Genomic DNA, 114,621 nt, shown 5'->3' with positions numbered 1-114,621 from the left:
GGGTGGGGGGGGGGGGGGGTGGGGGGGGGGGGGGGTGGGGGGGGGGGGGGGTGGGGGGGGGGGGGGGTGGGGGGGGGGGGGGGTGGGGGGGGGGGGGGGTGGGGGGGGGGGGGGGTGGGGGGGGGGGGGGGTGGGGGGGGGGGGGGGTGGGGGGGGGGGGGGGTGGGGGGGGGGGGGGGTGGGGGGGGGGGGGGGTGGGGGGGGGGGGGGGTGGGGGGGGGGGGGGGTGGGGGGGGGGGGGGGTGGGGGGGGGGGGGGGTGGGGGGGGGGGGGGGTGGGGGGGGGGGGGGGTGGGGGGGGGGGGGGGTGGGGGGGGGGGGGGGTGGGGGGGGGGGGGGGTGGGGGGGGGGGGGGGTGGGGGGGGGGGGGGGTGGGGGGGGGGGGGGGTGGGGGGGGGGGGGGGTGGGGGGGGGGGGGGGTGGGGGGGGGGGGGGGTGGGGGGGGGGGGGGGTGGGGGGGGGGGGGGGTGGGGGGGGGGGGGGGTGGGGGGGGGGGGGGGTGGGGGGGGGGGGGGGTGGGGGGGGGGGGGGGTGGGGGGGGGGGGGGGTGGGGGGGGGGGGGGGTGGGGGGGGGGGGGGGTGGGGGGGGGGGGGGGTGGGGGGGGGGGGGGGTGGGGGGGGGGGGGGGTGGGGGGGGGGGGGGGTGGGGGGGGGGGGGGGTGGGGGGGGGGGGGGGTGGGGGGGGGGGGGGGTGGGGGGGGGGGGGGGTGGGGGGGGGGGGGGGTGGGGGGGGGGGGGGGTGGGGGGGGGGGGGGGTGGGGGGGGGGGGGGGTGGGGGGGGGGGGGGGTGGGGGGGGGGGGGGGTGGGGGGGGGGGGGGGTGGGGGGGGGGGGGGGTGGGGGGGGGGGGGGGTGGGGGGGGGGGGGGGTGGGGGGGGGGGGGGGTGGGGGGGGGGGGGGGTGGGGGGGGGGGGGGGTGGGGGGGGGGGGGGGTGGGGGGGGGGGGGGGTGGGGGGGGGGGGGGGTGGGGGGGGGGGGGGGTGGGGGGGGGGGGGGGTGGGGGGGGGGGGGGGTGGGGGGGGGGGGGGGTGGGGGGGGGGGGGGGTGGGGGGGGGGGGGGGTGGGGGGGGGGGGGGGTGGGGGGGGGGGGGGGTGGGGGGGGGGGGGGGTGGGGGGGGGGGGGGGTGGGGGGGGGGGGGGGTGGGGGGGGGGGGGGGTGGGGGGGGGGGGGGGTGGGGGGGGGGGGGGGTGGGGGGGGGGGGGGGTGGGGGGGGGGGGGGGTGGGGGGGGGGGGGGGTGGGGGGGGGGGGGGGTGGGGGGGGGGGGGGGTGGGGGGGGGGGGGGGTGGGGGGGGGGGGGGGTGGGGGGGGGGGGGGGTGGGGGGGGGGGGGGGTGGGGGGGGGGGGGGGTGGGGGGGGGGGGGGGTGGGGGGGGGGGGGGGTGGGGGGGGGGGGGGGTGGGGGGGGGGGGGGGTGGGGGGGGGGGGGGGTGGGGGGGGGGGGGGGTGGGGGGGGGGGGGGGTGGGGGGGGGGGGGGGTGGGGGGGGGGGGGGGTGGGGGGGGGGGGGGGTGGGGGGGGGGGGGGGTGGGGGGGGGGGGGGGTGGGGGGGGGGGGGGGTGGGGGGGGGGGGGGGTGGGGGGGGGGGGGGGTGGGGGGGGGGGGGGGTGGGGGGGGGGGGGGGTGGGGGGGGGGGGGGGTGGGGGGGGGGGGGGGTGGGGGGGGGGGGGGGTGGGGGGGGGGGGGGGTGGGGGGGGGGGGGGGTGGGGGGGGGGGGGGGTGGGGGGGGGGGGGGGTGGGGGGGGGGGGGGGTGGGGGGGGGGGGGGGTGGGGGGGGGGGGGGGTGGGGGGGGGGGGGGGTGGGGGGGGGGGGGGGTGGGGGGGGGGGGGGGTGGGGGGGGGGGGGGGTGGGGGGGGGGGGGGGTGGGGGGGGGGGGGGGTGGGGGGGGGGGGGGGTGGGGGGGGGGGGGGGTGGGGGGGGGGGGGGGTGGGGGGGGGGGGGGGTGGGGGGGGGGGGGGGTGGGGGGGGGGGGGGGTGGGGGGGGGGGGGGGTGGGGGGGGGGGGGGGTGGGGGGGGGGGGGGGTGGGGGGGGGGGGGGGTGGGGGGGGGGGGGGGTGGGGGGGGGGGGGGGTGGGGGGGGGGGGGGGTGGGGGGGGGGGGGGGTGGGGGGGGGGGGGGGTGGGGGGGGGGGGGGGTGGGGGGGGGGGGGGGTGGGGGGGGGGGGGGGTGGGGGGGGGGGGGGGTGGGGGGGGGGGGGGGTGGGGGGGGGGGGGGGTGGGGGGGGGGGGGGGTGGGGGGGGGGGGGGGTGGGGGGGGGGGGGGGTGGGGGGGGGGGGGGGTGGGGGGGGGGGGGGGTGGGGGGGGGGGGGGGTGGGGGGGGGGGGGGGTGGGGGGGGGGGGGGGTGGGGGGGGGGGGGGGTGGGGGGGGGGGGGGGTGGGGGGGGGGGGGGGTGGGGGGGGGGGGGGGTGGGGGGGGGGGGGGGTGGGGGGGGGGGGGGGTGGGGGGGGGGGGGGGTGGGGGGGGGGGGGGGTGGGGGGGGGGGGGGGTGGGGGGGGGGGGGGGTGGGGGGGGGGGGGGGTGGGGGGGGGGGGGGGTGGGGGGGGGGGGGGGTGGGGGGGGGGGGGGGTGGGGGGGGGGGGGGGTGGGGGGGGGGGGGGGTGGGGGGGGGGGGGGGTGGGGGGGGGGGGGGGTGGGGGGGGGGGGGGGTGGGGGGGGGGGGGGGTGGGGGGGGGGGGGGGTGGGGGGGGGGGGGGGTGGGGGGGGGGGGGGGTGGGGGGGGGGGGGGGTGGGGGGGGGGGGGGGTGGGGGGGGGGGGGGGTGGGGGGGGGGGGGGGTGGGGGGGGGGGGGGGTGGGGGGGGGGGGGGGTGGGGGGGGGGGGGGGTGGGGGGGGGGGGGGGTGGGGGGGGGGGGGGGTGGGGGGGGGGGGGGGTGGGGGGGGGGGGGGGTGGGGGGGGGGGGGGGTGGGGGGGGGGGGGGGTGGGGGGGGGGGGGGGTGGGGGGGGGGGGGGGTGGGGGGGGGGGGGGGTGGGGGGGGGGGGGGGTGGGGGGGGGGGGGGGTGGGGGGGGGGGGGGGTGGGGGGGGGGGGGGGTGGGGGGGGGGGGGGGTGGGGGGGGGGGGGGGTGGGGGGGGGGGGGGGTGGGGGGGGGGGGGGGTGGGGGGGGGGGGGGGTGGGGGGGGGGGGGGGTGGGGGGGGGGGGGGGTGGGGGGGGGGGGGGGTGGGGGGGGGGGGGGGTGGGGGGGGGGGGGGGTGGGGGGGGGGGGGGGTGGGGGGGGGGGGGGGTGGGGGGGGGGGGGGGTGGGGGGGGGGGGGGGTGGGGGGGGGGGGGGGTGGGGGGGGGGGGGGGTGGGGGGGGGGGGGGGTGGGGGGGGGGGGGGGTGGGGGGGGGGGGGGGTGGGGGGGGGGGGGGGTGGGGGGGGGGGGGGGTGGGGGGGGGGGGGGGTGGGGGGGGGGGGGGGTGGGGGGGGGGGGGGGTGGGGGGGGGGGGGGGTGGGGGGGGGGGGGGGTGGGGGGGGGGGGGGGTGGGGGGGGGGGGGGGTGGGGGGGGGGGGGGGTGGGGGGGGGGGGGGGTGGGGGGGGGGGGGGGTGGGGGGGGGGGGGGGTGGGGGGGGGGGGGGGTGGGGGGGGGGGGGGGTGGGGGGGGGGGGGGGTGGGGGGGGGGGGGGGTGGGGGGGGGGGGGGGTGGGGGGGGGGGGGGGTGGGGGGGGGGGGGGGTGGGGGGGGGGGGGGGTGGGGGGGGGGGGGGGTGGGGGGGGGGGGGGGTGGGGGGGGGGGGGGGTGGGGGGGGGGGGGGGTGGGGGGGGGGGGGGGTGGGGGGGGGGGGGGGTGGGGGGGGGGGGGGGTGGGGGGGGGGGGGGGTGGGGGGGGGGGGGGGTGGGGGGGGGGGGGGGTGGGGGGGGGGGGGGGTGGGGGGGGGGGGGGGTGGGGGGGGGGGGGGGTGGGGGGGGGGGGGGGTGGGGGGGGGGGGGGGTGGGGGGGGGGGGGGGTGGGGGGGGGGGGGGGTGGGGGGGGGGGGGGGTGGGGGGGGGGGGGGGTGGGGGGGGGGGGGGGTGGGGGGGGGGGGGGGTGGGGGGGGGGGGGGGTGGGGGGGGGGGGGGGTGGGGGGGGGGGGGGGTGGGGGGGGGGGGGGGTGGGGGGGGGGGGGGGTGGGGGGGGGGGGGGGTGGGGGGGGGGGGGGGTGGGGGGGGGGGGGGGTGGGGGGGGGGGGGGGTGGGGGGGGGGGGGGGTGGGGGGGGGGGGGGGTGGGGGGGGGGGGGGGTGGGGGGGGGGGGGGGTGGGGGGGGGGGGGGGTGGGGGGGGGGGGGGGTGGGGGGGGGGGGGGGTGGGGGGGGGGGGGGGTGGGGGGGGGGGGGGGTGGGGGGGGGGGGGGGTGGGGGGGGGGGGGGGTGGGGGGGGGGGGGGGTGGGGGGGGGGGGGGGTGGGGGGGGGGGGGGGTGGGGGGGGGGGGGGGTGGGGGGGGGGGGGGGTGGGGGGGGGGGGGGGTGGGGGGGGGGGGGGGTGGGGGGGGGGGGGGGTGGGGGGGGGGGGGGGTGGGGGGGGGGGGGGGTGGGGGGGGGGGGGGGTGGGGGGGGGGGGGGGTGGGGGGGGGGGGGGGTGGGGGGGGGGGGGGGTGGGGGGGGGGGGGGGTGGGGGGGGGGGGGGGTGGGGGGGGGGGGGGGTGGGGGGGGGGGGGGGTGGGGGGGGGGGGGGGTGGGGGGGGGGGGGGGTGGGGGGGGGGGGGGGTGGGGGGGGGGGGGGGTGGGGGGGGGGGGGGGTGGGGGGGGGGGGGGGTGGGGGGGGGGGGGGGTGGGGGGGGGGGGGGGTGGGGGGGGGGGGGGGTGGGGGGGGGGGGGGGTGGGGGGGGGGGGGGGTGGGGGGGGGGGGGGGTGGGGGGGGGGGGGGGTGGGGGGGGGGGGGGGTGGGGGGGGGGGGGGGTGGGGGGGGGGGGGGGTGGGGGGGGGGGGGGGTGGGGGGGGGGGGGGGTGGGGGGGGGGGGGGGTGGGGGGGGGGGGGGGTGGGGGGGGGGGGGGGTGGGGGGGGGGGGGGGTGGGGGGGGGGGGGGGTGGGGGGGGGGGGGGGTGGGGGGGGGGGGGGGTGGGGGGGGGGGGGGGTGGGGGGGGGGGGGGGTGGGGGGGGGGGGGGGTGGGGGGGGGGGGGGGTGGGGGGGGGGGGGGGTGGGGGGGGGGGGGGGTGGGGGGGGGGGGGGGTGGGGGGGGGGGGGGGTGGGGGGGGGGGGGGGTGGGGGGGGGGGGGGGTGGGGGGGGGGGGGGGTGGGGGGGGGGGGGGGTGGGGGGGGGGGGGGGTGGGGGGGGGGGGGGGTGGGGGGGGGGGGGGGTGGGGGGGGGGGGGGGTGGGGGGGGGGGGGGGTGGGGGGGGGGGGGGGTGGGGGGGGGGGGGGGTGGGGGGGGGGGGGGGTGGGGGGGGGGGGGGGTGGGGGGGGGGGGGGGTGGGGGGGGGGGGGGGTGGGGGGGGGGGGGGGTGGGGGGGGGGGGGGGTGGGGGGGGGGGGGGGTGGGGGGGGGGGGGGGTGGGGGGGGGGGGGGGTGGGGGGGGGGGGGGGTGGGGGGGGGGGGGGGTGGGGGGGGGGGGGGGTGGGGGGGGGGGGGGGTGGGGGGGGGGGGGGGTGGGGGGGGGGGGGGGTGGGGGGGGGGGGGGGTGGGGGGGGGGGGGGGTGGGGGGGGGGGGGGGTGGGGGGGGGGGGGGGTGGGGGGGGGGGGGGGTGGGGGGGGGGGGGGGTGGGGGGGGGGGGGGGTGGGGGGGGGGGGGGGTGGGGGGGGGGGGGGGTGGGGGGGGGGGGGGGTGGGGGGGGGGGGGGGTGGGGGGGGGGGGGGGTGGGGGGGGGGGGGGGTGGGGGGGGGGGGGGGTGGGGGGGGGGGGGGGTGGGGGGGGGGGGGGGTGGGGGGGGGGGGGGGTGGGGGGGGGGGGGGGTGGGGGGGGGGGGGGGTGGGGGGGGGGGGGGGTGGGGGGGGGGGGGGGTGGGGGGGGGGGGGGGTGGGGGGGGGGGGGGGTGGGGGGGGGGGGGGGTGGGGGGGGGGGGGGGTGGGGGGGGGGGGGGGTGGGGGGGGGGGGGGGTGGGGGGGGGGGGGGGTGGGGGGGGGGGGGGGTGGGGGGGGGGGGGGGTGGGGGGGGGGGGGGGTGGGGGGGGGGGGGGGTGGGGGGGGGGGGGGGTGGGGGGGGGGGGGGGTGGGGGGGGGGGGGGGTGGGGGGGGGGGGGGGTGGGGGGGGGGGGGGGTGGGGGGGGGGGGGGGTGGGGGGGGGGGGGGGTGGGGGGGGGGGGGGGTGGGGGGGGGGGGGGGTGGGGGGGGGGGGGGGTGGGGGGGGGGGGGGGTGGGGGGGGGGGGGGGTGGGGGGGGGGGGGGGTGGGGGGGGGGGGGGGTGGGGGGGGGGGGGGGTGGGGGGGGGGGGGGGTGGGGGGGGGGGGGGGTGGGGGGGGGGGGGGGTGGGGGGGGGGGGGGGTGGGGGGGGGGGGGGGTGGGGGGGGGGGGGGGTGGGGGGGGGGGGGGGTGGGGGGGGGGGGGGGTGGGGGGGGGGGGGGGTGGGGGGGGGGGGGGGTGGGGGGGGGGGGGGGTGGGGGGGGGGGGGGGTGGGGGGGGGGGGGGGTGGGGGGGGGGGGGGGTGGGGGGGGGGGGGGGTGGGGGGGGGGGGGGGTGGGGGGGGGGGGGGGTGGGGGGGGGGGGGGGTGGGGGGGGGGGGGGGTGGGGGGGGGGGGGGGTGGGGGGGGGGGGGGGTGGGGGGGGGGGGGGGTGGGGGGGGGGGGGGGTGGGGGGGGGGGGGGGTGGGGGGGGGGGGGGGTGGGGGGGGGGGGGGGTGGGGGGGGGGGGGGGTGGGGGGGGGGGGGGGTGGGGGGGGGGGGGGGTGGGGGGGGGGGGGGGTGGGGGGGGGGGGGGGTGGGGGGGGGGGGGGGTGGGGGGGGGGGGGGGTGGGGGGGGGGGGGGGTGGGGGGGGGGGGGGGTGGGGGGGGGGGGGGGTGGGGGGGGGGGGGGGTGGGGGGGGGGGGGGGTGGGGGGGGGGGGGGGTGGGGGGGGGGGGGGGTGGGGGGGGGGGGGGGTGGGGGGGGGGGGGGGTGGGGGGGGGGGGGGGTGGGGGGGGGGGGGGGTGGGGGGGGGGGGGGGTGGGGGGGGGGGGGGGTGGGGGGGGGGGGGGGTGGGGGGGGGGGGGGGTGGGGGGGGGGGGGGGTGGGGGGGGGGGGGGGTGGGGGGGGGGGGGGGTGGGGGGGGGGGGGGGTGGGGGGGGGGGGGGGTGGGGGGGGGGGGGGGTGGGGGGGGGGGGGGGTGGGGGGGGGGGGGGGTGGGGGGGGGGGGGGGTGGGGGGGGGGGGGGGTGGGGGGGGGGGGGGGTGGGGGGGGGGGGGGGTGGGGGGGGGGGGGGGTGGGGGGGGGGGGGGGTGGGGGGGGGGGGGGGTGGGGGGGGGGGGGGGTGGGGGGGGGGGGGGGTGGGGGGGGGGGGGGGTGGGGGGGGGGGGGGGTGGGGGGGGGGGGGGGTGGGGGGGGGGGGGGGTGGGGGGGGGGGGGGGTGGGGGGGGGGGGGGGTGGGGGGGGGGGGGGGTGGGGGGGGGGGGGGGTGGGGGGGGGGGGGGGTGGGGGGGGGGGGGGGTGGGGGGGGGGGGGGGTGGGGGGGGGGGGGGGTGGGGGGGGGGGGGGGTGGGGGGGGGGGGGGGTGGGGGGGGGGGGGGGTGGGGGGGGGGGGGGGTGGGGGGGGGGGGGGGTGGGGGGGGGGGGGGGTGGGGGGGGGGGGGGGTGGGGGGGGGGGGGGGTGGGGGGGGGGGGGGGTGGGGGGGGGGGGGGGTGGGGGGGGGGGGGGGTGGGGGGGGGGGGGGGTGGGGGGGGGGGGGGGTGGGGGGGGGGGGGGGTGGGGGGGGGGGGGGGTGGGGGGGGGGGGGGGTGGGGGGGGGGGGGGGTGGGGGGGGGGGGGGGTGGGGGGGGGGGGGGGTGGGGGGGGGGGGGGGTGGGGGGGGGGGGGGGTGGGGGGGGGGGGGGGTGGGGGGGGGGGGGGGTGGGGGGGGGGGGGGGTGGGGGGGGGGGGGGGTGGGGGGGGGGGGGGGTGGGGGGGGGGGGGGGTGGGGGGGGGGGGGGGTGGGGGGGGGGGGGGGTGGGGGGGGGGGGGGGTGGGGGGGGGGGGGGGTGGGGGGGGGGGGGGGTGGGGGGGGGGGGGGGTGGGGGGGGGGGGGGGTGGGGGGGGGGGGGGGTGGGGGGGGGGGGGGGTGGGGGGGGGGGGGGGTGGGGGGGGGGGGGGGTGGGGGGGGGGGGGGGTGGGGGGGGGGGGGGGTGGGGGGGGGGGGGGGTGGGGGGGGGGGGGGGTGGGGGGGGGGGGGGGTGGGGGGGGGGGGGGGTGGGGGGGGGGGGGGGTGGGGGGGGGGGGGGGTGGGGGGGGGGGGGGGTGGGGGGGGGGGGGGGTGGGGGGGGGGGGGGGTGGGGGGGGGGGGGGGTGGGGGGGGGGGGGGGTGGGGGGGGGGGGGGGTGGGGGGGGGGGGGGGTGGGGGGGGGGGGGGGTGGGGGGGGGGGGGGGTGGGGGGGGGGGGGGGTGGGGGGGGGGGGGGGTGGGGGGGGGGGGGGGTGGGGGGGGGGGGGGGTGGGGGGGGGGGGGGGTGGGGGGGGGGGGGGGTGGGGGGGGGGGGGGGTGGGGGGGGGGGGGGGTGGGGGGGGGGGGGGGTGGGGGGGGGGGGGGGTGGGGGGGGGGGGGGGTGGGGGGGGGGGGGGGTGGGGGGGGGGGGGGGTGGGGGGGGGGGGGGGTGGGGGGGGGGGGGGGTGGGGGGGGGGGGGGGTGGGGGGGGGGGGGGGTGGGGGGGGGGGGGGGTGGGGGGGGGGGGGGGTGGGGGGGGGGGGGGGTGGGGGGGGGGGGGGGTGGGGGGGGGGGGGGGTGGGGGGGGGGGGGGGTGGGGGGGGGGGGGGGTGGGGGGGGGGGGGGGTGGGGGGGGGGGGGGGTGGGGGGGGGGGGGGGTGGGGGGGGGGGGGGGTGGGGGGGGGGGGGGGTGGGGGGGGGGGGGGGTGGGGGGGGGGGGGGGTGGGGGGGGGGGGGGGTGGGGGGGGGGGGGGGTGGGGGGGGGGGGGGGTGGGGGGGGGGGGGGGTGGGGGGGGGGGGGGGTGGGGGGGGGGGGGGGTGGGGGGGGGGGGGGGTGGGGGGGGGGGGGGGTGGGGGGGGGGGGGGGTGGGGGGGGGGGGGGGTGGGGGGGGGGGGGGGTGGGGGGGGGGGGGGGTGGGGGGGGGGGGGGGTGGGGGGGGGGGGGGGTGGGGGGGGGGGGGGGTGGGGGGGGGGGGGGGTGGGGGGGGGGGGGGGTGGGGGGGGGGGGGGGTGGGGGGGGGGGGGGGTGGGGGGGGGGGGGGGTGGGGGGGGGGGGGGGTGGGGGGGGGGGGGGGTGGGGGGGGGGGGGGGTGGGGGGGGGGGGGGGTGGGGGGGGGGGGGGGTGGGGGGGGGGGGGGGTGGGGGGGGGGGGGGGTGGGGGGGGGGGGGGGTGGGGGGGGGGGGGGGTGGGGGGGGGGGGGGGTGGGGGGGGGGGGGGGTGGGGGGGGGGGGGGGTGGGGGGGGGGGGGGGTGGGGGGGGGGGGGGGTGGGGGGGGGGGGGGGTGGGGGGGGGGGGGGGTGGGGGGGGGGGGGGGTGGGGGGGGGGGGGGGTGGGGGGGGGGGGGGGTGGGGGGGGGGGGGGGTGGGGGGGGGGGGGGGTGGGGGGGGGGGGGGGTGGGGGGGGGGGGGGGTGGGGGGGGGGGGGGGTGGGGGGGGGGGGGGGTGGGGGGGGGGGGGGGTGGGGGGGGGGGGGGGTGGGGGGGGGGGGGGGTGGGGGGGGGGGGGGGTGGGGGGGGGGGGGGGTGGGGGGGGGGGGGGGTGGGGGGGGGGGGGGGTGGGGGGGGGGGGGGGTGGGGGGGGGGGGGGGTGGGGGGGGGGGGGGGTGGGGGGGGGGGGGGGTGGGGGGGGGGGGGGGTGGGGGGGGGGGGGGGTGGGGGGGGGGGGGGGTGGGGGGGGGGGGGGGTGGGGGGGGGGGGGGGTGGGGGGGGGGGGGGGTGGGGGGGGGGGGGGGTGGGGGGGGGGGGGGGTGGGGGGGGGGGGGGGTGGGGGGGGGGGGGGGTGGGGGGGGGGGGGGGTGGGGGGGGGGGGGGGTGGGGGGGGGGGGGGGTGGGGGGGGGGGGGGGTGGGGGGGGGGGGGGGTGGGGGGGGGGGGGGGTGGGGGGGGGGGGGGGTGGGGGGGGGGGGGGGTGGGGGGGGGGGGGGGTGGGGGGGGGGGGGGGTGGGGGGGGGGGGGGGTGGGGGGGGGGGGGGGTGGGGGGGGGGGGGGGTGGGGGGGGGGGGGGGTGGGGGGGGGGGGGGGTGGGGGGGGGGGGGGGTGGGGGGGGGGGGGGGTGGGGGGGGGGGGGGGTGGGGGGGGGGGGGGGTGGGGGGGGGGGGGGGTGGGGGGGGGGGGGGGTGGGGGGGGGGGGGGGTGGGGGGGGGGGGGGGTGGGGGGGGGGGGGGGTGGGGGGGGGGGGGGGTGGGGGGGGGGGGGGGTGGGGGGGGGGGGGGGTGGGGGGGGGGGGGGGTGGGGGGGGGGGGGGGTGGGGGGGGGGGGGGGTGGGGGGGGGGGGGGGTGGGGGGGGGGGGGGGTGGGGGGGGGGGGGGGTGGGGGGGGGGGGGGGTGGGGGGGGGGGGGGGTGGGGGGGGGGGGGGGTGGGGGGGGGGGGGGGTGGGGGGGGGGGGGGGTGGGGGGGGGGGGGGGTGGGGGGGGGGGGGGGTGGGGGGGGGGGGGGGTGGGGGGGGGGGGGGGTGGGGGGGGGGGGGGGTGGGGGGGGGGGGGGGTGGGGGGGGGGGGGGGTGGGGGGGGGGGGGGGTGGGGGGGGGGGGGGGTGGGGGGGGGGGGGGGTGGGGGGGGGGGGGGGTGGGGGGGGGGGGGGGTGGGGGGGGGGGGGGGTGGGGGGGGGGGGGGGTGGGGGGGGGGGGGGGTGGGGGGGGGGGGGGGTGGGGGGGGGGGGGGGTGGGGGGGGGGGGGGGTGGGGGGGGGGGGGGGTGGGGGGGGGGGGGGGTGGGGGGGGGGGGGGGTGGGGGGGGGGGGGGGTGGGGGGGGGGGGGGGTGGGGGGGGGGGGGGGTGGGGGGGGGGGGGGGTGGGGGGGGGGGGGGGTGGGGGGGGGGGGGGGTGGGGGGGGGGGGGGGTGGGGGGGGGGGGGGGTGGGGGGGGGGGGGGGTGGGGGGGGGGGGGGGTGGGGGGGGGGGGGGGTGGGGGGGGGGGGGGGTGGGGGGGGGGGGGGGTGGGGGGGGGGGGGGGTGGGGGGGGGGGGGGGTGGGGGGGGGGGGGGGTGGGGGGGGGGGGGGGTGGGGGGGGGGGGGGGTGGGGGGGGGGGGGGGTGGGGGGGGGGGGGGGTGGGGGGGGGGGGGGGTGGGGGGGGGGGGGGGTGGGGGGGGGGGGGGGTGGGGGGGGGGGGGGGTGGGGGGGGGGGGGGGTGGGGGGGGGGGGGGGTGGGGGGGGGGGGGGGTGGGGGGGGGGGGGGGTGGGGGGGGGGGGGGGTGGGGGGGGGGGGGGGTGGGGGGGGGGGGGGGTGGGGGGGGGGGGGGGTGGGGGGGGGGGGGGGTGGGGGGGGGGGGGGGTGGGGGGGGGGGGGGGTGGGGGGGGGGGGGGGTGGGGGGGGGGGGGGGTGGGGGGGGGGGGGGGTGGGGGGGGGGGGGGGTGGGGGGGGGGGGGGGTGGGGGGGGGGGGGGGTGGGGGGGGGGGGGGGTGGGGGGGGGGGGGGGTGGGGGGGGGGGGGGGTGGGGGGGGGGGGGGGTGGGGGGGGGGGGGGGTGGGGGGGGGGGGGGGTGGGGGGGGGGGGGGGTGGGGGGGGGGGGGGGTGGGGGGGGGGGGGGGTGGGGGGGGGGGGGGGTGGGGGGGGGGGGGGGTGGGGGGGGGGGGGGGTGGGGGGGGGGGGGGGTGGGGGGGGGGGGGGGTGGGGGGGGGGGGGGGTGGGGGGGGGGGGGGGTGGGGGGGGGGGGGGGTGGGGGGGGGGGGGGGTGGGGGGGGGGGGGGGTGGGGGGGGGGGGGGGTGGGGGGGGGGGGGGGTGGGGGGGGGGGGGGGTGGGGGGGGGGGGGGGTGGGGGGGGGGGGGGGTGGGGGGGGGGGGGGGTGGGGGGGGGGGGGGGTGGGGGGGGGGGGGGGTGGGGGGGGGGGGGGGTGGGGGGGGGGGGGGGTGGGGGGGGGGGGGGGTGGGGGGGGGGGGGGGTGGGGGGGGGGGGGGGTGGGGGGGGGGGGGGGTGGGGGGGGGGGGGGGTGGGGGGGGGGGGGGGTGGGGGGGGGGGGGGGTGGGGGGGGGGGGGGGTGGGGGGGGGGGGGGGTGGGGGGGGGGGGGGGTGGGGGGGGGGGGGGGTGGGGGGGGGGGGGGGTGGGGGGGGGGGGGGGTGGGGGGGGGGGGGGGTGGGGGGGGGGGGGGGTGGGGGGGGGGGGGGGTGGGGGGGGGGGGGGGTGGGGGGGGGGGGGGGTGGGGGGGGGGGGGGGTGGGGGGGGGGGGGGGTGGGGGGGGGGGGGGGTGGGGGGGGGGGGGGGTGGGGGGGGGGGGGGGTGGGGGGGGGGGGGGGTGGGGGGGGGGGGGGGTGGGGGGGGGGGGGGGTGGGGGGGGGGGGGGGTGGGGGGGGGGGGGGGTGGGGGGGGGGGGGGGTGGGGGGGGGGGGGGGTGGGGGGGGGGGGGGGTGGGGGGGGGGGGGGGTGGGGGGGGGGGGGGGTGGGGGGGGGGGGGGGTGGGGGGGGGGGGGGGTGGGGGGGGGGGGGGGTGGGGGGGGGGGGGGGTGGGGGGGGGGGGGGGTGGGGGGGGGGGGGGGTGGGGGGGGGGGGGGGTGGGGGGGGGGGGGGGTGGGGGGGGGGGGGGGTGGGGGGGGGGGGGGGTGGGGGGGGGGGGGGGTGGGGGGGGGGGGGGGTGGGGGGGGGGGGGGGTGGGGGGGGGGGGGGGTGGGGGGGGGGGGGGGTGGGGGGGGGGGGGGGTGGGGGGGGGGGGGGGTGGGGGGGGGGGGGGGTGGGGGGGGGGGGGGGTGGGGGGGGGGGGGGGTGGGGGGGGGGGGGGGTGGGGGGGGGGGGGGGTGGGGGGGGGGGGGGGTGGGGGGGGGGGGGGGTGGGGGGGGGGGGGGGTGGGGGGGGGGGGGGGTGGGGGGGGGGGGGGGTGGGGGGGGGGGGGGGTGGGGGGGGGGGGGGGTGGGGGGGGGGGGGGGTGGGGGGGGGGGGGGGTGGGGGGGGGGGGGGGTGGGGGGGGGGGGGGGTGGGGGGGGGGGGGGGTGGGGGGGGGGGGGGGTGGGGGGGGGGGGGGGTGGGGGGGGGGGGGGGTGGGGGGGGGGGGGGGTGGGGGGGGGGGGGGGTGGGGGGGGGGGGGGGTGGGGGGGGGGGGGGGTGGGGGGGGGGGGGGGTGGGGGGGGGGGGGGGTGGGGGGGGGGGGGGGTGGGGGGGGGGGGGGGTGGGGGGGGGGGGGGGTGGGGGGGGGGGGGGGTGGGGGGGGGGGGGGGTGGGGGGGGGGGGGGGTGGGGGGGGGGGGGGGTGGGGGGGGGGGGGGGTGGGGGGGGGGGGGGGTGGGGGGGGGGGGGGGTGGGGGGGGGGGGGGGTGGGGGGGGGGGGGGGTGGGGGGGGGGGGGGGTGGGGGGGGGGGGGGGTGGGGGGGGGGGGGGGTGGGGGGGGGGGGGGGTGGGGGGGGGGGGGGGTGGGGGGGGGGGGGGGTGGGGGGGGGGGGGGGTGGGGGGGGGGGGGGGTGGGGGGGGGGGGGGGTGGGGGGGGGGGGGGGTGGGGGGGGGGGGGGGTGGGGGGGGGGGGGGGTGGGGGGGGGGGGGGGTGGGGGGGGGGGGGGGTGGGGGGGGGGGGGGGTGGGGGGGGGGGGGGGTGGGGGGGGGGGGGGGTGGGGGGGGGGGGGGGTGGGGGGGGGGGGGGGTGGGGGGGGGGGGGGGTGGGGGGGGGGGGGGGTGGGGGGGGGGGGGGGTGGGGGGGGGGGGGGGTGGGGGGGGGGGGGGGTGGGGGGGGGGGGGGGTGGGGGGGGGGGGGGGTGGGGGGGGGGGGGGGTGGGGGGGGGGGGGGGTGGGGGGGGGGGGGGGTGGGGGGGGGGGGGGGTGGGGGGGGGGGGGGGTGGGGGGGGGGGGGGGTGGGGGGGGGGGGGGGTGGGGGGGGGGGGGGGTGGGGGGGGGGGGGGGTGGGGGGGGGGGGGGGTGGGGGGGGGGGGGGGTGGGGGGGGGGGGGGGTGGGGGGGGGGGGGGGTGGGGGGGGGGGGGGGTGGGGGGGGGGGGGGGTGGGGGGGGGGGGGGGTGGGGGGGGGGGGGGGTGGGGGGGGGGGGGGGTGGGGGGGGGGGGGGGTGGGGGGGGGGGGGGGTGGGGGGGGGGGGGGGTGGGGGGGGGGGGGGGTGGGGGGGGGGGGGGGTGGGGGGGGGGGGGGGTGGGGGGGGGGGGGGGTGGGGGGGGGGGGGGGTGGGGGGGGGGGGGGGTGGGGGGGGGGGGGGGTGGGGGGGGGGGGGGGTGGGGGGGGGGGGGGGTGGGGGGGGGGGGGGGTGGGGGGGGGGGGGGGTGGGGGGGGGGGGGGGTGGGGGGGGGGGGGGGTGGGGGGGGGGGGGGGTGGGGGGGGGGGGGGGTGGGGGGGGGGGGGGGTGGGGGGGGGGGGGGGTGGGGGGGGGGGGGGGTGGGGGGGGGGGGGGGTGGGGGGGGGGGGGGGTGGGGGGGGGGGGGGGTGGGGGGGGGGGGGGGTGGGGGGGGGGGGGGGTGGGGGGGGGGGGGGGTGGGGGGGGGGGGGGGTGGGGGGGGGGGGGGGTGGGGGGGGGGGGGGGTGGGGGGGGGGGGGGGTGGGGGGGGGGGGGGGTGGGGGGGGGGGGGGGTGGGGGGGGGGGGGGGTGGGGGGGGGGGGGGGTGGGGGGGGGGGGGGGTGGGGGGGGGGGGGGGTGGGGGGGGGGGGGGGTGGGGGGGGGGGGGGGTGGGGGGGGGGGGGGGTGGGGGGGGGGGGGGGTGGGGGGGGGGGGGGGTGGGGGGGGGGGGGGGTGGGGGGGGGGGGGGGTGGGGGGGGGGGGGGGTGGGGGGGGGGGGGGGTGGGGGGGGGGGGGGGTGGGGGGGGGGGGGGGTGGGGGGGGGGGGGGGTGGGGGGGGGGGGGGGTGGGGGGGGGGGGGGGTGGGGGGGGGGGGGGGTGGGGGGGGGGGGGGGTGGGGGGGGGGGGGGGTGGGGGGGGGGGGGGGTGGGGGGGGGGGGGGGTGGGGGGGGGGGGGGGTGGGGGGGGGGGGGGGTGGGGGGGGGGGGGGGTGGGGGGGGGGGGGGGTGGGGGGGGGGGGGGGTGGGGGGGGGGGGGGGTGGGGGGGGGGGGGGGTGGGGGGGGGGGGGGGTGGGGGGGGGGGGGGGTGGGGGGGGGGGGGGGTGGGGGGGGGGGGGGGTGGGGGGGGGGGGGGGTGGGGGGGGGGGGGGGTGGGGGGGGGGGGGGGTGGGGGGGGGGGGGGGTGGGGGGGGGGGGGGGTGGGGGGGGGGGGGGGTGGGGGGGGGGGGGGGTGGGGGGGGGGGGGGGTGGGGGGGGGGGGGGGTGGGGGGGGGGGGGGGTGGGGGGGGGGGGGGGTGGGGGGGGGGGGGGGTGGGGGGGGGGGGGGGTGGGGGGGGGGGGGGGTGGGGGGGGGGGGGGGTGGGGGGGGGGGGGGGTGGGGGGGGGGGGGGGTGGGGGGGGGGGGGGGTGGGGGGGGGGGGGGGTGGGGGGGGGGGGGGGTGGGGGGGGGGGGGGGTGGGGGGGGGGGGGGGTGGGGGGGGGGGGGGGTGGGGGGGGGGGGGGGTGGGGGGGGGGGGGGGTGGGGGGGGGGGGGGGTGGGGGGGGGGGGGGGTGGGGGGGGGGGGGGGTGGGGGGGGGGGGGGGTGGGGGGGGGGGGGGGTGGGGGGGGGGGGGGGTGGGGGGGGGGGGGGGTGGGGGGGGGGGGGGGTGGGGGGGGGGGGGGGTGGGGGGGGGGGGGGGTGGGGGGGGGGGGGGGTGGGGGGGGGGGGGGGTGGGGGGGGGGGGGGGTGGGGGGGGGGGGGGGTGGGGGGGGGGGGGGGTGGGGGGGGGGGGGGGTGGGGGGGGGGGGGGGTGGGGGGGGGGGGGGGTGGGGGGGGGGGGGGGTGGGGGGGGGGGGGGGTGGGGGGGGGGGGGGGTGGGGGGGGGGGGGGGTGGGGGGGGGGGGGGGTGGGGGGGGGGGGGGGTGGGGGGGGGGGGGGGTGGGGGGGGGGGGGGGTGGGGGGGGGGGGGGGTGGGGGGGGGGGGGGGTGGGGGGGGGGGGGGGTGGGGGGGGGGGGGGGTGGGGGGGGGGGGGGGTGGGGGGGGGGGGGGGTGGGGGGGGGGGGGGGTGGGGGGGGGGGGGGGTGGGGGGGGGGGGGGGTGGGGGGGGGGGGGGGTGGGGGGGGGGGGGGGTGGGGGGGGGGGGGGGTGGGGGGGGGGGGGGGTGGGGGGGGGGGGGGGTGGGGGGGGGGGGGGGTGGGGGGGGGGGGGGGTGGGGGGGGGGGGGGGTGGGGGGGGGGGGGGGTGGGGGGGGGGGGGGGTGGGGGGGGGGGGGGGTGGGGGGGGGGGGGGGTGGGGGGGGGGGGGGGTGGGGGGGGGGGGGGGTGGGGGGGGGGGGGGGTGGGGGGGGGGGGGGGTGGGGGGGGGGGGGGGTGGGGGGGGGGGGGGGTGGGGGGGGGGGGGGGTGGGGGGGGGGGGGGGTGGGGGGGGGGGGGGGTGGGGGGGGGGGGGGGTGGGGGGGGGGGGGGGTGGGGGGGGGGGGGGGTGGGGGGGGGGGGGGGTGGGGGGGGGGGGGGGTGGGGGGGGGGGGGGGTGGGGGGGGGGGGGGGTGGGGGGGGGGGGGGGTGGGGGGGGGGGGGGGTGGGGGGGGGGGGGGGTGGGGGGGGGGGGGGGTGGGGGGGGGGGGGGGTGGGGGGGGGGGGGGGTGGGGGGGGGGGGGGGTGGGGGGGGGGGGGGGTGGGGGGGGGGGGGGGTGGGGGGGGGGGGGGGTGGGGGGGGGGGGGGGTGGGGGGGGGGGGGGGTGGGGGGGGGGGGGGGTGGGGGGGGGGGGGGGTGGGGGGGGGGGGGGGTGGGGGGGGGGGGGGGTGGGGGGGGGGGGGGGTGGGGGGGGGGGGGGGTGGGGGGGGGGGGGGGTGGGGGGGGGGGGGGGTGGGGGGGGGGGGGGGTGGGGGGGGGGGGGGGTGGGGGGGGGGGGGGGTGGGGGGGGGGGGGGGTGGGGGGGGGGGGGGGTGGGGGGGGGGGGGGGTGGGGGGGGGGGGGGGTGGGGGGGGGGGGGGGTGGGGGGGGGGGGGGGTGGGGGGGGGGGGGGGTGGGGGGGGGGGGGGGTGGGGGGGGGGGGGGGTGGGGGGGGGGGGGGGTGGGGGGGGGGGGGGGTGGGGGGGGGGGGGGGTGGGGGGGGGGGGGGGTGGGGGGGGGGGGGGGTGGGGGGGGGGGGGGGTGGGGGGGGGGGGGGGTGGGGGGGGGGGGGGGTGGGGGGGGGGGGGGGTGGGGGGGGGGGGGGGTGGGGGGGGGGGGGGGTGGGGGGGGGGGGGGGTGGGGGGGGGGGGGGGTGGGGGGGGGGGGGGGTGGGGGGGGGGGGGGGTGGGGGGGGGGGGGGGTGGGGGGGGGGGGGGGTGGGGGGGGGGGGGGGTGGGGGGGGGGGGGGGTGGGGGGGGGGGGGGGTGGGGGGGGGGGGGGGTGGGGGGGGGGGGGGGTGGGGGGGGGGGGGGGTGGGGGGGGGGGGGGGTGGGGGGGGGGGGGGGTGGGGGGGGGGGGGGGTGGGGGGGGGGGGGGGTGGGGGGGGGGGGGGGTGGGGGGGGGGGGGGGTGGGGGGGGGGGGGGGTGGGGGGGGGGGGGGGTGGGGGGGGGGGGGGGTGGGGGGGGGGGGGGGTGGGGGGGGGGGGGGGTGGGGGGGGGGGGGGGTGGGGGGGGGGGGGGGTGGGGGGGGGGGGGGGTGGGGGGGGGGGGGGGTGGGGGGGGGGGGGGGTGGGGGGGGGGGGGGGTGGGGGGGGGGGGGGGTGGGGGGGGGGGGGGGTGGGGGGGGGGGGGGGTGGGGGGGGGGGGGGGTGGGGGGGGGGGGGGGTGGGGGGGGGGGGGGGTGGGGGGGGGGGGGGGTGGGGGGGGGGGGGGGGGGGGGGGGGGGGGGGCGGGGGGGGGGGGGGTTTGGGAGGGGGGGGGGGTGGGGGGGGGGGGGGGATGCTGGCAGGGGATGATGGGAACTGTAGTCCGTAACATCTGGAGGGCCGCGAGTTTGACACCTATGCTCTAAGCCAATAAGACATTGAGTAGTCAATCAGCGGCCTTGCTGAGCAAAAAGCCTAGCTGGTCCCACCTACTTAAAATAAACATTAGATGGGCACCAGGATATATGTCTGCAGGTACCACCTGGCAGACCCCCCTCATATTAGCATCCGAGAGACCTGGGTTCCAAACCCCGCTCTGCCATAGGTAGCCCTGGGCCTGTGGCCGACTCTTCGCCACACCTCCCTCGCAGGGTTGTTGTGAGGATAAAATGGGAGCGAGGAGAATGACACAAGCCACTTTGACTCCCCACTGGGGAGAAAGATAGGTTACAAATGAAGTAAATAAGTAAGGATCCGGCCCAGAGGTTGAATCGCAGGCACTTAGGAAGTTGTCTCCGGCACGCTTAATGGGAGCCTAATAATGCCCCCAGGAACTGAACACACCAGTTTGGCACTCCTCGGAGACGAGCTGAGTCACACGAGAATTCGGAATTCGAAAGGAGAGAGAGCAGCCCAGGAAGAAGTGGGTGTGAGGAGTTTCTGGACTATCTGGCAGGAGCAGAGAAGATTGGGGTTGTGCCTACTACGACATGGCAGCCCTTCCTCCGTGCTTTGAGGAAGACACGTGAACACACGAAGCTGCCTTCTGCTGAATCAGAGCATGGGTCCCTCAAAGTCAGTATTGTCTGCTCAGGCTGGCAGCTGCTCCCCAGGGCCTTGGCTTTCACCCCACCTGTTGCCTGGTCCTTTTTGAGGGGAGGTGCGGAGGACTGAACCTGGGGCCTTCAGCAGGTTAAGCAGACACACCACGGCTGAGCTGCAGCCCCTCCCCAAAGACTAGCAGCAGTGGGAGCAGCAGTGGCGTAGGAGGTTAAGAGCTCGTGTATCTAATCTGGAGGAACCGGGTTTGATTCCCAGCTCTGCCGCCTGAGCTGTGGAGGCTAATCTGGAGAATTCAGATTAGCCTGGGCACTCCCACACACGCCAGCTGGGTGACCTTGGGCTAGTCACAGCTTCTCGGAGCTCTCTCAGCCCCACCTACCTCACAGGGTGTTTGTTGTGAGGGGGGAAGGGCAAGGAGATTGTCAGCCCCTGCAGGAGAGAAAGGGGGGATATAAATCCAACCTCCTCCTCCTCCTCCTCCTCCTCCTCTTCTACAACAGGGGTGTCCAACTCTGGCCCTCCAGATGTTCATGGGCCCTCCAGATGTTCAGCCCCTCTAGGGGCTGATGGGAATTGTAGACCATGAAAAGCTGGAGGACCAGAGTTGGACATACCTGGACTAAAACTAAAGAATAAACGTTCCAACTGCTTGATCCTACATCATAGCCGTGAATAATATTCTAGTTGATATGTAACGACAGGACGTGTTGGAGGACCCTGATGCATAACATCATCATGAGTTTAAAGCGACTTGTCGGCACTTAGCACACAGACACGTTTACATTGTCCTAAGAACATAAGAACATAAGAACATAAGAACATAAGAACAAGCCAGCTGGATCAGACCAAAGTCCATCTAGTCCAGCTCTCTGCTGCTCGCAGTGGCCCACCAGGTGCCTTTGGGAACTCACATGTAGGGAACTCACATGTAGGAGCTCACATGTAGGAGCTCACATGTAGGCCCACCAGGTGCCTTTGGGAGCTCACATGCCTTGTCCTGTACCTGATTCCTCAAAGAATGTCAAATGCGTGAGCTTAGGAAATTTCTGGAGGCTTGGGGGAGAAGCCATAGAGTTCACCCTTCAAAACAGCCATTTTCCTCCAGGAATTTTTCTTTGTTGGCTGGATTTGTTGTAACTGTAGATCTTGAGGCCCTATCTGGAGGTCGCGGTGTCACCTGATTAAAGAAATGTTTGCTGATTAACCATGAATCTTTGATTGATTAAATGCATTAAGTGGTTGTGCATTAATCTGCATGGGGACAAACATACTTCTTCGGGGGGAAAGTATAATTTTATTCCAGAAGGTGCCCCAACAGGTCATAGCTTTCCCATGAAGGAAAGAAGGAAGAATGCCTCTTCTAAGGAAGAATCTTCCATTTGCAGTTTTTGGGAGTTAGTTACCATATTCAAATTATTTTCAAGCGGCTTCCTAATTAATCAAGAACACATTTCCAACAACTGGGATTTAAATTGATTAACCAATTAACAAAACTTGGCATTCCCATAAGACACAAATGAAGCGTTACCAATACAGCCTCCCATCAAGGAAGACAGCACCAGGTGAACTACGGCCTTCCCTGTTGTCTGGATACACCAAATTGGTTCCCCCTCCTCTTTAGCGCAGAAGTAGAAAAGGGTTGGGGAGGGAAATCCATTTAATACATAAATCACAAACACACGCAAGAAAGTGAGTAGTATTTCGTGCCTTTCTCCAGCTGTTGGAGAGATCCTTCCGCAGATCTCTGAAAAGCTGGACCAAGGAGGTTAAGAGCTCGTGTATCTAATCTGGAGGAACCGGGTTTGATTCCCAGCTCTGCCGCCTGAGCTGTGGAGGCTTCTCTGGGGAATTCAGATTAGCCTGTGCACTCCCACACACGCCAGCTGGGTGACCTTGGGCTAGTCACAGTTCTTCTGAGCTCTCTCAGCCCCACCCACCTCACAGGGTGTTGTTGTGAGGGGGGAAGGGCAAGGAGATTGTCAGCCCCTTTGAGTCTCCTGCAGGAGAGAAAGGGGGGATATAAATCCAAACTCCTCCTCCTCCTCCTTCTCCTCTTCTTCTTCCTCTTCCTCTTCCTCTTCTTCTTCTTCTTTTTCTTAATTGGTAAAACTATTTTTGCAAAGATCTGGCGGTGTGACCCTTGGGACACAGGAGAGAAAGGGGGGATATAAATCCAAACTCCTCCTCCTCCTCCTCCTCCTTCTCCTCTTCTTCTTCCTCTTCCTCTTCTTCTTCTTCTTTTTCTTAATTGGTAAAACTATTTTTGCAAAGATCTGGCGGTGTGACCCTTGGGGTGCAGGAGAGAAAGGGGGGATATAAATCCAAACTCCTCCTCCTCCTCCTCCTCTTCTTCCTCTTCCTCTTCTTCTTTTTCTTCTTTTTCTTAATTGGTAAAACTATTTTTGCAAAGATCTGGCGGTGTGACCCTTGAGACACAGGAGAGAAAGGGGGGATATAAATCCAAACTCCTCCTCCTCCTCCTCCTCCTTCTCCTCTTCTTCTTCCTCTTCCTCTTCTTCTTCTTCTTTTTCTTAATTGGTAAAACTATTTTTGCAAAGATCTGGCGGTGTGACCCTTGTGGTGCAGGAGAGAAAGGGGGGATATAAATCCAAACTTTCTTCTTCTTCTTCTTCTTCTTCATTGGTAAAACTATTTTTGCAAAGATCTGGCGGTGTGACCCTTGGGGTGCAGGAGGAGAAGTCTGTATGGCTTGGAGGAGAGGTCAGGTTTCGGCTGGGTCTAGCTTGCCCCTGGAAATATTTAAAACGCACATGCGCCGCCTGTAGGGTCAGCCTCTGTTCCCGGGCCCTGGATTTCCCTTTGTGACAAGACTGGGGGATGGAGGGTAGCTTTTACGAAAGCGAGACAAAAAGAACAGTCGGGGGTCTCTGCGCTGTTCCCTCTTTCTAGACTGCGCCAAGGTCCTTAACGAGACAGTGGGATTCATTAGCTGCTGTTCATACAGATGAGCTTTAGCAAGAATTTCTCTTTTTACCGTCGAAGGCTTTCAGGGTCGGAATCGCTGGAGCCATGTAGCCCCGGAAACTCCACAACAGTCCAATTTCTCTTTTCTCTCTCTCTCTTACCTGAGCAGCTGACTCATTTTGTGGCTACCTCCTCTTTATGTCCCAAAACAGAACCTTCGTTTTCTCTTCCATCTTGCTGCGCTTTTTCTGTGCCCACATCACACACATACTGGGGGTTCTGCTCATTAGAATTGAACAGGATTTTTTTGGGGGGGAGGAAGGATTTCCCCTTGTATTGAACCTTTCCTCTACTAGCATTAGAGAATCTTCCTTCTGCAGGCCATCTCAGGCTTGACTCCGGGGGGGGGGGGGCAGTTTCCAGGTGTGCCCTCCCAGATTTGCAACTGATTTCCAAATGGCAGAAGTCAGTTCCTTTGGCGAAACTAGCAGCAGTGGAGAAGAGATTCTACAGCATTGTACTGCGCTGAGGTTCCTCCCATCAAACTCTGCCCTCCCCTGGCCCCACCCCCCAAACATCTCTAGGAATTTGCAGCTGGCAGCCCAGTTGCCTTCCTCCAAAATCTGGCTGGCTTCGGGTGAGTATAAAGGAGGAGGAGGAAGAGTTTGGATTTATACCCTGCTTTGCTCAACCGCAAGGAGTCTCAAAGCGGCTTACAAATTACTTCTTCTTCCCACAGCAGACACCTTGTGAGGTAGGTGGGACTGAGAGAGCTAGAAGAGAATTGTGACTAGCCCCAGGTCACCCAGCAGGCTTCATTTGGAGGAGTGGGGAATCGAACCCGATTCCGCAGATTAGAGTCCACTGCTCTTAACCACTATACTACGCTGGATCTACTGCTGGTTTATGGACTCCCTAATCTCCAGGAGTTCCCCAACCTATATCTGACAGCCCTACCCCCTATCCACTCTGGTGGCTGGGGAGGGGGACCTGGTGCCCCTATCCAGACCAGCCTGATCTCATCAGATCCTGGAAGTGAAGTAGGGTCGGCCCTTGCTAGTATTTGGACAGGAGACCACCAAGGATGTCCAGGAGCAGCAGTGGCATAGGAGGTTAAGAGCTCGTGTATCTAATCTGGAGGAACCTGGTTTGATTCCCAGCTCTGCCACCTGAGCTGTGGAGGCTTATCTGGGGAATTCAGATTCGCCTGGGCACTCCCACACACGCCAGCTGGGTGACCTTGGGCTAGTCACAGCTTTTCTGAGCTCTCTCAGCCCCACCTACTTCACAGGGTGTTTGTTGTGAGGGGGAAGGGCAAGGAGGTTGTAAGCTCCTTTGAGTCTCCTGCAGGAGAGAAAGGGGGGGATAGAAATCCAAACTCTTCTTCTTCTTATGCATATGCAACTTAGTGGTTCCCAGTACACCAGTACCTGTATCTTTAAATAAATTTACGAAAGTGGGAGCATGAATTATTCCACTTTAATCACTCAAAATTGCCCAAACATGGGCTCACAAAACATCATGAGAAAACAATTAGTTAGTCTCAATATTGGGCTCACAATAAAGAATCATGCCAAATGGATAAACATAACGTGGGCATATATATGGGCTATCATTCACCAGTAATGGAATGATTTTGTGAACAACTTCAACTGGCCCGCACCTGTAAAGACATTACCACCGAACAAAAATACAAGCCGAAGGTCGCCCAGCTGGCATGTGTGGGAGTGTACAGGCTAATCTGAATCCCCCAGATAAGCCTCCACAGCTCAGGCGGCAGAGCTGGGAATCAAACCCGGTTCCTCCAGATTAGATACACGAGCTCTTAACCTCCTACGACACTGCATGTATATATATTTGACTGTCAGCAAACCGAGTCCATCGAACATATTCTGTTGCACTGCATTAATCATATCAAGCAGAGAAGATTATTCATCAAGTGCCACGTAAATAGATGTTGGCCTGTCTGATCCAGAAGAAGATTCGGCTGCTTTTAAATGACTGCAATGCTAGACGAACTGAAGACGTGGCAAAATTTTTAGTATCTATTTCATCAAGTATATGTAAACCAAATGACTGATTTCAACACCTTTGATCTTTTTCGCTTTTTTTAACCTACGACATTAAAGGTTATAAATAATAAATATGCTATATGTATAAAATAATGACCAAAGCAGCACATGCAACAATAGCTTTAGGCTGGAAAGAAAAAACGGACAATCCAGAAATGGTTGGAATATATCTGGGAACAAGTGACACTGGACATTTTCGAAATAATAACAAAAAATAAACTGTGGCAAGGTAAACAGGGCGAAATTTTGAAGATATGGACAATATATGCGGACTGGATGAAAGAAGCTGGAGTCAATGAGGAGATATGGGAGAAGAGATTACAAAGAATGAACTTACTGCTGTTTGTTTGATAAAACTATGAAGAAAATACAGGGGGGAGGGGGAAAAGGGGAAAATGTATTGTTTGAAAACGAATGAAGAAGTGTATTGATATAAAATGGAATATTCAAATGATGCAATAAAAAATTATTATAAATAAATAATAAATATTTGACTGTCCTACCCGGAGGCCAGCACCCCTACGTAGAACACACAAGTCATTTTGGTCCCCTGAAACTAGGCTGTTTGCAACTCTGATCACAAGGTGTGACATGCATGTGTTGACATATAATGGTCCAAACTCAGGGGGTTAATTTGCAGAACAGAACAATTAAAGCCACGGCTGGGATGGAATTTCAGGCTGTGAATGATGCCCCCGGAGCTCATTCAAAGTGAATCAGCTTCGGATTGGGGAATAGCAGTTGTAGCAGCAATTTATGCTCGAAAAATGCAAACAACATATAGACTCACACATGTTTGTGTGTACACACTTGACAGACTCGTTTCTAAGTGCCGGTAACCACTGCGAGCCGTCTGTTAGGTGAGTAAAACAAAAAAACCCAGTAAATAAAAACTTGGCCAGGTCACTTTATAGCTACATGTTCTGTACATGACTACTACTTTGAAAGAAACACTGGGGAAGGCAGGTGTCTTGTTTTCCCAGAATGCAATGTTTTAAGGTTAGTCAAGGTCGCACACCTGTTTCACCTGTACAAAGAAACCTCTTTCAGCCTATGGTGGATTGAAATGGAAAACGCTTGTGTCTTTCTCACGCCGGCATCTGTTTTCTGCTTTTCGACAGATACTTTTTTGAGGATTTGCCACTGCTGTACACTTTCAAAAAAGGGCTCATTAATTTTGTGATTCCAGTAATGTATTTCTGCCCTAAAGCATTTTTCTGGTCATGTGGAATGCCATGTTCCCTGACTGTAAAGCAGAGAGACTGAAAGTCAACCCCACCCCCCACCCCCCCAAAAACATGGATTGTCTATAGTTCCTACAATCCACAAAGGAAACGTCGGGCTCTGAGAATATAGAACCTACTCTGTTTCTCCGAAAATAAGACATCCCCTGAGAATAAGACGTAGTAGAGGTTTTGCTGAAGTGCTAAATATAAAACATCCCCCGAAAGTAAGACGTGGCGAAGTTTTTGTTTGGAAGCATGCCCGTCGAACAGAACACCAGAGCATGCAGCTGTGGAGCGGAAAAATAAGACATCCCCTGAAAATAAGACATGGCGCATCTTTGGGAGCAAAAATTAATATAAGACACTGTCTGATTTTCGGAGAAACACAGTAGATCTCTGTGGACATAGACCCAATTTAAATGCATTGCTGATGGGCGAGAAGAATTTATCTGTATAGCATTGCACACAACCAGAGGTTCTTTCAACTCTGCCCCACGCGTACTAACACTGCACATGCAGCTAGGGTCGCCAGCTCTGGGATGGGAAATTCTTGGAGATTTGGAGGGGGCGCCCGGGGAGGGGCGTGTTTGGGAAGAGGAGGGACCTTAGTGGAATGTAATGCCATAGATTCCACCCTCCAGAACTGCCATTTTGTCCCGGGAAATTGATCCCTGTCGTCAGGAGATCAGCTGTAATTTCAGGACATCCCCAGGCCTCACCTGGAGGCAACCCTCCTGGGCAGAGGTGGGATCCAGCAGGTTCTCACAGGCTCCCGAGAGCAGGTTACTAATTGTTTGTGTGTGCCGAGAGGGGGTTACTAATTGGTGATTTTGCCACGTGATTTTTGCCTTAGTTACACCCCTGCTCTCAGCAGTAGCGCGCAGAACTTGAAGCAGTCTAGCAGGAGGTGCACCAGCGTGCGTGGCAGCCTGCGCCTGCGTGTATTCGTTTCCCGCCCAAGGACCGGTGCAGTGGCTGCGTCCTTGCCACAGCCCTGCCCAGGAATGCCCTGCCCCTGGAATGCCCGGCTCTGCCCCCGTTGTGCCCCGCCCAGCCCCATTGGCGCTACGCCACAGTTTGAATCCCACCACCATGGGAACCTGTTACTAAAATTTTTGGATCCCACCACTGCTCCTGGGTCTGTAAACATTTGTCCATAATATGGAACATGTGTTTACGGAGAAAGTTTTCCCCTCTCAGTTGACATTAAAACTAAAATTCACCTTATGAAACTGTTAGAGACAGAGTAGAATTTGGCCAGACCTTCTTAGGATGACAGGGTTGCCAACTCTGAGTTGGGAAATTCCTGGAGACTTGGGGGTGGTGCCTGGGATTTGGGAAGCCGGGGGGTGGGGGGAGACCTCCTCAGGAGACCACAGCATAATGCCATAGAGTCCACCCTCTAAGGCAGCCATTTTCTCCAGAGCAAATGATCTCTGTAGTCTGGAGATGTTGTACTTTAAGGAGATGTACTTTGAGGAGATGTTGTACTTTAAGGAGATGTTCAGGCCCACCCTGGGGGTTGGCCACTCAGTAAGCCCATCCTGGGGGTTGGCCACAGGACGCACACAATCAATGTTGCCCAGATTATTTTCTTGCTCTACTGTGTCACATTTAAATCGTACTTGCCTGGAGTTGCAACACAAAAGGCAACAGAGGTAGAGTTGCCAGATACAGGTTGGGACATTCCTGGAAAAGTTGGGGGAGGGGAGGAGCCTGGGAAAGACGGAGTTTGGGGAGAGGAGGGACCTTGGCAAGGTGCAATGCTACAGACTCCTCCTTCCAAAAGAGCCATTTTTCTCTAGGGAAACTGATCTCCACAGGTGGGATATCGGTTGTAATTCCTGGAGGTCTCAAGGCCCCACCTGGAGATTAGATCTCAGATGTTGCGATGTGTGAACTGGAGCCTGTCATTCCTCCCTTGCCTGTTCAGCAGAGCACTCCTTTCTATGAAATAAGGCACCAACTGACCTGAAGGATGCACCAGGCAAGCTGAGATGCTGTTCTTCAGCTCCGCACAGGCCCGGTCCGGTCCTGATGCATTAAGAAGTCTTTGTCAGCTCCTGATTTCTTAAACTCCTCCAAGAAGTTCAGAGCAGTATCCTTTGTTCTCTCTTCCACCTACTATAGGCTTACAACAACCCTATCAGTGATGATGATGAAGAAGAGGAGGAGGAGGAGTAGTTTGGATTTATATCCCACCTTTCTCTCCTGTAAGGAGACTCAAGGTGGCTTACAAGCTCCTTTCCCTTCCTCTCCCCTCAACTGACATCGTGCGAGGTAGGTGGGGCTGAGAGAGTTCGGAGAGAACTGTGACTAGCCCTAGGTCAGTGATGGAGAACCTTTTCGAGACTGAGTGCCCAAATTGCAACCCAAAAGCCACTTATTTATCACAAAGTGCCAACACGGTAATTTAACCTGAATACGGAGGTTTTAGTTTAGAAAAAACGGTTGGCTCCGAGGCTGTCAATGTGCCGCCAATGGGCTACACCAGCAATGGCGAGCCTTTTCGAGACCGAGTGCCCAAACTGCCACCCAAAACCCACTTATTTATCGCAAAGCGCCAACCTGGTAATTTAACCCGGATACTGAGGTTTTCGTTTAGAAAAAACGGTTGGCTCTGAGGTGTGCGTGACTCGGGAGTAAGCTTGGTGGTAGTTGGTGGCTTTGCTTTGAAGCAACCATGCAACTCTTCCAACGGGTGAATCACGACCCTAGGAGGGTTTACTCAGAAGCAAGCCCCATTGCCAGCAACCGAGCTTACTCCCAGGTAAGGGATTGCACTTTAGTTCTTCGCATGAAAATCAGTGGGGTTTAACAGCGCTTAACAGGGTTACCTACACTGTTTCCCCAAAACTAGGTCTTAGGTTTAATGCTAATAATCGAGCCCAGCCTAGATGGGGGGGGGGGCTCTGTTTGCACGTGCCCACAGAGAGGGCTCTGAGTGCCACCTCTGGCACCCGTGCCATAGGTTTGCCACCACTGCCCTAGGTCATCCAGCAGGAATGTAGGAGTGCGGGAACACATCTGGTTCACCAGATCAGCCTCTGCCACTCAGGCGCAGGAGTGGGGAATCAAAACCAGTTCTCCAGATTAGAATCCTCCTGCTCTTAGCCACTACACCACGCTGGCTCTCCAGTGTCTGGAGACAGAGTCAGTAACTGGAACGGCCCCAAGGAACCCCATGCGTTTCACATTGGGTTGCCAGCTCCAGGTTGGGAAATACCTGAAGATTTGGCGAGAGCAAGGTTTGGGGAAGGGATGGACGGACACCAGCGGGGGACAATGCTGCAGAATCCACCCTCTGAAGATATCGTTTATGTCCGGGATAACTGATCTTGGTCACCTGGCGTCTGGAGATCCACTGTAATAGTAGGACGTCTCCAGGTGCCGCCTTCTGGCTTTATGACTGAGTCTGAACTAGGTTTGCTGATTCTGGGTTGGGGGATTCCTGGAGATGTAGGGTGGAGCCAAAGGAGGGCAGGGACCTCAGTGGGGCCCAAGGCCATGGCGGCCACCCTCCAAAGCAGCCCTTTGCTCCAGGGGAACTGTGTAGTCTGAAGACCAGTTATCACTCCAACTCTCCAGGCCACACCTGGAGGCTGGCAACCCTATTCTGGCCCTAGATCAGTGGTGGCGAACCTATGGCACGGGTGCCAGAGGTGGCACTCAGAGCCCTCTCTGTGGGCACGAGCAAACAGTCGCCCCCACCCACCCCACATCTAGGCTGGCCTGGGCTGCTGGGCTCGATCATTAGCATTAAAGTTTTGGGGAAGCAGTGTAGGTAACCCTGTTAAGAGCTGTTAAACCCCACTGATTTTCATGCGAAGAACTAAAGCGCAATCCTTTACCTGGGAGGAAGTTCGGTTGCTGGCAATGGGGCTTGCTTTTGAGTAAACCCTCCTAGGGTCGCGATTTACCTGTTGGAAGATTGCACAGTTGCTTCAAAGCAAAGCCACCGACTACCACCAAGCTTACTCCTGAGTAACGCACACCTTGGAGCCTGCCATTTTTTTCTAAACTAAAGCCTCAGTATTCTGGTTAAATGGCCGTGTTGGCACTTGGCGATAAATAAGTGGGTTTTGGGTTGCAATTTGGGCACCTGGTCTCGAAAAGGTTCGCCATCACTGCCCTAGATTCTAACTTAGCCACTCTAACTGCTGAATCAGTGGGCTGTCATTTAGGAAAAGGCTTACATTTCATCACACTCCAGCAGTGAGGTGTAAGTTTTACTGGATACAGGCATAGTTAGAGGTAGGTGTGGGGGTGAGTGACAGTGGAGCAAGATAGCCAGTGCCAGGTTGGAAAACTCCTGGGGATTTGGGGGTGGGAAGTAGGGATGCCAACGCTCAGCTGCGGACAGAGAATCTCCTGAGATTACAATTGATCTCTTGACTACAGAAGTCAGTTCCCCTGGAGGAAACGCAGCAATGGAGGCCCGACTCTGGGGTGGCCAACCTATGGTGCTCCAGATGTTCATGGACTACAATTCCCATCCGCCCCTGCCAGCATGGCCATTTGACCATGCTGGCAGGGGCTGATGGGAATTGTAGTCCACGCACATCTGGAGCACCACAGGTTGGCCACCCCTGCTCTACAGCAATATAGAAGAAGAAGAAGAAGAAAGAGTTTGGATTTATATCCCCCCTTTCTCTCCTGTAGGAGACTCAAAGGGGCTGACAATCTCCTTGCTCTTCCCCCCTCACAACAAACACCCTGTGAGGTGGGTGGAACTGAGAGAGCTCCGAAAAGCTGTGACTAGCCCAAGGTCACCCAGCTGGTGTGTGTGGGAGTGCACAGGCTAATCTGAATTCCCCAGATAAGCCTCCACAACTCAAGCGGCAGAGCTGGGAATCAAACCCGGTTCCTCCAGATCAGAATGCACCTGCTCTTAGCCACTGCTCTTAGCCACTACGCCACTGCTGCTCCCTTGCTGAAGTCCTGCTCTGCCCCAGGCTCTGCTCCCAAATCTCCAGGAATGTATCTATCAAGAGTTGGCAACCCTATTTGGATTATTAAAACATAATTGACCTGAATGACCTAGATTGACTACAACTAGAAGGCTTTAACTTTGAGAAAGGCTGGCATGATAGACTATGGCCAACTGAGGGAAAAAAGGATAAAGTTTTTAACGATCATTTCATAAGGAGCAGCTTAATAAAAATCTGGGACAAATACAAACATTTAATATAGAGAGATCAGTCTGTCGGATCTCCAGGATGGAGTCTTTAAAGATAATTGACACAAATAAAGGGAAAAACTGACCAACTTACAAAGATACCTTAATACAAATGCATGACAGAATAATCTTAAAGGAACAGTAAGAGATTAAATTTGAAGAAAAAGTATGCCATTGGTATACCTATCTCCAATTCCAATACTGTATACAAGATGAAAAAAACGGGTTTCTCTTGCTCATTTTAGAAACAGAAGATGAACTAGTAAAATCGAGTATGATAGCATGGAGCCAAAATTTTACAAAAAGTGATAACAATAGATGATTGGGAGATAATTTGGAAACATGCTTATACCAATATAAAATGTGACAAAATTTGGGAAAACATAAATAAATTGGTACATAGATGGTACGTAACTCCACAGAAATTATCAAAAATGAATAAGAACTACTCACCTTCATGCTGGAAATGCGGCAAAGAAATAGGATCCTTTTTTTCACACTTGGTGGTCCTGTGAAAAAATTAAAAGATTCTGGTTCAGAATAAATGAACAGCCCCAGATAATTTTAAAAAGAAAATTTGAAATGTCACCAGAATTTTACTTATTAGGTCTACATAAAGATAGATGCTTTGGAATCCATACGACATTACTAACTTATCTAACTGCAGCTGCTCGAATATAATTAGCAAAGTTATGGAAAACAGCTAAAATCCCCTCCCTGTATGACTGGTATGTAAGAATATGGACCTATATGTACTTAGATCATGTAGTAACACTTTCTCTCAATCAGACAAACCACAGATCAGAGAAGAAGCATGGATTCCCCTTAAAGACTTATTTTGGACTAAATTTGATATTGACATTGATTGATTCCATCTACTTACTAACTATCATTAATTGATTAGTACAATTAATTATTCTCTCTTTCCCTTCCCCCCTCTTTTTTCTCTAATTTCTAAGGAGGTTAAAAGTGTACAGAGGAAAGAATTATTTTTTATTTTATTTAACTTTATTATATTGTAAAAGCAATTTATTGTTAACGAACTAATATTCCATTTAATTTGAAGGATGGTGAAGACACCAAATGTTGAAGATTTATATAACTGACAGGCTCATTAAGAGACACAATTTGTACTATTTACTTGGTATATTAGCAAACGAAGTTATTGTTATGATTTCTTTCTAAGTTTTTGAAATAAAAAAAAATGAGCTGGCAACCTTAGGTGGCCAGATCCCCCTGGCCACCAACTGGGCACAGGGGAGTTATGTTACCCGTTCCAGGTTAGAAAAATCCTAGGCTGATTCCGCATGGGACAAAAACAGCGGTGTGAAAACAGTGTGAAAACAGTATAAACCCTTTTACACCGTTTTACACCATTTTTACACCATTTTTACACCATTTTCACACTGCTGTTTTTGGCCCATGCAGAATCAGCCCTAGAGATTTAGGTTTGGAAAGTCCTGGAGATTTATGGGGAAACAGGAACCCCAAAAGGGTCCAACACCATAGAATCAACCCTCCAAAGCATTCATTTTCTCCAGCGCAACTGATCTCTATAGTCTAGAGATCCCCAGGCTGGCATCCCTACAACCTTAGGATGGAGCCTAGGGAGGACAGTATTTGGGGCAGAGAAGGAGCTCAGGAGCGAATAATGCCATAAAGCCAACCCTCCAAAGCAGCCATTTTCTCCAGGAAAACTGTTCTCTGCAGTCCGGAAGCCAGGTGTCATTTCAAGTCTCACCTGGAGGCTGGCAACCCTAACTTTATCCCATCAATTCGCACTCAAGCTTTGCAATCGAGCCAGAACCAAGAAGTAGCACAACAGGACGTCCCTGCCCCGCTTGCTTCACACAGGAGAAGGCTTCAGGATAATTACAAGCCTCAGTAGGATTGGGTGTTGCCCGTAGCGGTCATGACGGGGCCAGGCTTCTAGGTCAAGGAAAGAGGCAGAGTACTGATGCGCAAGTTCTCCTTGGCCTGCAACAACAGGGTTTTTAATGCAGCTCTCATCCCAGTAAGGTTATGGATGCGGCCCGAGTTCGAATTTCCGCACAAGATGACCTTCAGCAGACAGGGATTATCATCTCTCAGTAGGTTTGACATGTCCTCCCTGGCCACCAACAAGGGATGAGGGGTAGGATTGTCAGGTCCAATTTGGGGAACTCCTGGAGATTTGGTGATGGAACCTGTGGAGGGCAGGGACCTCAGTGGGGTATAATGATATACACTCCCTCCATCAAAGCCCTCGTTTTCTCCACATAAATTGATCTCTGTCGTCTGGAGATGAGGTGCAATTCCAGGACATCCCTAAACCTCACCTGGGTCCAGGTATCCCTATCTCTCCGCATGGCCTACCACAGATGGTTGTTGTGAGGATAAAGTAGGGAGAGGAATATGGATGATGATGGTAGGGTTACAAACCTCCGGGTGGTAACTGGAGATCGGCTCGAGTCACAAGTGATCTCCAAGCGACAGAGGACAGTTCCCTTACAGAAAATGGCCGCTTTGAAGGGTGGGCTCCTTTGCACCCAAGTGAAACCTCTCCTTTCCCCAAGCCTCACCCTCAGGCTTCATCCCCCCCACAAACACACCATATCTCCAGTAATGTGTAAAATAATATAATACTTAACATTTATTTATACTTAACATTATTGAGAGCAGCAGTGGCGTAGGAGGTTAAGAGCGTGTGTATCGAATCTGGAGGAACTGGGTTTGATTCCCAGCTCTGCCGCCTGAGCTATGGAGGCTTATCTGGGGAATTCAGATTAGCCTGGGCACTCCCACACACGCCAGCTGGGTGACCTTGGGCTAGTCACAGCTTCTCGGAGCTCTCTCAGCCCCACCTACCTCACAGGGTGTTTGTTGTGAGGGGGGAAGGGCAAGGAGATTGTCAGCCCCTTTGAGTCTCCTGCAGGAGAGAAAGGGGGGATATAAATCCAAACTACTCCTCCTCCTCCTCCTCCTCTTCTTCTTCTTCTTCTTCTTCTTCTTCTTCCTTCTTCTTCTTCTTCTTCTTCTTCTTCTTCTTCTTCTTCTTCTTCTTCTTCTTCTTCTTCTTCTTCTTCTTCTTCTTCATTTTAAAAGCCTTTGGTGCTGCCTTTCCACCCAGTCAGAGATCTCAAGGCGGCAAACGTGAAAATGGTTAAAAATATAGTTAAAATTACAAAATGCAATTTAACAAAGACTTCTGCACAAAGCTTTCAAGCATTGTGCACCCTAATGACTCTTTTAAGGCTTAGCTTTCTGAGATTCAGTGGACCAGTGATTTTCTCAGGGGTGAGAGAGCAGGTGGCCACAGCAAGCACAGGGACCCCCAAGTGGTCATTTTTGTTGGGTTCCCGTGAATTTGCAATAGCATTTTCTATTTGCTAAAGAGAGGGTGAACCCAGGGCCAATACGCTTATTAAAATGAGAGGTTTTGGGGGAGGGACAGCCAACCTCTGCCCCCCCTCCCCCCCGCGTTCACACTCTGCTCTCTCTTGTTAGCTCCCTTGTGATACTAATACTTGCTCTTGAATAAGAAATAAGGCTATAAGGCTCATTCCGCACGTGCAGAATAATACACTTTCAAACTGCTTTCAGTGCTCTTTGAAGCTGTGCGGAATGGCAAAATCCACTTGCAAACAGTTGTGAAAGTGGTTTGAAAACGCATTATTTTGCGTGTGAGGAAGGGAAAGTTTCCAAATAAACTGATATCCTAAAATGGAGTTGCGGGTGGGGAGGGGAGGTTGTCTGGCTCCCCAGTATTGAAGCAATAGTGCCTCTGTGCCTCTGTATTTGTTTACTTTGACACTTATACTCTGATTTTGTCCCCAGTGGCGACCCCAAGAGTGCCGCAACCACATTCTCCCGTCCTCCATTTTATCTGCACAACGACCCTGCGAGGTAGCTTAAGCTGAGAGACAGCGACTGGTTTAAGGTCACCCAGTGGCAGAACGTGGGTTCAAACTCAAGCTTCCCAAACCCAACACTCTAACCAAACCAGCCATGCTCAGTGTTCAAGGTAGGAAAGACATGAGTTAAAATCAACTACTGTGCTACTTCCCCCCCTTTTTTCCCTTTTCCTCTTCTTTTCTTTTACACTTGTAAGCCTGACCTGAAAGTCTAGCTTAGCCTTTCCTCAAACTTATGAGGAAGTGAGAGGACCTCTGCCCATGCTCAGATGCCCTCTTGTATTACTTCTTTTTTTCCTCCTTGTCCTCTTCTTTTTCTTATAAACACACTTATGCTTTCCTCGACCTGAAAATTTTAAGCTTAGCTTTTCCTCAGACATACGCTTTAGGAAGTGAGAGGACCTCTGCCCATTCTCAGATGCCCTCTCTGGCCATTACTTTCTTTTTTTTCCTTGTTCCTCTTCTTTTCATTAGTAAACACTTGTAAGCCTGCTGGACCTGAAAGTCTAGCTTGGCTTTTCCTCAGACTATGCAGTAGCGAGAGGACCTCTGCCCATGCTCAGATGCCCTCTTGTATTACTTCCCCTCAGATGCCCTCTTGTATTACTTTTTTCCTTGTCCTCTTCTTTTCTTATAAACACTTGTAAGCCTGACCTGAAAGTCTAGCTTAGCTTTCCTCGAGTATCATACGAGGAAGTATAGAGGACCTCTGCCCATGCTCAGATGCCCTCTTGTATTACTTTTTTCCTTGTCCTCTTCTTTTCTTATAAACACTTGTAAGCCTGACCTGAAAGTCTAGCTTAGCTTTTCCTCAGACATACGAGGAAGTGAGAGGACCTCTGCCCATGCTCAGATGCCCTCTTGTATTACTTTTTTTCCTTTTCCTCTTCTTTCCTTATAAACACTTGTAAGCCTGACCTGAAAGTCTAGCTTAGCCTTTCCTCAGACATACGAGGAAGTGAGAGGACCTCTGCCCATGATCAGATGCCCTCTTGTATTACTTTTTTCCTTTTCCTCTTCTTTTCTTATAAACACTTGTAAGCCTGACCTGAAAGTCTAGCTTAGCCTTTCCTCAGTCATACGAGGAAGTGAGAGGACCTCTGCCCATGCTCAGATGCCCTCTTGTATTACTTTTTTTCCTTTTCCTCTTCTTTCCTTATAAACACTTGTAAGCCTGACCTGAAAGTCTAGCTTAGCCTTTCCTCAGACATACGAGGAAGTGAGAGGATCTCTGCCCATGCTCAGATGCCCTCTTGTATTACTTCCCCCTCTCTCAGGACTGATTATATGCATTTACAAACTGCTTAAATTTAAACATCGTGTCCTCCTTAGGAAAAACGTGGTGGTGGTGGTGGTGGTGGGGGGGGGCTATAGAGGCCTACACGCACCTTCCCCCCACCCCCAGCCCCCCATTTTCGACTTCGCCTCAGAGGAACAGAACTACAACTCCCGGCGTGCCGCGCGCGGCGAGAGCGGGAGGCGGGCCCGGAGCCGTGACGCGCGCGGCGTCATCAGGGCCTCGCTCCAATGAGGCGAGGGCTGAGCGGTGACATCACTGTGGCTGACGTCAGGGGTCCAGAGGAGAAGCTTCGGAGGCAGCGAGCGGAGCCGGAGCGGCAATTGGGGCGCGGGCGGGCGCAGGAAGCGGAGCGGGGCCTGGAGCCTGAGGAGGGCGAAGCGGCGGCGGCGGCTGCAGCGAGAGGAGCGCGGGGAGGGGGCCAGGAAGAGCCGGCTCGTGAAGGGAGGGGCCGCGGCCGCGAGGGGGAGGCCTCCGCGCAGGCGCAGAGCGGGGCTCGGACCCCCTTCCACCCCCCCCTCCCCCAGCGCAGAGGGGTCCTGACAGGACAAGGGAGGCAGCTCGAGACTCCGCCCGGGAGGGGCCGCCGGCCGGGGGGGCACCATGTCCTCCCCCAGCCCGGGCAAGAGGCGGATGGACACCGACGTGGTCAAGCTGTATCCTTACCTGGAGTGGGGGTGGGGTGGGATTTTTTTTTGGGGGGGGGGCTTTAGACAGAGAAAGAAACCTTCCTCTTCCCCCCCTCCCCACTGGAATTCATATATGTGTGTGTTGGGGGGGGGGTCACAGCTGGACAGGTACCCCCCCTTACTATATTGAGAGGTGCAGCTTGTGATGGAATGAAGACTTGTTTGGGGGGGGGGTCCATAGAAAGGGGAAAAAATCTCCCCCCCCCCGTGGAATTGGGGTAAACAGGACTTCAGGAGGAGTGTTTACTCCCCCCCCCAACCCCAAGTGATATGGGAATAAGTAGAAATTTCCTTGGATTATTAGGGAAACACTATTTTAATAATTAATCCTTGGATCATTTGGGGAAATGCTGTTTTAATAATAGTATTCTCTTCCCCCCCCCCCCTTCCAGCTGCAGGTGAAAGAAAGACATAAACTGGCTGGGGGTGAGAAAAGAAGGACCCCCCATATAATGGGGGGGGGGTTTCAGAAGAGAAGGTCTCCCCCTCAATATGTTAAAAACAAAAAGATTTATGCCCCCCCTCATAATAATTAAAAGGCTTAGAAAGGGCAGGGGAGAAAGAGAGAGAGAGATGACCCCCAATGATAATCTGGCTGGGAGGGAAGTCCCACTCTTGAAGAATAGAAACCCACCCAGTTAATGAAGGGGGAATTAATTCCCCCCCCCCCAGTTGAAGTGGAGTGAAAACATCCCTCCAGCCCCAGGTGAAGGAAAACAATCAGGCTGTTAAGAAATATGGGGAGGGGGGGATGAAGTCCTGATATATGCGTGCCAAAGGAGACCCACATTTGGACAAAGCAACCCCCCCCTGCCAAATACACACATAGCAAGCCACTGAATAAAAGGGTCTTATTTTCAGGCCTACAAGGTAGGAGCGACCAACAACCCCCCCCCCCTCCAAATCAGGAGATAAAACCTCTTTTCCAACAGGGATTAGGGTTAGAGCTTTTGGGGAACTTCCCCTTCCCAGCCAGGTAGCTTGTTTTCTTTGGGGAGTGGGGGGGTGGACCTCGGGCTTTGTGTCGACATCATAAAGATCAGCTTTCCCCTCCCCAGTCTCCCCCCCACCCTATTATTTTTCTCCCCAGCACCTCAATCCTTTAAAAAAAATATTGTGGTGAGACCCCATTGAAAGGAACAGCTAAGTTGTAGCAGATAATGGGGCCCCACCTATACAGCCACCTTTCCTGGACAACAGCTGCCTTCCCATGTCGGTTTCTCCCCCCCCCCCACAAAGGAAATGATGGAGGGGGGTTATAATTCTGCCTGCCCGTTCCCAGAGCCATAATCTCTTGGGGTGTTCGGCCCCCCTGTTGCTTCCTATAAACAGAGGAATCCCATCAGGATTTTTCTTAGGCTAAGGAAAAATTGGGGGGGGGGGGGGCTTTGCTTTTGCCTGCCTCCTTTATGATCCAACCCCCCCCCCCTTTTCAGGTATTGTGGCAGTCTTTGCATAATAATCCCCCCTGTCAATCATGTTATCTCTCTCTCCTCCCCCCCCCCTTTTTGCACAGGAATGAACATTGTGGGGTGGAGAGCAATAGGACAGACTTAGGGGGTGGGGGGGTTGTTGACAGTTACAGTCTTGTGATCAGCTTCTGATGGTGTGCTACTATTGACTCAGTTTTCGGTCTAGTCTGCTATTTGGGATTATTCTGGGACTAGCCTTTGTGGGAGGGGGGGAATTCACCGAGGAGGGGGTACCTAGAAAACAATGCCAACACAGTGGGGAAGTATTGGGAGGAAATGATTGAAAACAGCGCAAATCCTTCACCCCTTTTTCTCCTCTCTCCCCTTTTCTTGTTGCTGGTTTTGTTTATGTAACACTTCAGTCCTCTGTAGATTCTTTTTTTTTTTAATATCCCTTCACGGAGAACCTATTTTTGTTTTTCTGTGTGTGGTTTGCTCCGGCCCTTTAACAGGATCGTATCTTTTGTTTGTGTGAATACGTGTAAATATATACGGAGGGTGGCTTGCCTCTGAATTATTGCAGCGAATTTGCTGGTAGAATTGTTTTATTAATAGTTCTGTTTATCGGGTAGGGGGAGCGCTGGCGTTGGTGTAGGCCACAGGAATCCATCCAGAGATGTTTATTGGCTGTGCTAACCTCCCCCAGGAGAATTTAATCGAGACGGAATTAAATATGTAGTGGTGGGGGGAGAAGGTTACAAATAGCGTTTAGTTTCCAGCGATAAACAAACTTGTTTAGATTAGACCTGCCGGCGGAATTAGGACAAGGCCCCGGTGAGCTACCGACCCCCTGACAACTGTGTGTATATTTTAAAAAACCCAAAAAAGGGTGTTTAATAATCTATCCGCCGGTCGTCTCCCCAAACATTAGGAAGTGGTTTGTGATTTCCCTGGAATCAGAGCTATTTTTATCCCTTGCCTGAGTCTCCCGTCCGTGTCCTGCTCCCTTGAATGCAAAACTTCATTTAGTAGTTAATTTTCTCTCTCTTGGCTCGAGAGAGGGTTAGGGCTCCAGCTGTTCAGCTCGAGCGGGAGGGACCCCTCCCAAGATTCTCATTATGTATAAATTTTAAAAAGGCTGCTGGATTATGGAAAGATGAGGCCCACTGTGACCTAACCTATCCTTTCCTCCCTTCGCCCTCCCCCACTTTGTGCTCACTTGGTAGCTGGCACACTGAAAGACCGTGGCATTTTAGGAGACAAAGAGCAGGGTTGTGTCTGTGTGTTTTGAAACGACTTTGGTTGGGCTCGGTGGTGGTTGCTGTTTAATTTGACGGTGGAGAGCAAATATGTTGTCCAGGGCCTTCCTCCCCCGGCTCTGGTTAGCTGCTGATCCTTCCCCTTCTAATCTTGACAAAAGAAACCCTCCCGCTCCTCCTCTTCTTAATGCCCTCTAACCTGAGTTCTTATTATAATTCTGGGCATTTTGAGTGAGGGAGACCTGTCTGTCTGGGGGTGCATAATGCCACGACCATATAGGCCGGCCTTTCTTTTTGTCTGTGGCCTGCTCAGGGGACGTAGGCCTCCACGGTGGCCGCAGGACCTCCTTCTCTCTGGGTCTGCTTAAGATTCCCTTTTGACTTCAGTGGGGCTTTCGTTTCCTCCGTTTCCAGGTTGAGAGCAGCCCGGATCAGCAGGAGCAACCACTTTTGAGGGTGGTTAAACGGCAGAGCCGGTCCCTTTCCTGTGCTTTTTGGAGCGTGGCCTCTCCTCTCCTTCCCTTTCGAACGGCTTCTGCTCTGTAATTGTGATTTATAGCCTGCGAGCCTGTCCCTACCTAACTTTGTGATGTGGGAAAGGGAGGGGGGTGGCGGCCCCGCACAGGGCGCCGGGTCGTGGTGCTGCCTTCTCACTGCTCTGACAGGTTTGGTGGGGAGGTGGTTGTTGCTCTTCCCCTCCCCTCCCCCCTCCCTTTCCTATTTTTAATCTCTCGGCATGTCTGTCTATGCCTTATGTACACACATCCAAGGGCCGAGGGAGAGGCTGGTTGCCGATCCTCTTGTGTTACATGAGCGAGCCGTTCACGTGTTTGGCGTTCAAAAGAAGAAAACCTCGTCTTTGTTAGTGGCGCGGTGGCGATCTGAAACTCTGAGTCACTCGGCTCCTTTTTCGGACGCTTCTCTAAACATTGAGCAAACCTTCGAAAGAACCTTAGGAGCTGAGCTCAGAGCATTTTTGTCTCGTCCTCGCTGGAAAATCGCAGTCCCAACCGCATTGATTCCCCACTGGTGCTTGTAGGCCTCTTGCCTGTAGAGTTTCCAACCAAGTTTCCTTTAAAAAAAAAAAAACAGCTCTGCACCTTTTGCAACCTAACCGTGTGTGCTCTGGCACCAATTATTTGGAAACTTAAAAGTTCCAAGTCTTCCCCCCAGCCTCCCTCCCTCCCTTCAGAGGTTTTGGAGAAATGGGATCAGGTCATGGAGTAGGAGGGATTCCCCCCCCCCTTAGCACAGCATTCCCTTCGTGCTCCGGAAGGACCCAGGGACAGCTTGTTTTGGAAAAGCCTTTGCAGGGGAAAGGCCTCCGGGCTGCACCTCCGTGTCAGCTGATTGGCTGTTCTGTTACTACCCGGAAACCGAGGCCGGGGCGGAGCAGCCCAAACAGCTGATGGAGTGTGTGACAAGCGTGTGTTTATATACATGGGACAGGGGGTGGGGGTGGGGGAGGCCCGCCTGGCAGGACTAGGAGAGTCCGGCCTGGACAGTCGGTGCAGGGTCAAGGGTTTGCTCGGCTGGGAAAGAAGGGGAAAGGTCCCGCCGGAATGTTGTTGATTCTCTGAGTTGGTGAGAAGCATTTCACCAGCCCATTGAGCACAGAGGAGGTTGATTTCCCCCCCCCCCCCAAGTTGACAATAGTTTGGCATGGAAACTTTTAGTCGTAAGTTTGGGTTGAAACGGATGTAATTTGAGAGGGACTTTAGCCTGCAGGAATTGTTGACTGTGCCCGTCTGAACAGCGCTGGTTATAGAAAGTGTCACAGGGTTTTCAAGGCAAGAGAGGAGCGGCGGTGGTTTTGCCATTGCCTGCCTCTGCGTAGCAAACCTGGACTTCCTTGGTGGTCTCCCATCCAAGCACTGACTAGAGCCAACCCTGCGTATCTTCCAAGATCTGATGAACTCAGGGTAGCCATCCAAATCTGCAGAGGCACTTGTCCGGGGCCCTCCAGCACTAGTAAGATCACAAGGAGACTCCTTCTTGACTGTCCCATTGACCAAAGAAGTTCATCTGATAGGTGTAAAAAAGCAGTGGCGTAGGAAGTTAAGAGCTCGTGTATCTAATCTGGAGGAACCGGGTTTGATTCCCAGCTCTGCCGCCTGAGCTGTGGAGGCTTCTCTGGGGAATTCAGATTAGCCTGTGCTCTCCCACACAGGCCAGCTGGGTGACCTTGGGCTAGTCACAGCTTCTCGGAGCTCTCTCAGCCCCACCTACCTCACAGGGTGGGTGTTGTGAGGAGGGAAGGGCAAGGAGATTGTCAGCCCTTTTGAGTCTCCTACAGGTAGGAGAGAAAGGGGGGGGTATAAATCCAAACTCTTCTTCTTCTTCAGTGGAAACCCCAGGATTATGGGTCACCTCTCCAGGGAGACGCACTGTGTCCCCTCACGGCCTTTAGGAGACAGCTGCAGTCAATTTTCTTCGTGAAGACATTTGGTTAGTTCACTTCTGCCTACTGGCAGTTAAAAAAAAGATTTTAACTAGTAGTTTTTTAATGCATTTTATTGTTCTTTGTTGCTTACGTTGTAAGCCACCTTGAGTTCTTGCAAAGTGGAAAGGTAGCTGATACATGTTTTAAATCAATAAATCTCATCCACTACCTTGTGTTGTAGTCTTGAGTAAGTCAAATATCTCAGCCTTCCCTCTCCCTCCCCCCGCATAAATGATTAGTTGGTTAGTCCTCTGTTTAAAATATACCTTTTTACTAAGACTTGTCTGGTGCGACGTGCGACTGTAGGTGGTCAATCCGGCCCCTGCCGTACTTCGTAGATTCTCCGCTGTGGTTTCTGTGACCCCACGCTGCACAGTTGGTATTGTGACCAAAGCAAAATGTCTGGAGGAGCCTTACAAAGTGGGTAAAGAGTGGTGTGTCCAGAGGTGGGATCCAGCAGGTTCTCACCAGTTCCCGAGAGTGGGTTACTAATTATTTGTGTGTGCTGAGAGGGGGTTACTAATCAGGTCTGCTTTTCCGTTAGAAATCCCATTAGGTCCAAAAATCATAAAGTCCTGTTGTTTCCTATGTGGCTGGTTAGTGAAGGTAGAAAACGGGATAATTCTCCCTGTTGGGCTGTTTTAAAAACATGTTTTAGAAATATGGTAAAGTTCCTTGTTTAAGGAAAGTATCCTTCTTTTGATTTCTAGAAACAAAATTAAGTATTAAGTATTTGACAGGCAGTCAATTAGAGGAGAAATCGTTGTTTCTGTTGGCAGTAGACGATAGGACTTGCTATAGTGAGTTTAAATGATGGACAGAAAGATACCAGCTGGAAATTAGGAACTTTTTTACTTACAGTAAGTTGTTTACAGTAACAGAGAAATTATTAATGCCCCGCCCCCGGAATGCCCGGCCACGCCCCCGTCATGCCCCGCCCAGCCCCATTGGCGCTACGCCACTGTTTGAATCCCACCACCATGGGACCCCGTTACTAAAATTTTTGGATCCCACCACTGGGTGTGACCCCCTCCGCCCTGCAGTTGCGTGTGGTTGGATAGGCCTGGGGAAGGAAGCTGTATTCCGTTCTCCCTTCTGCCACAGATTTACTGGATAGCTTTGGGCAAGGCCTGACTTCTTAGCTATTTAGTTATCAGTTTAAACTTTCCTTCAACTACCTTTTGGAACTCAAGGAGGCTTAGGTAAAAAGGTAAAAGGTAACCAGTTCCCTGTGCAAGCGCCAGGTCATTACTGACCCATGGGGTGACGTCACATCATGATGTTTGCTAGGCAGACTGGGTTTATGGGCTAGTTTGCCATTGCCTTCCCCAGCCATCTACACTTTTACCCCCAGCAAGCTAAGCACTCCTGACCTCAGAAGGATGGAAGGCTGAGTCAGCCTTGAACCGGCTGCCTGAAAACCGACTTCTGTTGGGATTGAACTCAGGTCGGGAGCAGAGCTTGGACTGTGGTACAGCAGCTTACCACGCAGCGCCACAGGGCTCCCCAGAAGTCTTACAAGGTAAATACAACAATGATAAAAACACACTCAAGACCATCAAAACTATGCTTTTTGTATTTTAACTTGGGGATAATAGTAATAATAACCTGTAACATTTATTATTGCATTTTTAGAATATAGCCCAAATGGAAGCTGCGGTAGTGCAGCGTATGACTGTGTGGACCAGTCCTGTCAGCGTTTATTTTGAAGCCAAGTCAAGTGCAGCGGGATCTGCTTCCCAGAGAGTAGGCATAAGATTGCAAGCTTTAGAACAGAGGGCTTTCTTGGTTTGGGGCAGTGGTGGCAAACCTATGGCACGGGTGCCAGAGGTGGCACTCAGAGATCTCTCTATGGGCACGGGCAAACAGAGTGCACCCCCCCCCCCCCAGATCTAGGCTGGCCTGGGCTGCTGGGCTCTATTATTAGCATTAAACCTAAGACCTAGTTTTGGGAAAGCAGTGAAGGTAACCCAGTTAAGCGCTGTTCAACCCCACTGATTTTCATACGAAGAACTAAAGCGCGATTCTTTACCTGGGAGTAAGCTTGGTTGCTGGCAATGGGGCTTGCTTCTGAGTAAACCCTCCTAGGGTTGCGATTCACCCATTCGAAGAGTTGCATGGTTGCTTCAAAGCAAAGCCACTGACTACCACCAAGCTTACTCCTGAGTAACGCATGCCTCAGAGCCAACCGTTTTTTCTAAACTAAAACCTCAGTATTCAGGGTAAATTGCCGTGTTGGCACTTTGCAATAAATAAGTGAGTTTTGGGTTGCAATTTGGGCACTCGATCTCGAAAAGGTTCGCCATCACTGGTTTGGGGTATAACACTTGTGGCCTAGTTCTCCCTGTGGTGACCAGCTTTACAGCATGGTTCAGACGCAGCAGCAAACTGTGGCTTGGAGAAATCTTGAGGTAACTTTGGGCTTGCTTGAATCCTTCACCCTTGCCTTACTGACCCCCACCCCCACCCCCGGTAAATTCATTAATTCAGCTTTGCTTGTTTTGGATGCAGCCTCAAAACTATCTTTTATGCTTGCCCTTCAGCATAAACTCTTAGCACATCTTTTAATGCCATATCTGAATTTGGCCTGTACCACAGGTTGAGGCTCATACCGTGATTCCCCGAAAATAAGACAGTGTCTTATATTAATTTTTGCTCCCAAAGATGCAATATGTCTTATTTTCAGGGGATGTCTTATTTTTCTGGGTTCTGTTCGTCGGGCATGCTTCCAAACAAAAACTTTGCTACGTCTTACTTTTGGGGGATGCCTTAAATTTAGTACTTCAGCAAAACCTCTACTACGTCTTATTCTCAGGGGATGTCTTATTTTCGGGGAAACAGGGTAGGATTGAATACAGGGACCTTCATACAGCCCCCCCCCCCCCATTTCATGGAAAGCTCGCTTCTCAGGCACAAGGATAGCATCCCAGCTTTCTTCCTGACTTAGTAGTTTTCTATGTGCGGGACGTGGGGGAGGGGGGATGTTTTGTTGAGTGCTGTCAAGTCGCTTCCGATGTACAGCGACCCTGTGAATCAATGACCTCCAAAATAGCATATGGTTGACTGACCTGCTCAGGTGTTGCATACTGAGTGCTGCGGCCTCCTTGATCGAACCAATCCATCTCAGCGTAGTGTAGTGGTTAAGAGCAGGTGGATTCTAATCTGGAGAACCAGGTTTGATTCCCACTCCTCCACATGAGTGGCAGAGGTTTATCTGGTAAACCAGACGTGTTTCCGCACTCCTACGTTCCTGCTGGGTGACCTTGGGCTAGTGGTCACCGTTCCCTCCGAACTCTCTCAGCCCCACCTGCGTCACAAGGTGTCTGTTGAGGGGAGAGGAAGGGAAAGGAGTTTGCAAGCCACCTTGAGTCTCCTTACAGGAGAGAAAAGTGGGATATAAATCTAAACTCTTCTTCATGTTGGACCTTTCTCTTTTCCTGCTGCTTTCAACTTTCCCTTGCAATATTGTATTTTCATATGAAGGAATGCTTCTTGTTGTTTTGAGGGTAAAGTGGACGAGAGGAGAATAACGTAAGCTGCTTTGGGTTCTCATCGGGGAAGTAGGTGGGCTATAAATAAATAAAAATAAAATTCTAAAATACCGTATAGAAATTACACCACATCTGAGTAGCCCCAGCTGTTTAATGCCTACACAACGAGCCCTGTTCTCAACTTCGAATAGTTATTCACAGAGCTCCTAGCAATGCCTTGGTCAGGAACATTCTCCACCGTGCGAGAAAAGTAATCTAAAACCCTTCTCCGAAAACTTTTGACTTCAGAGGCGCATTGCTTAGGTTTAGCGGCATTTCTACGCCGAAGTGTTGTAGTGAACTAACGAGCCAGAGGAAGGGAAAGTTTTAACCGACAGTAAAATTTACATTGGTTGCTATAGGGTAGTCACTTCTGGAAGCTCACCAGATTGAAATGCTGAGTCAGAAACCTGGTGGAACCCTCCTGGTCTGTATGTTTAGTCTTGCTTTGCGATCACATGCAGAGCTGGGGCACAACTCGTCTCTCTTCCTGAAACATCCTCTGTTTGGTCATAGCGGAAATGTTTAGAATTAATGTTTTCTCCCTTCACTAGGGGGTAGGGCAGGGGTCTGCAACCCGCAGCTCTCCAGATGTTCATGGACTACAATTCCCATCAGCCATGGTGGCAGGGGCTGATGGGAGTTGTAGTCCATGAACATCTGGAGAGCCGCAGGTTGCAGACCCCTAGGGTGGGGTTTGCAGGTGAGTGGTGGAGCATCTGCTTCGCATGCACGAGGTCCCCGGATCCATTCCCGTCTTCTCCAGTTGAAGAGCCCAGGCAGGAGGTGATGGGAAAGATATCTGGTTTAGACCCTGGAGAGCGGCTGCCAGCCTGAGTAGGCAATTCTGACTTTGGGGGACCAAGAATCTGATTCAGTGTAAGGCAGCTAAACGTGTTGATATCATCCGTTGTAATAACACAAGGTGGCTTCTCTTAATTTTCAGTTTATGTGACTCATACTTTGCACTTCAATCTATATTTTTTATTTTTCCAAAAGAAAATCCATGACTATCCTTTGCAGCACAAAAATGTAAAATGCCTGTTAATTAATAATTAACTAAAGTCACTTCAAATGCCAAAAACTATGTACCTCACTCTTGAGTTTTTGTTTTTTTTATAGAATGAGAGCGGGGATGTATCTCGTCAAGCTACTAGCCCAACTAAAACAGTTTTTTAAATTGATTGTATGATTGATTAAGATGCAGAAACGCTGCCAGGCCCAAGTGAGGGGCGCAGTATTTTTTAATTTAAATAATTTCTCTCACTCAGAGGCAGAGAAATCCCGCATCACTTGGCAAAACCTTTGTTGTCTTGAGTGGCGAGAACTGTCGGTTTACACCGGGACCGTGAGCCCCGAAAGCATTTCACAGAGGGGCTGCTGTGATTAAAAAGTCATATTTTTAATCTGCAATTAAAGAGTTTCCTCGGCATACTGATTAATTGCTTATGTGGAGTCAGCTGTGCATCAGCAAACGTATAACCGGCACTCACCTTGTTGACTTCTGAAATAAACTTTCACAGTTGTGTGCAGTTCCCTGCCCAGATGGAAGGGCTCTTGGCTTTAATTTAGAATTCACCATCTCGTTCCTTGCTTTTGTCAGTTTGATTGCGTACCCCATTAAAGCAACGTCTCGCAACGCAGACTTGAAGAGTGCTGCATCCACTTATAATATTATTAAAATGGTTATTCGGGGCTGGAGCGGCCGAACATGAATTGGCTTAGCTTTTCTTTCTGGGCCTGGCTTTGTAAAAAATGCTGGATTATATGTGTCTATGGTAGATTCCGCACTTGCGTTATCGACCTAAGTTCGAGCTGCGTTCGACCTAAGTGCTCCGCACAACCACTGGGATCGACGTGGTTTTGTACCAGCTTTGCCCCGTGTAACGGTCAAATTTCCAACTCCAGTTGGGAATGACTACTTTTTCAGGGAACCACGCTCGAACTCAGCTCGATTCCAGTAAAGTGCGGAATCTCTGGTGCCAGGAGTCCCCCATTCAGCCAATCACAGCTGAGTGTTTCAGGCATGTGTACAGCTGGCCAATCAAAAAACGCTTTCTTCGTCCCTCCATTCCTGTGGCAGTTTTTTTTAATAACGTGTGTGGGGATAGACGGAAAATGGTCGTAGAACAGTAGCCAATCGGAACGGAGCGGCGAAGAGGCACAGGATGATTCCGCCCTCCAAGCTGGGATCAAGCTGGTTGCAGTGGGGAACAACAATGGCTTCAACCTAGGTTAGTACCCTTCTCAGGGAACTGGGTCGAACCTATTTTACTCGTGTGCGGAATCGCCCTATATGTTGTAGATTCAGTTTAGTTACCTACATTTGATGAATAAATTTGTGGAATAAATATAGTAGAGCCCAAAGCTGAAATTGAACTGGTGCAGCTAATTAATCTGATTTCCAAATAAATAAATGAAACCCATTCGCGAAATATCAGGACTGGTGACTTGGGTTCTCATGGAGGCAGGTGCACGACCAGCTTGGTTAATTGATTTTATCAGCAAAAAACAAGTCATGGTCAGTGTCAAAATGATGCGGATGTTGGCAACCTAAAATTGCCTTTTATGAAAACAGTTTCAGAGGCTAGCTGTGTTGATCCGGAATAGAACTTCTGAAGTCAGCAGAGCCTCCGAGACCAGCGAGATTTTTAGGGTATGAGCTTTCGAGAGTAAAATCTCCCTAAGAGAAAGTTAAGGGGTGACGTGATAGCCCTGTTTAGAGATTTGAAGGGATGTCATGTTGGTGAGGGAGCAACCTTGTTTTCTGCAGCTCCAGAGACTAGGACCAGGAGTGATGGGTTCAAGGTGAAGGAGAAGAGATTCCACCTAAATATCAGGAAGAACTTTCTGTCAGTCAGGGCTGTTTGACAGTGGAATTCACTGCCTCGGGATGTGGTGGAGTCTCCTCTTTGGAGGTTTTTAGAGAGGCTGGATGGCCATCTGTGAGGATTGCTTTGATTGTGTGTTCCCACATTGCAGGGGGTTGGACTGGATGGCCCTTGGGGTCTCTTCCAACTCTAGGATTCTGTGATTCATTAGATGCCTCCATTTTGCTCTTTTTTTTTTATTTATTTATTTATTTATTTATTTATTTATTTATTTATTTATAGGTTTTTTATACCGCCCTACCCCCGATGGGCTCTGGGCGGTGAACAACAGTGAAAGCTGATACCTTCTAAATCTTGAAAGCTGATACCTTCTAAATCAGTGGTGGCGAACCTTTGGCACTCCAGATGTTGTAGACTACAATTCCCATCAGCCCCTGCCAGCATGGCCATGCTGGCAGGGGCTGATGGGAATTGTAGTCCATAACATCTGGAGTGCCAAAGGTTCGCCACCACGGCTCTAAATCTTGTTGGCCTGCAAGGTTCTACTGGACAAGTTTTCTCTATTTCAGTGCATTGAATGCAAGATGGATGATGTGATATTTTCAGTTGTTGGTTATGTTTCCTTGACAACCCAGACCACTGATTCATCCCATTCAGTCTTGGGTCTGCTGGTTGTGGTCTCTTGATATTTAGGGAAGTTGACATACAGGATGTGATGGCAACATCCGTCTGCTGTCATCTGGTTGGCAGGAAGGTACGTGATGCCAGGAAGTGGAAGTTCTTCTGTCTGTCAAGACTTGTTGCACCAGCAGATCTGTTCTTCGTGTTTCCTTCCCCTGTATGTTTCAGAGCCCCTTAGCTCTGGAACATCAAGATGGTATGTTCTCTCGAGAACCAGCCTGGTGTAGCGGTTAAGAGCAGGTGGATTCTAATCTGGAGAACCGGGTTTAATTCCCCATTCCTCCACATGAGTGGCGGACTCTAATTGGGAGAACCCAGGTTTGATTCTCCACTCCTCCACATGAAGCCTGCTGGGTGACCTTGGGCCAGTCACAGTTCTCTCTGAACACACTCAGCCCCACCGGCCTCACAAGGTGTCTGTTGTGGGGAGAGGAAGGGAAAGGAGTTTGTAAGCTGCCTTGAGTCTCTTTACAGGAGAGAAAGGCCGATTATAAATCCAAGCTCTTCTTCTTCTGCTGATCTTTTCCCTTGGAGCAGCAGTGGCGTAGGAGGTTAAGAGCTCATGTATCTAATCTGGAGGAACCGGGTTTGATTCCCAGCTCTGCCGCCTGAGCTGTGGAGGCTTATCTGGGGAATTCAGATTAGGCCTGGCACTCCTAACACACGCCAGCTGGGTGGACTTGGGCTAGTCACTGAAGCTTCTCGGGCTCTCCCAGTTCTCCCACCCACACCTCACAGGGTGTTTGTTGTGAGGGGGGGAAGGGCAGATTGTAAGCCCTTTGAGTCTCCTGCAGGAGAGAAAGGGGGGTATAAATCCAAACTCTTTTCGTCTTCTTGTGGGCAAGATGTGGCCTGACACAACATGATTGGGGAGCTTGAATATCTGCCAGATCCCCCTGCTGTTCATTTAGGAGCCAGGGCTTAGAGCAACAGACTAGGACCCTGGGCAACATGGGTTTGAATTCCTACTTCTAAAGTGGTATCTTGCTGGGCAAACTTGGGCCCATCACAAGTTCTCTTGAGGTAACACAGCCAGGCCTATTTTAAGGGTGGTAGATGTGAGAAAATGGAGGGGTTGGGAAACGATGTGTAAAGCTGCTCTTGAGTTCCAGCTAGGAAGAAAAGCCAGCTAGAAATGCATCCTCTTTCTCCCCTCCTTTGCAGGCAGGTCGACTTTTGGAAAGGTTTCCTTGAACGTCAAAACATCTGGTATAATCTGCTTCTGGAAACTCTTTGTGCTAACTGATGTGATTTCCTGTGGCAGGTAGTGCCAAAGGTTGAGCAGACGTTGCATGATTTAGGGTCAGTGTTTCCCAAAGAGGATTCAGTCCTTACCACCTTCTCGAGAAGGCAGCAACAGCACCAAGGCAGTGAGCAAAGAGAACTGGGCAGCTGAAGGCCGAGAATCTTGTTTTGAATGGGCAGGATGGACGGTAGAGGTCCTGAGTTTGTGTTCTTGGCTTCCGTTGACAGCGGCGCGATTGAGAAGAGCTCCATAGTATGTCCCGGTATTCCCCATACACAGATCTTGGAAGCGTTTCACACAAGACCAAAAAAAAAACCGAATTAAATGGCTCCGAAGTTGGAGTCAACTGTACTTTAAAAGGCAGTAATGGTTGAAAGTTAAACCCCACGGATTGTTCCTTTCTGTGGGTTTTTTAAAAGTGCTTTTTTAACAAAAACTTGTGACACGGAGGGTGTTGGTGTGAGTTCCCGCTCACCCTGTCGTCCCGCTTTTAACATTCACACCAATTATGGCTTTGTATTGTCGAAGGCTTTCACGGCCGGAATCACTGGGGCACTGTGTGATTTCTGGGCTGTATGGCCGTGTTCTAGCTTGGCATTCTCTCCTGACGTTTCGCCTTCATCTGTGGCTGGAATCTTCAGAGGATCTGATGTCTGAAGATGCCAGCCACAGATGCAGGCGAAACGTCAGGAGAGAATGCTGCTAGAACACGGCCATACAGCCCGGAAACCACACAGCACCCCACTATGGCTTTTCTTTAGTTAGCGAAGACAAATGTCACCGCCTTCACCCTTAGCAAGCCCGTAAAGCACCCTGGAAGGCAGCCACCGCGGGTTGCCGCCTTGTAAATCAGAGGAGATTTGAGGTGGTGGGAGACCTCGAGAATTACCGTTTCTTAAGAACACGCCGCCTTGTGTGTGTGCAAAAAGAAAGATTGGCCCTGCAATAATTTTCTCTTATAGTTCCAGAGTTGTTTAGGGTGAGCGATCCCAAATTTCTTGGAGGGGTTTCTCTCCCTCTTCCTGGGCTCTTTGGTTTGCATTTCCTTGTCCTGTGAAACTTTAGAGGTATCTTTCTGTAATACCCAAGGACTGCTCTGGAAAGTACACAGGCTTCTGTTATTGCTAACGTAGCTGCATCCACAGCAAGGGAAATGGCGGGGGGGCTGTGTGTGTGTGTGGAGGGGGGGAGAAGAAGGCATAGTCGAGCTCGCTAAAAAAAGAGCCTTTTGAAAGGCCTATTCATGAAAGCAAAGCACTGGAGGTTTTCTCTGCTCCTGCCCTGTTGCTATTATGGCGGCTTTTCCCATCGCTTGCATAATGACACTGGAGCGGTTCGGCAAAAACTCCCTCGCAGCAGTCTGTGGATATGTCAGATTGCTTTGCCAATCCCAGCGCTGATACCAATTAATAAATTAGGGACTCCGCTCGACAGTCACAGCATGTGACCTTAGGTCAACAATATGGTGAAGTCTGAGCCACTAGAGGCCGGGCAAAATAGTCCTGCGGGGCGTGGTGGGGTGGGAATAAGATTCCCACCATTGTGGGTGCCCGTGTTAAGATTGGGGGGGCTGCATCTGCCAAGCCTGGTGAGCAGAACCATTGTTCCTGCCGGTAGTAATTGGGGGCCTCAAGTTGATCATTAATCTGAAAACCCCATTGTAGGCAGAACTGGCTCCTTTCCAAGTGCTTTCTTGGCCATGGCTATGAGTTAATTAGCGGGAGCGGACTGCAGGCAGGATCTGGCCCCTACCAAACCTTAATGCGGCGGGAAGAAAACGTCCCTTTTGGGAGCACGCGAAGCTTTCGAGTTACGGAGGCCTCTCTTTGTTCGTTAGGCGGAAGGGAGAAATGACCACTTGTGGAGAAACGCAGGTGACATGCTTGTGAGAATGATAAAGCTGCCCGTTGGAGCAGTCTTTGTTCTGTCCCCTTCTTTGGTATTGGTAAGGACAGTATTTTTTTAATCTGGTTTGTTGTGTATTGCAGAACTCCCTGACAGATCATTCCCGCAGCAGTGGGAGCTGGTCCGTTGGAATGGAGGCCTATTGTGTTCCTCAAGTAACATCCTGAGAGAGTGTGTGTGTGGGTATGGTAGATTCTTGGCACACATTGAGTCTCCCTGGCTCCAGTTGCTTTGAAAATGAAGACGAGGAGGAGGAGGATTTATATCCCCCCCTTTCTCTCCTGTAAGGAGACGCCATAGCCAGCCCCAAACTGTGGAACAGCCTCCCCATGGAAATTAGCTAGGCACCAACACTTTATGGGTTTTGGCTTCTGGCTATTGACCCATGTTTTTTGGTCTTTATTTTTGGTGCCCCCTCTGGAAGCTGCCAGTCTGGGGCGTGTGTGAAGAAAGCGTATATATTCCTTTAGTTTTATGTGTGTGTGGGGGTGTGTGTGTGTGTGTATTACTATGGTTTTATGATTGTTTTATATGTTGATGTTTTTACTGGGGCTTTTACATTGCAAGCCATTGTATTGCAAGCCATCACGAGACCTCCATATCGGGCAGGGTATAAAGACCAAAAATAAATAAATAAATCTCAAAGGAGTTCAGCGAACAAATGTGTTCTCAACAAGACCACAAGGAGGGGCCCTCCTGAGTGGCCCCTCCAATCAAAGAAACTCACACAAGAGAAGGCCTTTTCAGTGCCAGCCCCGAGGTTTCGGAACAGCCTTTCCAAGGTGGCATGCCTGGCTCCCTCACTTCTGCTGTTCAGGGGGCAGGCGAAGATCGTTTTATTTAAGAACATAAGAACACGCCAGCTGGATCAGACCAGAGTCCATCTAGTCCAGCATTCTGCTACTCGCAGTGGCCCACCAGGTGCCTTAGGGAGCTCAACTTAGGATTGCATTTTGACATTTAGTTTTTTAAAAATTGGCAGCCCTAATTGGATATTTCTAAATTGCGGTCTTCAGGTGTTTTTTTTTGTAATAGTTGTTTCATTTATGTCGTAAGCCGCCTTGATTTCTGCCAGATAGAAAGGCGGCTAATAAAAGAATTTCAAGTAAATAGATAAATCAACAACGTTCAGTCCTGTCAGATGGGCAAAGGGTTAAAAAAGACAGCTAGCAAGTGCAGCTCTGTGTTCACGGACAATGTAGTTTTGTAATGATCTTGAGGCAACTCTGTCACTTATCTGGAGGGACGGGATGTTCTCTCTCCTTGCCCTGTTTGGGAGAAGAAGGACAAACGACTCTCCCATAATGGTGCAGAGTCCGAATGCTGAACCTAGAACTCTCACTGGAAAATGCAAGTTGCAGCGACCTTCTCTTCCAGTTTTGCTCTGAAATTGATACTCTGCATTGAGGGCGGAAACACGTTGCTGGGGTAAGAATTTGGGTCACGAATGTCCCAACCAGTCTTGAGCCCTGACACAGAGAGGTCTCCCCTTTTATTTCTTTAGAAGCCGTGGCGTAGGAGGTGAAGAGCTCGCGTATCTAATCTGGAGGAACCGGGTTTGATTCCCCGCTCTGCCGCCTGAGCTGTGGAGGCTTATCTGGGGAATTCAGATGAGCCTGGGCACTCCCACACATGCCAGCTGGGTGACCTTGGGCTAGTCACAGCTTCTCAGAGCTCTCTCAGCCCCACCTACCTCACAGGGTGTTTGTTGTGAGGGGGGGAAGGGCAAGGAGATTGTCAGCCCCTTTGAGTCTCCTTACAGGAGGGAGAGGGGGATATAAATCCAAACTCCTCCTCCTCCTCTTCTCCTTCTCCTTCTCCTTCTCCTCCTCCTCCTCCTCCTCTCCTCCTCCTCCTCCTCCTTCTTCTTTTTCTATCTAGTGCATTCAGATCAGCCTGTGTCCAGTTTATGATTTCAGCAGTGCACCTAATGACAGGTATGGCCCAGGGGTTGATACCCTTGATGGCATTCCTTCCATCATTGGCGTAGGAGGTTAAGAGCTCTTAACACAGGGTGTTTGTTGTGAGGGGGGAAGGGCAAGTAGATTGTAAGCCCCTTTGAGTCTCCTGCAGGAGAGAAAGGGGGGATATAAATCCAAACTCCTCCTCCTCCTCCTCCTCCTCCTCTTCTTCTTCTTCTTCCTCTTCTTCTTCTTCTTCTTCTTCTTCTCTTCTTCTTCTTCTTCTTCTTCTTCTTCTTCTTCTTCTTCTTCTTCTTCTTCTTCTTCTTCTTCTTCTTCTTCTTCTTCTTCTTCTTCTTCTTCTTCTTCTTCTTCTTCTTCTTCCTCTTCTTCAATGCCACAGTCCATCTTATGGGAAGTTGTGGAGATGGCCAAACCTCTGTCTCAGCCATTCCTCTCCCATACATAGAATTTTTTTAATCCTTGGTTTAGGATCTTATGTGCTGGGTTAGTCTTCCACCAGTGGTTCATCTTCCAGCCAAGAAATAACTGCCTTCTATTCTGTTCATTCTGAGCCTCTTCGGAATAGAGTGGGTAATTATTAAAGACATACAGGTGAAGAAGGAAATAGAAAGGACCTCAAGGGTCATACAGTCCAACCAGCTAACAGTAGCATGGTCCAATCTGCATTTTACTAGCTTACTTGCAAGAATGTCATGGGGCACCTTATCAAGGGATTTACTAAAATCTAGGTAAACTACATCAACAGCGTTTCCTTTGTCCACCAATGGTGGAGCATCTGTAGTGTGGTAGAGGAAGGAATTGGGACTCCCCAGTTTTAACCTCTGCCATAGTAAGCTCACGTAGTGGCATTAGGCAAGCAAGCCGTGCCTCTTTGCCACATCTGCAGCATCGCTAGAAAACTGACCAACCTGCTTGTAAGGATGATGCAATACAGGTGAAGTCCTTTGAATGCTCAAAACTGATAGAGAAACGCATGCTTGTAGTGGTTCCTAGATAACCCCCTTGCTTTTAAACGTTCTGCTTGAAATCTGTTCAGGAACCCTTCCAAGTCTTATCTGCTCTTCAGAATTGTAAGGGTTTTAGGTGACTCATTGTCACAATTTTTCCCTCTGAACATATCCTGGGCATTGTTGTTTAGAACATAAGAACATAAGAACATAAGAACTAGCCTGCTGGATCAGACCAGAGTCCATCTAGTCCAGCATTCTGCTACTCGCAGTGGCCCACCAGGTGCCTTTGGGAGCTCACATGCAGGATGTGAAAGCAATGGCCTTCTGCTGCTGCTGCTCCTGAGCACCTGGTCTGCTAAGGCATTAGCAATCTGAGATCAAGGAGGATCAAGATTGGTAGCCATAGTAAGAAGCTGGGAATTGTTTGGAAGTCCCCAGTGGCTGGCTCCTCCCTCACAGCCGTGTGGTTCCTTGGGAAGAAGGGAGTGACTGTTAAATCCATTTTAAGCCCTGTGGTCTAGCTGCGTCTCCAGAGATCACTTGCTTTGTCTCCTAGCAGCTGCTGCCGGTACCCTTTAAAACGGTCACACACATTCCATGATCCATGGGTGTAACCCTGCCGCAGCAGAAGTGGTGTTTTTGCAGGAATTTGGAAACGGACTCTTTGCAGACTTTTTTCTGTCCGAGGGCTTCTGTAAGAACATAAGAAAGAGCCTGCTGGATCAGACCAGCATCCACCTCGTCCAGCACTCTGCTACTTGCAGTGGCCCACCAGGTGCCTTTGGGAGCTCACATGCAGGAGGTGAAAGCAATGGCCTTAAGAACATAAAAAAGAGCCTGCTGGATCAGACCAGCGCCCACCTCGTCCAGCACTCTGCTACTCGCAGTGGCCCACCAGGTGCCTTTGGGAGCTCACGTGCAGGAGGTGAAAGCAATGGCCTTCTTTGAAAGACTGCTTTTCCTCCGTGCAAAGTTACTTCCACTTTTCCCCCCAGCAGTAACTTCCTAGCCACATGTTCACAGTAGCAGACCCTCCTCTGAACCTTTCCCAGGGCAAATCTTGAACCCTGGTGCCCAGAACAGACTCCATTGCCCAAGTTGTGGAATGGAGATTGTGATTCCCTTTCCTCCTTTAAATAAATAAATAAATAAAACAAATCAGCTATCTTTTTGGCTGCTTGGGCATGGGACAGCTCTGGGATCATTATGTGCTTTCTCTTGCAGGGCTGTCTGTAATGCAGTGGTGGCGAACCTATGGCACGGGTGCCAGAGGTGGGACTCAGAGCCCTCTCTGTGGGCACGTGCAAACAGAGTCCCGTCCCCCCCCCCCCCCCGCCACACACATCTAGGCTGGCCTGAGCTACTGGGCTCGATTATTAGCATTAAACTAAAGACCTAGTTTGGGGGAAGCAGTGTTGGTAACCCTGTTAAGCGCTGTTAAGCCCCACTGATTTTCATGCGAAGAACTAAAGCACAATCCTTTACCTGGGAGTAAGCTTGTTCGCTGGCAATGGGGCTTGCTTTTGCCATAGGCAAAGAAGGTGTTGAGTAGTTCTGCCTTTTCTCTGTCCCCTGTTAGAATTTCACCATCTTCTCCATGCAATGACTCTGTCATATCCTTTTTCTTCCTTTTGCGACAGACATAACCAAAAAAAGCCCTTTTTATTGGTGGTTGTGGGTTTTCTGGGCTGTGTGGCCGTGGTCTGGTAGATCTTGTTCCTAACATTTCTCCTGCATCTGTGGCTGGCATCTTCAGAGGTGTATCACAGAGTGAAGTCTGTTACACACTACGTCCAGTGACAGACTTCCCTCTGTGATACACCTCTGAAGAAGCCAGCCACAGATGCAGTTGAAATGTTATGCTCTAGGAAGGCATCATCCAACTCTTCAGTCTGGCTTGGGTGTGTGTGTGTACCTCCACAATGAGATCACTGTTGTTTTCTCCCTCTAAATTTTTACCCAGATGCTCTCAACCTGGTTCCCAGGATTTAAGTCATGGACCTTCTCACAGGTGTAATCATCCCTGACATATAGTGCTACTCATCTGCCTTTCCTAGTTGATTTATTTGTCTGGAATAGGTTGTACCTCTCAATTGTTACATTCCAGTCATGAGATTCATCCCACCAGGTTTCAGTGATGCCTATTATATCACATCCTGTTTATGACCCATGCTTTGTGCATTAGTGTGGAGACATCTAAGGCTTTGGTTTGTGCCCTGTGGGTGCTTATTTAAAGTTTTATCCCCCTCACTGCTGGGTTTTTGAACTATTCGCTCAGTTCTCTATAACCTTCAGTCTGTTCTCTCTCATACTAGCATCAGGTGGACTCTAATTTGGAGAACTGGTTTGATTCCCCACTCCTGTACATGAGCAGCAGACTATAATCTGGTGAACTGAATTTGTTTCCCCACTCCTAGACATGAAGCCTGCTGGGTGACCTTGGGTCAGCCACACCACGAAAGGGATTTGGGCGTCTTAGTTGATAGTTCCATGGGAATGTCAACTCAATGCATGGCAGCTGTGAAAAAGGCAAACTCTATGCTGGGGATCATTAGGAAAGGAATTGATCATAAAACTGCAAAGATTGTCATGTCCTTATATAAAGCTGTGGTGCGACTGCACTTGGAGTACCGTGTTCAGTTCTGGTCGCCACATCTCCAAAAGGATATCGAAGAGATAGAAAAAGTGCAGAGAAGGGCAACGAGGATGATTGAAGGATTAGAGCTCCTTCCCTATGAGGAGAGGCTGCAGCGTTTGGGACTCTTTAGTTCGGAGAGGAGACGTCTGAGGGGGGATATGAATGAAGTCTATAAAATTAGGCATGGGGTAGAAAATGTTGACAGAGAGACATTTTTCTCTCTTTCTCACAATACTAGAACCAGGGGGCATTCATTGAAAATGCTGGGGGGAAGAATTAGGACTAATAAAAGGAAACACTTCTTCACGCAACGTGTGATTGGTGTTTGGAATATGCTGCCACAGGAGGTGGTGATGGCCACCCACCTGGATAGCTTTAAAAGGGGCTTGGACAGATTTATGGAGGAGAAGTCAATCTGTGGCTACCAATCTTGATCCTCCTTGATCTGAGATTGCAAATGCCTTAGCAGACCAGGTGCGCAGCAGCAGCAGAAGGCCATTGCTTTCACCTCCTGCACGTGAGCTCCCAAAGGCACCTGGTGGGCCACTGCGAGTAGCAGAGTGCTGGACTAGATGGACTCTGGTCTGATCCAGCAGGCTAGTTCTTATGTTCTCTCTGAACTCTCTCAGCCCCACCGAGGTCACCAGGTGCCTGTTGTGAGGAGAGGAAGGGAAATAAATTTGTAAGCCGCCTCGAGACTCCTCACAGGAGAGAAAGGCGGGGTATAAATCCAAACTGTCCTCCATACGTGAGACCCAGATGATGGTTCAGAGCGCCCTTCTGACCTTGTCTCTTCCGATCTCCAGCCAGCCGATATCAAGACAAGCATCTGCTTAGGAGCCCCAGGTACTTGGCTCAGAGCAAAGCTCCTGGCTGAAGGCCAGGATAAAAATTGCAACAAATAATTAAAGTCGGCTGGCAGAGGGCTTGTGTACCTGTGAGGGATTACCATGTCCTGCCGGAGCTGATTGTCTCCAGGATATGTTCCTGGTGCTCCTGTCTTCCAGTTACGTGATTGCTGCGAGACGGTCTTGAAGCTCTGGAGCAACACTGCTTAATATTCATGAAGCATCATCCTCTGCTGTCCTTACAGCGTGCCTGCAAGACGGGCCGGCTTCTCCTTCACTTCATCTCAGGGGTCCCCAGCACGGCACCCACCAAGTGTTTTTAGAAAGTGGGCGACGCCAGGCGAAGCATTTTGAGTATTTGTTATTCACGGTATAATGCAGACAGTGGCTGTATGTAAAGTGCTTTGCTTGTGCAAATAGCAGAGTGACATTTTGAAAACACAGTGGGACTCGCATTTTACTAAACACGGCTGGGCTGCACAGCCGGAATTCTTAATGCCCTTAACTGGAACTTCTGTTGAAGTCCTCAGCATATTTTTATAATTCCGGTGGGAGTAAATAATCACTGCATCAAATCCTTTTCAAGAACCAGCCATGTTCCTTTCAAAATCTGACCAGCTTCTCTCACTTAACTGTACGCAACACAAGGAGATCTTACCTTGTCACAGGTAATAGCGCAGGTTTAAAATGGCTGGGCTCTTGCGAGAAGGGCTTGTGTAAAGGGCTATCTAAGAGAAGAAGCATTTTCCCCCTCTTATCCTTTTGCAAAAGTGTGTTAGTGTCGGGGTGATTGTATCTAGGTGATTGGGATGCATTCCTAACTCAGTGTAGTTGCTTCAAGGTATATGTTCCCTTTCCCAGTTGGGACATTCCTTCCTTGATTTTTACTTTATGGCTTCGCACACTGAGCAGATAACTAGACTTTCCCGTGACACTTTGGTCTCGTGAGAACTGGGATTGTTTCTGTTATCTTGTGGGAGCAGGATGCCAGGTGGCTCTCTATCATTATCTATTGCTGACCTTGGGGTGCCTCAGCTCCAAACTAACTGTTTTTTGCATTTCTTGGGAAAAGAGGAGGGGGGGAGGACTAACATCGGGATAAAGGGGGTAGCAAAAGCCAAGTTTGCCAGAACTGGTTTTGTCCAGCTGGCTGCTTTGATTGCTATCAATAAACACTGCTGATCAAGAACACAAAATCTGTTTATTGCTTCAAGGTTTGAGACCTAACAGTTAGATGTGTGTAAAATTAAGATAGACGCTGCCAGATAAGAACATCTAGTCGCCACATCTCAAAAAGGATATCGAAGAGATAGAAAAAGTGCAGAGAAGGGCAACGAGGATGATTGAAGGATTGGAGCTCCTTCCTTATGAGGAGAGGCTGCAGCGTTTGGGGCTCTTTAGTTTGGAGAGGAGACGTCTGAGGGGGGATATGATTGAAGTCGATAAAATTATGCCTGGGGTAGAAAATGTTGACAGAGAGACATTTTTCTCTCTTTCTCACAATACTAGAACCAGGGGGCATTCATTGAAAATGCTGGGGGGGAAGAATTAGGACTAATCAAAGGAAACACTTCTTCACGCAGCGTGTGATTGGTGTTTGGAATATACGGTGGTGATGGCCACTCACCTGGATAGCTTTAAAAAGGGCTTGGACAGATTGATGGAGGAGAAATCGATCTATGGCTACCAATCTTGATCCTCCTTGATCTGAGGTTGCAAATGCCTTAGCAGACCAGGTGCTCAGGAGCAGCAGCAGCAGCAGAAGGCCCTTGCTTTCACCTCCTGCAGGTGAGCTCCCAAAGGCACCTGGTGGGCCACTGCGAGTAGCAGAGAGCTGGACTAGACGGACTCTGGTCTGATCCAGCAGGCTAGTTCTTATGTTCTTATGTGTGTAAAATTAAGATAGACACTGCCAGATAAGGCTTTCTTGGCTAGTTCAACATGTCTACCTATCTTGTGTGCATGCAAGAAAATATTTTTAAACAATACATTCATTTCAGTAGGTGTTCTGTACAGCAGAGCTTCCGCCTGAAACGTTGGAGAAATGCTATTACGGTCCGCATTGTTCAAGGCTGGTGAGTTAAGTGAGCAGTGTCATTACAGTGCTAGTCCAGTTGTATGAAACCACACTTCCTGGCATTTTTGTGGTAGGCCCGACCTCCAGTGGTTGCTGTTGTGCCTACCACCCTTAGTCAGAATCCCAGAAGTGCCCGCGGGCTGAAAAACGTCGGGCACCCATCCCTCAGAAACTGATTTTCTGCACCTTACAGATGCCAGGTTGATGTTTTATGACTTTGAAGTTCCTAATTGGGGCGGACTCCAAACTCTTGAAACTCTTCCCTGATATCTCCTTTGCCTTGTCTATGTCCACTGTTATCTGTCCAGATTCTTACAGCTAAGATTTTGTCTGCCGGCCTCCCTCATATTGGAAGGCCTGGATTTTCCTGCTGCAACTCAAACCTGGCATCGCTAAAGGGGGCTCGCTTTTAAATCAGTGCCGGGGTGAGCAGGAACGAGCTGCGGGTTGGCAGGAAGCACAGTTGGGCTGACCTTTCTGGAAATCTTCAAACCTGGCCGTGCCGAAGATTACACCTGCCAGGTATTGATTACATGAAGCCGGGAGGATTACTCGAGGCCTCACAGTGTCTTGGCAGCCTCCGAGCTGAGCTAATGATCTGTCCAGATCAGTGGCTCTAGGAATAGGCATCTCCGGGTTTGCTTCTATATTTGCTTGGAAGGTTATATAGGGTGTGTGTGTTACAGTGCAGTGTGTCCTGTGCAGCTGGTGGCATCTCTTGTAGATTAGGAAGCCAGAAGAATCAAGCACCGGAGCAGGCCGAGCGAGCAAGGGCAGCGTGGTTGGCTGTTTGCACAAGAACAGCTCTGGCTCAGTCTGCTGCAGAATCCGCTCAGTGGTCCTTGGCAAGCCGACAGTATGGAACTTGTGCTGGCCACTCTTACAGGGTTGTAGCTGTTGCTGACTTGCAGTCAAAGCATTTCACGTAAGGGGCCGGCCCGGCGCTGCATGTTGGCAGAGCTGATCTGGAGGTTCTCTTGTGAAAAGAGAGGTGTCTGCACTGTTGGGTGCGCGCAGTGGATGATGATGATGATGATGATGATAATAATAATAATAATAATAATAATAATAATAATAATAATAATAATAATAATAATAATACCCAGAGGCCTAGGAAGCCGATACATTACAACTTCCTAGGCCTCTGGGTGAGGCTCGAATTGTAATGAAGGCCAACAACCAGCTAAAGATCTGGCAGCTGTGAAATCAATAATAATAATAATAATAATAATAATAATAATAATAATAATAATAATAATAATAATAATACCCAGAGGCCTAGGAAGCCGATACATTACAACTTCCTAGGCCTCTGGGTGAGGCTCGAATTGTAATGAAGGCCAACAACCAGCTAAAGATCTAGCAGCTGTGAAATCCATAATAATAATAACAATAATAATAATACGTTTGGATTTATATCCCCCCCTTTCTCTCCCACAAGGAGACTCAAAAGGACTTACAATCCCCTTTCCCTTCCCCCCCCAACAACAAACACCCTGTGAGGTGAGTGGGGCTGAGAGAGCTCTGAAGAACTGTGACTAGCCTAAGGTCACCCAGCTAATCTGGTTCCCCAGATAAGCCTCCACAGCTCAAGTGGCAGAGCGGGGAATCCAACCCAGTTCTCCAGATTAGAGTTCACCTGCTACACCACGCTTGCTCACTCTCTTTCAGCCTCTTGCTCCATCTGAACCAGATCTTGGCCCTGCAATATTTACTCAGCAGGTGCTTCCTGTCTCTTGTACAAAGTAACAGGCGGGGACGAGTGTTCTAAGTTTGCCAAACTACTGCATGGCTAATGATGTTGCTCAGTCTGCATCGGCAGACAACTCCCCAATCTTTTGGATCGCGCAGCTGCTGGTCCTCTTGTTTGGTCTGAGTCACCGACGCTCCCGCGTCTCCCTCTGTTTTCGTGACCTCTCGACAACAGCTCTTGCAAGAAGGGGAGGAAGGAAAAGAAGGTGGTGGCTGAGGTGGAGACATTCCCTGCGACCTTGGAAGTTTAGAAACAGTTCTCCTTAGGAAGCTGGGTGCTCGTGCGTGTCTCATGTTTTGCCAACTTCCTGCCTCTCTGGGATAATTCTGTGTGCTTGGCGGGGGTGGGGGGGTGTCCCATACTCAGGCTGCCAAAAAACTTTTCGTGCTCTCCCCGAAGGTCTTGATTCAGGTTTAGATGTTCCTGTGCCTTTTCTCGGTTTGGGACTTGTTTACGAAACTGAGATTACACCGGCTTTAATTCACTGGAGTTGCTGCTGTTTACATGACCAAGAGGTTATTCAGGGCCACTTCATTTAATCAACACCTGTCCATAAGGTTCCTTCCACCATCACCACCCCCCCTCCCCCCCTTGCAATTAGCAGAGACGGTGCAGCAATGTTTGGCTTCGTACCTGTCGCTGGCAAAGTTCAACCCTTGTGCCTCTTTTCTTGCCAGCCCTGCCAGGTTTCGGATATTTTATGTCTTCTGGCTTTCACCCTCCCTCGCATGGTGCAGGACCCTGGCGAGGTCAGGTGCCAGTTGTCAAGTCAGCCCTCCAGTTGCCGAATCTTGATTTTCAAGTTGTGGTATTTCGTGACTTCCTCATGTTATTTTTCATTGATCCTACCGTCTTCAGGTATTGCTAGGTCGATGAGAATCACTTTCTTGATCACTGTGATGTCCAGTGTTATACACCAACACTTTGTCCTTTTAGATTCGAAAGTCCCACAAGATTCTTGACCTTCTCATTTTCTGTGACTTTCTCTGGACAATCCCCCAGTTTTTAGCAGTCCCGATGTTGTAATCCCTGCATAAATTCTAGTGGATCATCTTGGCCACTGAGTTGTGCCTCTGTTTGTCCTCAGCCTGGGCGATCTGTTTGCAGCAGCTGAGTACGTGATCTACAGTTTCGTTGGCTTCCTTGCACAATCTGCCCTTTGCATCATCTGAGGATTTTTCGATTCTGGCCTTGATTGTATTTAAGAACATAAGAACATAAGAACAAGCCTGCTGGATCAGACCAGAGTCCATCTAGTCCAGCTCTCTGCTACTCGCAGTGGCCCACCAGGTGCCTTTGGGAGCTCACGTGCAGGATGTGAAAGCAATGGCCTTCTGCGGCTGTTGCTCCTGAGCACCTGGACTGTTAAGGCATTTGCAATCTCAGATCAAAGAGGATCAAGATTGGGAGCCATAAATCGACTTCTCCTCCATCAATCTGTCCAAACCCCTTTTAAAGCTATCCAGGTTAGTGGCCATCACCACCTCCTGTGGCAGCATATTCCAAACACCAATTACACGTTGCGTGAAGAAGTGTTTCCTTTTATTAGTCCTAATTCTTCCCCCTAGCATTTTCAATGGATGCCCCCTGGTTCTAGTTCTATTTGTCCTAATGGCCTGCTCTTGAGCGGCTAAAATCAATTATTTAGTTTCCTTTTTCAAAGTTCCAGTTATTAACCACATTAGCCTTTTTGTTGTTCACCTTGTCCTTGATCTTCTCCAGAAACTGGCCATGTAACGCTTTGTTGTGCCAGCTTTCAGTCCTCGTTTTAATCACATGTTTTCTATACTCCTGTTTGGTTTGCTGGGCTTTCAGAAATTCCTGTTCTTTACTTCAATCAATGCCTGTTCATTACTTTCATTCACATAATTTTTCAGTGCATGTTTCTCCTCCTCTGCTTTTTGCTTTACTTGCAATATCCCTCTGCCGCCAGATCTCCGGGGCAGGTATAGTCCATCGATATCACTGCGTGGATATAAGGCATGGTGCACTGTCATAAGGTTCCGAGTTTTTCTATCTAGTGCATTCAGATCAGCCTGTGTCCAGTTTATGATTCCAGCAGTGCACCTAATGACAGGTATGGCCCAGGTGTTGATACCCTTGATGGCATTCCTGCCATCATTGGCGTAGGAGGTTAAGAGCTCATGTATCTAATCTGGAGGAACCGAGTTTGATTCCCAGCTCTGCCGCCTGAGCTGTGGAGGTTTGTCTGGGGAATTCAGATTAGCCTGTACACTCCCACACACGCCAGCTGGGTGACCTTGGGCTAGTCACAGCTTCTCGGAGCTCTCTCAGACCCACCTACCTCACAGGGTGTTTGTTGTGAGGGGGGGGGGAAGGGCAAGTAGATTCAATAAGTTTCTCCCTTTGAGTCTCCTGCAGGAGAGAAAGGGGGGATATAAATCCAAACTCCTCCTCCTCCTCCTCCTCCTCCTCCTCCTCCTCCTCTTCTTCTTCTTCTTCTTCTTCTTCTTCTTCTTCTTCTTCTTCTTCTTCTTCTTCTTCTTCATCATCATCATCATCATCATTTGGATTTCAGCTACTCTCTTGGTGTGTTCTCTGCTAACTGCAGTCTTCACTTGCCCGTGCTTGATTTTATCTAGCTGCAAAACGCTCAGGTGTTCATAGGCTTTCTTTTGGTTGTATTTGATGACTTGGCCATCGGGCATTTCTGTGCCATCACCCTCAATGGCCTTGCCCCTCTTTATCGCCACAGCGGCACACTTTTCCAGGCCAAACTCTATCGAAATGTTGGCCTGACTTTTCGGACTGTAGTGTTGTGGGTTTTCCGGGGTGTATGGCTGTGTTCCAGTAGCATTTTCTCCTGACGGACTGTGTTTACTACCATGTTTCCCCGAAAATAAGACAGTGTCTTATATTAATTTTTGCTCCCAAAGATGCACTATGTCTTATTTTCAGGGGATGTCTTATTTTTCTGTGTTCTGTTCGTTGGGCATGCTTCCAAACAAAAACTTTGCTACTTCTTACTTTCGGGGGATGCCTTCTATTTCGCACGTCAGCAAAACCTCTACTACGTCTTATTTTCAGGGGATGTCTTATATTCGGGGAAACAGGGTAGAGAAACGCATGCTTGTAGTCGTTCCTAGATAACCCCCTTGCTTTTAAACGTTCTGCTTGAAATCTGTTCAGGAACCCTTCCAAGCTGTATCTGCTCTTCAGAATTGTAAGGGTTTTATGTGACTCATTGTCACAATTTTTCCCTCTGAACATATCCTGGGCATTGTTGTTTAGTAAGAAGCTGGGAATTGTTTGGAAGTCCCCAGTGGCTGCTCCTCCCTCACAGCCGTGTGGTTCCTTGGGAAGAACTACGTCTTATTTTCAGAGGATGTCTTAGATTTGGGGAAACAGGGTAGTGACTGGACTTCTGTGTCTGATTTCCCATAAAGCTTAAAATCATCTATTGTTATTAAAACTTGTACCCCACCTATATGCAAAATCGCTAGGCGGCTCCTACAGCCCAGCTGGAAAACAGTTGTGGGGATGATGCAACATCTGGAGCATAACAACAGGGGTGGGGAAATTCAGACCTCCCAGGTGCCAGGACAGCAAAGGGCAAGACTGGGTCCCTTTTCCTTTTTGGAGGACAGGTGAACCCCAGCCTTCTACTAGCAAACCTTAAAAGAAGATCCTCTAAATTGGGGGCAAATTGACTGAAAACGAGGCACTCAGGGAAGGCCATTCTGAAGTATATTTTAAAGAGCTGAAGATGGCACAAAGGATATTTTTTCCCTCATGCTGTGTGGTTTCCACTCTCTGCCCTAGTTAGGTCAAACATGTTTTTGCAGTTTCTATTACTTCTGAAAACTTGTGAGACCTGTTTTGCCAGACACAACAGTGGGTCAAAAAGAAATACTTGTGCACTTCGTGGTAACAACAGCTGTATTGTACCATCTCCGGAGATATTTTTTATTCTAAAGCTCTCACATGCTCTGTGTGAGAGCTTTGGAATAATTCCTTGGCTTAATTGGTGTTGGCGTTTATGTCCTGTAGGGTACTACAAACGCCGTCCCCTAGTGACCATAAAACCTTAATTCTATGAGCCAGCCAATAAAAGTTTCTATACCCTTTTCCACCAAAAGAACCACGCTGAATTGTAATTTCATCCGCCACGTGCTGGACCATCTTTGTTGTAGAATTCTCCGCGGGACCCAAACGGAGCATGTGGTGGATGAAAGTACAATTCCACTTAGTTCTTTTGGTGCAAAAGGATTTAGTTAGTTTTCGTATAAGAGCAGCATGCTTTTTAAAACAGGACACAGAGACCCAGTTTGTTTTTCCAACCTCTGGTTCCAGGTTAGGCACATTGAAGGATTGCAGCGTTTGGGACTCTTTAGTTTGGAGAGGAGACGGCTGAGGGGGGATATGATTGAAGTCTATAAAATTATGCATGGGGTAGAAAATGTGGACAGAGAGACATTTTTCTCTCTTTCTCACAATACTAGAACCAGGGGGCATCCATTGAAAATGCTGGGAGGAAGAATTAGGACTAATAAAAGGAAACACTTCTTCACGCAACGTGTGATTGGTGTTTGGAATATGCTGCCACAGGAGGTGGTGATGGCCACTCACCTGGATAGCTTTAAAAAAGCGGGCTTGGACAGATTGGATGGAGTAGAAGATGCGATCTCCTGGCTACCAATCTTGATCCCTCAACTTGATCTCCCAGATTGCAAATGCCCTAGCAGACCAGGTGCTTCGAGAGCAACAGCAGCAGCAGAAGGCCATTGCTTTCACCTCCCTGCAATGTGGGAGTATTCCCAAAGGCACTCCAGAGGGCCACCTTAGTAAGCAGAGTGCTGGACTAGATGGACTCTGGTCTGATCCAGCAGGCTAGTTCTTATGTTCTTATTAACATCAGTATGAAGGACTTGAGACCGTTGCGATTAAGCTGCCCCCCAGAGATGTGTGGTAAATCTCCTATCTTAACTGGGGAATGTCTTTATGGTTTCACGTGTGGCGTGGCCTCTCTTGGTCTCCATTCCTCTGAGTGTTGGGCGTTAGCTGCCCTCATCTTCCTGATGAGTACCTGGTCGTTATAAATGTCCTATTTAGCCTGTGATGGAGGATAACTCTTATTTCAGCCGTGGTGAGCTTTTCACCACTTGTCTTGGGAAACGGATGTGGCTGGATCCTGCGGATTTGTTCTGCCAAGAGCGGCACACGAAGATGCAAAGTTGATTTATGCCAAATCAGACTGTCGGTTTGTCAAGCTTGGTCTCGTCTCCTTTGACTGGCAGCGGCTTTCCAGGTTCTTTCGCATCACTGACGGATCCTTTTGGTGGACAGTTCCGGGGGTCGAATTTGGAACTTAGGGTGGTGCCGTGGCTCAGCAGTAGGGCCCAGGTTCAATCCCCGGCATCTCCAGTTTAAAAGGGTCTGGTAAGAGGCGATGTGAAAGATCTCTGCCTTGCAACCCACCTGATTAATTTGTCTGTGTGTCGATGGGTGTGAGTTCTTCAGTACTGGGGTATTGCCTGCCAGGAATAAAGAAGGGCTTCTGAATCTTGCCATTTTGAGAAGGGGGGGGTGGGTGGGAAATACTTAGAACCTCAGCGCGATTGCTATTATCCTTTGGAAAGTTATCAGTGGGATATAGTTTGTCACACTCTTCCCCACCCCCAACCCCTCAGGTGAGCAGGAAAGCAGCAACTTATAAAGCTGAATTAACAGCTACCAGGACCGTCAGTACTACTACTACCACTACCACTACTACCACCACTACGACTACCACCACTACCACTACTACTACCACCACTACTACTACTACCACTACAACACCACCACCTCCTCCTCCTCCTCCTCCTCCTCCTCCTCTTCTTCTTCTTCTTCTTCTTCTTCTTCTTCTTCTTCTTCTACTAATAAATAATTAAAATAAAATACAATGAAAATACAATGAGATACCAACAACAGGATAGAACAAGAAAAAAGATGCCGACTAAAAACCATTATCCCATTGGGGGGGCCAGTGTTAGATAGGTGTCAACCCCTACCTGCTTTACCGGCCCTGAAGAATTGATTCAGGTCCCACAGGGCCCTGATCTCACACGGGAGCTTATTCCCCAGGTAGGGGCCAAGACAGAAAAGGTCCTGGCCCTCGTGGCGGCCAGCTGGATATCCTTCGGGCCAGGGATCACCAGAAGGTTCTCCGAAGAGCAGAGGGACCTGGTTGGGCAATATGGGGAGAGGCGGTCCCTAAGACAGGTAAAGCTTCCTTTGTCAGATACCAGACATCAGCCGAGAAGACCCTTATTCTGGAAAGCTTTTACCACTAAAATGTTGAGTTTCTGTTGATGGCTGTCCGCCTGAGGGATACCAGATATCTGAGGAAGCGAGCTTTGACTTTTGAAAACTTAATTCCCTGAGGATTGTTAACCTCTGAGGTGCCACTGGACTCGAATCTGGCTCAGGAGCCTGGGAGTTTTCTGCTTTCTTGCTTTAATCTCCATTCTGGTGTATCATTTGGGCATTTGGGTTCTGACTTGTATCATGGATGCGGGTGGGAGGCAGAAGGAGCAGCAGTGGCGTAGGAGGTTAAGAGCTCGTGTATCTAATCTGGAGGAACCGGGTTTGATTCCCAGCTCTGCCGCCTGAGCTGTGGAGGCTTATCTGGGGAATTCAGATTAGCCTGTACATTCCCACACACGGCAGCTGGGTGAGCTTGGGCTAGTCACAGCTTCTCGGAGCTCTCTCAGCCCCACCTACCTCACAGGGTGTTTGTTGTGCGGGAGGGAAGGGCAAGGAGATTGTCAGCCCCTTTGAGTCTCCTACAGGAGAGAAAGGGGGGATATAAATCCAAACTCTTCTTCTCCTTCTTTTCTTAACTGGAGTTTGTAGCCGAGCCCTCTTCTGCCATTGTTTCTGTTGCCACGGTGTGAAGGCCGTTGTGGCTGCTTTGGTGTTTTATGGGAGAGCAGCATGTGAAAGAGGAGAGAGACTGTTCTGCCCATGTGGGGTCTGTTACAGGCCACGAACTTAAGTGGGAAGCACGTGGAGTAATTCAGGGCTCAAGAAATCCCAGGTCATAGAATCATGCAATCATAGAGTTGGAAGAGACCCCCAAGGGCCCCGAATGCCAATAGTTTTGAACAGAAGATCAAGAGCCATGGTATTTCACTCACACAAAGCCACAGACCTCTGCTCTGGTGTTCTAGAAATGTGTTCCGTGTCCAGCTCTTAAAGCTACATTCAAGTCCAGCAGCATCTAAGAGACCAACAATATTTTCAGGGGCTGAGTTTTCAAGAGTCAAAACTCCTTTCATCATATACAAGGCAGAAACCTCCCAAGGAAGGGAGCTTTGACTCTTGAAACCTCAGCCCCCGAAAATGTTGCGGGTCTCTAAAGTGCCACTAGAATTTAACCGGTCTACTACAGCCAATGTGGCTATTCTCTAAAACAGGGATGGCGAACCTTTTTGAGACCGAGTACCCAAACTGCAACCCAAAACCCACTTATTTATTGCAAAGTGCCAACGTGGCAATTTAACCCGAATACTGAGGTTTTTGTTTAGAAAAAACGGTTGTTTCTGAGGTGTGTGTTACTCGGGAGTAAGCTTGGTGGTAGTTGCTGGCTTTGCTTTGAAGCAACCGTGCAACTCTTCCAATGGGTGAATCACGACCCTAGGAGGGTTTACTCAGAAGCAAGCCCCATTGCCAGCAACTGAGCTTACTCCCAGGTAAAGGATCGCGCTTTAGTTCTTCGCATGAAAATCAGTGGGGTTTAACAGCACTTAACAGGGTTACCTATACTGTTTCCCCAAAACTAGGTCTTAGGTTAAATGCTAATAATCAAGCCCAGCGACTCAGGCCAGCCTAGATGTGTGTGTGTGTGGGGGGCGATTTCCCCCCCACACGATGAACTTTGTTTGTGCGTGCCCTCAGAGAGGGCTCTGAGTGCCACCTCTGGCACCCGTTCCATAGGTTCGCCATCACTTCTCTAAAACAACTTTTAAAAGCTGTGGAGCAGCAAGTTTGAATCCTGCCGGGCATGTTTCAGTGGCAAAGCATTTGCTTTGTATTCTTGGCTTCTTCCGTTTAGAGGTCTTCAGGAATGTATCTGGGCGGGAAAGACCTTTGCTCGAGAGCCTGGAAAGTCAGCAGAGAAAGTGTAAGAGCCAGATGGCCAGCATTCTGGCATTGTAGAAGGCTGTTTGGCTTCCCTTTGCGATGACTCAGTGATGCTTCTTGACAGATGCTACCGAAACCTACAGCAAAGTATTCCGATTGGTGCCAACGGTTGAAATCCAAAACAAACACCTGAATCTAAGCAATATGCAGGTATTTGGGAACCTGAAGGAGGTCCTAGTTCGCCGATCGGTAGACCGGGTAGACCGGGTCCCCCTCAGGGATCAACCTCTCTCTCGGTTGAGGAAGCCCAGCCTGCCGGAGGTGGGGGGAGCTCCTTATTTGGGCAATGACATCAGGGGGAGTCACTGCCCAAATAAGGAGCTCCGTCCACCACCTGGCTGGGTTTGAGGAAGCCCAGCCTGCCGGAGGTGGAGGGAGCTCCTTATTTGGCCAATGACATCAGGGGGAGTCACTGCCCAAATAAGGAGCTCCCTCTGCCTCCCGGCTTCCCACCTTCGGCTTATACGCGAGTCATCCCAGGTTTTGGTAGTAAAATTAGGTGCCTCGGCTTATACACGAGTATATACGGGGTATGTAGTTTTTCTCCAGTTTTAACGCGTGACGTACCAATCCTGTTGCCTTAATGTCTCTGAGCACGCAAAGGCAGTCCAGACCAAGTCTGACAGCTTCTCTGGAAAATGCACTTGTGTGTTCTGTTCCCTGTTTTTCCTTCCTTCCCCCCTTTCCAAAATGATGTCAGCAGCTGCCCTCTTTGAAAATAAGTGTCTATTGTGTCATGCATGGTTTCAGATTTGGCGTGATCTGTGTCTTAGCAGAAGTCTCTTCCAACAAGTTTGTTGTGGCCAAAGGAATGTTGTAGGCTCATAAGCGTAATCCCAGCTCTGTTTAGAGATTATTTTTTCCTCCAGGCAGTTTTCTTAGGGAAAAGGTTCTTGTTTTTCCCATTGCATTTAAAGGTGTATGTCTCTCTGGGGATTTTCATAATCTGCACATCCCATAGACTTAAAAAAGTTAATATTTCCCCCCTCCTAAACACTTTGCCCCCCCCCTTGTGTAAAACAGGTGGCTGCCGTGTTAGCCAGTTCCAGTTGTAAGTGGGCCTCTTGCTCTCAACAAATCTAGAAGAATGAAAATACACCTGGAGCAGCAGTGGCGTAGGAGGTTAAGAGCTCGTGTATCTAATCTGGAGGAACCGGGTTTGATTGCCAGCTCTGCCGCCTGAGCTGTGGAGGCTTATCTGGGGAATTCAGATTAGCCTGTACACTCCCACACACGCCAGCTGGGTGACCTTGGGCTAGTCACAGCTTCTCGGAGCTCTCTCAGCCCCACCTACCTCACAAGGTGTTTGTTGTGAGGGGGGGAAGGGCAAGGAGATTGTAAGCCCCTTTGAGTCTCCTACAGGAGAGAAAGGGGGGATATGAATCCAAACTCTTCTTCTTCTCTTCTTAATGAATAAAACACATAATATACCTTAACAGACAAAACACTGGGGTATTGTGAGGTTTCTGGGCTGTGTGGCTGTGTTCCAGTACCGTGTTTTAGCCATACAGCCCAGAAACCCCACAACACCCCAGTGAATCCAGCCATGAAAGCCCTCAACAATACGTTAGACCAGGGGTCTGCAACCTGCGGCTCTCCAGATGTTCATGGACTACAATTCCCACCAGACCCTGCCACCATGGCCAATTGGCCATGGTGGCAGGGGCTGATGGGAATTGTAGTCCATGAACATCTGGAGAGCCACAGGTTGCAGACCCCTGCATTAGACAAAACACTGTTTGTAACAATATCAATCTAAAATCATCTTATTTCTGGAAAGAGCAGCACCATTGGCTTTGTGGGCAATGCTGAGATCTCCAGAGGAGGCAGCTGCACACACAAGAACTTGGGACATCAAGAATCTAGCAGCTCATAGTCAGGAGGGCTGCTTTTTTCTTCAAATGGTGTGGGATAGAAGACCTCTAAGATTTGCAGGACTCTCTGTTTGGGAGGGAGAGTCTACCCCAAGATAAATCCTTCCCAATCCTTCTCCCAGCAGGTGAGGAAAGTTGTATGGGGGGGGGGGTGTAGTCCTTGCTTCATACTGTCCTCTCTGGTTGGTTCTCCTTTGTATTTCTAGGACGAGCTTAAGACCTCTAACTGTATGTGCAAATTAGCCAGGAGCACAGCTATGGTGCATGGGTGCGTCTGATGACCCGTTTTGTATGCTAGCTCCGGGTTCATCGGATGCCCCCTCCCCGCCCACCTTGGGGGGGGGGGTGCATTTCACGTTCCAGCGCTTGAGAAAGCATGAAATGTTGGAATGGGCTGATGAATAAAGCAGGGGCTACAGTATAGTACAGTGATGGCGAACCTTTTCGAGACCGAGTGCCCAAACTGCAACCCAAAACCCGCTTATTTATCACAAAGTGCCAACGCGGCAATTTAATCTGAATACTGAGGTGTTAGTTTAGAAAAATGGTTGGCTCCGAGGCGTGTGTTACTCGGGAGTAAGCTTGGTGGTAGTTGTTGGTTTGCTTTGAAACAACCATGCAGCTCTTCAGATGGGTGAATCACTACCCTAGGAGGGTTTACTTAGAAGCAAGCCACATTGCCAGCAACCGAGCTTACTCCCAAGTAAAGGATCGCGCTTTAGTTCTTCGCATGAAAATCAGTGGGGTTTAACAGTGCTTAACAGGGTTACCTACACTGCTTCCCCAAAACTAGGTCTTAGGTTTGATGCTAATAATTGAGCCCAGCAGCCCAGGCCAACCAAATGTGTGTGTGGGAGGGACGATTTCCCCCCCACATGACGAATTCTATTTGTGCGTGCCCACAGAGAGGGCTCTGAGTGCCACCTCTGGCACCCGTGCCATAGGTTCGCCATCACTGGTATAGTATATGGGCACTGTGATAAACTATAGAATACCAAAATACACTATTCCCATTGGCCAACCACACATTACATACAAAAACTACACACAGGGGAAAGGTACAAGTTCTCTATTCATATATATATGGTGCAACAGAAATGTATATACAAACTACAAAGACTATACACACAGGCAGCTGTTAGTGTGCATCCTGTTATCACAATGCACACTCCTTTCTTATGAATGTAAGTCCTCTGTGCATCATAGTCCATGAGAATGTCTCACCAGCCTTCCTCTCTTAAGTTAACCGTTCGTCTGTAGATGGAGCTCAGGTTCTGCCAGTGTTAAAGTGAATTTTCATTTCGCGAAGTTGAATTTCTGCCAAAGAGCATGTTTGCGCTTCTGTTATCCAAAGGTGATTTCTGGCAGTTTTGTTTGTTTTGGTTCAAAAACGCTCGCTAGTCACCTTTATGTAGAGAGCTCAAGAAATTTGCAACCAACCGAAAACACCTGAGGATAATCCAGTTGCAAGCAACAGGTCTTTTATGTGCTAAACGGTGTGTTTGCCTTATTTTGTCTGGCAAACGCTTTGTTCTGCTTAAATGACGGGAAGTAACCTCCAAACATATTTTGAATGGGCTCCATTGACTGAAGGATTATTTAAGATTTGTCTTTAAAGCGTTCTAACGATTTCAGCTTTCAGATGTTCCCAGGGTGCCAGGGTTCTAGGGAAGCCGATTCAATACCCGTAAAATGTTTTCCTTAACTCTGATGCATTAGTATCGAGAGCAAACACGAAGTCACAATCCTAGGTGGACTCAACGAATTCGTAGTGAAGTTCTATGGACCACAAGGAAGTAAGTACAGCAACAAGCCGTTGTTTGTCACGTCGAACAGTCAAGGTCAGCGAATGTAACGAAAGAACTGTTTTAAGTCTTCATTACTTCCCTACATTGTCTTCAAATCCAACTAGTATATTTTCAGTTAAGATCGCAGCTGTGTTGGAAAATCTGTTCTCTTGTCTCATTTTAATCAGTTTTGTATTCTGCCAGTGCAGGTTCAGACATGATAGTTTATTCATGTTCACTAAGACTTTGGTTCAACCTGTCCTTCTCCATTCTCTATTGAGACTAAAGCTGCATTCAGACATTACAATAAACCTTTGTTTTGATCAAGGCCCAGTTGTGAACGCGACCGACTAAACTGGAATTTGTTGGCTAGCACCCATTTGGCTGCCAAGCTGGGATTTTCAGGTGTGGTTTGTTAACCAAAGTGTCCACTAATTGTGGTTTGTTGGGCATCTAAATGCACAAACTGCAGATTGTTGGGTAGCACTGCCCCTTTGCAGTCAGATGGCAATAGAGATCAGATACCCTCCCCACAAGGAGGCTTCTTACTTCTCCCCACAAGAGAAGCAAGAAGCGGAAAACCCAGGGTGTACGTGAAAACCATTTTACACAATATCTTGTCAAAGCAGCAGTTGATTTATTTAAACGGAGATTTCTCACTTAGACCTAGGGACCTCCCCGGCATTTGCACTAAGTCCAATTCCTTTTCCCACGTCGGTCTCTGCGCTCGGCAGAGACCAATCTACTGGAGATCCCCGCCCCTCTTAATGATCAGTCGCATTGTAGCCTCTCCACTAGGGCCAGGGCTTCTACGGCTCCTGGCTCCCCCCCTGCCTGGTGGAATGCACTTCCTCCAGCTGTCCGGGCCCTGCGGGACCTAAATGAATTCCGCAGGGCCTGTAAGACCGAGTTATTCCGCCGGGCTTTTGGGGAGGCCGGCTGCTGATAGGTGCCCATTAACAACTGAGATCCACTGTTCCCCTCTCAGAGTTAGAGGAGTTAATAGTTGAACGCCATCTGTTTTAAATATTTATGGATTTGGAGCGCTGCATTTTAACTGGTATTAATTTTTAGCATTTTATCCTGTTTATCCACTTGCCTGTAATTATGTTGTAAACCTCCCTGAGCCCTTTGGGGGAGGGCGGTATAAAAGTGGAATGAATGAATGAATGAATGAATGAATGAATGAATGAATGAATGAATGAATGAATGAATGAATGAATGAATGAATGAATGAATGAATGAATGAATGAATGAATGAATGAATAAATAAATAAATAAATAAATAAATAAATAAATTCATCATGACGTCCAAATGCAGCTGAAGAGAATGCCACTGCAAAGAATACACACTGTGCCCACTTGTGTCATTCTGTCTAGTAGTTAGAACCGTCCTTTTGTTTTTCTTATCTTAAATTTCAGACTGTGAGTTCCTTGGGGCAGTCTTCTCCTGTGCATGTGGATGTTACTATGTAAACGAAGATCTAGAGGTCTGCAACCTGTGGCTCTCCAGATGTTCATGGACTACATTTCCCATCAGCCCCTGCCAGCATGGCGAATTGGGCTGATGGGATTTGTAGTCCATGAACATCTGGAGAGCCACAGGTGGCAGACCCCTGATCTAGAGGTTGTCCCAGGAAGGAGTCTCCAAGCCGCTCCTTAGTAACGTAGCCTTTGCTGTCCATTCTTCCCCTGTTGGCTCTCAGAAAAACCGTGATGGCTACAAACATCCTTTTAAAATGCATGGGTGGGAAGGAAGAAATAGGAGGCCGCTGTTTGTCCAGTAGCCAGAGCTGGGTATCTGTAGTCGATGTCTCCCAAACTTTGTGAGATTCCTATCCAGTGTCACTGAAATGGTTCGTGGAGTGATTATGTTTTTAGAAGTTAGTTTTACTTTAATGCTAGTCATCTTCACGCATACACTGCTGTTCACCAAAACAAGGCGCCACAAACGTGCAAAGTATGTTTTTACCTCCTGGAGCTTTCAATATATGCACGTTTGAAGGAGGATACGCATGCCTAGATTCTACCATATTATCGGTACAAAGGGACAATAGAGACAGTGTTATCATTATGTTTAAAATGTGATGTACAAGGTGTATCTTTTCTATAATCTTTAAAAAGCACTATAACAGGTTGGAAGTCTTTATTTTTCATATCAGCCTGGCTTGACCATGTAAAAACAAAGCATCTCAAAAGTTTGGAATTTAACAATGTTTGAGCTGATGGATTAGCAAAAATGTTTAGAAGTATGTAAATGATAAAGATTTAAAAACGTTATAAAGTCTCTCTAACAATTAGAAATTGTTATATTGGGATCCATTATGTAATATGTACTTAATATAACGAGAAGTAGATCTTTCTTTTTTTTATGTAATTATGCCTGTTTTCTATTATTTCTTTTACTTTTCTTTTTGTTTCTTTTTTCTGTTTAATAAGTGATGAAAAATAATTAAAAAATATATTTTAAAAATATGCTTCCCCCCAAAAATATGTTGCAAGCCGGGCATTCAAAGAAATCTCAGGAAGAATGATTAGAACAGGGGTCTGCAATCTGCGGCTCTCCAGATGTCCATGGACTACAGATGTTCTTGGACTTCAATTCCCATCAGCCCCTGCCACCTCCCAATTGGCCATGGTGGCAGGGGCTGATGAGAATTTTAGTCCATGAACATCTGGAGAGCCGCAGGTTGCAGATCCCTGGATTAGAACAATGAAGAGACGACCAGACCCGACACTTGGTGTTCAGGAGTGTTCAGCAGAGACGTTATGTTGGACGGAATTCAGGGCAGTTCTGCAAATAATCTTAGATTCATCTTGAATTCCACTCCGCTCCAGAATTTAGTCAAAGCGCATCTCTAAATCCCTTCTAATTTTGTTGCTTAGTTATGAAGTGGGAACAGAGCGGCTGCTTGAAAATATGCTTCTCTGCCCTCCTGGTAAAAGGATTCTGTTCCTATAAAGGCAAGCCAAGAATGGACCACAAAGTGGCTCGAGGGAATACTTTTCTGTGGGCCTCGGCCTCCTGAGAAGTCCTCAGCTGGCCTCTCCGCTCAAACGAGTGGGGAATTGGGCAAGAGCTCAAAGAAGCGAGCCACCTCAGACCGCTCCGCCGTCCCTTTTCCGTGTTTTCTTTGGTGCCCAGCAAAGCCAGCCCCCTGGGAAAATTCCATTCACGTTTTGCTCTGCGCAACTTAAGCACATTTTTCTCTCTCCCTGATTTGCAGCACCGTATGAAGGTGGAGTGTGGAAAGTTAGAGTGGACCTTCCCGACAAATACCCCTTCAAATCACCATCTATAGGTAACTAATCCGTAAACCTCTGGTGGCTAATGAGTGTTTCGCAAATGCTGTGAAATACCCAAAGTCAAACGTGGGTGATTCATTGAGGGATGTCGTAGTTTTGTTATTGATTGCTAGATGGACTGAGTGACAACTGAAGGCTGTGGCAACCTATGGGAGCCAAATCAATTGTTTGCCCATTTCCTCGCCCCCTATCCCTTGTTCTGTGTTAGGATTAGGTGCCACTCTAACAAACTCTGTGTTTTATAGTGGAGTGTTGACACTGTATGCTGTTGTGATGCCTGGGCTCTGTTGGTGGGTTTTTAGTCAGGTCTGTGGAGAGGTGTATAGGAATGGCACTTTTGATGAGTCCATTTGGACTAAACTTTTGATGAGACTCTGAATGGCTGCTGTAACTATCTGTCTTTCATGGACAATTGTTTTATGGTTTTATTGTTTTATTGTATTTATTGTTTTATTGTATTTATTGTATTTTGGAATGCCAATAAAGGCTATCATCATCAAATGCTGTGAAATGGACGTAACCTATGGGAGAAGGTAAACAATGGAGTGTGGTTGCCCCCTAGAGAACAAATGTAGGAAGGAAGGAACAATAGTCACAAACAAACCCACGTATAATATGTATGGGAAGTTGAGGCAGAAAATGGTCTGCCAAAGGGAAGGAAGAGAAGCCAAGGCAAGCCAAGAAAGGACCACAAAGTGGCTCGAGGGAACTTTTTTCTTTGGGCCTCGGCCTCCTGAGAAGTCCTCAGCTGGCCTCTCCGCTCAAATGAGTGGGGAATTGGGCAGGACTAGGCCCAGGAGTCATGGGTTCAAGGTGAAGGAAAAGAGATTCCACCTAAACATCAGGAAAATCATCTTGGACAGTCAGGGCTATTCGACAGTGGAATGCACTACCTTGGAGTGAGGTGGACTGGAGGTTTTTAAAGAGAGGCTGGGTGGCCATCTGTCAGGAGTGCTTTGATTGTGTGTTCCTGCATTGCAGGGGGTTGGACTTGATGGCCCTTGGGGGTCTCTTCCAATTCTATGATTCTGTGAAAATACTGACCCAACAGTGACTTGGCAATTTGCCTGTTAAGGATAGGTTTTATAGTCAGTTTGCGGAGGTTGTTCTGAGGAATCTTCCATCTAAGGAACAGGGGCTTCTTCTTGGGAGATTGGTGAGGATACATAACTTTTAAAAGGCTTGGGTGAGGCAGCCCACCCACCCCCTGGATTTGAATCAGCAGACTTTGTGTTGCTTTTAATAGCCTGTTGCATAGTAGCCGCGTGCTGTTTCCCCTCATCTTGCTTGTTAGACTGTTTTGCCTTTCAGGCACAGCTAGTGCTCTTGTAAGCCTAGGAACATTTGGGTGGGTATTGCTCATCTCGACCCCAATTCATGTTGGAAGAAGAGCCCACTGTAGGCTTAAAGCCGGAGTCCCCAACCTGCCTGAGCCTATTAGCACCTTTGGATTCTGACACAGTGAAATGAGAGCTGCCACAAAATGGCTGCGCTGGAAGGCGGAGACAGCCACAAAATGGTTGCCACAGTTTACTTCAGTCGCACGGTGCAGAACTGTGACTAGCCCAAGGTCAACCAGCAGGAATGTCGGAGTGCGGAAACACATCTAGTTTACCAGATAAGCCTCTGCCTCTCAGGTGGAGGAGTGGGGAATCAAACCCGGTTCTCCAGATTAGAATCCACCTGCTCTTAACCACTATGCCACACTGTAAGCTGCCTTGAGTCTCCTTGCAGGACAGAAAGGGTATAAAACCAAACTCTTTCTTTTCTTCCCACCATTCTCACTGGGACTACAGAAATGACAAATAATTTCTCCTAATTTTTAATGTAATATGCGGGAAACAGTTGTGCCCTGTGGATCCCCACAACACGACTCCCACGGTAAGGACAGCTGATATCCAACGGCAGTCTGTTGTCGTATTCTTGAGGAGCTGTTAAAACCAACCTGAGGCACATTCCTTGATACCTACCTTGGCTTCCAAATGCTTCAACAGGACAGCGTGATCTACTGTATCAAAGGTTATGACCCACTAGGAGCAACCGAGAAACAGGGCCTGCCCAATGTTAAGGACAAGATGCGGGGAATAAAGATGCCATCCTTTGAAGATGCCAGCCACAGAGGCAGGCGAAACGTCAGGAGAAAATGCTACTGGAACACGGCCATACAACCCGGAAACCTCACAACACCCCAAGGATAAAGACTCGATTTCGATTTTGAATACCTTTAATGGCATATAAATAGTTTAACATTAACATTGCACGATAATAACAGCCTTTACAACTTCTGACGAGTTAAAATAGCACCATTTAAAAATTTAGCCACCGCTTCCAACAGCTGTTTAAAAGATATATAACCTTTTGTTTATCTGTAATGCCTTCACTTCCATGCAGGAAGGGGATTATGTGCTTCTTCCTATCTATCTCATAAAAAGAACAATTCAACAGCATATGAGATACTGTTTCCACAGAACCCATGCCACACGGGCATTTCCTTTCTTTATGTGGGATTCCAAGGCGGCATCCAAGGCGAAAGGAAGAAGGGATAAAGACTCTTGCATCACTGTCTCTAGGGCTGATATGGAGATTAGACGAGCAGCGAGCATCCTTTTCAAACGCCAGCTCTCCTTAGAGAATCCCACCCCCGTATCACCTGTACTGAAATACTGGCTGTTGCGGGTTTTCTGGGCTGTGTGACCATCGTAGTCTGGTAGTTTTTGCTCCTAATGTTTCTCCCACACCTATTGCTGGCATCTTCAGAGCCATGTCAGGGTAAGATGTGTTTCTTTGCAAGAAGAAGAAGAAGGAGTTTGGATTTATATCCCCCCTTTCTCTCCTGCAGGAGACTCAAAGGGGCTGACAATCTCCTTGCCCTTCCCCCCTCACAACAAACACCCTGTGAGGTGGGTGGGGCTGAGAGAGCTCCAAGAAGCTGTTACTCGCCCAAGGTCACCCAGCTGGCGTGTGTGGGAGTGCCCAGGCTAATCTGAATTCCCCAGATAAGCCTCCACAGCTCAGGCGGCAGAGCGGGGAATCAAACCCGGTTCCTCCAGATTAGATGCACGAGCTCTTAACCTCCTACGCCACTGCTGCTCCAGTTTGCGCAGGGCTACCCTTGGGTCCCATCCAGAAACCAGCTGGACCAAAAAGTAGCTGCACGGGTCCTTCTGGAGAGGCCGTGGAGAGGCCGCACTCAACCAGTGGTCTGCCATCTGCTTTGGCTCCGGGTAGAGTACTGAATCAAGTTCAAGGTTTTAGTGCTGGCATTTAAAGCCCCCAAAAGTCTGGAACCACCGTACCTGTGGGACTGGCTCTCGCAGTATGTTCCCCAAAGAACATTATACTCTGCTAATGACAATCTACTGGTGATCCCTGGCCCCAAAAATATCCAGCTACCCTCGACTGTAGAGGCAGAGCCTTTTTATCCTTGGCCCCAACCTGGTGGAACACCCTGTCCAATGAGAGCTCCGAGAAGCTGTGACTAGCCCAAGGTCACCCAGCTGGCGTGTGTGGGAGTGTACAGGCTAATCTGAATTCCCCAGATAAGCCTGCACAGCTCAGGTGGCAGAGCTGGGAATCAAACCCGGTTCCTCCAGATTAGATACACGAGCTCTTAACCTCCTACGCCACTGCTGCTCCAAGCACTGTGGGAAGTCACAGTAGAGCCCGTTCTGCCGGCAAGAAAGTGCAACGGGCTCTACTCTGCTGTGGCTGGGGAGGCCGGCGAAGCTACTGCCGAGCAACCAGCCAGCAGTCCATTGTTCGGATCAGTTTTAAAGGCTTGACTCATTGCCAAGAGGACGTGGAAGAGGCTGTGACAAACCAGCTGCCGTTCTCGGAGGGCAACGCTCTATTTTTATACAGCCATAGGAGTCCTCGCTAAAGTAAAGCACTTCTAAATGCCACTGGCTTCAATGGTAAAAGAGCTTGCCACAGGGTGCAAAAGCTAAGCCTCTTTTCTGTCTGGAAGGGCACCACATCTTCATATGAAGAGTGTGAGCACAATGGATTGTCGAAGGCTTTCACAGCCGGAATCACTGAGGTGCTGGGTGGTCCGGGCTGTCTGGCCGTGTTCTAGCAGCATTCTCTCCTGACGTTTCGCCTGAATCTGTGGCTAGCATGTTCAGAGGATCTGTGTAGGGATGATGCCGACAGATCTGTGACCCAACTTCCTGGGCGTCAATTCCTGAGGATCCTCTGAAGATGCCAGCCACAGATGCAGGCGAAACGTCAGGAGAGAATGCTGCTAGAACACGGCCATGCTGCCCGGAAACCACATAGCACAGTGGTGGCGAACCTTTGGCACTCCAGATGTTTTGGACTACAATTTCCATCAGCCCCTGCCAATTTGGGCATACTGGCAGGGGTTGATGGGAATTGTAGTCCATAACATCTGGAGTGCCAAAGGTTCACCATCATGGACATAGCACCCCAGTGTGAGCACAGTTCTTCATCGCCTCCACGTGCAGCTGACTAGCAACCCACTCTTGGCGTTGCCGTTTCAGAGGGTAGTCATGATGGTATGCAGTAGAACAGTTAGATTCAAGGACAGCCACTCCTAAGAGACCGATTGCTAATGACTCAGTCCAGCATGGCTGGGGACTCCTCAGATGAGGTCACAGATGTGGGAGAGGGCACAGGTTTGGTGCCAAAGTCCCTGGCAGTGCCTGCCGACCCAGACCCTCCAATTGTGCCTCCAGGACCAGGACCCAAAACTCAAACAAAGCCTGGCCCCAGCACTAAGACTCCCCAGCCTCCTGTCACCGAGACGACGAAGAAGAGTTTGGATGTATACCCCCCTTTCTCTCCTGAAAGGAGACTCAGAGAGGCTTACAAGCTCATTTCCCTTCCCCCCACAACAAACACCCTGTGAGGTGGGTGAGGCTGAGAGAGCTCCGAAGAACTGTGACTAGCCCAAGGTCGCCCAGCTGGCGTGTCCTGGGGGTGCACAAGCTGATCTGGTTCACCAGATAAACCTCCACAGCTCAAGTGGCTGAGCGGGGAATGAAACCCGGTTCTCCAGGTGAGAGTGCACCTGCTTGTAACCACTATGCCACTGCTGCTCCAAGCTGGGAGGGGCACCGCCAGCTCCCTCACCCTCCGTGTCTCCACAGCCCCAGGAGTAACGGCGTGCCAGTTAACAGGAGAAAAGACGCAGCAGTAGCTGCAAGTCAGCAGCTCTTGGTCAAGCTGGCCTCACTGAGAAGTCTTTGCAGGAGCCAGACTGAAGCAACTCGGCTGCAGAGGGTTTTGTACTGGTGGGTGGGGGGGTATTCAGTTTAGAGGGGGCTGGAAACCAGGCTGCGTGGTGGCGTCAACAGGGTGTTCTGACTCGGAAGCCACTGTTTGTGTTCTTGTCACTTGAATCCTGCCGGGACCTTGGTTTGGACTTTGGCCTTGGCTGTGCTATACCCCTCTGTACCTGCTTCTGACGTGGAAGCCCCTATTTGTGTTCCTGCCCTGTTTTGACCTTGGCTGTGGACTTCGCATGTGGCTTTACTGTGCCCCTCTGTACGTGGCGCTTTGTGCGCTTAACTGTGCGTTAAACTCCTGGGTCCTCTGTGAACTGCCTCCAACCTTGATTGGCGTGTCTACAACGCCAATCAGGTTGTGGCTCTCGAAAGCTCGCGCCTGGAAAATCTTGCTGACCTTGAAGATGCTACTGAACTTGAATCTAGCCGGTGTTGTTGGTCCCTCCTCCCAGGTTTCCTTGTCTGGTGAAAGACAGCTTTAGCTGTAAGCGAGTCAAATACGTGCCCCAAGAGGAAGAAGAAGAAGAGTTTGGATTTATATCCCCCCTTTCTCTCCTGCAGGAGACTCAAAGGGGCTGGCAATCTCCTTGCCCTTCCCCCCTCACAACAAACACTCTGTGAGGTAGGTGGGGCTGAGAGAGCTCCGAGAAGCTGTGACTAGCCCAAGGTCACCCAGCTGGCGTGTGTGAGAGTGCACAGGCTAATCTGAATTCCCCAGATAAGTCTCCACAACTCAAGCGGCAGAGCTGGGAACCAAACCTGGTTCCTCCAGATTAGATGCACGAGCTCTTAACCTCCTACACCACTGCTGCTCCAGTTTGCGCAGGGCTACCCTTGGGTCCCATCCAGAAACCAGCTGGACCAAAAAGTAGCTGCACTGGTCCTTCCGGAGAGGCCGTGGAGAGGCCGCACTCAACCAGTGGTCTGCGGGTGGAGTACCGAATCAAGTTCAAGGTTTTAGTGCTGGCATTTAAAGCCCCAAAGAGTCTGGAACCACCGTACCTGTGGGACTGCCTCTCGCAGTAGGTTCCCCAAAGAACATTATACTCTGCTAACAACAATCTATTGGTGATCCCTGGCCCCAAAAATATCCAGCTACCCTCGACTGTAGAGGCAGAGCCTTTTCATCCTTGGCCCCAACCAAGTGGAACACCCTGTCCAATGAGACCAGGGCCCTGTGGGCTCTATCTCAATTCCACAAGAACTCTATGTAGTCCATGAACATCTTGAGAGCCGCAGGTTGCAGCCCCCTGTCTTGGTGGATCCCGTCTGCCAGCCTTTGGTCAATCAAGGTCCGCATTGTCTACTCTTGACTGGCAGCTGCTCTTCAAGTTCTCAGGCAGAGGTTTTTCCCCATCACGTTAAGTGGATATGCCAGGGATTGAACTCGGGACCTTCTGCACGACAAGCCACTGAGCCACGGCATCCTCGCTCACTAATGGGGAGGAAAGCGGGGTATAAACGAAGCACGTCGCAGGAGCGGGCAGAGCAGCAGAGAACGACTCTTAAGCGAACAGTTGGTTTCTGCAGCTGTCGTAGCACGAGAAGCCGGCCTTGCTGTTTTCTTGGATTGGACTGGCGTGAACCTGTCAGCGTCCCCGTAAACCCGTCCCCTGCTCATCATCAGCACAAGGCAGAGCGCTGACTTAACGCCACGTGCCCGTGTGTCACTCTCCAGCTGACGTCCATTCTGTTTCTCCCAAGTTGGAAGTTATTCCTGTTTTCGCCTGGCAGATAAAAAATATGCCCTGACCTGGATGCCCCAGACTAGCCAGATCTTGCCCGGTCTTGAGCTAAGCAAAGTCAGCCCTGGTTCATACAAGGATGGGAGTCCAGGGTTGCTGCACAGAGACAGGGAAAAGCAAACCACCTTGGTGTGTCTAGTGCGTCCATCTAGTCCAGCACTCTGCTACTCGCAGTGGCCCACCAGGTGCCTTTGGGAACTCACATGCAGGAGGTGAAAGCAATGGCCTTCTGCTGCTGCTGCTGCTCCTGAGCACCTGGTCTGCTAAGGCATTTGCAATCTCAGATCAAGAAGGATCAAGATTGGTAGCCATAGATCGACTTCTCCTCCATAAATCTGTCCAAGCCCCTTTTAAAGCTATCCAGGTTAGTGGCCATCACCCCCTCCTGTGGCAGGATATTCCAAACACCAATCACACGTTTTGTGAAGAAGTGTTTCCTTTGATTAGTCCTCATTCTTCCCCCCAGCATTTTCAATGAATGCCCCCTGGTTCTAGTATTGTGAGAAAGAGAGAAAAATTTCTCTCTGTCCACATTTTCTACTCCATGCATCATTTTATAGACTTCAATCATATCCCCCCTCAGACGTCTCCTCTCCAAAGCCTTAAAGGAGATCCCAAACGCTGCAGCCTCTCCTCATAAGGAAGGAGCTCCAGTCCCTCAATCATCCTTGTTGCCCTTCTCTGCACTTTTTCTATCTCTTCGATATCCTTTTTGAGATGTGGCGACCAGAACTGAACACAGTACTCCAAGTGCGGTCGCACCACTGCTTTATATAAGGGCATGACAATCCTTGTAGTTTTATGATCAATTCCTTTCCTAATGATCCCCAGCATAGAGTTTGCCTTTTTCACAGCTGCCAGGCATTGAGTTGACATTCCCATGGAACTATCAACTAAGACGCCCAAATCCCTTTCCTGGTCTGTGACTGATAGCACTGACCCCTGTAGCGTGTATGTGAAGTTTGGATTTTTTTGCCCCTATGTGCATCACTTTACATTTTGCTAAAGGTCCGGTGGCACCTTTGAGAACAACAAAGTTTTATTCTAGGTACATGCTTTTGTATACCAAGAATAAAACTTTGTTGTTCTCAAAGGTGCCACCGGACTCAAAAACTTTCATCTGCTGCTTTAGGCCAACATGGCCACACACCTATAGAGACAGTGACATTTTTCTAGTAGGGAGATATTTCTTAAGGCGAGTTTAGCCGGAGGCAAGACCTTGTGGCTTAAGATTCATCTCCCAGGAGTGTCCTCTGAAGATGCCCATAGTGTTGTGGCATGGGTAGTAACCTTGGGAAGAAACGCATCCCGTGTGAACTGCGATTGTTCAAGACATCAGATTGGGAGCAGTAGTGGCTAAGAGCAGTGGCTAAGAGCAGGTGCACTCTGATCTGGAGGAACCGGGTTTGATTTCCAGCTCTGCTACTTGAGTTGTGGAGGCTTATCTGGGGAATTCAGATTAGCCTGTACACTCCCACACACGCCAGCTGGGTGACCTTGGGCTAGTCACAGCTTCTTGGAGCTCTCTCAGCCCCACCTACCTCACAGGGTGTTTGTTTGTGAGGGGGGAAGGGCAAGGAGATTGTCAGCCCCTTTGAGTCTCCTGCAGGAGAGAAAGGGGGGATATAAATCCAAACTCTTCTTCTTCTTCTTCTTCAAAGACTTTGGGCATCAGCAGGTATCTTTCCGAACTGCTGAGGTCCAGATTCAATCAGTTGGTTTTAAAGGTCAGGCAAGGTTGCTGTTGTTGACGCTGAGGATTCCTTTGGCTGGTGTTGGATCGTGGAATCCAGTTTCAGTTGTCAGCTTGGTCTAAGCTGGAAGTTGTCGTGGATTGGGGTGTGTGGGTATGGAAAGAGCTGGCAAAGAGAAGTCTTTCCCTGTTCCCGAAATACTAGAACCCCGTGAGTATCCAGTGGAACAGGTGGAAGGTAGATTCAGGACAAACAAAAGGAAACATTTGTTTATCCGGTGAGTGATTCACACATGGAATTCACTGCCAGAGGATGTAGCAATGCCCTTGGGCACAGACACCTTTCAAAAGGGTTAGGCTAATTTCATGGAGGAGACGTCTCGGCCTCTGTGCCCTGTTGTTTATGCCACTGAGAGAAATGGGATGCTGGGCTAAGTAGACCCTTGCTAGTCTGATCCAACAGAGCTCTTCTGGGGTTTTTCTCAGGGGAAGGCCGCGGCCTCTGTGCCCTGTTGCGGGCCCTCCAGAGGAACTAGTTGACCACAGTGTTTGGCAGGATGCTCGACTAGATTCGTGGTGGCGAACCTATGGCACTCCAGATGTTCATGGACTACAATTCCCATCAGCCCAATTGGCCATGCTGGCAGGGGCTGATGGGAATTGTCGTCCATAACATCTGGAGTGCCAAAGGTTCACCACCACTGGACTAGATAGACCAGTGATGGTGAACCTTTTCGAGACCGAGTGCCCAAATTGCAACCCAAAACCCACTTATTTATCGCAAAGTGCCAACACGGCAATTTAACTTGAATACTGAGGTTTCAGTTTAGAAAAAACGGTTGGCTCCGAGGCACGCATTACTCGGGAGTAAGCTTGGTGAAGCAACTGTGCAACGCTTCAAATGGGTGAATAACGACCCTAGGAAGGTTTACTTAGAAGCAATCCCCATTGCCAGCAGCCGAGCTTACTCCCAGGTAAAGGATCGTGCCCAGGCCAGCCTAGATCTGTGTGTGTGGGGTGTGTGTGTGATTTTCCGCTCCCCCCAGATGATGAACTCTGTGCATGCGTGCCCACAGAAAGGGCTCATAGCCATAGGTTCGCCACCCCTGAGATAGACCCTCATTGGTTTGATCCAACAGGACTCTTCTGAGGCTCCTATCAGGGGAAGGCCTCGGCCTCTGTGCCCGGTTATTGGCCTTCCGGAGGAACTGGCTGGCCACTGCGTGAGGCTAGATGCTGGACTAGATAGACCACTAGTCTGACCCAGCAGGGCTTTCCTTATGTTCTATTGTGAGTGTCTGATTTTCATTTCTTGCTGGGATTTAATTATACCTGCCCTCCTAGAATATCAGGCATGTTCATGAATAATAATAGATATCTGCTATTAACGCCTTTGTTTCTCTCTTTCTCAGGATTCATGAATAAAATTTTCCATCCCAACATCGATGAAGCGTAAGTAATTTAAAGCATCTAGGGTGTTCAGGGGGCAGGGTCTTCAATTTCAGTTCTGTAAAACTATTTTCAGAGGTAAAATTGGAAGGGAGAGTGTGTTGTGGCAAACGCTCTGGACCCCCTCAATAATTTCATACATTTACAAGGCTGTCAACATGAGGCACCGCTCTGCTGAAATGGGGCCACAAGCCCTGGGCCAAGAGGAAACGCTTTCAGCATTACTGTGCTGCTGAGAAATCCTTGATCGGGTTTTTGGGGGGGAGGGGGTGCATATTGTAAGGGGCATACCCCATTCCTATGCTGAGACTTGTTGGGACTCTTGGAATACCTTTCCTGCCTCTCCCCCTGGTTAGCCCAGACAGGCAGAAATTAGAAGGGGAGCCAATTTAAAAAAATCAAAAGATAGGCCATTACCTGTGACTCTCCAGATGTTCATGGACTACAATTCCCATCAGCCAATTGGCCATGCTGGCAGGTTGATAGGAATTGTAGTCCATGAACAGCTGGAGAGCCGCAGGTTGCAGACCCCTGGAACTGTGTATAATGTGCCCAAATAAAAACATCAGAACCTTCCACTTAGAGCAGTGATGGCGAACCTTTTTGAGACCAAGTGCCCAAGTTGCAACCCAAACCCCACTTATTTATTGCAAAGTGCCAACCCGGCAATTTAACCTGAATCCTGAGGTTTTGGTTTAGAAAAAACCGGTTGGCTCCCTCTTCCTCCGCCCCACCCGCTCGAGCAGGGGCCAGCCTGCTCTAGCCTCCAGCAAGTCCCTTGCTCACCGCTCTGTGCCTCTAGCATCTCTGCCTCCTCTGTGCCCCACCCCTCGGGCAGCCGCCGCCTGGAGCACAAGCACCAGGCCCGCCAGCCGCGTCCTCCCTGCTCACTGCGGTGCGCGCAGGTCGTGCTCAGTGGCCCAGGCCAGCCTAGATGTGTGTGTGTGTGTGTGGGGGGGGTGATTTTCTGCCCCCCACATGACAAACTCTGTGTGCGCGTGCCCACAGAGAGGGCTCCGAGTGCCACCTCTGGCACCCGTGCCATAGGTTCGCCATCACTGACAGAGTAAATAAGAAAATTCAGAAGAGCAACATTAACCTCACAGCAGAGGGTAACATTTGAACCGAGGGGTTTTGCACTCTCGCTCTTAGCCTCTGTGTCGCTTCAGCACCAGCGAATTGCAAACTGAATGTATCCCTTTCTTTGTGTGATTGTGGTTTTTTTTTCTTCCCCCTCAGGTCGGGAACTGTATGTCTAGATGTAATTAACCAGACTTGGACAGCTCTCTATGGTGAGTTCGGTGCATCAAGAATTGGGATTGTCCTTATTTAGGGCAGAAAAGCAGGGTATAAATTTTGTAGAGTAAATAAGGCTGCCTGCCTCGTATCTCTTGAGCAGTGTGTGATGGGCATTTCCCTTGATAAAGACTTATTGGGTTGCCCCTGATCAAACGTGACTGGAGATCCACATCCCTTGAATCTTTCAAGAAGCATACTAAGAACATAAGAACAAGCCAGCTGGATCAGACCAGAGTCCATCTAGTCCAGCACTCTGCTACTCGCAGTGGCCCACCAGGTGCCTTTGGGAGCTCACATGCAGGAGGTGAAAGCAATGGCCTTCTGCTGCTGCTGCTGCTCCCGAGCACCTGGTCTGCTAAGACATTTGCAATCTGAGATCAAGGAGGATCAAGATTGGTAGCCAGAGATCAACTTCTCATCCATAAATCTGTCCAAGCCCTTTTTAAAGCTATCCAGGTTAGTGGCCATCACCACCTCCTGTGGCAGCATATTCCAAACACTAATCACACGTTGTGCGAAGAAGTGTTTCCTTTTGTTAGTCCTAATTCTATTAGTCTTATTTATTAGTCCTAATACTACCATACCTCCTCTCAAGTAAATTTGCACCATTGGCGGGACTACAGTGGGCGGAGAATCCGTTCTTCCCTTTTTCTTCTACCGTATATACTCATGTATAAGTCGAATTTTTCAGCACATTTTTAATGCTGAAAAAGCTCCCCTCGACTTATATGCGGGTCATTAAAAATTTTTGTGTGTTTTTACGTTGCCGGCCAGCAGGGGGCACAGTTGTTATGCTAGCGGCACCAAAATTTCAGGGCACCAAAATTTCAGAAGACACTCCTGATGATACCAGCCAAGTTTGGTAAAGTTTGGTTCACGGGGTCCAAAGTTATGGACCCCCAAAGGAGGTGCCTCCATTCCCCATTGTTTTCAATGGGAGCTATTAGTAGATGGGGCTACCCTTTTTGAGGGTCCATAACTTTGGACCCTCTGAACCAAACTTCACCAAACCTGGCTGGTCTCATCAGGAGAGTCTCTGTATGATACCAGCCAGGTTTGGTGAAGTTTGGGTCAGGGGATCCAAAGTTATTGACCCCCAAAGGGGGTGCCCCATCCCCCATTGTTTACAATAGAAGCTAATAGTAGATTTTCCATTTCTGATAATATTCCTCTTAAAATCTAAGTTGGGTTACATTTGGACATACAGATGATGATGAGGAATCCAGTTTTGAAGGATTTTAACTCTTGTGATTTAGCTTGGTTGCTGGTTGAGCTAAGGTTTTTGTACTTTTAAAGTTATTGTTGAGACCATATTGTTCTTGTTGACCCTCTTTTCCACTTACAGAGCCAGTTTATTGTTTTTCTTTGAAATAAATATTCAAAAACATTTAACCTACTGATGCCTCAATTGATGTAATTTTGTTGGTATCTATTTTTATTTTTGAAATTTACCAACAGCTGCTGTATTTCCCACCCTCGACTTATACGCGAGTCAATAAGTTTTCCCAGTTTTTTGTGGTAAAATTAGGTGCCTCGACTTATATGCGGGTCGACTTATACACGAGTATATACGGTATATTACTAAAACTTTCGGCTCCTATAGAGCAGACAGAATTGCCTGCAATCTTGTTTCTCATCTTTGTGGCTAGATGCCTAGATGCACCTCCCTTCCTGTGTTTCTATAACCCCTTCTACCTTGGTTGCGACTTGCTTGAATGCTAGACCCTCTAGGGAAGGCATGCCAGCACTTCTGTCTCGCGCCTCAAACTCCGGTGCTCAATAGATGGTCATGTAGCATTCACTGTGGAAGAATATTGGCAGGCCATTTCAGACATTACGTCTCCTGCAACTGTTCTTCTGTGCTGTCTCTTTCCAGATCTCACCAATATATTTGAGTCGTTCCTGCCCCAGTTGCTGGCTTATCCTAACCCCATAGACCCCCTTAATGGTGACGCGGCAGCCATGTACCTTCACCGACCAGAAGAATACAAACAGAAAATTAAAGGTAAGGTCTCTTTTTCTTGTGTGGCGGAAGCTTTTGGTCCTCCAGGTGCCTTTCTGTCGACTAGGGCATAAGGTCACTTAAGCAAGGTAAAGGTGAACTTCAGCGAGGCACACCTCTGGCTGAAAATCCAAACACTGGTAGTACTTTGCTTGGATGCAAGCAAGCCTCGGAAGGAAGAGAAGCGCTTGAGCAAAACCACATTCCCAGATCTGCTGTGGGTTTCTTGTTCGTAGTACAGTGGTGGCGAACCTTTTGCACTCCAGATGTTCATGGACTACAATTCCCATCAGCCCCTGCCAGCATGGCCAATTGACCATGCTGGCAGGGGCTGATGGGAATTGTAGTCCATAACATCTGGAGTGCCAAAGGTTCGCCACCATGGTCGTAGTATAAAAGGTGCCATCAAGTTGCAGCTGACTCAAACGGCAGCTGTAGGTTTTTCAAAACCAGTGGCAAACAGAGGTGGTTTGAAGAAGAGTTTGGATTTATATCCCCCCTTTCTCTCCTGTAAGGAGACTCAAAGGGGCTTACAATCTCCTTTCCCTTCCCCCCCACAACAAACACCCTGTGAGGTGGGTGGGGCTGAGAGAGCTCCAAAGAACTGTGACTAGCCCAAGGTCACCCAGCTGGCATATGTTGGAGTTCTCAAGATAGTCTAGTTCCCCAGATAAGCCTCCACAGCTCAAGTGGCAGAGCAGGGAATCAAACCCGGTTCTCCAGATTAGAGTGCACCTGCTCTTAACCACTACACACGCTGGCTCTCTTTGCCATCAGCTGTAGAGCAACCCTGGGCTTTCTTGCTGTCCTCCTGTCCAAGTAACCAAGGCCAACTTCACTTAGCTTCTGAGATGAAGAAGAGGAGTTTGGATTTATACCCCACCTTTCTCTCTTGTAAGGAGACTCTAGGTCCGTGGTGGCGAACCTTTGGCACTCCAGATGTTATGGACTACAATTCCCATCAGCCCCAGCCAATTGGCCATGCTGGCAGGGGCTGATGGGAATTGTAGTCCATAATATTTGGAGTGCCAAAGGTTCGCCACCACTGCTCTAGGTGGCTTACAAACTCCTTTCTCTTCCTCTCCCCACAACAGACACCTTATGAGGCAGGTGGGGCTGAGAGAGTTTGGAAGAAATGCAGGAGTGGGGAAACAAATCAGGGCTTTCTAGAAGAAGGGCTTTCTAGAAGAAGAGTTTGGATTTATACCCCACCTTTATCTCCTGTGAGATAAATTCAAGGTGGTTTACAAACATTTTTCTCTTCCATTCCCCACAACAGACACCTTGTGAGGTAGGTGGGGCTGAGAGTGTTTGACTAGCCCAAATTCACCCAGCAGGAATGTAGGTATGCAGAAACACATCTGGTTCACCAGATAAGCCTCTGCCCCTCAGGCGGAGGAGTGGAAAATCAAACCCGGTTCTCCAGATTAGACTCCACCTGGTCTTAACCACTACTGGCTCTCAGAGATCAGAAGAGATTGGGCCAGCCTTGGCCATCCAAGTAAACTCTTCTTTCTCTCCCGTCCTTTCCAGAATACATTCAGAAATATGCAACAGAGGAAGCCCTCAAAGAGCAGGAAGAAGGCACCGGAGACAGCTCTTCGGAGAGTTCCATGTCTGACTTTTCAGAAGACGAGGCCCAGGATATGGAATTGTAGTAAACGAGGCACCCTGCTTTTCAGAGAGACGATGACTTCCTTTAACCACGCGCTGAGAAGCAGACAATAATATTCATATTTAAACAAAGCAATTTTTTATTACTAAACAAGGTTTTTATGAATAATAGCATTGAGATATATATACATATATATATATCACCCTTTAGATCTTGATTTCTCGGTCATTTCTCAGAAACCCGAATGTGCACCATCGCGCATCTCCCACATTCCACTTCAGTAGGTGTAAACGCAACCCCGATGCATGCCCCCCCACCCACGGGTTCCATTTTCAGCTAAACCGGCTCGTGGGCTGCTGAACTCGTCGGCCTGAAGTTGCTTTGCTAGGGACGGTCTCGAGGTTCCCCTTTTGCCTTTTGGGGGGTGGGGTGGGGTTTGGAAGCATCGTTAAAATTAGTGGTTCCCAAGACAGCAAGCACCCTCGGATGCAAAAACGGAAGAGCTTTTTCAGAACGGAAAGAGAGAAAACATATTCTAGAGAGATTAGGCAGTGAAGACAGAGATGCTAATTTCCGGTCAGCGTGGTTGCTCATACTTTGAATGGAGCTGCTTTTTAAAAAAAAGAAACAACCACCACCCCAAAATCCACAGAGTTCTTCAAAGAATTGTTTTTACAAACCAGCTTGGATTTTCAATACATTTTTGCATGGACTTCCTGCCTGCCTCCAAGGCCTGTTGTGATTGGTCTGGCTTGCTTGGGGAACCTTTACATCCCTGCATCGAGACCACAAAGTCACCCTATTGGTCTGGATTTGGATATTCCGTTTTTGTTTTTGTTTTCGGAGGGACATCAAGCAAATGCTGTCCACGGCTGCCTCGGTTTGCTTGGGAGTACATCATGTCCGGCCCGTTTTTGGTCCCGGTTTTGAAAAATGCCAACAGTTGTGTTCAAAAGAAAAAGGAAGTTTCTCTCCTCGATGTCTTTGCTTTGCAAGGCACCTCCTGCCGGAGAGGTTGTTCTGAAGAGTTTGGAGCCCGTGGCCAGTGCAGCCGGCTCCTTGGGCTGCCAATCACATCTCCATTGGCGCTCGTGTTCCGCGGCAGCTGCAAGTTGGTCCAACGCACCAGTCAGTCGAGGGAAATCTTATTGCAGAGGGGGCAGAGGTGATGTTTATCTTGATAGGAAGTTGCTAATGTGTGCTTTCAAAGATGCTTCAGATTGGAATAGTTTTTATTCTGCTGTCTTTTGAACACGTGGAGGTGTCTCTTCTCTCTTCAGCCCCCCTCCCCCCAAATTTAACGATCAGAACGCCTCTCGTCAGAAACGCCTTCCTGAGATGGTTGATGATAACTTGAATGTGGCCAGAGCGCCCGGCGAGAGGGACCGGATTTCCAACCTGGATTGTCGTTTCTCTTCTTTTGATGAAGGTTTTTGGGTAGCGGGGGGGCGTTGGGGAGGAGGAGGAAACTCTGGGGGTAGGACAGGGTGTGGAATTTCATTGGGGGTCTCTTGAACGGAACACAGAATGTTAAGCTACGCTCGATAAATAAATCCTCACCTTTCTGTTGTCCTCTTTGAACACCTTGAGGCGGTGCGGGGGGGGGGGGGGGGCGAGAGGATACAGTCCTAAAGCATAATCAGTTTGCTTTTTTCCTCCCCTCTTCCTTTTGGAAACATTTTTATGTAAAGTAGACTTTTCCTTTGGCATGATTATTTTCCTTTAATAAAGCAAAAAGCAAACCAAGAATTGGAATTACAGGCATGAAGCTCAAAAAACGAAAATGAAGTTCTTTTCTTTCTTTCGGACTAAAAAGGGGCGGTGGTTTACTGATGAGCTGAACTTCTCTGCTCAAGCCGGCAGGGCTTGTCAGAGAGTTGAGCATCAACTATGGAACAGGTAAGGGTGTACCCTGACTCTCACCTTAGCCAGTGGGGTGGGGGGTGAGGGTGAGAACGCAGCGTCCGTTCACACTCTGCTTGGGACGATGATTCTTAGGAGCCGTTCGGGGATAGACTTAAGTTCTTGGGTGTCAGCAGCAATGGAGGAACCAGCTCAAATGACAGTAAAAAATTTTTTCAGTACTGTATATAAAAATGTTAGCATTCTAATTCCTTTCTCTTCATTCAGGTAACTTAAAAAAAAATTTCTAATCCTAACCCATGATCGGACGTCAAACGATTCTTGACGGTCGTTTTCCCCCTCTTTCCTAAACAAAAACAATCTTGGATTTAAGCTTCCGAAAGAAACGTGTGGTGGAGACACAAACATCGATTAAGAGATTCACCCCCCCTCCCCCAAAGCGATGTTGACTCATCTCCTCTCTCTGCATCCCTGGCCTATAAAAGCTGGATCCGTTGCTTCCCATCTGAACTGTTGGTCTAACTCAGGGGTGTCCAACTCTGGCGCTTCAGATGTTCATGGACTATAATTCCCATCAGCCCTTGCTGGCATGGCATGCCAGCAGGGGCTGATGGGAATTGTAGTCCATGAACATCTGAAGCGCCAGAGTCGGACACCCCTGGTCTAACTGCTTGGGGGAGACCGTGGCAGGCCTCGATGCGACCCAGTGGCAGCATCTCTGTTGGCTGGAGCTCGAGTTTCACACTCAGCCCTAGCAGCTTGTTTGGCTACAAAGATCCCTCCATTTTTGGACCGAACTTCAGAGCGGTCCCAGCAGGCCCACGATGCTCAGACAGCACCCACAATCTCATGGGGGTTCTCTCCCTGCAAGAAGACCCTTTGTGCTGTGTGAGAAATCTTGGAGACGTTCCCGTGAGAGCAGAATTGCTTGTCTCTTTCCCCATCCTCTAGTGTGCCCCCGATCAGATCTTGGAAACAGTTTCTGCCTCCCCCGCCCCTGACACACGCACACTTTGTGCATGCTCAAATTTCCACTGTTTGACCGTTTGGTGTACCTCCCATCCCACGTGGACAAACTAGGCACTTACCCCCACCACTTAGCTAAAAAACAACCGGCCTACTACTGGTTGTTTTGAACCGCTGGTTTTCATTTCAAAGCTGCCACCTGCTCAGGTGACCCTGGGATCTTCAAAGTCCCTCCTCCAAAATGGCTTCTGACCCCCCCCCCCATCACCCCCAACCCAAGGCATGGGTGTGGAGTTCGATCTTTTCCCGTTCCCGCGTGATGCGTGCTTCCATCCATACAAATTAAGATCAGCCACCTATTTTTAAAATCTCACCCCCCCCTTTGGACAGGAGAAGTTGGATCTTGGGGGCAGTGGAGTGAGGAATTCTGACTCTCGGATATTTCTTTAGCTGGGTCGGCTCTCTTTGCCAGCCTCTTCAGTCGCCAACGAAGCACACAATAGATGTTTATTCCGCTTTTCCCCACCTGCTGCCCTTCAAGCTGTCCTTCTGTTAGCTCTTCCTCATTGCGGCCTAAAGTCTTTAAATTACAAAGAGAGCGGGCGCGCAAATCAAAGGTCGTCTGTGAATCTTTGGTTGGGCAAACTGGTGACCGCCAACAGACTGCAAACACAATAGTCCACGAGAGCTTCACTTCCCACAACTGCAGGCATCGGGCTACATAAGTGTGTGGTGGCCAGCAAGGCGTCCGTGGCTACTCAAGCAAAAATCCTCTTCCACCTTGTAGGTCTCTTGACGCTCTTTGCACATCTCTCACTGAACGGCGGGGATTCTCATGCAGCGAAAGACGGGGGAAATCTTTCAGCCCCTAACTGGAGTGGATTCGAATGGGGAGCGTGGACCTGGGAGTGTCCGCGGATGACACTGTATCCCTGCCCGTGGGCCCCCCCTGGGACACGGGCAGCGGATCTGGGGACTTCTGGTTTTATAAATAAATAAATATATATATATATAAATATCTCTATATATTTTCTTTTTTGCTTCCCTCTTGCTCGTCTTGAGTGGTGCTGGCACTTGGAGCAGGGCGTCTGTGCCGCATGAGAAATGGCCATTTATTTTACTGACTGTATTTGGTACATATTGTGTGAATACTAGAAAAGATTTTTAAAAAGGGGGGGCGGGGGGGGGCGCCCGGCCCTTCCATTTGAGTCTGAGCTTTCCCCCCTCCTCCTCTTTCCTCCTCCCCCCTCTCCTCCCCTCCCCTTTGCATTGTGATGATGTAGTGGGCATGCCCGAAGCCACGGCCGCTGCCTCTTCTAAGAATTATAATAACCTCTCAAAATAGTTGTGTATAATTAAAGAAACTGTAAACTTTTTTAAAAAATAAAATATGTATATACCTTGGCCCCTGGACTGGTAATTGCCCTGCAGAGAGTAGGTTTCTGGTTCTTAAAAAGACGTTCCAAGACTTGGTACCTATCCCCCACCCCGCAGGTCCCAAGCAGGCAGGGGGCCTGTCACATTGACCTGATGTATCAAAAGGGGGGCAGGCTAAAGTGTCCTCGAGCCAGTGTTGGTTGATGTTAGAGACGCTCTAAGAGGGGCTGAGTGGAAGGGAAGAGAGGTGGGGAAACACAGGCCTAGACTGGGTGGGTGGGTTCCGCACGCTGGCTACGCAGTAGGAAGAACTTCCGGACAGTGTGGTTCCTCGCTGTGGTGGTGGGCTCGGGGGCGGGGGGGGGGTGTTAAACAGAGGCTAGGACAGCAAGGCTGTTGAAGCAGCAGATTTACTCGGAGTAGACCACCTTGCAGGATGCAGTGTAGACAAGAACTGGACATTGGTGACACACAGTCACTCAGTGCAGTCTCTATTTATTATGCATCTAACTGGACAAAGTGCTTCACCAGACCACAGGTTTCAGCAGGCAACACAGTCAGCTCTGCTGGGTCTGTGCTAACTATATTCAAAAAGTGGTACCAACGTGGTGCCCCTCACCTTTATCAGGTTTTGCACACGGTACAAGTTGTGCACTCGGTCCTAATTTTGCACACGAGCTTTTTTTTCGCTAGGAAGGGGAGGGGTCCCACCTCTTTCATTGTAGGGATTCTTTGCTCTATCTAAACATCAATACATGTTCCCCTTGACACAAAGACTGACTTCCTGGGTGGTGGACTCTTTGGGTGGATCGTCAAGTGGCGGAGGGCAGGGAAAAGAGCCAGCTACTAGCTTGCTGTGGTCCCCTCTGACGTGCAGCCCAGGGAAGTCATGCGACCTGGGCCCGCTTTGGGAAGAGGAAGAAATTTTCCTCCAGGCCAAATTGGAGGATTTGTTGTCTTCCCCCTGGGCACAGAGTAGGGGTCGCTGGGGGAGTGGGGGCAGGTAGCCGTGAGTTTCCTGTGTTGTGCAGCGGGTTGGACTAGATGACCCTGAAGGTCCCTTCCAGCCTGTTTTCTTTTTAACAAAATGCTTTGAGAACTAGTTGCCAGGTCCAGAGGGGTGGCAGTGTTAAGAAGACAAGTTTGGATTTGTACCCTGCTTTTCTCTCCTGTAAGGGGACTCAGGGCAGCTTACAAACTCTTTTCCCTTCCTCTCCCCACAACAGACATCTTGTGAGGTAGGTGGGGCTGAGAGAGTTTGTGAGGTAGGTGGGGAGGTAGGTGGGGCTGAGAGAGGTGGGGAGGTAGGTGGGGCTGAGAGAGTTTGGAAGAAATGTAGGAGTGAGGAAACAAATCTAGTTCACCAGCTAAGAGTCTGCCGCTCAAGTGGAGGAATGGGGAATCAAACCCAGTTTTCCAGATCAGAGTCCACCACTCTCCACCACACCACACTGGCTCTCAACAACAATAGCATTTATTCCAGCTTGAGTTTTTGGGAATTGGAACTCGCTTCTTCAAGCACAAGGAAGAAAATCTTTCTACCCCCATCAAAATGAGGTAAACAAGTTTCTTCCCTCCCATTTGTATCTGAGCAAGTGAGCGCTCTCTCACAAAAAAACCTGTGCTGGAATAAATGCGATTAGTCCTTTGTTTTGCATTGCGTCTCTCCCTTTATGTTGAATTGCCAAACTGAGGGTTTCTGTAGAATGCACCGTGGTCTCTCTCTCGCGCTATGACTAGTTTTGTAAAGTCCCAAATGGAAAGTAGGGATGGAAGGTAAAACCTACAGTCCGTATCAAACCGGCTTGCAGAGATGTGTGTGTTTGTATCCTGCTTTTCTTCCTAGTGGGGAAAAAATGGCTGGCAAGAAAAAAGAAAATACTGTAGAAATAAGCAGAAGGAAGGGGAGAGAGAGCTTCAGGTATGAAGCAGGTATTCCTCTTTCCCCAGCTGACCTTTCTGCCAGTCCTAAGCCGAAGGATGAAAGCCCAAGCTGTTGTCCACGGGCAAAATACTTTCAGAGTGAGCGTATACTAGGATATTGTGGGTTTTTTGAGTTAGGACAGAAACTCCAGTAGAGCCCTGACGTTTTGCCTGCACGTGCCAGCCACGAATGCAGGCGAAACGTCAGGAGAAAATACTACTGGAACACGGCCATACAATCTGGAAACCCCACAACATTCTAGTGCAGTGGTGGCGAACCTATGGCACGGGTGCCAGAGGGGGCACTCAGAGCTCTCTCTGTGGGCACGCGCAACCAGAGGGCCCCCCTCCCCATCTAGGCTGGCCTGGGTCGCTGGACTTGATTATTAGCATTAAACCTAAGACCTAGTTTTGGGGAAGCAGTGTAGGTAACCCTGTTAAGTGCTGTTAAATACCACTGATTTTCATGCGAAGAACTAAAGCGTGATCCTTTACCAGGGAGTAAGCTCGGTTGCTGGCAATGGGCTTGCTTCTGAGTAAACCCTCCTAGGGCCATGATTCACCCATTAGAAGAGTTTCACGGTTGCTTCAAAGCAAAGCCACCGACAACCGCCAAGCTTACTCCCGAGGAACACAGCCTCGGAGCCAACCGTTTTTTTCTAAACGAAAACCTCAGTATTCGGGTTAAATTGCTGTGTTGGCACTTTGCGATAAATAAGTGGGTTTTGGGTTGCAGTTTGGGCACTCGGTCTCGAAAAGGTTCGCCATCACTGCTCTAGTGATTCTGGCCATGAAAGCCTTCGACAATACACTGAGAGTACGCCGTTGAGCCGTTCCAACAGGTGCTGTGGTAGTCCACTAGCAGCCTGCTCCCCACCCCCAAAATGGGCTTAGAGCAGAGGTCCCCAATGATGTGCCCGTGAGTGTCACCCTGCCCACTGAGCATTTCCTGGGGCTCACCAACCGGTTTTTAGAGTCTGTGTGGGGCTTGCCCAGTGATGCTTCTGGTTTGGCCATGGAGACCTGGTGGTGCAGGATTTTTTTTTCAAGTTGCTTTGGCAGCAGAGATAAGAACAAGCCAGCTGGATCAGACCAGAGTCCATCTAGTCCAGCTCTCTGCTACTCGCAGTGGCCCACCAGGTGCCTTTGGGAGCCCACGTGGAGGAGGTGAAAGCAAGGGCCTTCTGCGGCTGCTGCTCCTGAGCACATGGACTGTTAAGGCATTTGCAATCTCAGGATCAAGGGAGGAGATCAAGGTTGGTAGCCAGAGAGATCGACTTCTCTCCTCCATAAATCTGTCCAAGCCCTTTTAAAGCTTGCTATCCAAGTTAGTGGCCACTCACCACCTCCCCTGTGGCAGCAGATTCCAAACACCAATCACATCGCTATGTGAAGAAGTGTTTCCTTTTATTTGTCCTAATTCTTCCCGCAAATTTGAAGGTGATGGCTTAACTCAATGTGGCATGGGTGCTAGAGGTGGCACGTGATAACCTTCTCTCTGTGGGTACAAGTTTGCAAATCAGAGGTCCCCCACCCCCCCACACATCTAGACCAGGGGTCTGCACCTGCAGCTCTTCAGATGTTCATGGACTGCAAATCCCATCAGCCCCTGCCAGCATGGGAGACTGCCAAGGAATAACAGGAGCACAGTGGGGAGGCAGGCAATGGCAAGCCACCTCGGAACATTGTTGTGCAGTGGTTAAGAGCAGGTGGATTCTAATCTGGAGAACCTGGTTTGATTCCCCTGAGTGGCAGAGGCTTATCTGGGGAACCAGGATGTGTTTCCTCAAGACTCCTACTTTTCCGCTGGTGACCAAGCTAGCTAGTCTCAGCCTTCTCTCAGATTTTCCTCAGCCTGCCCACCTACCTCGCAAGGTGTCTGTTGTGGGGAGAGGAGGGGAAAGGAGCTTCTAAGCCACCTTGAGTCTCCTTAACAGGAGAGAAAGGTGGGATATAATATAAATCCAATTCTTTCTGAATGGAATAGGGTGTAGTGCTAGCATTGGGTGCAAAAATGGCAGCAGTTGCTCATTGCTGTCAGCAGATGTCGCTGTTCTCACAAAAGCAAAGGAAGGCAGCACAGAGCATCTGCCCAGACTGGGACACACCTGGATAAGAACATAAGAACTAGCCTGCTGGATCAGACCAGAGTCCATCTAGTCCAGCACTCTGCTACTCGCAGTGGCCCACCAGGTGCCTTTGGGAGCTCACCTGCAGGAGGTGAAAGCAAAGGCCTGCTGCTGCTGCTGCTGCTCCCGGTCACCCAGTCTGCTGAGGCATTTGCAATCTGAGATCAAGAAGGACTGGCAGATTGACAGCCATAGATCGACTTCTCCTCCATAAATCTATCTGCAAGCCCCTTTGTGCCTCTCCAGGTGAGTGGGCCATCACCACCTCTCCTGGTGGTAGCATATATTCCCAAACACCAATCAAATGCTATGGACGGGCAAGTGTTTCTATTGGTCCTAATTCTTTTCCCCCCAGCATTTTCAATGGATGCCTCTGGTTCTGAAAAGTCATTGTGAGAAAAATTTCTCTCTCTCATCAACATTTTTCTACCCCATCCATAATTCTTATGGACTTCAATCCTATCCCCTCAGACGTCTTCCTCTCCAAACTAAAGAGTCCCAAACGTCTGCAGCCTCCTCATAAGGAAGGTGCTCCAACTTCAGTCATCCTTGTTGCCCTTTCTGCTTAATCTCTTTTCTATCTCTTCGGATATCCTTTTGAGATACGTATGCGACTCAGAACTGAACACAGTACTCCAAGTGCAGTCGCTCTACCTGCTTTATATAAGGGCATGACACATCTTTGCAGTTTTATTATCAACTCCTTTTCCTAATGATCCCCAGCATAAGGAGTTTGCCTTTTCTTACAGCTGGGCGGTGCATTGAGTTGACATTCCCATGGAACTATCAACTAACTATCACCTATCTTGACCAAAGATTACCCTTATCCCTTCCTAGAAGCCTGGCAAAGAGATAGCTCACATGTGCCCAAATGAAGCATCACCCTGATGGAGTTTCAGCATCATTTGATGCTTACTTCAGTTTGCATCCCTTAGGGAGCTAGAGGAGTTAGGCTCTGCAGAGCTGCCACTGTATTTGTTTGCAAAAGATGTTCCAGTGGGAAAGTAGTGTGGGATTATAAATTAGGTGGACCAACTGCCAGGGTGGAGGTTTTCCGAGTGCCTGTCTGAGTTTCCTGAGTAGGTCTGCACCTACCTCTCACTCCCCCTAGTGGTGTGGGGATCCAAAACATTGAAGTAACAGGTCTCTATGGGAGGTGGGATTCAAACTGTGCATGAAGGGCCCAATGGGGCTAAGGGTGGCATCACGGGCATGGCCGGGCATTCCTGGGCGGCATCTCCTGGCCGGGCTGTGGCAAGGACGCAGCCGCCAAGCGCTCTGTCCCGGGGTGTGGGAACGAAGGCACGCAGGCTGCAGTCCGCTACCCACGCTGTGCACCTCCTGAGCTAGATTCTGTTTCAAGTTCTGCTGGCCAGCTGCTGCTGAGAGGAGGGGCGAATTCAAGGCAAAAAAATCACGTGGCAAAAATCACCAAATGAGTAAACCCCCCCTGTGCACACACAAATACCTTCCTTTAGTAACTGGACTTCGAACCTGCTGGGATCCCACCTCTGGCTTGCTCTCATCTGATCCCAGAAGGTAAGTCGGGTCATTCCTGGATAGTACTTGGATGGGAGACCACCTAGGAAGTCCAGGGTTGCTTTGCAGAGACAGGCAATGGCAAAACCACCTCTGCTTGTCTCTGCTCTGACCTGGATATCCCAGGCTAGCCTGATCTTGCCAGATCTCAGAAGCTAGTAAGTGTCAGCTCAGGTTAGTATGGGGACGGATCACCACCAAAGAAGTGAACATTGTTAAGGAGGCAGGCAATAGCAAGCATGTCTGGCCCTTAAAACCCTTGCAGAGGTGCCGCAGATCAATTGCAACTTGAAGCAAAAAAAGGGTGGGGGTGAAAAAACCGGCCTGAACCAAAATACTAGGACACCACATGATATCTTGTACTACAGGGGTCTGCAACCTGCGGCTCTCCAGATGTTCGTGGACTACAATTCCCATCAGCCCCTGTCAGCATGGCCACTACGCAAGGACAGGATGCTGGACTGGGTGGGGCCTCCCTGGTCTGATCCAGCGGGCCTCTTTTGATGTCCTCATTGGTGGAAGACCCCCAAATATCACTTGCAGTGCCCCAATCAGCCAACAGATGGCAGTCATGCTCCATTGACACATCCTGCATCATTTTGGAGTGGTCAAAGTTCTGCTCGCCAACTGGAGTTGGATCCCAGTGGAAATTGGTTTCAGGTAGACGGCTCAAGGTAGACTCAACCTTTCATCCTTCCGAGGTCCATAAAATGATTTGGCGCTTGAAGAAGAAATAAGGAGTTTGGATTTCTACCCCACTGTTCTCAATTCTAAGGACTCTCAAAGCAGCTTCCAATGGCCTTCCCTTTCTTTTTGCACAACAGGCACCTTGTGGGGCAGGTGGGGCTGAGAGAGTTCTGAAAGAACTGGGACTAGCCCAAGGTCACCCAGCAGGCTTCATGTGAAGGAGCAGGGAAACCAATCCCCGTCATCTCCACTCACTTCTTACATTAGGAGCCCAGGAATCGTAGGCTTTCTCTGGATATTCATGGGATTAAGCATCAGCCCCTGCCAGCTTGGCCAATTGGCCAGGTTGGCAGGGGCTGATGGGATTTGTAGTCCATGGACATCTGGAGAGCTGCAGGTTGTGTGACCCTGTTGGTTATGCTCTGAGTGTTAGTCATAAGTTCTTCCAGGAGGCCTGAGGACCATAATTCTACCTCAGTGGGGCCCCTCCCAACATGAGCATTGGCTATACTGGCAAGGGCTGATGGGAATTGTAGTTCATGAACATCTGGAGGGCCGCGAGTTTGACACCTGTGGGCTACACCATGCTACTTTTGCAAAGGGGAAGCAATTTTTTAAAATTATTGGATGAATATCTGCCACTGCTAAAACATGAAGTCCTTTGCATTAGTCAGCATTGCCCACCAATCAGAATGGGGGAGGTCATAAAGTCTATCTGAAAACAACACCAGGTAATAATACTTTTTATGAGAACCTTCCTGAATAACCTACAAGAGTGTGTAATTATTGTGGGTTTTTTTTAGTTCTCCAGAACTCTTTATCGTGCTAGATGTTGGCAAAAGGAAAGTAGAAAACCACAAGTTGGTGGCTGGTTTTGGCCCCAGGTATATTTACCATTTTGAATACACCTGGGGTTTTTTAATCGATACAAGAAAAAGCCGAAAAAGCTGATAGGGTTTTTTTTCGGGGGGTTTTCTGTGATTCAGATTTACTGAATCACCAAGTCTAGTGGATGCTATGGCCTAATACAGTGGTGGCGAACCTATGGCACGGGTGCCAGAGGTGGCACTCAGAGCCCTCTCTGTGGGCACCACAAGGAACAGAGTGCCTTCCCCACATCTAGGTTGGCAGCTGGCTTTGGCCATACTGATTATTAGCATTAAACCTAAGACCTAGTTTTCGGGAAGTAGTGTAGGCAACCCTGTTAAGCGCTGTTAAACCCCACTGATTTTCATGTGAAGAACTAAAGTGTGATCCTTTACCTGGGAGTAAGCTTGGTTGCTGGCAATGGGCTTGCTTCTGAGTAAACCCTCCTAGGGTCATGATTCACCCGTTGGAAGAGTTGCACGGTTGCTTCAAAGCAAAGCCACCGACAACCACCAAGTTTACTTCCTGAGTAGCGACACTGGAGCTGAACTGCTTTTTTTTCTAAACTAAAACTCCCAGTATTCAAGTTAAATGGCTCAGCTTGGCTTATGAGCAAATAAGTGGGTTTTGGGTTGCAGTTTGGGCACTCGGTCTCCAAAAGGGTTGCCATCACTGGTCTAATACTCCTCTGTCTTCCCCATAGCCTTCTCCCCCACCCCAAAAGCTCCAATCCCAAATCTCCATAGGTGTCCTAACCTGGAGTTGCCAACTCTGTGAAGATGGGAAGAGGGGTTTCTGTGGGCCCTCAAGAAGGCTGTGATGGGGCTCTCGTGAGGGACATGAACGGCTCCAGGCAGGCAGGCCACTGAACTACGCCTAGGATTGTTCTTCATCCCCTGCCAGCACCATGCTGGCAGGGGATGATGGGAACTGTAGTCCATAACATCTGGAGGGCGTGAGTTTGACACCTATGGTCTAAAACCTTGGGGAGCGGAACTTGGAACCTACAATCTGGGGGTCAGTAGGAGCCAGCGTGGCGTAGTGGTTTAGAGCAGGTGGATTCTAATCTGGAGAATCGGGTTTGATTCCCCACTCCCCCACCTGAGTGGCAGAGGCTTATCTGGGGAACCAGGTTTGTTTCTGCACTCCTACATTCCTGCTGGGTGACGTTGGGCTAGTCACAGTTCTCTCCGGACTCTCTCAGCCCCACCCACCTCACAAGGTGTCTGTTGTGGGGAGAGGAAGGGAAAGGAGCTTGTAAGCCACCTTGAGTCTCCTTACAGGAGGGAAAGGTGAGGTATCAACCCAAACTCTTCTTCTAGAAAGCCCTGCACCTAACATACAAACAAGAAAAAAGCTTGTCTGCACCATGCTTCAGTGTGACTAGAAACCAGATCTGGGATCAGACTACGCAGGCTGCAGCAGCCTCGATTCTCAGCAGCTGGGGGCTAGTCACAGTTCTCTCAGGACTCTCTCAGCCCCACCTGCCTCCCAAGGTGCCTGTTGTGGGGAGAGGGAGGGAAAGGAGCTTGTAAGCCCCCTTGAGTCTCCTTACAGGAGGGAAAGGCGGGGTACAAATCCAAACTCTTCGCCAGTGGCGTAGTGGCTAAGAGCATGTGCACTCTGATCTGGAGGAACCGGGTTTGATTCCCAGCTCTGCCACTTGAGTTGTGGAGGCTTATCTGGGGAATTCAGATTAGTCTGGGCACTCCCACACACGCCAGCTGGGTGACCTTGGGCTAGTCACAGCTTCTCGGAGCTCTCTCAGCCCCACCCACCTCCCAGGGTGTTTGTTGTGAGGGGGGAAGGGCAAGGAGATTGTCAGCCCCTTTGAGTCTCCTGCAGGAGAGAAAGGGGGGATATAAATCCAAACTCCTCCTCCTCCTCCTCCTCCTCCTCCTCCTCCTCCTCTTCCTCTTCTTCTTCTTCTTCTTCTTCTTCTTCTTCTTCTTCTTCTTCTTCTTCTTCTTCTTCTTCTTCTTCTTCTTCTTCTTCCCAAAGGGAACACTCGAGTCCCTTAACGGCTGACAGCGAAGCAGCAAGTTCTATGTCAGTTGTTCTATCAGGAAAACTCGAGATTAATTTTTGAAGGAGGAGAAGTTTGGATTTATATCCCCCCCTTTCCCTCCTGTAGGAGACGCAGATGGGCTCACAATCTCCTTTCTCTCCTCCCCACACAACAAACACCCTGTGAGGTAGGCGGGGCCGAGAGAGCTCTGAAGAACTATGACTAGCCCAAGGTCCCCCAGCTGGCGTGTGTGGGAATGCACAAGCCAATCTGGTCCGCCAGCTAAGCCTCGACAGCTCAAGTGGCAGAGCGGGGAATCAAACCCGGTTCTCCAGATGAAGAGCGCACCTGCTCTTAACCGCTACACCACGCTGGCTTTTAGAAGGTTCACCAATCAGAGAAACAATGGAATCCAAACTGGGGTAACACAGCCTAGTGGTAGGAGGCCAGAAGCCCCCTAACCACAGCCTCTTCAGCCTCTGCAACTAGGGAGTCCTAGTTGAGCCCTGATCAGAAGCAACATGAAGCACGTTAAGATGCCTTCTGCTAAATCAAACCCTTCATCCATCACATTCAGTATTGCCTACTCAGACTGGCAGCTGCTCTCCAGGGCCTCAGGTGCAGTAGTGTATCTGCCTAGGGACAAGGCGTACCCTTTGTCCCCGGGCGCCACTCTTCTGGTCACGTGTGGGGGGGCACAAAATCAGCCCCCTCCACGTGACCAGGAAGTCCTGCTGTCTCGTCATTTTGGCATGCCTGGACCCCTTCCGAGGCACGCAAAAACGACGAGACAGTAGGACTTCCTGTTGCCTCCAAGCGCCCTCAACCCTGCCCTGGACTCCCCCCTCCCTCCAGGGGTGGGGCTTGGGGAGCAGGAAGGGGTGGCCTTCAAGCCCCCCCCCCCCCGCCTCAGTGCTTATAAAAGAAGGTCTCTGAGGCCGGGACTGCAGTCTCTTCTGGCCTGCCCAGAGGGGAGGTCAGAAGAGACTGCAGGCTGCCAGCTGGGAGCCCAGCCGGCAGGGGGAGTCTGGGGGGGAGGTGGGCACCCTAGACCTTGCCCATGTCCATGGTGATGTAACCTCTAACTGTGGGTTCTGTGGGGCAGTACTTGGAATGAGTTGCAACAACAATTTTTAAACAACAAAATGGTTTACTTTTCTTTACAATTAACACTTTTAAAACATCAACATTTAACGTTACAATTCAACGTCCTGCAGGTTGCATTTCAAGTCCTTCTATTTACAGTCTACTGATACTGCCAAGTCCAAACTCTTCTTTGCAAGTTGGCTGGCTCCTGAAGACTCCAAGGGCTTGATGAACAGGTTGCAACATGATGAAGGTTTCCAGGAGAACTCTCACCCATTACAACCACAAAAGAAAACCCTGAAACAATAAACTCCAACATTTACAACATAGCAAAAACAACAACTACCTTCCCAGTAGTTCCCAACAATATTGAAATTGCCTTAACAAGGTGTTAAGGGCTTATAGAAATCAAGGTCCAAGTCTGGTAGCCTTGCTTCTTCTGCAAAGAGCTCTTGCAGCCTTTCTGCTGCTCTGAGTCTCCACCCCCTTACTGGGTCAACCCATTCTGGGCATGGGGGTTACAGTGACATGGGTGGGGTCGGGGCAGAGGGGGGGCAGAGCCTGGGGGTGGGGTGGGGGCAGAGTCTGGGAGCATCCTGGAGACAATTTGTCTCTGGGTGCCGTTTGCCCCGGGTACGCCTCTGCTCAGGTGTCAGTCTTTGATCTCACCTTCCTCCTGGTCTTTTCAGCTGAAGATACTTGGATACTTCGGCCTGCCAAGCAGCACATGTGTCTCTTGTGCGGACGGGCCCGTGTGTTTCAAAGCCTGTTCCAGGGGTCTGCAACCTGCGGCTCTCCAGATGTTCGTGGACTACAATTCCCATCAGCCACTGCCACCACGGCCAATTGGTGGTCGCAGACCCCTTTTCAAATTAAATCAGCCTCCCAAACCTGGATAAATGTGGGGTTTAAAACCATACATTGAGGCATAGATCAGCGGTGGCGAACCTATGGCACGGGTGCCAGAGGTGGCACTCAGAGCCCTTTCTGTGGGCACACGTGCGTCATGTGGGGGGTGGGGGGCAGAAAATCACCTCCCCACACACACAGCTAGGCTGGCCTGGGCATGATCCTTTACCTGGGAGTAAGCTCGGTTGCTGGTAATGGGGTGTGCTTCTGAGTAAACCCTCCTAGGGTCGTGATTCACCCATCTGAAGCATTGCACAGTTGCTTCACCAAGCTTACTCCTGAGTAACACGCGCCTCGGAGCCAACCGTTTTTTCTAAACTAAAACCTCAGCATTCAGGTTAAATGGCCGTGCTGGCACTTTGCGACAAATAAGTGGGTGTTGGGTTGCAATTTGGGCACTCGGTCTCGAAAAGGTTCGCCATCACTGGCATAGATGCATTTGCTTAGTTCCCACTCTTCTCCCCAATTGGGATGCAAAGGGGCTTTTGCAACACTGTTAACCCCTCGCGCATTCTCTTACAACAACTCGTTGAGGAAGGCCAGGATGAGAGTTTGGGGTGGGATTAAGGTCGCCCAGCAAGCTTCCTTAACAGAAGTCGGGATTCAAACCCAGGACTTCCACGATCTCCTGTGCGTTGAATGTAAAATGAAAATCGTACAGTACAAATATAAAGACCAATCAAGTATTTTTTTTTTGTTAGCTATATTTGGGTAGCTCTAGCTGGCAAAGTCGCGTTGCATAAAATCAAATTATATCCTGGGTCATTTCGTGGGCCTGATTTTTGTATTGTCTCACAGCAGGTGACTCTCTGAGGGCATCTTGGTTCTCAGACACCCATGTTAGGTGCAGAACTTGAACTCAGAACATAAGTATGCATAGCTCAGCAAAATCTGGCTAAGCCTGTTCTCTTGGTTGGTGGCCACTGCTGTACCCTAGCTGGAAACTATGCATTGAAATGGATCTGTTTATATTTATTTAAAATTTATAAAGGTCACAGGCTCAGCTGTAAACTTGGGAGGTGGCTTTTAAATAATCACCTAAAACAAATAACAAAAAAGAGAGATCTAGTTAAGGTAGGTTGAAAAACCGCTGTGAACACACAATCAAAAATCCAGGGTGGTACACAAAGATCCACTATAAATCACGTATGTACCAATAAACAATAAACCATACAGAAAATAAAATGCAAGTATTTTAGTTGTGTATTGCAATCATACACATGGATCTATATATTAAACATATCCAACCTACATACTTTCAAAATATATTGTATAACTATATTTCATTATAATATCTTCCTACAAATATCTGAAATATTCATTAGTCCTTAAAAATCTTTTGTGCTTATAAGTCATTCACAGACCTGCAGATTTTTGAAACGTTCATAAGAAATATATTTTGAAAGTACATAGGTTAAATACAGGTTGCTTGCTATATAGGTATATGCATATGATTGCAACACACAACTAAAATACCTGAATTTTCATTTTTGTATGGTTTATTATTTACTGCACCATACTGGAGCAGCAGTGGCGTAGGAGGTTAAGAGCTCGTGTATGTAATCTGGAGGAACCGGGTTTGATTCCCCGCTCTGCCGCCTGAGCTGTGGAGGCTTATCTGGCGAATTCAGATTAGCCTGTACACTCCCACACACACCAGCTGGGTGACCTTGGGCTAGTCACAGCTTCTCGGAGCTCTCTCAGCCCCACCTACCTCACAGGGTGTTTGTTGTGAGGGGAGAATGACAAGGAGATTGTCAGCCCCTTTGAGTCTCCTGCAGGAGAGAAAGGGGGGATCTAAATCCAAACTCTTCTTCTTCTTCTAATATCTTCCTACAAATATCTGAAATTTTCATTAGTCCTTAAAAATCTTTTGTGCTTACAAGTCATTCACAAACCTGCAGATTTTTGAAATGTTCATAAGAAATATATTTTGAAAGTGCATAGGTTAAATACAGGTTGCTTGATACATAGGTATATGCATATGATTGCAATACACAACTAAAATACCTGGATTTTCATTTTTGTATGGTTTATTATTTACTGGCACATATGCAATTTATAGTGGAAAAACTTTTGCTGGTAACTAAAACTATGCAAAGATTGAAACTCAGTCAAACATTGGACAATTTAAGCACACAAACACGCACGCACACGCACAAAGTTCAAAACTCAGCCCAAGGCCTGGGTGAGCAAAAACTTGCCATCTCTGGTTCGGAAAATTCCTGCAGATCTAGGGAGGATGGATTTTGGGGCGAGGAAGGTGCCAGGAGGAGCCAACCTCGTATATAGGTTGAAGAATTGAGGGGCTTCTAACAGAACTGGCTTTAGGAAGGGACAATCTGCTATTGGCCGCTGCCAAACACTTTATCAACTAGCTTTTCAGAGTATCAATGACCTCACCAAAGCTCTGCATTATGTGATCTTTGTTGATTTGGCAACAGCCTTTTGACTCCATTGATAGAAATGGAATCTGGGTGAAATTAGCAGCCACAAATATGGTCAAATGTCTGTTACTTCTCTTAAAGAAACTGCATGTTAGTCTCTTTGCTAAAATCAGGGAGGCGACCTCTGGAACTTTAGCCGGGGGAATCTCTAGGAGGGAAACAAACTTGGCTCTCCATTCCTAGCCTTAACCTACCCTAGACAGGCCTCTGTTTGCAGTCAAAGGCCATCGGAATATAAAATATAAAGATACTACAAAGAAAGGTTCCATAAATTCCTCATCCCAAGAATAAAGTACCTCCCTCATATCATAAATTCCTGCCCCCCCACCCCCTCCTGATTTTCTTAGACACAGCCTTTTCCGGTCTTCTAAAAAGCACAAGAGCAGGGTCAGTGGTGGGATCCAAAAATTTTAGTAACAGGTTCCCTCGCCAGCCCCCGCTCAGCAAAGGGGGCAGAGGCGTACCTAGGCAAACCTGAGCCCCGGGCAAAACCTGAGTTGGATGCCCCCCCCCCCATGGGCAGCCACCCCACCACGACCCCCCAAATTCTTTTTGCACCAGGTCATTTCTAAATCATCATCCCATTATAGAAAATGGCCCAACTCACAAATCTGAACACAGCAAGGGTGAAACACACAGGTTCTTTGATAGAGACTGGTGAGATAAAAGGTACGAAAGGCTGAGAATCCATGAATTGCAGTACCTGAAAGGGATTAACCCAGTTCAGGGAGTGACATTATTAGTCGCAATCGCTATATGGAACCTTTCTGCCCAAAGGCGGGAGTAGCCCCTCGGGAGGAGTAAGTGAGGGCGTGGAGGTGGAAAAGCGGACCCAATTAGGAACCCCCTCTCGGCACACACAAATAATTAGTAACCCACTCTTGGGAACTGGTGAGAACCGGCTGGATCCCACCTCTGAGCAGGGTCCAGAAAAGGAGTTGGCGGCTCTCCACGATGCCGGCCTCATCCGCCTCCTTATTTCAACCTCAGGTGAAAACTCTGTTGTCTGGGAAGGAATTTCTAGGAGGTTAGGATTTCATGGGCCATGGTTAATTCATAACTTGGTGGGACATTGATAATGCATCTGAGCTGGCTACTGGCGGTTGGATCGGGGGCCAATGAATTAATGATGCGAATGGCCAACTCCATGTTCAGTAACATGGGTCAGTAGCCCTGGGTCACCCCAAAATTGCACTGTAAGGGGACAGAGGGAGGAGTAAACAGCCCATCCCCACTCTTTGACCAGCTACAGTGGCTCCTTTGACCAATGGGGTGATTAAAAGGGGGAGGGAGAAAGAGGGGCTCTGTCACTCTGCTGTGCGATCTTGTCTCTGCCTCTGCAAAGGTAAAAGGTGAGAGTAGCTTCCCCACCCACCCCCGCTCTTATTGCAAGCGTGTGGGTGGTTTTTTCCATGAAGAGAAAAAAAGCCCTCCTGTCCTTTTAAAAGATGCTTAATGACCTCCGTGCCATGAAAACCTTCACCTGCCCAGTGAGCAGCAGTGGCGTAGGAGGTTAAGAGCTCGTGTATCTAATCTGGACGAACCGGGTTTGATTCCCAGCTCTGCCGCCTGAGCTGTGGAGGCTTATCTGGGGAATTCAGATTAGCCTGGGCACTCCCACACACGCCAGCTGGGTGACCTTGGGCTAGTCACAGCTTCTCGGAGCTCTCTCAGCCCCACCCACCTCACAGGGTGTTTGTTGTGAGGGGGGAAGGGCAAGGAGATTGTCAGCCCCTTTGAGTCTCCTGCAGGAGAGAAAGGGGGGATATAAATCCAAACTCTTCTATTCTTCTTCTCTTCTTCTACGCTTTAAGACCCGGTATTTTTCTCCAGACAAGGTTACCACATCCAGGTTGGGAAACTTCAGGGGATTTGGGCAGGGGCATACTTTCCACAGGGACATGTAGGGTCACATGACCTCGGGTGCCACCCGTTCGATCATGTGGGGGGCACAAAATCGCGCCCTCCCCACGTGATCAAGCCGTGGTCGAGGGCTGGGAGCCTGCATGTCCCTCGGGCAGGTAGGGATGCCCCTGCCGGCAGCAGCCGACGTCGGGTCGTGGCAAGCAGTGGTGGGATCCAAAAATTTTAGTAACAGGTTCCCATGGTGGTGGGATTCAAACTGGCATATCGCCAATGGGGCTGGGCGGGGCATGACGTGAGCGTGACCGGGCACTCTGGGGGCAGGGCATTCCTGGGCGGGGCTGTGGCAAGGACGCAGCCACTGTGCCGGTCCTTGGGCGGGAAACGAATGCACGCAGGCGCAGGCTGCCACGCACGCCGGTGCCCCTCCTGCTAGACTGCTTCAAGTTCTGCGAGCTGCTGCTGAGAGGAGGGGCGTAACTGAGGCAAAAATCCCGTGGCAAAATCACCCATTAATAACCCCCTCTCGGCACACACAAATAGTTAGTAACCTACTCTCGGGAACCTGTGATAAATAAGTGGGTTTTGGGTTGCAATTTGGGCACTCGGTCTCGAAAAGGTTCGCCATCACTGCCTTAACACCTTGTTAAGGTAACTGCAATGTTGTTGGGAACTAGTGGGAAGGGAGTTGTTTGTTTTTGCTATGTTGTAAATGTTGGAGTTTATTGTTTCAGGGTTTTTGTGTTTGTAATGGGTGAGAGTTCTCCTGGAAACCTTCATCATGTTGAATCCTGTTCATCAAGCCCTTGGAGTCTTCAGGAGCCAACCCCCATGCAAAGAAGAATTGGACTTGGCAGTATCAGTAGACTGTAAATAGAAGGACTTGAAAATGCAACTTAACAGGACTGTCATGTGTTAAATGTTAAAAGTGCTATTTGTTAAGTAAGTAAACCATTTTGTTTTAAATTTAGTTTCTTTGCAGCTCCTTCCAAGTACTGCCCCACAGAAATCACAAGCTGAGGTTACGTGAGCACCTGGGGAACCACAGCGCAGGATTAGTTTTTATGATATTTTCACCCAGACTCAAGAAATTGAAAGCAAACTTTATTTTAAGATAAACCTGTATGCTTATAGAGTATTGATTAGGGATTATGCATATATAGAAGAAGAAGGAGGAGGAGGAGGAGAAGGAGAAGGAGAAGGAGAAGGAGAAGGAGAAGGAGAAGGAGAAGGAGAAGGAGGAGGAGGAGGAGAGGAGGAAGAAGAGGAGGAGGAGGAAGAAGGAGGAGGAGGAGGAGGAAGAGGAAGGAGGAGGAGGAGAAGTTTGGATTTATATCCCCCCTTTCTCTCCTGTAGGAGACTCAAAGGGGCTGACAATCTCCTTGCCCTTCCCCCCTCACAACAAACACCCTGTGAGGTAGGTGGGGCTGAGAGAGCTCCGAGAAGCTGTGACTAGCCCAAGGTCACCCAGCTAGCGTGTGTGGGAGTGCACAAGCTAATCTGAATTCCCCAGATAAGCCTCCACAGCTCAGGCGGCAGAGCTGGGAATCAAACCCGGTTCCTCCCGATTAGATACACGAGCTCTTAACCTCCTACGCCACTGCTGCTAGGATTTAGTTATAGGAAAATTATCAAGAAATAAAACATACGTGCATAAGATAAAGGTGATTTATAAGACAGTTTTATTCAGGTCCCTTTTCTGTGCCACTTTATTATAATTAGCAGTTCGCAAGTTGTGCGACTCCAGTTTTTTAGTGTTTATCTTACACATCTAGATTGGGGCCCAATAAGACTCATTTTGAGCGTTGGGCTAAAATAAGAGCGGGCAGACTGATCCACCATAAAGAGAAGAGAACAAACTTCATCCGGACGTGCCATGACCACCTCTTTCAGTGGGTTTTGAAAAGAAGACAATTTCCCTCCAGAATTAAACTCCAAATATGGGTTCAAATTTCCCTTCTACCGTGGAGTCTGGCTGGGTGACTGTAGGACACCTGTGCCCTCTTACAGGGTTGTTGTGAAGATAAAATGGAGGAAAAGAAAATGGTGCAAATCGATTTGGGCCCTGCCATGGCTAAAAGTAGGAGCAGCAGTGGCGTAGGAGCTCATGTATCTAATCTGGAGGAACAGGGTTTGATTCTCCGCTCTGCCGCCTGAGCTGTGGAGGCTTATCTGGGGAATTCAGATTAGCCTGGGCACTCCCACACATGCCAGCTGGGTGACCTTGGGCTAGTCACAGCTTCTCGGAGCTCTCTCAGCCCCACCTACCTCACAGGGTGTTTGTTGTGAGGGGGGAAGGGCAAGGAGATTGTCAGCCCCTTTGAGTCTCCTGCAGGAGAGAAAGGGGGGATATAAATCCAAACTCTTCTTCTTCTTCTTCTTCTTCTTCTTCTTCAAATGAAGGAATATTAAATAAAATATTTGGAAAATCTTTCCGCGAGTCAGACGGCCACCGGGTTTTCTTCCTCAGGCACCAAACGTCTCTCTTCTGGCGTAGCCTGACAAGCCGCCAAAGGAATGGGGAGTTTTGAGACATACACCCCCCGGGGCAAACCTTTTGTGCCAGACTCTAGCCTGCTTCTCTCTGCCCGACAAAGGGATCCGGTGCGCCAGTCTTCCATGTTAACATTCCCTTTGGCTCCGACCCAGCCTGGAAACTGAGACGCACCGTAACACTCGAGCCGGTCCCAATACAACGAGCTCGGGTTTCACCCGGCAACCTTCCACCCAGCCGGAAAAAAAGCCACCCGTGGGGGGTCAGATCGGTGGCCATTATTAATGCATGAGGCTCGGATGGAAGCGAGGAGCTCGCGGCCTCCCGAAATGGGGGCATGGAGCCCAGCGGTGGGATCCAGCCGGTTCGCACCGCTTCGGCAGAACCGGTTGTTTAAAATGGTGCTTGTAAACAACCGGTGGTTAAATTATTTGAATCCCACCACTGCACGAGCCACTTCTAGTCCAGCAGGGAGGATACCCCGGATTTGGGGTAATTCTTCGAGGGGAGGCCATTGCCGCTGAAATGGGATCCAGCAGGTTGCACCAGTTCCCGGCAGTGGGCTACTACTCATTTGTGTAAAAGGAGAGGGGGGTTACTAATTGGGTCCGCTTTTCTGTTAGAAATTCCACTTTGGTCCAAAAATCATAAAGTCCTGTTGTTTCCTATGTGGCTGGTTAGCGAAGGTAGAAAACGGGATAATTCTCCCTGTTGGGCTGTTTTAAAAACATGTTTTAGAAATATGGTCAAGTTCCTTGTTTCTTGCAAAGTCTCCTTCTTGGATTGCTAGAAACAAAAAATTCAAGTGCATTTGAAAGTATTGGCGACGGACAGCAAA

At 55.2% G+C, this 114,621-nt stretch overlaps 1 protein-coding gene across 1 annotated transcript; it reads left to right on the top strand.

Moving 5' to 3' along the window:
• The first annotated feature begins 35,541 nt into the window (after positions 1 to 35,541).
• Positions 35,542 to 95,858, top strand: UBE2H (ubiquitin conjugating enzyme E2 H). Its single transcript, XM_048499995.1, has 7 exons — positions 35,542 to 35,930; positions 73,200 to 73,276; positions 76,495 to 76,569; positions 86,673 to 86,712; positions 87,949 to 88,001; positions 89,885 to 90,013; positions 91,544 to 95,858. The coding sequence occupies exons 1-7, from the start codon at positions 35,878 to 35,880 to the stop codon at positions 91,666 to 91,668; spliced, it is 552 nt and encodes a 183-aa protein (XP_048355952.1). The 5' UTR covers positions 35,542 to 35,877; the 3' UTR covers positions 91,669 to 95,858.
• Positions 95,859 to 114,621: the final 18,763 nt, after the last annotated feature.

This window comes from Sphaerodactylus townsendi, linkage group LG06 (assembly GCF_021028975.2).
Source record: "Sphaerodactylus townsendi isolate TG3544 linkage group LG06, MPM_Stown_v2.3, whole genome shotgun sequence".
NCBI lineage: Eukaryota > Metazoa > Chordata > Lepidosauria > Squamata > Sphaerodactylidae > Sphaerodactylus > Sphaerodactylus townsendi.
The sequence above is the reverse complement of the archived record's forward strand: the minus strand, read 5'-3'. Positions and strand labels throughout refer to the sequence as shown.

Bases quoted from the DNA above. Each gene is read 5' to 3' on its own strand.
- UBE2H (XM_048499995.1), top strand. From the start codon at position 35,878: ATGTCCTCCCCCAGCCCGGGCAAGAGGCGGATGGACACCGACGTGGTC. The intron at 35,931-73,199 runs GTATCCTTACCT...CTGATGCATTAG, and splicing joins GACACCGACGTGGTCAAGCT to TATCGAGAGCAAACACGAAG. The intron at 90,014-91,543 runs GTAAGGTCTCTT...CGTCCTTTCCAG, and splicing joins ATACAAACAGAAAATTAAAG to AATACATTCAGAAATATGCA.